General features: G+C 39.6%; 1 long non-coding RNA gene and 1 pseudogene across 2 annotated transcripts; one reads left to right on the top strand and one right to left on the bottom strand.

The window, feature by feature from the left end:
• Window positions 1–11,884: 11,884 nt before the first annotated feature.
• Window positions 11,885–27,835, top strand: LOC150068959 (putative ubiquitin carboxyl-terminal hydrolase 41; annotated as a pseudogene).
• Window positions 27,836–31,152: 3,317 nt separating this feature from the next.
• LOC150068960 (uncharacterized) lies at window positions 31,153–109,787 on the bottom strand. 2 transcript variants are annotated; one of them, XR_016535110.1, is made up of 3 exons: window positions 109,716–109,787; window positions 35,261–35,363; window positions 31,153–31,676 (listed from the first exon to the last, which is right to left on the bottom strand). It is a non-coding gene; the product is annotated as an uncharacterized LOC150068960 (long non-coding RNA). The 2 variants fall into 2 exon arrangements; XR_016535111.1 differs by lacking the exon at window positions 109,716–109,787 and adding an exon at window positions 53,914–54,043.
• Window positions 109,788–144,179: the final 34,392 nt, after the last annotated feature.

Consider the following 144,179-nt stretch of genomic DNA (forward strand, 5'->3'; position numbering starts at 1 on the left):
AAACTTGAACACTAACCCACCATCACAGAAGGAAGATTACACTTGTGATCTAAACTGAAAAGGCTTATTTTGTTCAGAGGACTGCAACAAGATGAAAAGACTTAAAAAGTATCAAATTATACAAAACATAAAACATTGGACAAAATAATCAGGAAAACCTTAACAACTTTCAAACCCAAGAACAGAGAGACATAGGGATAATTATGTTCTTTTTATTGTTAAAAAAAAAAGAGCATGGAAGTGGCAAGTATTAGTACACCATGCCTTTAAAGGAATGGAAAAACTTCTTGAAATAAGTATGAAGATGACTATGCTCATAAAACAAAACTAGAAGCTATGCAAAAACTAAAGAATAGAATATTTGAGAATTAAAAATCCAGGTTAGCAAAAAAAATTGAAGTGGTAGTATCACTCCTCTTGTACAACTATCTCAATACTTGGCTGCATTCGGGACTCATTAATCCTAAGTCTTTTGCTACCCATCCTGAAAGATTCATCAAATATCCCACTGAGAATTAATGCAGGGTATGATATTTCACTATCAAAATAATGGATATAAACCAACTTCTATTACATGTAGAATGCTACGTATTGAATATTTGTTAAACAAATATATATTGAGAAGTTTTCTAAAACATAGCCTCATGTCTAGAGCTAAAGATAAGACAATAAGATAAACAGAGTTTATTACAATTTTTGTAACCTGGAAAGTCTTGTATGCCAATGAAAACCTAGACAATTGTCATGAAAACCAGGTGAGAAAAAAACAATTCCATGGGAAGTAAAAAAAAAAGGTACTTACCTACTGAGATCATTCTATTGAGACAAGTTGATAGAACAGTATTCCCTAGAGATCATGGAGGAAATCAGGATCCCAAGACCCAAAAATCCTGTGTATACTAACCTGCTGTTGGTAGAGTTAAATACAGACACCCACCTGCATCTTCTGAAGGATGCTATTGGACCACTACAGAAAAGCCATGTACACGTACACTAAACTTTAATCTCTCAGATTAGGTGACTCACAAAAAAAGGAATGGTCACTTAGCCTCCATTATGTGCCAGCAGTGATGCCTAGAACCGTGACTATGCAAACGTGACATCTTCAGGAAAAGAGACTTCTGCTATGACCTTGGGAAGCTGGAGGGCAGTAGACCTCATGCTCACAGGACTACACCAAGTCTAAAAACATGACACTAAATGAAAGAAGACAGGTATAAATTTCCACATCCATCATGGTTCCCTGTTTGAGAAATGACCAGAAAGAACAGCCTATAGCCATAAGTGGAAGTAAGGACTGGCTGTTGGTCCCAAGAACCTGTGTTACAAAAATATTAAGACTGGATGGGGGCTGTTATAGAAGGGTATGCCTTTAGTTCACACTACAGAAAGTACTGAGAAATCATTTAAGTCCAGGATCTCAAGATCAGCCTGGGAAACACAGAGAACTGACGAAATAAACCTAAGCAATAAAAATAATCACTGATATCCAAATCAGGAGATGCAAAGGCCCCTTAGAGTGAATACAGTTAGCAATCCTGATCTCTCAGCTTTCCTACTCGGGGAATAAATTTTGAGTAGGCAAGCTTTTAGATGAGTATGGAACTGGCTTTGAATAATCAAAGCCTTAATGACCAATGCGATCAGTGAGCCACTGTATAATTCAGCAAAAGTAAAGTTTTAGGAAGAAAAAAAAGAATATGAAAGTAGAACATTGAGAGACAGAGAGAGAGACACACACAGAGAAAGACAAGATACAAAGGAATAAATGGTCTACGTCTCTTATTTACATAAACTTTCTTTTTTATGAGCAAAATCTGATCTCATAAGTATAACTTTGCTTCTCTGATGGCAACACTGTACAGGAATATAAAACTCTGAAAAAATCTTGCAAATAATAGGCCTAAGAAGCATGATTTCTATATTGTGATGGTATATAGAGGAATTTCCATAACTTTTCCCTTACTAAATTATTTTCTTTGTGGCAGACTTGGTCAAGACAAGTGTAAACATATACAGTGAAGATAAAACCCCTGCACTCTAATCAAGTATACTGTACAAAGTTTTGGTAGTGTTCAAAGGTGCAGAAGAAATCAGAGAGACAAGTGAAGTAGAAAGAATACTCCTTTATCTATGCATAAAACCCTAGGAACCCTAGGCTAGGCCGGGAGTTTGGCCTAGTGGTTAAAGTGCTTGCCTCGCATGCATGAAGACCCGGGTTCAATTCCTTGGTACCACATACATAGAAAAAAGCCGGAAGTGGTGTTGAGGCTCAAGTGGTAGAGCTCTAGCCTTGAGAAAGTCCAAGGACATTGCTCAGGCCTTGAGCTCAAGCCCAGAACTGGCAAAAAAAAACAAAAAAAAACAAACCCTAGGCTAATGGGTGTTTGGGGACACATGGAAGAAATACAAAGTAGAATAGCAAAGCTTTTGAGAATGTATCCACAGTATAACCAATAACCTAGATCTGAGCTATCCCTTTGGTGAAGCACGACAGAATATAAAACCTATATACATCTACATAGCATGGCTAAAACTTGAACACTAAGTAACATCAGAACGACCAGCACAGAAGGAAGATTATACTTGTGCTCTAAACTGAAAAGGCTTATTGATTTTGTTCAGAGGATTTTAATAAGATGAAAAGACTTAAAAAGTATTCAAATTATACAAAACATAAAACATTAGACAAAACAATCCAGAAAAACTTAACAACTTTCAAGCCCAAGAACAGAAAGACATGGGGTTAATTATGTTGTTTGATTGTCTTTTTTAAAAAAAAAAACAAGCATAAAGTAGCAAATCCATGCTTTTAAAGGACTGGAAAAACTTCTTGAAATAAATATGAAGATGGCATTGCTCATAAAACAAAACTAGAAGCTATGCAAAAACTAAAGATTGAACATGTGAGAATTAAAAACACAGGTGAGCAACTAATATTAAATTACTGTCTGTGGCAAAATCAATATAATAGAGTCAGGAATACCAAAATACTGGTGCAGATCAGTTAAAATTATCCTGTCTGACCAATGGAGATAGGAAAATAGAACCTCTAGATTGCTGAAGCAAAATAAAAATCCTAATATATATATTAGAAGACGAAAAGAAAAAGCTGAAATGATAGTGCATTAAAAATTTTAAAAAATAATAGTTACAGTTTCTGTACATTTTAACTTACATATTAACTTGATAAGACCAACAAAATATTCTCAAAGAGGGGCCGGGAGTTTGGCCTAGTGGTTGAATGCTTGCCTAGTATGCGCCAAGATCCGGGTTTGATTTCTCGGTACCACATATATAGAAAAAAGCCAGAAGTGGTGCTGAGGCTCAAGTGGTAGAGCTCTAGCCTTGAGAAAGTCCAAGGACAGTGCTCAGGCCCTGAGTTCAAGCCCAGGACTGGCAAAAAAATAATAATCTCAAAGAAATATAATCAACATACCATACCCAAACTTTTAATAACCTTTTATTAAAAAAATTTACAGAAATAGTATTCTGACTCATTTAATCCCTGGTCTTATAATCAGACATACTGTAACACACTACCTAGAAGAATAGTGATTCTGGTAAATTATTCTCATTTGAAATTACCGAGAATAAAGTAGACATGGAAATTCTAGAAAGCAGAAATAAAAGAATTATCAACTAAAACTAAGTCTCACACATGAGTTAAAATATAAATCATCATAGAAACAAAAGCCATATATTGCTTGATTATTATTCTTCATGTACTAGGTTATTCCTCAACTTTTTTGTTGTACCCTGGTTATCTAATATTGTTACAATATCTTACCTGGCTATCTGATATATTGTATATATGTTTATTTGATTCTATGAAATAGGTTAGGAAGGGGGGAAAACAAGATGAGGGGTGGGTGTGGGGGAAGGGAAATGGGGACCAAAACATGAGAAAGAGTATCAATGTTTGTGAAGTAATGTGTCTTCTACCTGGCGAATATAATGTAACCCTTCTATTAATTACAATAAAAAATAACAAAAAGCAAATGAAGGAATAAATCAATAAAATAAAGCAAGGGAGATGAAAAAGAAAGTAGATAGCTTTGATAGTAGGTTAGACAATGCAGAAGAGAGAACTTCCGGGGCTGAAGATAATTCAGTTGTTATAGAGAAAGAACAGAAAATGAGTCAATCCAAATCTAGGAAATATGAGAGAGCGCTTCAGGAGGTCCAAGATACAATTAGGAAGCCTAATTTAAGGCTAATTGGTATTGAGGAGGGTCTGGAGAAAGAGGTCAATGGTATTGAAAATATACTTCAGGGAATCATCTCAGAGAATTTCCCAAATATCCAGAAGGGCAGGCCCATCCAGATACAAGAAGCTTTTAGAACCCCAAACAGACCTGACCAGAAAAGAACATCCCACCGCCACATTGTAATCCGAACTGGATCAATAGAGACCAAAGAAAGGATCCTAAAGGCAGCCAGGCTAAAGGGCTCAATAATCTATAAAGGCAAACCAATCAGAATAACCCCAGATTTCTCAGCAGAGACCATGCAAGCAAGAAGTGACTGGAAGCATATATGTCATGCCCTTAAGTCAAATAACTACCAACCAAGAATACTGTACCCAGCTAAGCTCTCATTCATAACTGAGGGAACAATAAAAACATTCCATTCCAGGGAAAAGCTGCAATATGTAGCAACAAAACCAACACTACAGAAAATTCTCAAAGATGTTCTACACATAGAAAACCAAAATAAATGCAATATAGGGAAAGAAATGGCACCTAAACATCATACCATCTAAGGACCACAAGAACTGTGAAGACACAGGCCCTAATAAAAGCTTTTAAAAATGGTAGGAACTAATAAATATCTCTCAATCCTAACTCTCAATATCAATGGCCTTAACTCTCAAATTAAATGGCATAGTCTGTCTAGTTGGATCAAAAAGCAAAATCCACCTTCTGCTGTCTTCAAGAGACACATCTTACCCAAAAAAACAAGCATCTTTTGAAAGTGAGAGGCTGGAATAAACTCTATCAAGCTAACGGCCCCCATAAACAGGCTGGAGTTGCCATCCTCATATCAGATAAAATAGACTTCAAATTAAAATTAGTAAGAAAAGACAAAGAAGGTTACTACATACTACTAAAGGGATCTTTCCTCCAGGAAGACATAATGATCCTAAATATTTACACACCCAATCCCAGAGCTCCGAACTTCATCAAGGCTACAGAGTGGGAGAAGATTTTCACCAACCAAATAACGGACAAAGGCCTCATATCTAAAATATATATCAACACCTCAAAAAATTAAATCACTTCAAAACTAATCTCTAAAGTAACAGCCATCCCATTAAAAGATGGGTCAAAGACTCAAGGAGTCTTCTCTGAAGAAGAAATAAGAATGGCCTATAGACACATGAAGAAATGCTCAACATCTCTGGCCATAAAAGAAATGCAAATCAAAACAACTCTAAGATTCCACCTCACTCCACTGAGAATGGCCATGATTAAGAAATCTAATAACAACAGATGCTGGTGGGGATGTGGCCAGGAGGGATCACTACTACGCTGCTGGTGGGAGTGCAAACTCATTCAACCACTATGGAAAGCAATATGGCAGTTCCTCAAAAGAATATAAACATAGAGCTCCCCTATGACCCAGCAATTCCACTACTTAGCATTTACCCAACCATCCAGAAACTAGGGCATACTAAATCCACTACCACAACAATGTTCATTGCAGCATTATTCACCATCGCAAAAATATGGAACCAACCTAGATGTCCCTCAGTTGATGAGTGGATCAACAAGTTGTGGTATTTGTACACAATGGAATTCTATGCTGCTGTCAGAAAAAACGACATCGCCCCATTTGTTAGGAAATGGAAAGTCTTAGAATAAATCATATTAAGTGAAGTAAGCTAGACTCAAAGGAAGATAGGCTCAATGGTTTCCCTCATTTGTCATAATCAGTAGAAACCTTGGGCTCTACTAGCAGAGATCTGCAATAGAGCAAAACCTTGATACATAAGGCCATATAGTATGAAGCTAATTGAAAAGACCTCCAGGATATAGAAACAAAAGCCATATAATGAATGATTGTTGTCCTTAATGTGCTATGTTATCTCTCATCTCTTTTGCTGTCCCTTGGTTATCTCATATTGTTACAGTATCTCTCTTTGTTATCTGATATATTGGATTTATTTGTATTCGGTTATTTGAAATTGGATAGGGAAGGGGTGGGGTGGAGGGTAATGGGGACCAAGACATGTGAAAGGGTATCAATATATGTGAATTAATGCACCTTCTATCTGGCAAATATCATGTAACCTTTTTATTAATTACAATAAAAAATTAAAAAAAAAGAAATTGGATAGGGAACGGGGGAAAACAAGATGAGGGATGGGGGTGGGGAAGGGAAATGGGGACCAAGGCATGTGAAAGGGTATCAATGTATGGGAATTAATGCACCATTTATCTGGCAAATATCATGTAACCCTTCTATAAATTACAATTAAAAATATATGAAAAAATAATCAATTTGTTTAATCTTCAGAAGTCAGTAGCCTTCTTGTATACCAACAATATACAAACAGAAGGCCGAATCAGGAAAATGATCACATTTGCAATAATCCCCAAAAGAATAAAATACTTAGCAATTAACTTAACCAAAGATGTAAAAGAATTAATGAAACCAATAAAAGCCTAACAAAAGAAATTAAAGAGGACATTAGGAAATGGCAAGACATCCCATGTTCATGGATAGGGAGAACCAACATAGCGAAAATGGGTATACTGCCAAAACTGATATACAAATTCATCACAATCCCCATTAAATCCCAAAGACATTCTTTACTGAAATAGAAGATACGATCCAAAGGTTCATATGGAACAAGAAAAGACCTAGAATAGCCAAAATAATTCTAGGCAAAAAGAGAAATGCTGGTAGTATTACAATACCAGACTTCAAACTCTACTGTAGAGCCATAATAACAAAAACAGCATGGTATTGGCACAAAAATAGACCTGAAGATCAATGGAACAGAATAGAATATCCAGAAATAGAACCACATACCTATAGTCAACTTGTATTTGACAAAGGAGACAAAGATATACAGTGGCACAAACACAGTCTATTCAAGTATTGGTGCTGGCAAAACTGGGCAGCCACATGCAGAAAACTAAAAAGTAACCCTCGTCTTTCACCATGCACAAACATTAACTCAAAGTGGATCAAAGACCTCAATGTCAGACCGGAAACCATGAAACTGCTACATGATAGAATAGGAGAGACACTGGAACTCATAGGCACAGACAAAAGATTCCTGAACAGAATCCCAGGGTCACAAGAGATTGGAGAGAGACTCGATAAATGGGACTACCTACAAATAGTTTGCACAGATACAAGCATAGCCACAAAAGTAGAGAGACTGCCAACCAATTGGAAAAAGATATTTACAAATGCTTAATATCTAGTATCTACAGGAAATTCAAGAAACTAATCCCTCCAGAACCAACAAACCAGTCACTAAATGGGCAAGGGAACTAAAGAGAGATTAAAATGGCAGAAAAGCATATGAGAAAATGTTCATCATCCATGGTCATAAAGGAAAAGCAAATAAAAACAACCCTAAAATACCAACTTACCCCAACAAGATGGCCAAGATTTTTAACTCAGACCGTGACAGATGCTGGCTGGGTTGTGGAGAAAAAGGAACCCTAAAACACTGCTGGTGGGATTGTAAACTAGTTCAGCCACTCTTGAAAGCCATGTGGAGCATTCTTAAAGAACTGAAAATTGACCTTCCCTACGATCCCACCACACCACTTCTGGGAATCTACCCTGAGCATCATAACCCAAGATATGATAAGGACACCTGCTCAGCTATGATTATCTCTGCACTATTCACAATATCCAGGCAATGGAAACAATCCAGATGCCCTTCTTCAGATGAGTGGATACAGAAAATGTGGTATATATATATATATATACAATGGAATTCTACATAGCCAACAGACAAGATAAAATAATGGCATTTGCAGGGAAGTGGATGAATCTAGAACAAATCATGTTGAGTGAGACAAGTCAAGACTAAAGGAACAAAAGGTGCATGGTATCCTTAACATGTGTCTATTAGATCCAAACAGTAGAAGAGGACTCAAAAGTTGTGTAGCATATGCTATGGTCATAGTCCTGGAAGTAAACACAACTATACAGTCATAAAAAGTTATGACTCTTTAGACCTAATGTTTTATTACATAGATTATTATGTATCTATGACATACAAACCCTCAGCCTAATTTTGATTATGTTCTAAAATCTAAGTGCCAGTGATTGTATATAGAGATTCCCTTCTTGAATACCTGTTTGTTAAACATGTCATTTGAAATATGATGTAAAAACCAATATTAATAAATTCTTTAATTAAAATAATCATCAATATTTAAAGAATGCTAAGAAATGATAAGTTCTACTGCCAAAAAAGACAAATTCTGTTTTATATAGTCTATTTTGTATATTATATAATTATTGCATAATTTATTTGTAATTATACATTTTGTTCATATAATATTAAAATATCATGTAATTACTTTTTAATTTGTATGTATATATATTTTATTATATTCTATATTTCAGAGAAAAGTTGTAAATACCTAAGAGTAATCATTATAAACTTGTACATCTCTTTAGTCAAATAAACTATTGTAATCAAGAGAAATATTAGCTTCTTACAGGTATAAAATTGTATAGCTGTCATAAGGGGCTCACAATAAAACAAAAAACAAGATAGCCATGGGAATACAGTAATAATATCTGGAAAGATTTAAACATAGTGATGGGAAAAGTAAACAAATAGAAAAACCTGGCATTTTTACCACTTGCCTAGAGACACACAAGAAGAGGTCATGGTCCAATATGAGAGACGAGACAAGACTGCCACAAGAACAGAAACCAGGGAGGCCCTAGGGCCCCATATGTACTCTGATACCCAGCAAGTGGTAGAAAAGCAGCATCTTCTCTGGGAGACTAAGGGGCAAGAAACCACTGTGGTCATGATTAGGACACTGAACCCTAAGGAGTGAAGAGGCTCAGGAGAGGAGAGCCAGCAGCACCAGGCTACGAAACATCTGCTCTGAGAGCTGGACATGAGAGTTATCGTATTAGCAGCCAATTGGCTTACTTCAAGTATTCCTCTAATTACTTAGGACATTCTAAAACGATCTCTTTTAAACCTAGTTCTACAGCAGTTGAAGACTGTACCCTCCCTGAACCCTACCCCTCCACCAAGCATCACTGAATCTGAGAGAAGTCAACGTAGGGAGAAATCTATTCTTGCAAAGGGCACAAGGTAAAGCTCATTAGCTGGACCACAAGTGTGTACAATCTGTTTCTTTTTTTTAAGTTAAGATCTTACTAACTTTTGCCCTGGCTAGCCTCCAAGTGTGATCCTCCTGTGTCTGCCTCCAATAATGAGCATTATTAATAACAGTAAATTTCAGAATTCCCACTGCCTTTCACAGTTGCTGCTAGTTATACCCTGTACTTCACTCTGACCAGGGGTACACTCTTCACAGTCCCATAGTACGAACCAATGATTCCAGTTCTAGACTCTTCCAGGAAGAATCTTTGAGAGGGGATGAGGCAGGCATGATGGAATGTGAGAAACTGCTAAAGCCACCACCACTTGGTTTTATCTCATTGAAAGAATCATTTGCTGTTTTTTTTTTAATTTTACTAAAAGCATGATTATGTTCTCAGTGCAGGACATTTATAAAAATGTTCTAGGAAAAATAGCACAGAGAAGGAAAAAAGGATATTTATCACTTGTATTTTTGGGGCCTTCACATTTTTTTCTTCATCGAGATCAATGACCCTATCTTCTCAGGGTCACACAGCAGGAAGTTGTAGAGCCTGGGACTGTCTAATATCCCTGCTCATTCCCTCCCCAGAATGGCTTCAAAAGGGGGATACCCAATGGTAGTCAAGGTCTAAGCTTGCCAATAGTAGACTCACAGCCCATTCTTTCTAGAATGTGTAACACAGTGATATAGGCTTGGGGATAGGAGTGTCAGCTTGTGTCTTCTGCTGTTTGGATTCAACATCTGCCACGGTGGCACTAAATTTTATATAACTGGAGCTGAGTCAGTCCTCCCACCCCTATCATCTCTCCACATTTCATGAACCCCAAAAGCTGGATGGCAGGGAGAGGGTTCCTTGAATCGCAAGAGTGTCTATAACCTGCATGCAGAAAAACAATGTCTTTGGAAGAAATGGCCCCTTCTGTGACTTTAGACAGGCAGGCAGTGAGTAATGTAAGGCAATTGCATTCCTGTCATTACCTAAAGGTACTTCCTCTAGGGATGGGAAACATCACTCTCAGAATACGGAAACTGAGGCTCAGAGTTTACAGTTGGCTGTTAAACCAAGCACTGAACCCATCTGAGTGGGCCCCTTGCACACTGGCCCTGAGCTTAGAGAAATACCCCGCCACATAGTAGGACCTTCATAGCACCAGCAAAGGGTCATGTGCGTTGTCAAAGACTCATTTACCCAAATAGTATGGCCAACAATTTCCCAGACTCAGAATCTTTCCTAGGCTGGTATCTAGTAGATATTGGGTTTACGATATGGGAATTGGTGTGGTCTGGCCAAATGTCATGGTTTGGTTTTATCCGGTAAAACACAGAACCTCACCTTTCTGAACTTCAGTTTCTTCATCTGTGCAATGGGCTTACACATGGTCACTGAACATATGTGGCAGGAGTAGACAGGAAGTCAGGAGGTCTTGCCCAGTTATCACTGGCTGTATCTGTTCTGGCTTTGCCAGCTCATAGATGTGGTGACAAATAGCCTGAAGAAATCTGGATGTCCTCTTGCTGCCATGGTGGTGTCCAAACCCGAGAGGTGATCCGTTAACACACCCAACAGATTCCAACAAGAAGCAAGATTGGATGGCCTTTGAAATAGCTGCAAAGAAAACAATAATACAAATAAAATAGTAATAATAAAACCCCCAGGGAAGTACAAACAAGACCACTGACTTGTGCTCTGGAATCAAGGGACATGAAAGATGCTGCAGGTCCAGGAAATAGCTTCCCACTGAGGTGAACCGTGCTGCATGACTGGCTGCACGGCCAGTCACAGTGCAGGCTCACCACAGATTCCCATCTGGCTCCTTCCAGAACTTCTTATCTACTTAAGGAAGACATGTGAATCTCCTTTGTTAGACTATATCCATGCTATTCTTAACAGGGATCTCAGTAACAATTGTTGAGAGCATAGGACTAATAGAATGTATCAACATGAATTCCAAGACATGGACACAGGAGGTTCTTATTATGTCCTGTGTGTAGGTTTTATTATTTTTTAAAATTCATTTCTCTTAGTTTTCCATACCTGTGTCTTGTATATAAGATTATTCAATATGCGGAAGTGAGTCACAGGAACGGCAGGATGAAGGATGAACTAACTGACCAACATATTCACTTGAAAATATGTTGGCTGTGAACCTTAGGGCTTGGAGGGGAGGGGAAGAGGGAGGGGCAAGTGGGAGTCAAATGCCACAGCGCCTCGGGCTGCCACTCTCTGACCATCACCTTTCCAGCCCAGGGCTCTGGCAGTTCCTGGCGCTCAGCTGCACTCACCAATGCTGGTTCAGGCGCTTTGGACACCCCTGCGCGGCCCTTCACACCCCTTTGCATCCCGGTGGTCTGTCTTCCTCTTCCTTCCCCCCATCCCACACGTAGCCCCAACTTGCAGTTCTCGTCTAGCGCCGCCCCTCGCACGCTCTGCTTCCTCCTCTAGCTCCGCCCATCCCACACCTCGCCCCCAGCCCCCACGTGCTGTCCTCCTCTAGCCCCGCCCCTCGCACACTCTGCTTCCTCCTCTAGCTCCGCCCAACCCACACCTCGCCCCCATGTGCTGCACGCCTCTAGCCCCGCCCCTCGCAGGAGCTGCATCCTTCTGTAGCCCCGCCCCTTTTACGCGACCTCCTGCTTGCTCCAGCATCTGGCTCCAGGCCCCTCTGGCGGCCTGCTCTCCTAGCCTGGTGTTGGCAGGTGAGGGCGGCCCTGCTCCAAGGCCCGCTCTAGCCCTCCCCCCTCCCCCCCCGCCCCCCCCCCCCCCGTCCCCCGCGTCCTGGCACCTCCTTGGCAGCCTGGGCTGCTGGCTCCTGTGAGCCTGTGGCATCTGTTCAGCAGCATTAGGGGGTAGGGTTAGGATCAGGGTAGGGTGAGGTTTAGAGGGTTAGGGGTTAGGGTTAGAGGGTAAGGTTAGGTAGGGTTAGGGGTTAGGTAGGATTAGGGGGTAGGTTTGTGTTAGAGTTAGGGGTTAGGGTTAAAGTGTTAGGGTTAGGGTTTCAGGGCTAGGGTTAGGGATAGATGGGTTACGGTTAGCGTTAGAAGGGTTAGGGGTTAGAGTTGTAGGGTTATGGTTTTAGGGGTAGGGTTAGGGGTCGGGTCAGGGTCAGCCTCAGCACCACTTGCAGCTTTTTTCTACATATGTGGAATCGAACCTGGGTCTTTGTGCAGGCTAGGCAAGCACTCTACCACTAGGCTCTCTCTCCACTTCCGTTTTTTTTTTAGAGGTTCATTGGAGATAAAGGTTTTATTGACATTCTTGCCTGTGCTGACTTTGAACTGTAACCCTCAGCTCTCAGCCTCCTGAGTAGCTAGGATGACAGGCGGCAGCCCCTGGTATCCAGCTTCTTTTCCTCATTAATAAGGATGGAAGATTTAGGAAGGGTGGGGCTAAGTTTGTTCTGTACTTTGGGGCCAGTGTTTAGAGTTGGGATGAGCATAACCTTCAGTGCCCTCTTCTCTGGTGGATGTGTACACAGTCTCATCGTTCAGCTGTACTCCCTGGGTCTCTCACAGAGAGATCAGTTTCTACTCTGGTGGATGTGTACACAGTCTCATCCTTCAGCTGTACTCCCTGGGCCTCTCACAGAGAGATCAGTTTCACTTCCCTTCCTTTGTTCTCCTGCCTTCCTTGAGGTTCTCTGCAGCCAGTCCTAACCTTTCTGTTGCCCCTCTGAGGTGCGGGCCATCCTACTTAGCCATGTGGTGGTATTATCCTGATTTCTGCTGATCAATTCTGTCTGCCAGCATTCTTACTTTAGCTAAAGTCCTCTAGTTTCACTTTTGTAAGAGGAACAGTGGTTTACAACTACATTTAAAATATTTAATGGACATTTCAATTTGCACATGAATTTATTTTAAGGAATCTAGTTTAATATTTCAATAATTTCATACAATGTGAATGATCAGGTCAGGGTAACTGGCATTTCTATCACCTCAAGTATTGTTCTATTGCACTGGAAACATTAGCTGTTTTGAAATATGCCACTTACTGTGCTATAGAATGTTAGAAGCTATTGTACCTAGTAGTGCCTTTTCCTCACTAATAATCACTGCTCACCCTTTATGATTTCCAGGCTCTGGTAACCTCTGTTCTGTCCTTAGGAGACATTACTTGTTTTTTTTAATTTAAATTTTATTATCAGGGTGATGTAAGTAGTTACAGTTACATTCAAAAGGTAGTGAGTACATTATTTCTTGAAAATTTTCACCTCTTCCCATCTTTTTTTTCCCCAATTTCCCTCTCCCAACTACCTCACAAGTGGTAAAGTTCATTTCTGACATACTGTTTTATGAATATCACTGTTACACTAGTTCATCCTTTGTCCTTTGTCTCATCATCTTGCTTTTCCCCTTCCATTCCCTGATTCAAATAGACAAATAAATGTGTATATAATATAATAACTATCAAAGTCATATACAGCAGTAAGAGGATAAACCATAAAGGGAGAAAAAAAGAAAAGAAAGACGAAAGTTCAAGCTGGATGTGGTGGCTCACACCTGTAATCCTAGCTACTCAGGAAGCTGAGATCTGAGGATCACAGTTCAAAGCCAGCCAGGGCACTAAAGAGATATTAGTTTTTTCTTTTTAGCTTTTACATATAAATAATACTTTAAGTATTTTTCTTTCTCTACCTGACATTTCACTTAGTGTTATGTCATCTAGAATTATCTACATTGCCACAGATGACAGGAGTTCATTATTGTGATCACTTAATAATTTCTTTCATTGTATATCCTTACTACATTGCCTTTGTCTGTGTTTTTGCTGAGTAACAATTTCAAAGCCACATTTAGGGCTTTCATGTGTCAGTCCAAAGTCTTCATACCATGGGTAGCATGGATGTAGATGTTGTGTGACTTTCCATGTCTTCCAAAGGCAGGAACTATATTGGGACTTGGTTGTCTGTAGGTATATTCCAGGCAGCCCATAGTGTGGAGAGCAAGGAGTCTGCCAGCAGCAGTTGTCTGGTGTAATAGACAGCCCTTATGATTGGCAGGGTTTGAGTGTGAGGAACATAGATACACCTCTGGCCTGGACCCTATGGCTAATGTTGAAAGTGGAGATACAGGGGTTGGGGGTGGTTCAGTGTTAGGAAAGAGCACCTTATTCTGAGCAGGAGAAAATGGAAATGTGAGGGTCCAAGGGCTGGTGTCCAGCCTGTTGGTATTTCTAAATTTAAAGTTTTGTGCTCCAGCTCCTCATAGGGGCCACCCTCTCTGAGAGCCAACTCTTTCAAATCAGAACTGAATGAAAGAAGTTGTCCTTACCTCTCTGCTGTATTTTTTTCACAGAAGTGCCTCTGTCCCTGGCTAATGGAAACCCTTGCTGGCAGTAAAATTGTGGTGTATTGAGCACCATCCAGGCATCCTTGGCCTGGGGATTTTAGGGTGATTACTAGTGCGCAAGGTGTTTGGGTTCCTGAGGAACAATTGCCAGTCAATCCTGGCTGAGTCTCAGCATTGCCCAGGAAAACATAACCAGACAGAAGAAAGCAGCATGAAGAGAAAGAAGAGAGTGCAGCTAAGAGAACATCTCAGTCCCTGGGACTACCTTCACAGTCAGGAGAGCCTCATTTCTTTCTTTCTCACTGTGCAGCAACATTTTTCTCACTGACAGTACTCTGAAGCCTCAGTTTCTAGCCTCTCAGGTTGGGGGGATTGAGTGACGTAACCTGTGACATTATTTTCAATGAATGTATGGCAAGTAGTAGCCATCCTGTTCCCTCTAGATGTAGGGTGCTGCTGTGGACTTGGGAACTATAGCTCCCCTTGCTTTTCATTTTTATGTCCTCCTCTGATAGGCACCAAAGCCCGTTCCACAGGAATTTTGAGATCACTTGCATTCTCTCCTTTTTTCTTTTCTTTTTCCTTTCTTTCTTTTTTTTTGGGGGGGGGGTTCTTCCGCTTTTCAATGGCTTATCTTTGAGAGCAGGGGAGCTTATGGTTGGGAGATTGGTTGCCAGTGTGTCAGGTTGCTATTAGCCCCAAAAGTTGTTTTTGGCTTTTCATCACTTGACTAGAAATGTTGCAGCAGGTGAACCTTCCTCACTCAGAGCTGTCCTGTTTGTTTTTTCCTTCCTCTCCCTCCCTTCCTTCTTTTCTTTTTTTCTTTATTTCTTTTCCTTTTTTTTGTAGGACATGGGGCTTGAACTCTGGGCCTGGGCACTGTCCCTAAGCTCTTCAGCTCAAGGTTACCGCCCTACCCTTGAACCATAGCCCCCTTCCCATTTTTTAGAGGTTAATTAGAGATAAGTGTCTCACAATCTTTAGTGCCTGGGCTGGCTTTGAACCTTGATCTTCAGATCTCAGCCTCCTGCGTAGCGAGGGTGACAGGGTGAGCCACTGTGCCTGGCTTTCTTCCACCCCACTTCTGTGAGGGGACTCTTCCACTGGAGTTTCACACAGACAGGCTGACATTTCTCCCATCCCAGAGCCCCAGGGACCCATGAATCCCTCAGATAAGCATTCAGCAGTAATTTTTTTGCCAGACCTCGGTCTTGAACTCAGGGCCTGGGCACTGTTCTTGGGTTTTCTCAAGGCTAGAGCTCCAGCACTTGAGCCACAGCACCACTTCCAACCTTTTCTGTGTATGTGGTACCAAGAAATTGAACCCGGGACTTCATGCATGCTAAGCAAGCACTCTACCACTAGACCAAACTCCCAGCCCTAATGTTTGCTTTTTTAATTTTCTCTTTCTGTAAATGCTTGCGCTACTACTTCTTTTCAGTTAATAATACTCTTTTTGTGACATCTGTTTTTTTTTTTCTTGATCGGCTATTCAAACTTACCTCATCAGTTAGCATCCCAAAGTTCCATGCTTGATATCTTCTCTCCTAATTATTTAAACGTTCTCCAGTGAATTCTTTGTATCTCAGAGAGAATTTCACATTTCATGGCCTTAGTAGATTCTAGAAAAACATCTGATTTTTGATGAATGCTTTATCATCTTTTGGCATTATTTTCTTGCTCCTTTACAGATCCAGTTGGTTTACACAACATTGGAGAGACTTGTTCGTCTTAACGCCCTGATTCAGGTATTCATTATGAACATGGACTTCACAACGATATTGAAGAGGTAAGACTTTTATTCATGCTGATAAATTTGTGGATTAGTTTTTGTTTTTCATAGTGAACTAGACTTTTAGAGCTTTCTGTCATAAATTGCCAGAATAGGGAAATACTTTCCTGTGTTTTCTGAGCTACAAATTAGAATCACTTAAGGGTGTGTGTGTTGTGTGTGTGTGTGTGTCTGTCTGTCTGTCTGTCTTGGGGCTTGAACTCTGAGCCTGGGTGCTGCCCTTGAGTTTCTTTTGTTTTCAAGGGTCCTGCTCTATCTAGCTTCCTTGATAGTTAATTAGTGCTAAGAATCTCACAGACTTTCCTACCTGGGATTGAATGTGAACCACGGTTCTCAGGTCTCAGCCTCTCAAGAAGCTGGGATGACAGCTGTGAGCCACTGGCACTTGGAAGGAGTGTTTCAGAAATGTACAAATGCTTGGTGTCATCTTCTATCTATGTTCAGGTGGCCTGGGTTGGGGTCTGGGCATTTGCTCCTTTCTTTCTGTTCCCCTTCCCCATTCCCTCCTTTCCTACTGCCTCAGTCTGCCAAGGCAGACATACCTTCTATGCCTAGCCGCTGGTACTTTGGAAACACTTGTTTGGGGATTCTAACTTACAGCTTTCATTTTCAGCACTGGTTTGATAAAAAGGGAGTTGTGACTAGAGCAATACTGCAGAAAGTCATTGGGATCAGTGTGTGTATGCACAGACATATTTCAGCAGGATATTTCTTTGGCCCCGATCTATCTCCTTTTCTCTACTTAATAAAGAAGTGAAGGATTCCCATAAGTAAATGAACCACTGCCCAAATACATTGTTATTCTTTTCTGTTGTCCTTTCTCTCCAGAACCTAAATTTGCTTTGTTAGCCTGAGTGCTTCAGGCTGGACATTTGCTGTTTGCTGTACATGTAGGCCCAGAATATTCTGAAAAAGATTCTTTTTCTGGAAATTTCTGAAAGGCCTTTAAAAGTTCAAGTCACGCTGGGCACATGGCCCAATCATAGAGTGCTTGACTAGCATGCATGAAGCCCTGGGTTCCATACACAGAAAAGGCTGGAAGTGGAATTGTGGCTCAAGTGGTAGAGAGCTAGCCTTTAGAAAGCCCAAGGACAGTGCCCAGGCCCTGAGTTCAAGATCCAGGACTGGAAAAAAAAGACTCCAAGTAATTGTAAAAAACTGGATATTTAAGACAAATATTAATAAATAAAGAGTAAATTTATTTTCTTCTCATTTTAACCTTTTTTTTCCCTGGGTCATAGGGCTTGAACTAGGCCTGGGTGTTATCTCAGAGCTCTTCAGCTCAAGGCTACTGCCCCCTTGAGTCTCAGGTCCTTTTGTGCTTGGGCTGGCTTTGAACTTTGATTCTCAGATCTCAGCCTCCTGAATAGCTAGTGTTAAAGGTGTGAGCCACGTGCCCAGCCATTTCAACTTTTTTATTAGTGTATTTTCATTGTAGATAAAGGTGTCATTATGGCATTACCATACATAATATACTTTGGTCAGATTTACCCCTTTTATTCTTTTTCTTATGCCCTCCATCATTTTAAACAATAGCAGGCTTCCTTACTCTCTTTTCATATATGGACAGGAACCAGTTTACCTGGACTTGCCCTCCTTCACACTGTCCCCCTCTGCTTGTCCCACTCTGCTGGGCCTGTTTTGCACTTGAGTGCACAGTTTATCCATTCCTCTGTTCTACCCTTGAGCACACATGTTACCCTTCACTGCAATGTGACTATGGAGCTAGGGGGTTCTCTGCACAGCCCTCATGGGACACTTCTCAATCTTAGTTACCTAAGGTACCCTATCCTCTGTCAGATGTAATTCACAGAAGGGGCATAGCCTGGAGATGGAAATTTTTCCAAGTGATGTAATGCTCACCTCACAAGGAGAATGGGTGCAGAGGCTCCTGGCTGTTCTTACTTGACAGGATAGCAGTGCGACCCGTGGAGCTTGCATACTGTCTCCAGAAATACAATATGCCATGTAAGATACTCCTGTAAAGCAGTGGCTCCTGTCTGCTTAGCTAAAGAGGGTGGAAGCCAGAGAGAAATTGTGGGAGGTAGAGGAAAGGTTACAGGAGGCAAGAGAGTGAGGGAGTGAGGGAGAAGAAGGAGGAGGGATAGCTGAGGGGAGGGGAGATGGAGGAGGATAGAAGGTTCAAATGGGCAGTATTCTCTGATTTCATTGAGAATTATCAATTCTCATTGCTCATTCTATCATCACTTCAGCTCAGTGATTCAGTCCTCCTCTACTTCGCTGTGATTCTGATTCTTTATGTGTGACTGTTGATTTTTTTGGAGGTGTCATGTCTTTTCATACCTGTTGTGTTCCTATGTTAAGATTTGCTCACCTGTGTGCCTGTGGCTCACGCCTGCATTCCTACCTACTCAGGAGGCTGAGATCTGAGGATCACGGATCATAGCCAGCCCAGGCAGAAAAGTCCCAGTGAGACACTTATCTCCAATAAACTACTCAGAAGAAGCTATAAGTGGTGTTGTGGATCCAGTGGTAGAGTGCTAGCCTTGAGAACAAAGGCTCAAAGACAGTGAATTTCCAGGCCCTGAGTTCAGGAAAAAAAATATTTACTCATTTAAACTCAATTTGTAGTTTGGGATCTTGGTTGTCTGAAAAATTTCCATTGAAAATTTGTGTTCTGACAGAAATGGGTATTATCTGGGTTGATAATCCATTTTTTTCTACTCCTGGGCTTGAACTCAGGGCCTGGGCACAGTCCTTGGACTTTCTCAAGGCTAGAGCTCTACCACTTGAGCCTCAGTACCACTTCCAGCTTTTTCTATGTATGTGATACCAAGGAATTGAACCCGGGTCTTTGTGTATGCTAGGCAAGCACTCTACCATTAGGCCAAACTCCCAGCCCTGATAACCCATTTTTTACACAGGCTTAGGGATATAACTTAGTACTAACAATCTCATTGATTCAATAACTGACCAAATATTTACAATATGTAAAGTTCAGTTGGTATGTGAGAACTGATGTTCTTATATAATACAGTAGGAGACTGGAAGAATAAAAGTTGGCTGGGTGCCAGTGGCTCATGCTGTAATTCTAGGTACTCAGGAGGCTGAGACATGAGGATCACTATTCAAAGCTAGTCCAGGCATGAAAGTCCATGGGACTCTTACTTCCACTTAACCACCAGAAAACTGGAAGTGGAGCTGTGGCTCAAGTGGTAGAGCACTAGCTTTGAGCTGAAGAGCTCAGGGACAGTGCCCAGGCCCTCTCTCTCTCACACACAAACACATACACAAAATAAGTAAAGAATTGCTAGGACAAGAAAAGGTAGGGATAAAGAAGGTAAAATAAATGTATAGTAGAATGCTTTGTAAGTGTCACACAGGTAAAGTGAAAAGAAAAACAGAGAATGACAATTTTAAAAAAGGACAAAGGGTAAAACATTCAAAAGAAAATCAGGCACCTGTGGCTCACACCTGTAATCCTAGCTACTTGGGAGATTGAGATATTAGGATCACCATTTGAGCCGGGTAAGACAGTCCATGAGACTCTTAGGTCCAATTAACTACCAAAAAGAGCCTGGAAATGGAGCTGTAGCTGTAGGTGTAGAGTACTAGCCTTGAACCAAAAACCTCAGGGCCAGTACCCAGGCCCTGAGCTCAGCCTGCAGAACCAATATTAAAAAAAAAGTTTTTTTGATTTTGTCTTTCTGAGTTGAATGCATGTTGGCTCTATCAGCAAGATTTTAGATGCAGTATTGTAGTCTTTGGATTCTTTCGGAGTTCTGGCGTGACTGGTTGTGCCCCGGGCGCAGTGTCTGTGGTCAGGGAGCAAGGGTAGCTGCTGGGGTGAGATGTGGCCGGCCCTGTGCAGTAGACATCCCCGGAGGTGGTCTGGCCTCCTGGAACCCAGGGTGTCCACCCTGGCCCTGCCAGGCAGCTGCTGGTGCTGGTGGTGCTGTCTGTGAACACAGCTGGCGTGTCAGAACATGTTCTGCCTCTCCTGGATCCTGCAGTTGACCCAGTTCCTGCTCTGGCTATTCTGTGGCAGGCTTTTCCCTTTCCATCTAGGCTGCCAGTTGAACAGATCCTTTAGAGCATGTAGAGCAGATGGGTTGCAGACTTTGAGCCCCATTCCATTCTGGTGTCATAAATTTAAGAGGAACTGTCCAATTCAGTACCAAGAATACTTTTTATGTCCTGAGCAGCTCATAGGTATTACATACTGACCTTTGGCAGAGTTGGAGAAAGAGAGTAAAAGTAAAGTGGTGAGTGTTGGTGCAGCCAGGGCGTCTGGTCCTGGGACATCTCCAGCACCCTCACTACTATGCTGTTACTTCTTTCTAACCAGTGTTTGTCCAGCATGATGATGCTGCTCAGCTTTACCTCACATTCTGGAACCTAATTAAGGATCAAATACCTGATGTGGACTTGGTAAGCGCCTGAAGCTGGAGGAGTCAGAGGATCCATAGAAGTCTCTCACCATTTTTTATACCACGTGCAGTGAGGGTATCTTGGAAACCTGGTGCTCTTCCCCCCTACCCACTGCACCCTTATGTATAGGGCAACCAGTATGAGGGGCTAGGCAGTGTAACAGGTCCAGCTCTGGACAGCCTAGCCTGTCCTTGGCTCCTTCTTACAGGTAGAGAAGCTGCAGGCCCTGTACACAATGCAGGTCAAGGATTCCCTGGTTTGCCTCTGCTGTACCGGAGAGAGCAGTAGGACCAGCTGTATGCTGACCCACCCTCTTCCTCTGTATGACATGGACTCAAAACCTTTGAAAACACTGGTGAGAGACCTGGTGAATCCGCACACTCCACTTTGCCTGTGCCCTGTTTGCATCATTTCCCCTTGATATTAAAAATAATTGTTTCACTTGCATAGTTCTAGAGGGTCAATTTCATTGATCAGAAAAAGTTCCCTCTCGTATTTCTACTTTTCTTATACTGTTCTACTTACAAGGGCCCCTCCTGTTTTTTTCCCTTCCAATTCATGGAAGATCCTGGCACATGTAGCAGAGGTAGTGTTGGCTATTTAGAAGACTTCAGGGGAAAGTGGAAGCAAAGCTTGAACCCTCTCCTTCAGGGGTGGGCTGCTTTCTTGATGGAAAGGGTCCGCTAACATTGCCTGTCCCTTGTTCTCCTCCACAGGGCAGGAAGACATCCTGCGTTGCTTTTTCCACCCTAGGGAGTTAGCCAACAAATGCAAGTGATTCTGTGATAACTGTGGGATGAAGACTCGTGGAAACCAGCTACTCACCCCTCAGATTCAAATACTTCCACTGTGGGTTTCCCAGCCATGGCTTCCCAGACACCTTCAGTACTCTTCATGATGTGTGGTGGGTTGGGGTCTGGGTGGGGCTGGTCTCAGGATCCCTGGACTTCCCATGTAGCTTCACCAAGAGCTGAAGGGCAGGGAGAATGTGTGGCCAGGTGGTGGTGGGTGGGGGGATGGGTGGGGTTTTCTCTCCAGTTTTAAACCAGCTCCCTATGACAGACTCCTGCTCCTAATGTTTCAAGGGTCTGTGTGCAGCCCTGGGAAGCTCATGGCTTTTGTCTGAGATCTGTAGTGCTGTGACAGTCAAGTGTCACTTGAGTCTTGGAGGAGCTGAACAGATTCCCTGATGGGAGCCTTTAGGTCTCTAGTGTGTCTTCTACACACCTCTTCCTGGGAAGAAGAGTAAACCACCAGCCCTGGTATTTCACAGTGACTTGCTTTTGCAGGTCTTGAAGATGATGCATTTGCCCCAAACTTTGACCATTCACCTTATGCGATTCTCCATTAGAAATTCACAGACTGAGAAAATCTACCACTCATTGCATTTCCCTCAGAACTTGGATCTCAGTCATGTTCTCCTGACTGAGCAACAAGACCTCAGTGAAGCCACAGAGCAGGTGAGGTAACCCCACCTTTCTGGATCCATCTCACCAGACAGGACTTCCTTCAGGCTCCGCTGCTGTAACCCCTCAGCTGTTAGATGGCACCTACTCAAGAATTCTCCAGTTCCAGGTTCTTAGCAGCCAAGGCCAGTGATTGGGTCTCTTGCTGGCTTCCACTGTGAGGAGAGGTGAGCAGCTGTGCTGGGTGCACACTGGCTGAGGAAGGGCAGCATCTCATGCAGTGAGGTCTGCCTCCTCTGAGCACTGCTCTCATGTGAGAATGTATGCTGTTTGCTGGCCAGGCCAGGGGTATACGAGGAAGACAGGTGGTCCTCAGATTGTTGTGAGTCACAGGAGCAAAGGTGTATTTCAGGCAGAGTATTTATTTATTTATTTTACCAAACATAGTGGTATTGCCTATAGTCTTTGCAGTTGGGAAACAAAAGCCAGAGGATCATTGGTTCAATGCCAGTTTGGGTTTCATGGTAAGATCCTGTGTCATAAAAGCAGAAATAAAGGGGCCAAAAGTGTGGTATAGTGGTAGAGTGCTGGCCTATTATGCAAGAAGACTTGATTGCACCTCCATACAAAAGGCTGGACATGGTGCTGTGGCTCAAGTGGTAGAGTTCTAGCCTTGAGAAAACCCAAGGATAGTGCTCAGGCCCTGAGTTCAAACCCCATGACTGGCAAAAAAAGAAGAAACCAAGATGAAGCAAAGGCTCCAAAATCCCCTCCCTAAACCCTTCCCCAAACTGAACCAAACCCAAACCAAACCAAAACAAATTCCCTTTGGATAACTGGTCTGCCAATGTTATCCACCCTCTTTTCTTGGGGGTTAAAACAGGTCTTTTCTTGGGGGGTTTCCACATTCCTCAGGGGACAAAGATTGACCAATCCCTACTTACTGTATGCATGTATCCAATATAAAGCAAGCCATTAGAGTTCTGGTTTATAATGTTTCCTTTTAAGTAGCTATGGGATTCTCCAGGTCAAGGACTTTTCTCTAGTACCTTTTTTTTAAGTACCAGTGCCTAGCACAGAGCAGTAACAAATGCATGGCAAAACATGCTTCCTTCAAGACTAGGGCTGGGGAAGGCAGGATAAATCACTTAGAGCCTTTCTTTCTTCCAGCCTCAAGTGCAGTATGAACTCTGCTGTGATCATCCACGTTGGGATGAACGACTTTGGTCACTACTGCACATATATCTGGAATATAGTGGATGGAAAATGGTTCTGCTGGGTGAGACTTATCAACATGTTCTCTTGTTCTGAATTAGCCATCACTAGTAAATCCTCAGCAGAGTTAAAGACACATTATGGCCTTGTATTTTGTGTGTAGGAGCTGGGGAGTTCTGTGGTTCAAAGCTGTTCTCTATCTAGATTTACTGCTTTTTTTTTTCAAAAGTTGCATGGATGAATTATTGCCTTTATTCTGAGCATTCCCTAGTTACTAAACCATTCTGTCCATCTTTCAACACTCATCCCATTACACCATAGTTCTCTGAGAATGAAGGCTTCAGTAGTGCTCAGGTATCAGTATCTTCTGTAACTATGCACATGTGGTTTCTGGCCTCTTATTACCTTGTCCTAATTTAAACTCTGAGCAAACGCCCACTTGTGCTTTCATAGTTATGGGCTTCTCTACTGTGCAAAGCCTTTACTGAGGCACTCAAGCAGATTGGTAGGAAATCTTATTTGCTTTCATTGCTTCTTGATCATGCCTCTTTTATTACTTCCAAAATATTTTTTGATTATATGTCTTCCCCCCATTAGACCATGTAGTTTTGAAAAAAATTATTAGTACTGCTTCTGAGGTTTGAAGTCCAGTCCTGGGCATAGTCCCTGAGCTTTTTTGCTCATGCTAGCTCTCTACCACATGTCCTGCTTTTTGGTGGGTAATTGGAGATAAGGACATTAAAGACTTTCCAGCTCTGCTGGCTTTGAACATAAATACTTAGACCTAAGCTTCATAAATAACTAGAATTACAAGTATGAGCCGTGGTGCCTAGCAGACCAAGAGACAGGACCATTCTTCTCATCTTTCCCAGTCTAGCATAGCAGCATGCACTCATTAAGCATCAAGACATACTTTTAATGGCTATGGAGGTGAAACTATAGAGAAAAGCTGAAGAAAGTTAAGGCAGAGAGGTTTTATATGTGCCCATAGTGGCACTGGAGGGCATACTGAGCCATACAAGGAGGCTTGATTAATTGAAAATTAATGGATTAGGTGGTGTTTATGTTTGTTGCTCTCCTCTAACCTAATTTTCCTGTTTTTTTTTCATTTATCCTGAACATTTCTCTTAGCTAATTTTGGCTTATCGACTCCTCTGTGATTTAGAACTGGGGTTAGCACACTCTCCATGACCATGGGTAGAGAGAAAGAACTTCAGAGTTTGTGAGTCACAGTTTTTGTAGCTGTTACTCGCTTTGGCCTTGTGACACGTCGGACATAGACCATACATGAATGAGTGAATGAATATAATTGGCTGTGTGCCAATAAAATTGTTTTCCCAAAACATTGTTGGAGTTGGCTTACACTCCACTCATAATTTGCCTGTCCCTGCTTTATTTATGTATTTATTTGCTTATTTTTGCCAGTTTAGTGTCTTGAACTCAGGGCTTAGGCACTGTCCTTGCACTTTCTAGAGGCTAGGGCTCTACCACTTGAGCCACAAAACCACTTCCAGCCTTTTCTTTGTATGTGGTACTGAGGAATGGAACCCAGGGCTTCATGCATGCTAGGGAAGCACTCTGCCACAGGCCACACTCTAGGCCCCTTATTTTATCTTATTTAATTTGCTGGTCATAAGTCTTGAACTCAGGGCCTGGGTGCTATCCCTGAGCTTCTTTGTACTCAAGACTAGAGCTCTACCACTTGAACCACAGTACTACTTCTGGCTTTTTCTGAGTAGTTTATTGCAGATTAGTCTCTCACAGATTTTTCTGTCCAGGCTGGCTTCAAACTGTGATCCTCAGGTGTGAGCCATCTAGCATCAGGCTGGCTGTGATTTGTGCATAGAAGTGACTTTCCCAAGTCACTGTTCTCTCCTTGATGAGATGGGTGGTAGAGGTGATGGATAGATGATTTGCCAACTAACAAGAGTGTAGAATTGACTTTCCCAAGTCATTGATTTCTCTCCCTTGGTGAGATGGGTGGTAGGTGATTGGATGAAGACTTGCTCCGCTAGCCTGGAAGCTTGCTGACACTCGTTCCTGCTGTCCTTTCGCTGCAGATGTTTAATTTTACTATGCTCATAAATCTCTCTTTTTAGGCAGGGATCTGCCTATCTTCTGGTTTATACGAAGAGTGGAGGCTAATGGAAATACTTCAGACTTTCAGAGACTGACAAATTCATTTCCTTTCCTGTCATGGGACCTGCTAAGTCTTCTAGGAGATTCTACAATGAAGAAAAAAATAAACTACATAATAATTTATATCTTAAGTTATAACCACGGGTGATTGTTGCTATGAGTTGAATGAGGTTTGTCTCTCAAAGGTCATGTGACAGGAGCCTGGTCCCTTGTGTTGTGGGGCATAATCTTGTGAGCGGTGAGGCTTGTGCAGGGCATCTGGCTCATGCTTGTAACCCTAGCTACTCGGGGAGCTGAGGTAGTTCAAAGCCAGACAGAGTAGAAAAATCCATGAGACAGACTTTCAGCTGACAACAGAAACAAAAAGCTAGAAGTGGAGTTGAAGTGGTAGTGCATGAGGCTTGAATGAAAAAGCTATAGGACAGCACCTAAGCCCTGAGTGCAAGGCCTAGTGGTGTGACCCCCAATGAACAATTTCTTTCAGCTAGGCCCCCATTCTGGAGTCTCCAAAATCCTTGAAAATGCCATCTGGAGAGTAAGCTTTCTTCACAGGAGCCTGTGGAGGAGGGTGGTGAGCAAGGGCGCAGTGTGGCCTCTGGTGGTAATTGATGCTACCTGCACCATGGAGGAGAGGAAGGGGCACACCTACTCAGAGCGCCCTCTGGAGGGTTGCAGCAGTCACTACACCTCAGAGGAGAGGAAGTTGAGTATGTGCTGAGCGTGCCCTCCTGCGAAAGCAGGGCTCAGCACACTGCAAAGGGGGGGAGGGTGGTGACGACTCACTCAGCGAGCTCTCTGGTGGGAAGCGGAGATCAGTGCACCACAGAGGGGAGGAGGATGGTGAGCAGGTGCCCATTGCGCCCTCTGGTGGAATGCAGTGCTCACTGTACCACGGAGGACAGGAGGACCATGAGCATGTGCCCAGCATGCCTTCTGGTGGGAGGTGCAGCTCAGTGCATCACAGAGGAGAGGAGGGGGTGTGCATGGACTCAGGGCAACCTTTGGTGGGAAGAGTTACGGTTAAGGTTACCATTAGGGTTACAGTTAGGGTTAGGGTTCAGGTCTGGGAGTTTGGTGTAGGATTTAGGGTCAGGAAGTTCGGATTAGAGTTAGAGTCAGGGATAGTAGGCAAGTTTAGTGGGTTAGGTTCAGGGTTAGGGTTGGAATTGGGGTTAAGTTTTAAGACTTATGTTCAGGGTTAGGGTCTGGATCTGCATCTGGGTCAAGGTCAGAGTTAGAGAGTCATGGATAAGGATTCAAGGGTCAGAGGTCAAGGGTCAGATTAGGGTTTAGAATCATAGTCAGGGGGTTAGGGTTACACTAAGGGTCAGAGTCAGGGGTTATGGGTCAGGCTTAGGGGTTAGGTTAGGATTTAGGCTTTAGTGTTAGGGACCAATGGGAAAGACAGACCAATGGGGAGTGCCTGGTATTGGGCCTGCTGAGAGCCTGGGGTGGTGAGTGGGAGCGGTGGGGCCCTGGGTCTGTGCACACCTCAGCCCACACAGCCACATTGCAGTGATGCTGCTTTTCTGCTCTAGCTGTGGAAATGGGCTGATAGTGGAGGAGGGACAGCATTGCCACGGCTTCACCTACAACACTTGTTCCTACATGCACAGCATTACCTGCAAGGTGAGTCCTATTTTTATTTGGTTGGTCCTGGGGCTTCAATTCAGGGCCTGGGTGCTGTCCCTGTGTTCTTCAGCTCAAGGATTGTACTCTACCATTTGAACCATGGCACCATTTCTGGTTTTCTGGTGGTTAATTGGAGATAAAGAGTCTCATGGACTTTAGTGGCTAGGCTGGCTTTAACCACGATCCTCAGATCTCAGTTTCCATAGTAGCTAGGATTATACGGGTGAGCCACCAGTGCCCAGCTTACTGTTAAGAGTAAGCTGTTCATGGTAGTGTGGTAGCTTTGAGCTGAAGAGCTCAGGAACAATACCCAGGCCCAGAGTTCAAGTCCCTTGATCAACCAAAAAAATAAAAATAAAAAGGGTTGTTTTCATTAAGAGCATTGTATTAGTATAATATGGAGATGAGGAGCACATGTTTTTTTTTTTTTAATTGCCAGAGCCATGTCTCAAGTGTGAATGTCCTTGTGTTTACTTCCTGCAGTGTCACACCTGCTCTGCAGGCAAGCCAATAAGCACCTTCTCCAAGGATTGCAGTGCTCACTGTGGACACCACTAGGGGCTGGGGGACAGGGCCAGCATGGCCCAGCTGCTTCACGGCCTTCTTACATCCTTCCCAGCGGCAACTCCCAGCCTCAAGAATAGATGGTGAGTCCTGACAGTCTTTGTAGTGGGAAGCTAAACCTTCTGAAGCAGAGGGCCAGAGAGCCAGGAAATATAGTCCATCTACCAGACAGTAAGTAATGTCATTAATATCCTGAGAGGTGGATGTGTGTGTGTTTGTGTGTGTGCACATGCATGTATGTGTGTGCATGTTTTCTGAGTAGCTTGGATTGCAGGGTAATCCACCAGCACCTGGTGGGATTTTTTTTTTGGTTTGGTGAGAGGAGAGCTATAAGGAAATGCACCTAGTTTAAAGTCCTGTGCTATGCATTTATTTGTTTACATTTACTGGTCAGTTGACATTTCCTAACCACCACCCAAAACTTTAATGTCTGCACAATTTCCTACATTAGAAGAGTAAAGTTAACTTACTTGTTGTAAACTCATGTAATCAAAATGTATTGTGTCAACTTTTCTGCTAGGGTTAGCCTCAAATCACAGTCCTCCCAGGCTTAGCCATCATTAGTCACTGGAACCTGACTATTCCGAGTTTTGCTCAAGATACATTGGGGGAAACAGGAAAACCTTAAGGCATGGAATAAAAATATTTCACTGAAAAAAGTTAATTAAAACATGAAAGAAGATAATAAAGAAAAAAGGGACAAGAAATCTGTAAGGCCTGCAGAGAGAAAAGACCAAGTACTACAAGTAAGTCTCTTCCTGTAATAGTAACTCTGGATGTTAGTAAACTTAGTAAAGGAGAAATTCAAAGAATTTTATGAAAAGGTTCAGAGAAGTGGAGGAAATGAGATATTTACAGCACATTGTATATGGTGAATATGCACTTAGTTAATATAGTGTATGTAGTCCTCACAGGAATTTTATTCCAAGAGCTTTTCTGGGGCTTGAACTCAGGGCTTGAGAACTGTCCTTAGACACATTTTTGCTCAAGTGTAGTGCACTGCCACTTGAGCCATAGCACCACTTCTTGCTTTTTCTGTGTATGTGGTACCAAGGAATCAAACCAAGGGCTTCATGCATGCTGGGCAAGCATTCTACCACTAGGCCACACTCCCGGCCACAAGAGCATTTCTGAATGGTCACTACTGAGTGGTCATTCATTATCATGCTTGAGACAGTGTAGTGATGAATCCTATGTATGTTTTTCCTATAATACATACTGCCAGTTCGGAACCAAAGCTCTGCTTCTGGCTTTGTGCTTAGAGACTGAAATAATACACTCTAAGGGCCTTGTTCTTTCACTTGGCTTTTTTGCTCAAGGCTAGAGCTGTATAATTTTTTTACCTTTTGATGCAGGTCCTAGGGCTTGAACACAGGGCCTGGGCTCTGTCCCTGAGGTTTTTTTGCTCTCAATGTTAGTGCTCTACCACTTGAGTCACACCTCTACTTCTGTCTTTTTGGTTAATTGGAGATAGGAGTCTCTGGAACTTTCCCTCTGGGGCTGGTGAACTGGGACAGATCCTGGTCACTCTGAGCAAGCCATGCCCAGAATGGTTCTTTAGCATCTGGAGTGGGAGAGCTACGGACGGAAGACAGGAGCAGGCTTCCTCATCTCTAATCAAGGCATGCCCAGAGGCTGAAGCCTGGACGTTAGTAGGTGCTATGATGGGTGACAGAAAAATCTATAAACCATCAAAGGAAAGTCCAATAAACTGAAACACTTTGAAGGAAATCAGTATAAACCTCCAAAGATTCCAGAGATAAGCTGCAAAACTCTCCAGACACAAAGCGCCCATTAATTCCTAAGTACAGAGATTCAATAAATTAAGAACACTGAATGACCTGAGACACACGGTCTAAAAACCTGAACAAGAAAGGAAATACAACTAATTGGTAAAGCTCCATAAATTATAGTAGAAGTTAGTAAGGAAAATGTGCAGTAGGTCTGAGTCTACCTACTGTTTCCACATTCTGAACAACATTTTAGGGTTGGGTATGGGATTTAGAACCCTCATACATGCTAACCAGGTAGTTATTAATAAAGTTCATTTCATTTCCACATTCTCAGTTCAGAGTTGTGAGTACACAAAATTGGAAGACATTGTAGGAGAATTAATCAAAACAGCAGATGTTTTACAGTATGATCCCATCATTCCACTTCTAGGCATTTCTGCAATCGCTGTGCTCCTCCCTGTGCTAAATGATCTTCGGTGCTTCAATGAGAAGGCAGGCAAGAGACTATCAGAAGGAACCTTTGGAAATTGTCCACACAGAGCTGGAGTGGGGCTGAGGTGCTGTCCCAACTCCTAGGGTGTCCTCTGCTGTTTCTGTGGGAAATGTCAGTGTGGCATGTGAACACCATGTGTGGAATAGTGTGGAATCACACATCCATAGTTTTCTTTACATTAATTCTGTGTGTGTGTGTGTGTTAATAGAGTTTGAATATAGGGGTTGGGTGCTGTTCCTTAGCTTTTTCACTTAAGATGGTGCTGCAGTACTTGTGCCACAGCCCTTCTTCTTGCTTCATATTGTCTAAATGTGTGTATGTATGGGTGTGTGTTTTGTCTCTCTGTGTTTTTCAATGTGCATATCATTCTTAAAGATCTTCTTACTCTGTTGGACTGAGGGAAAGAAGACAGAAAGAGATAGAGGGAGAGTACAAGCTAGTCTTTTCTCCCTTTTTCACTCGTTTTTGCAGTTTATGAGGGACATGAAATAAACTAATAAACTAATCTTGGATGGAAGCTGTGAGACAGCACTTGTTGTCTCTGAATTCCTGGCTGCTGTTTGCAGTAGCTATTTGCCTGTTGGGGTTTTTAGTCCCCCATCCCTCCCGACCCTCAGGAGGGATAGGGAGAACACGCCCCAACCAGGATGAGCAGCAAAAGGAGAGGGCCAACTGACCACCCGCACCCAGCCCTCCCTCTTGGAGGACAATCAGATGGGTCAGAGAGACCCATCAAGGCAGGAACTCATTTACTGAGGAAGTCCATTCAGCTAATATAGGATGCAGGAGCCTATCAGCATATAGGTGGACAGGGTCAGGGAGGTACTCTCATTGAGGAAGTAGGATGCATGTGCTCTCCAAGGGGGTGGAAAGGTTCGATCCCAGAAGTGGCCTTGCAAACCACAGCCACAGCTTGATACCTGGCGGCAGGCACCATCTCAGCCAGGTGCATTCTCAAGACCAGGGAATGAGCACTGGGCCACTAGTTAGGCCTTTTACAGCATAGGTTTCCATTTCCCTGATGTGACATGCCCCACATCTCCCTCTTTTTCGTTTCATTAGTAGGTGCTTGCCTTACTCAAGGGTGTGCCTGTCTTAGGTTGTACCTCTCTGGGGATCTTACCCATCATTGACTCCTACCACTCTAGCTCTTCAGGCAATTTACCTGTAGGTTTGGCAGATCCAAATGGAGATTTTAAGTAGGGGGGATGGCCAACGTTGGCAAAGGAAATCCTTCATCCAGGTAAGGGCCGGTGCCAACCTCATAGGGTTCCCAGTCCGCCATCTCACAGCACAGCATATTCTTGCCAGACTACCATTAGCTGAACAGCTTCAACCTGATCTCTAAGAAACTGAAGGAGCTTATTGATCACACAAGGTCTGAATGTGAATACAAGGATCACTGTAACCAAGGGGCTCACAAAGGGGAGAAGGTAAGGAAGCCAACCAGTCCACAGATAGTTTGCATTGAGTTCATTTTGGCTGCTTTTGAGAACCTCCTGCAGCTTTTTTAAGTAGATCAAGGCCTCCACAATTTTGGAGGACTACTGCAGCCAGGGAATCAAGTTGATATTGTAGGTCCAAACTAGTGTCTTTGTGGGCGGCGTGGATAATGACGCCCAGGATGAGGAGAAGGAAGGCAACTGAGGGATCCAACCACAGGTAAGCAGAGCATCCAGTATGATCGCCTCATTCCTGTGAACAAGAGAGAGAAGGAAAATCATACCTCAAGAGGAGGTGCTCTTGGGTAATTATTTTTTTAGTTTGCTGACAATATTTTAAATCTCTAGCCTGTACCCAAATTGGGTTTGGTTCTCCCACCAGGAAGACACATCCAAATCCTCTCCCCATACTAATGAGAGGATCAGGGCTTCTCCATGATCCAGTAAGAAGATTTCTCCAATGGATTTCAACCTTTAAATAAGGTGTCTGGTTAGACCAATGTCTCTGAAAGGCAGTCAGAGGCTGATCCTTGGAAAAATTTACAATGTTTAGTGTAAGCATGGCTGTCCTCAATTGATCCTGGGGATTGCCTCCCCTCTTTCGTTTTATTAGCTGATTTTTTTAAGGTCTTATTGTGTCTCTCAATTATAGCTTGTCCAGTAGGTTTATATGGTATCCGAGTGGTATGTTTAAAATTCCATTTCCCTGATGTGAGATGCCCCACATTTGCCTGTCTCCCTTTTTTAAATTTTTGAAGGAAACATGGATTGATGGAGGCAGAAGATGGAATGTTTTAATTTAAATTCATCCTTTACCCACTGGATTCTGTAAAGGTTTTTTTTCCCCTCTTCCTACCTGAAAACTGGAAACATCAACAATTCAGCCTGTTTTTCTCTTGTCTTCCTTTGTTCTCTGGTCTAGTTTCCTCCCTGTTCTCCACTCACTCCCCCATGTCCGGGCCTGACATACTGATAATCTGGGATGCACGGGAGAGGCCATGCAAGGCCCCATTGGCTCTTCAGTTCTAGTGGCAGCAGAGTGTCCCCTAAGGCTCGTGGGCTGATGCACAGCCCCAGGGTTGATCTCAGGTCTTCTGCTAGGCAGGCAGGTTGGCAGGCAGGCAGTGAAGTGGGAACCTCCTTGGGGGCAGGCCCAGGTTGGGAAGGGAGACCACATCAGGGCTCGTCTTCCTCAGCCAGTAATGAGCCTCCAGGCCATCTGGAGGGGCTGTGGGGTTTCAGTTGCATAAATCAGTTCATCAAATGAACTTTTGCCTTTAGCAGTATGATTTTTTCTACTTTCAATGCAGTCTGAATAAAAGTCAAATTTTATGGCATAGTTGTCAAAAATGGGCAATTTTTGGTACCTGTTAGAAAAAAAAATGTGTGTGTGTGTGTGTGTGTGTGTGTGTGTGTACATCTAGTTCCATCTGTTGGGTAGCCATATAGCACAGGTATTTATTCTAAAGGTTGGACATTAAGACATATACAACACCATATGAATTTGGCTTTGACTCAATTTTGTTACCTGAGTATGAATTTCCTTCTGTGTTATAATTCTCAAATTTCTAACAATTTACTCTGCTTTTCTGGTTGATACAAGAATTCATGCAGTTAAATGCACAAATCATATTACATATTTTAACAAGTTGCTTGACTGCAAGTAGTGTAGGGATTCTCCACTTAGAACTGGTATGTGTGGGTGTGTGCATGTTTGTGTTGGTGTAAACAATCTGTTGTATCTTACTATTATTAAGCAAAATTGTATACGAAATCTCAAAAGTACTAAGTGTCTGTATGGACAGAGATCTGGTTCATTACATTTGTACATACCAGCATACCGTATAAAAATGAACAATTGACAAAAATCTTCCTATTGCCTAGCTGCTTAAATTGCTTGGAAAAAAGTTTAAAACAGCATTTTCCATCAACAAAATATATTTGATGGTGCCAAAGCTATTCTCCTTGAGACTGACATGACAAAATACTTTCACTAATTTAATTGTGCAACATTCACCTTCAATAACGATGTATAAGGGAATGCTCTGAAACATTAGGCAGCACTTACATGTCTCCAACATTCAAGGGTCAGACGTTCTAAATGTATCTCATATCTACAGTACTATTATCATACTGTGTGGTTTAGATATTAGTGGCTTTTTCAAGATTTATGTTGCATTTAGCTTTGCTAGTCACTGTAGAGCTAATGACTGTGCTAGTTGTAGCTACAGGTGCACTAGTAATAGTTGAGCAATAATGCGGCCTTAGGACAAGATTATGAGGATTTGATAGTTACGGTGGCATAAATGTGCTTGTGACATTCCAACGCAGACAGCTCAACCACATTTTTATCACAGCTTAAATACTACTATTTAGGCAAACATAAATCCTACAGTTGCACCTAAGACTGCTAAGTTCTTATCTTACTAAGTTCTCTTCAGTGTGACACTGCTGCTGCTATTTTAGTTCCATTACTGAAGAGGGCTAATTCACGGTGGCCACTGAAAATGTCTTTGTGAACTCATTAACGAAAATCATGCTAACTGAATTACACAAGCATTAATTTTTTAAAATATCTATCAGTTTTTTTCAGATCTATCACATGAGTGAGAAGGCCTACTTTCCTACAAGAGTGCAGGGGCTGCTTGCTTGCAGTGTTAAACTATATCATGAGCTGGAAAGTCCATATTTCAACGCTCTAAGATAGAAGGAAAAGGTAACCTTGCAATATACCGACCAAAATAGAAATAGAAATACTTCCAGCAACAAAAATGGATAGCACCAGCTATGACCAGGGAGCAACAAATAGCTGAAATAGGAGGCAGACAAAGTAACATGGAAAGTGGGAAGTTCCTAGGCTTCAGAAAACAGATTTTGGCTTATGTAGCCATTACTGGTAACAGATCCACTCAGATAGCTTTCACCATCGGGCTACTATTACTTATGTGGATATAGTTTTTTTTATTTTGTTTTGTAGCAGGCTGTCTGGTAAAAGAAGGGTATTGGTATTCTTATGTTGGACTCACATTTAGAGGACTCATGTCTGAATAATAAAACTCCTATTTCCAATGGCACCATCTGGATAGAAGCCTCATGTGTTCTACCATCTGGCTTTCTTATTTAATTAATCTGACTACTAATGAATCTGTTTACTACTCATGGGCAATAATAGGGCTTGCTTAGAAAGGCTTACAAAAATAATATGGCTTCGAAAAAAATGACAGCAGAGAATATTTTTGAAAAAATACTATGTAGCACATTTCTTTGGGTACTGTTCTCTTACTATTAGTAGACAAAACTTTAAAACAAATTTATTATTTCCTTGAAATAAAGATATAGGACTTAGAATTTTTTTTCCTCAGAAGTTCTTAAAAATGACTGGTAGGTAAGTCAAAACTATTGGAATGCCTCTCAATTACCCTTCATCTAGTCCTCCTGAATACATTCTGGTTGTGTCACTCTTCTTATATCACAACTTCAATACTTGTTTGCATTCACAACTCATCAATCCTAAGTCTTATGCTACCCATCATAAAAGATTCATCAAATATCCCACTGAGAATAAAAGCAGGGTATGATATTTCACTGTCAAAATAATAGCTATAAACCAACTTCTACTACATGTAGAGTGCTAGTTATTGAGTATTTGTTAAACAAATATATTTTGAAAATTTTCATAAAACATAGCCTCTGGTCAAGGGCTAAAGATAGGATAATAAGAGGTTATTTCAATTATTATAAAACTGGAAAGTCTATGCCAATAAAATCCTAGGCAATTGTCATGCAAAACTGTGAAAACAACAATTCCATAGAAAATTTAAAAAAAAAGGTACTTACCTACTAGAGATCACTCTCAAAAGACCAGTTGATAGAAAAGTATTCCCAGGAGATCATGGAGGAAAACAGGATCCCAAGACCCAAGAATCCTGTGAATACTAACCTGTTGTTGGTAGAAATAGTTAAACACCAACACCCTCCTGCATCTTTTTTTTTTTTTGCCAGTCCTGGGCTTGAGCTCAGGGCCTGAGCACTGTCCTTGGACTTTCTCAAGGCTAGAGCTCTACCACTTGAGCCTCAGCACCACTTCCAGCTTTTTTCTATGTGTGTGGTACCAAGGAATTGAACCCGGGTCTTCCTGCATGCTAGGCAAGCACTTTACCACTCGGCCAAACTCCCAGCCCACTCCTGCATCTTCTAAAGAATGTGATTGGACAACTACAGAAAAGCCACCTACATCTAAATTTATCTCTCAGATTAGGTGACTCACAAAGAAAAGGAATGGTCACTAGAGCCTCCATTATGTGCCAGCAGTGATGCCTAGAACCCTGAGTATGCAAATGTGACATCTTCAGGAAAGGAGTCTTCTGCTATGACCTTGAGAAGCTGGAGGGCAGTAGACCTGATGCTCACAGGAGTACAAGAAGTCTGAAAAACATGACACTAAATGAAAGAAGACAGGTTTAAATGTCCATATCTACCATGTTTCCCTGTTTTTAAAATGACCAGAAATAACAGCCTTTCACCATAAGGGAAATAAGGACTAAATGTTGGTCACAAGAAACCTGTGTGACAGAAATAATAAGATTGTGCCTGGTATAGTAGAGTATGCCTGTAGTCCACACTACTGAAACTACTGATGTAGTAGGAATCACTTAAGCCCAGGACCTCAAGATCAGCCTGGGAAACATGGAGAACTCTACTAAATAAACCAAACCAAACAAAAATCCCTATTCCCCAAATCAGGAGATGTAGAGGCCTCTTAGAGTTAATGTAGTTAACAATCCTGATCTCTCAGCTTTCCTTCTCGGGGAATAAATTTTGAGTATTCAAGCTTTTAGATGAGTAGGAACTGACCCTGAATAATCAAAGCCATAATGACCAATGCAATCAGTGAGCCACTGTAAAATCCAGGGAAAATAAAATTTTAGGAAGGAAAAAAGGAGTATGGAAATAACACAAAGAGTGAGAGACTGAGAAAGACAAAGAGAGGGACAAGATTCAAAGGAACAAATGGTATATATCTCTTTTCTCATTAATTACCTAAAAATCAACTTCTCGGAGTAAAGTGCTATTATGGGACAGAAATAAGAGTGATGAAAAAAATCAGAAGGATAGGTTACTTGTGGAGAGACAAACAGGAAAATAAAATTTCAATTTAATTTGCCCAAGTATGCTGTTAATGCTAAAATTTTCAGCATGGACTTTTAGCCCAATAAAAGCTAATTACATATGTTGATAGGCAATTATTTGAGGGAAGTTTGTAAAAAGTCACTGGTAGGTAGAAAAAAGGAATGAAATTTCTTTTTTGCTTTCTCTTCCATTAGCCCTCCTGACTGCATTGGGCATTGTAGGGTCTGGTGCCGCTATAGTGACAGCTATATGAAAAGCTGATGCAACAGGAAACACTTCAGCCCAGGAGTTCAGGACTAGCCTGAAAACATGTAGAACACTACTCAAACAGCCAGCAAACAATGCAATGAGGATTACCAGCTAGGGTGGACAGCCCCTGTAAAGGCAATGCAGTTTTTGTCCTTATTTCTATCTCTTCCAGCCATGAGGCCATGCCAGTAAGAAAACAGGTCATTAGATAAAATAATGAGTTCGTGCTGGGATTGGAGACATGCACAGTGGTAGGGACCTCGACAAACATACACCAGACTCTGGATTCAATCCCAGTATCACCATGTACATACATATATATGTATGTATATGTATGTGAGACATGTACAAGCACAAATATATCTTATAAACATGACCACGTATATATTTTAAACATATACACTCATCTATATACATACGCGCACATACTTACATATAAATACATTGGCTTTTTTTATTTAATTTTTTTTTTGTGATTAGTAAAAGGGTTACATGATATTTGCCAGATAGAAGGTGCATTAATTCACATACATTGATACCCTTTCACATGTCCTGGTACCCATTACCCTCCCCCCCACCCCCCCACCCGTCTTGGTTTTCCCCCCTTCCCTATCAAATTTCAAATAACCAAATACAAATAAATTTAATATATCAGATAACAAAATGACAAAGCTTTTTGAATCAACATTCTCAAAATGAACAAAATTCTCAAAATAAACAACATTCTCAAAATGATGACATTGTAGAAACACATATCAGATCACGATTGCCAGGATGTTAGGAGCGGCAAGGAAAAGAGTTTTGTATGAAAAGAGCATCAGTAAGGATTCTATGTCTGCATGGAATATTTTTTTGCTTTAAGGCAAAGATACATGTTATTAAATGGCACACCATTGTAAATACATTGGAACAATGACAATTTCTTTGTACTGATATTGCAATCTTATTATGTAAAATAATATCAATTGTTGAAATTGAGTGAATGATTATGGGAACATTTTATGTTATCTATAAATGTTCAAATATTATATCTAATATATATCCTATCTAATCATATTGATATTCTTAAAATTACACATTTTAAAATTAAACCAAATAACAGTAATACACAAGCCATTCTTACTTTGATATAGGTTAACTGCCATTTCAGGTTAACATGAGTATCAGAGTATCAAGGTTCCCAAGAAGAATAAATACTCAGAAACATGGGAAACATTGATTAAAATGGAAATAGCTATAGGAGGATGGGGAAGAGGCTTAGGAGAAGAGAAACCAGAAGAAAAAGAAATCCCAAATTTTGACTATCTGATTTTATTGAATATGCAAAGTGAAAACTTCCCCTGTAGTCAGAGGAAGTGACTTGTCATCCCATATTTTTATTTCTTGACAAACATAGACATTGACAGGGAAATATTAACAATGGAATAATCTTTCTTTGTTCAAAGATAAACTAATATAAATGACAGTCATGCAAAGGGAATTATAAATTTCCTTCTGTCCTAGCCTATCACTGAATATATTTCTTATAATACTAGACTATCACAAGGTACTGCAAGAGATGCATACAAGCTTTGAGAGGTAGCTCTACATTCTTTACATGACTCCAGATCTTTTAGCTGTTTTTTCCTATGTATGTGGTACCATGGAATCAAACCTGGGTCTTCGAGTGCTAGGCAAACACTCTACCAGTAGGCCAAACTCTTGTCCCAGATCTTTTAGCTTTAAGAAAAAGACTTAAAAATACATTTGGATTAACTGCTGATTTCCAAAGGATTCCAGCACATGCAAATCTTTCACCTGTACATCACAGAATCAAAAAGATGAGCTACTGGACACCCAGTGGCATAAAGTAGTGTCAAAAAATCTGCTTCTGCCCCAATCCCAAATCTGTGAAAGCAATCTAGAACTGTTTTTAGCCCTCATGACATTTCTAATTTATCCATAATTCATTGCCTTTGACACATTGCAAAATATACTCCTCAGAATACATTGAAAACTTGATTATACTAGTAAAACTGATAAAAAATAAGTTCTAAAGCTCAAGATCTGTTCCTTACTTCATGACATTAATTTCTTATTTACTTGTTTTGTAGATCAATAAATTATGTATATAAAACAATAAGTTATATACGTGTGTGTGTGTGTGTGTGAAATTAGTTACTGGAAGAGTCAAAGAATTTACTAACATGAAATAATCATAGTTCTAAGAGTAGCTTGATTCACAATAAGGCCTTGCATCAAAAAAGCAGAAGTTAGTAAAGGTAACAGAGAGCCACATCAAGAGATACACAGAATGGCACTCAGGGAGGCAAAAGGAGAAAATGGAGGAAGAAATACAAAAAGGTCAAAGGGAAGGAAGAAGAATTAATTATATAACATGAAACAAGTCCTGTGTGATTTGTGCACAACTTCAGCCTAATAAAGCTTGAGTATATTCTAATGTAAGATGATATGACCATAATAGGAATGACTTACAGACTTCCTAGGTTGTACAGTCTCTCTTGCAAATAAATACCCACATGGACCTTTAGTGCATAATCATCAAAAAATTGATACAAAATTTGCTACAAGACTGTTAACGAGTCGAATATTACAACTACAATACATATATGTAAGAAATATCACAAACATACAAATTGAATAGGTTATACAAATACACAATTAGTTCAAAAATAAAATATAAAAATATTCCATACAAATTCTATGCTGCTGTCAGAAAGAACAACATTGCCCCATTTGTTAGGAAATGGAAAGACTTCAAAAAAATCATATTAAGAGAAGTAAGCCAGACTCAAATAACATAGGGTCAATTGTTTCCCTCAGTAGAAACCTTGGGCTCTCCTAGCAGAAATTTACAATACAACAAAACCTAGATACTTAATGCCATATAATATGACCCTAAATCAAAGGACCATCAGTATATAGAAACAAAAGCCATATAATGAGTGATTGTTGTGCTTAATGTACTATGTTATTTCTGATCACTTTTGCTGTCCATTGGTTACCTCATATTGTTACAGTATTTCACCTTGTTATCTGATATACTGTATATATGCATATTTGATTATTTGAAATCAGATAGGGAGGGGGGAAACAAGATGAGGGGCTGGAGTGGGGGGAGGGAAATGGGGACCAAGACATGAGAAAAAGTATCAATGTGAAGTAATGCACCTTCTATCTGGTGAATATATTGGAACCCTTCTAATAATTACAATAAAAATATATGGAAAATATTGCATAGTAAAATTACACTATAAAAATTACATCATGTCAGGCACTTCCTATTATTCTAGTTACTCAAGAGGCTGAGATCTGAAAATCACAGTTCAAAGCTAGCCAAGGAACAAGTCTATGAGAACCTAATCTTCAATTAACAACCAGAAAACCAGAAATGCCACTGTGACTTGAGTGGTAGAGTGCTATCGTTGACCTAAAGAGCTCAGAGACAGTACCTAGGCCAAGTTCAAGTCCTGAGCCGCCCCCACACACAGAAATTACTAAGTTGTTATAGAATTGAGTATTCTATGAACTCAATTTTCTAGAATGAACTCTAAATACCTCTGAAATAACTATTCTAGTTGCCATAACAGCTCTAAGGACAAAAAGCAATAAAAGCTCTAAACACCAACATTTAGAATACCTACATTTAAATAAATTGAAAAATCTAGAAGAAAAAGATACATTTCACAAGGCATAAAAGCTCACAAAGACTGCAGAGCTTCTGTATGGCAAAAGACATAGCTAGCAAATTAACTAGAAAGCCTACAGAGTGAGAGAAGATATTCACTAACCATACAACAAACAAAGCCTAATATCTAAAATATATCAACAGCTCAAAAACTTGAATCACACCAAAACTAATCTCCAAAGAAACCACCACCCCATTAAAAGATGGGCCAAAGACTTAGAGAGTTTTCTCTGAAGAAGAAATAAGAATGGCCTATAGACACATGAAGAATTGCTCGACATCTCTGGTCATAAACAAATGTAAATCAAAACAACTCCAAGATTCTACTTCACTCCAGTTAGAATGGCCAGGATCAAGAAATCTAATAACAACGGATGCTGGATGGGATGTGACCAGGAGGGATTACTACTACACTGTTGATGGAAGTGCAAACTGGTTCAGTCTCTATGGAAAGCAGTATGGCAGTTCCCCAAAAGACTAAATATAGAGTTCCCCTATGACCCAGCAATTCCACTACTTGGAATTTACCCAATCATCCTGAAACAAGGACATACTAAATCCACTAGCACAACGATATTCATTGCAGCACTATTTACCACAGCAAAGATAGGGAACCAACCCAGATGCCCCTCAGTTGATGAGTGGATCAACAAGATGCGATATTTATACACAATGGAATTCATTGCTGCTGTTAGAAAGAAAAACATCACCCAATTTGTAAGGAAATAGAAAGACTTAGAAAAAATCATGTTAAGTGAAGTAAGCCAGACTCAAAGGAACCTAGGCTCAAAGGTTTCCCTCATTTGTCATAATCAGTAGAAACCTTGGGTTCTCCTAGCAGAGATTCACATTAGAACAAAATCTAGATATCTAAGGCCATATAGTATGACCCGAAATGTAAGGACCTCCAGGATATAGAAACAAAAGCCATATAATGAATGATTGTTGTCCTTAACATACTATGTTATCTCTCATGTCTTTTGCTCTCCCTTGGTCATCACATATTGTTACAATATTCACCTTGTTATCTGATATATTTTATACATGCATATTTGGTTATTTGTAATTGTATAGGGAAGGGGGGAAATCAAATTGTGCAGGCAAAGGGGGGAGAGAAATGGGGACCATGACATGAGAAAGGGTATAAATATTTGTGATGTAATGTACTTTCTATCTGGTGAATATAATGTAACCCTTCTATTCATTACAATAAAAATATATGAAAAAATAAAAAATAAAAAAAATGAGCATTAAAGTGGCAACTATTACTACACCATTCTTTAAAGGAATGGAAAAATTTCTTAAAATAAATTGAAGTTGGCTATGCTCATAAAAAAACTAGAAGTTATGCAAAATCTAAAGAATTGAACACTTGACAATTAAAAATACAGGTTAGTAAAAAATAATGTCTGTGGCAAAATCAATACAATAGAGTCAGGAATACCAAAATACTGGTGCAGATCAATTAAAAGTATCCTGTCTGACCAATGGAGATAGGAAAATAGAACTTCTAGATTCCTGAAGGAAAATCAAAATCCTATTTTACACGTATTAGAATTCTAAAAGAAAAAGCTGAAAAGATTAGTGCATTAAAAAATTTTGAGAGGTAATAATTATAGTATCTTTATGTTCTACCTCACTCCAGTTAGAATGGCCAGGATCAAGAAAGCTAATAATAGAACCTGAAGGGGATGTGGACAGAAGGGATCACTACACTGTTGGTGGGAGTGCAAACTCGTTCAACCACTATGGAAAGCAGTATGGCAGTTCCTCAAAAGACTAAACATAGAACTCCCCTATGACCCAGCAATTCCACTACTTGGCATTTACCCAACTGTCCAGAAACAAGGGCATACCAAATCCACTAGCACAATGATGCTCATTGCAGCACTATTTACCATAACAAAGATGTGGAACCAACCCAGATGTCCCTCAGTTGATGAGTGGATCAACATATTAAGTGAAGTAAGCCAGTCTCAAAGGAACATAGGCCCAATAGTCTCCCTCATTTGTCATAATCAGTAGAAACCTTGGGCTCTCCTAGCAGAGATTTACAATAGAACAAAATCTAGAGACATTAGGCTAAATAGTACGACACTAAATGTAAGGAACTCCAGGATAAGGAAACAAAAGCCATATAATGAGTGACTGTTGTCCTTAATGTACTATGTTATCTCTCATCTCTTTTGCCATCCCTTGGTTATCTCATATTGTTATAATTTCTCACCTTGTTATCTGATATATTTTATATGTGCTTAATTGGTTATTTGAAATTAGATCGAGAAGGGGGCAAATCAAGATAAGCGAGGGGAGGGTGGGAGGGAAATGGGGACCATGTCATGAGAAAGGCTATCAATGTTTGTGAAGTTATGCACCTTCTATCTGATGAATATAATGTAACCCTTCTATTAATCACCATAAAAAAATGAAAAAAATTCTTAACTAGGACAAAATCCTCCAACTCATAGTGTTTAAGTCTGATATCTCTACCACCAAAAGACATTTGTAGTGTTATTTACTGCTCACAAAAAAACTGTAATTAAAATATTTTTTTGATCATTGTAAAAGAAAAAAAGAAAAGAAAAAACTGTCACTTGAGTTCAAAGGTTTTCTAAAAGTTAAAAGAAGATTTTTAAAATAGATGACCCAAAGGCAATGGACTGGACCTAGTGCCTCAAGACTTCAAATGAAAGTACTTTCAAGTGAAAGTGAAAGGTACTTTCAAGTGAAAGTAAAAGCTTAAGTGCAGGGTGTTCAAGCAAAGGTTAGCAGAAATAGGCTAAGGTTATAGGTTCCTGGCTAGGTAGGGTCTATGCCCCTGAATCAGCCAGAAGAATTTACAGAAAACTGATCTTCATGCAACAATCCATCCAGGGAGGGACCAGAGTCATTTTTGAAAAATGACGCAAGATATACTAAAGTAAGAATACAAGAGGAAATGGGAGGATGAAAATTGGTACACAAGAAGAAACAGGAGATGAAAATTACTATATGAGTCTTTATTTTGCTATTTTTGTGTTAAGACTACTTTTGTGGTCACCTTGAGTCAACTACCCTGGTTCCAGCTTTGACAAGGGATGTTGTCTCCTACTATCAAGAATTTGAATATTTAAAAAAGGGATTTGTGTTCGAATTCTGTTTTTGTTTTTGAAAAAAATGCTTAACATGCTCCACCACCTGCATCTGGTTTCCTCCTTGTGATTACAGACGCAGGGTGGCATCAAATGGTGACAACATAAAGTGACTACCACCTGCAGGGTGCCATCATAGAGTGATAACCAACTGCATGTGCTTAGCACATCAGTGTGTTTTCCTTAATACACAGCCCCATTGAACCTGGGGGCTGTTCTCTACCAGTCCAAAAGTGGACAGCAGTCACTGTGCAGCTATTAAAATGACTCTTAGCTTCTTAGCTTGATTCACCAAATGCTGGTGACTTTCAAACTGTACATTGAAATCCCTCCTGAATAACTGGGATATAACAGCCACATGCATGTGATACACATATCTATGAAGATGTACTTACATAAAAATTATTAATGAAACAGCTAAAGTTATGTGACCTGTGAAGAAAAATCTCTCATCCACCTATATATCAGTACAATGAAACATAGAAGGAGTTGGCACAGATCCAACAAATTGTATAAAGGAGAAAAAAAATCACAGAAAGGAGGAGAAATATGCAAATGGCTCTGCCTGCTGAAGGAGGATACAAGAAGTCAAATGGAAAAACCAGCTGACCAGAATCAGCAATTGACACACTCCAAATTGAAAAAACAAACAAACAGCAAAATACAGGCTTCCTGCCCTGAGTTGCACAGATGGATATGGAAGCTGTGAGAAGCAACAATGAGTCTGTGACAGGATCCAGAAAACCCTATGGCTCCAAACATCTGCTGAAACTCCTGAAGAGGCAGAAAGTCATCATGAGGGGAGTGCTTCTCAGGGAGCCCAGGGAGCAGATGCAGCATAATGTCCTGCAATAAAAGGTTTCTCATAGAGCTCAGAGGCTTGAAGAGGGTGTGAGAAGTCATGGGATCAAGCCCCAGAAAGTGAGGACTGCAAAAACCTGATTTCTCCCACACTGAGAGCAGAGACCTTGAGGTCCACTGTATGCTGTACTAAATATGCCAAGCATTCCTTCAGCAACCCAGAAACCCACAGACAGAGACCACTCTGGGGAAAGAAATGGTGGTGAAACACAGTGGTGACACTGTTCAGAAAGAAATGTACACTACCTGACATAGGTAACTATGACCCTGCTGTTGGATTTAACAAGAAAGCTACTGCTAAAAGGTTCATGCTGAAAAAAGTCAGAGGTATGCAGGCTTGGAAATATGAGCCGAGCCTCAGATCAGGGACTGGAGAGCAGTGAGTATGGGTTGCACAGGGGAAAAATGAGACCCTACAAAATCATACCATCAATACTTCCACAATATCCAAACACCTTTTAGTAATTAATAGGAATACTTTGTTATAGTGTGTTAGTTTCCACATGCCCCACACTCCGTGCATCTTACATACCTTTCCCCTCCCCTGAATAACTCATGACCTTCTCATTAACTTATCTGATGAAGGTAATCTTCCCTCATCACAGCCATACAAATAAAAATGACCTAGAATCACTCCAAAAAGGCTTCCCATTCAAGTTCTTGACTGTTCCTCCTATGCTAAGGGAGGCCTCCTAGAACCCAAGGGCAGAACCTGCAGGTAAAATTTAACTAAAAATTGAACAAGAGCCATGACCTCTCATTTAGAACCTCACCAGAAAAACAATATAATCTCTGCCATATACAAAAATTTAAAGATTTAAGAAAGCAGATAGCAGTCATTGGATCAAACACAAACATATGACCTGAAAAACTGTAAAACCTGTGGATCCTCCCAACCTGAGATCTATGACCTCATAATCTTGCTTGTGGATCTAAACTATGGGAAATGCTAAGGGATCGCAGAAGTCTCCCTGCTAAAGATAACAATGTCAGCCTGTAGCTAAATTTCTAAGAGTCTTCTATTTAAAGAGCCTCTCAGAGTAGAAAATCCCAGCATTATTGCAACTGAGATCAGTATACATGTAAGACAATATAAAAATCCAACAGGATTTTTAGAAGTTGTTGTTCATAAGTCTACTAGCCATTGAGCCTGCATTAGTTCAACTTATGTGTCCTATTTAGCTCTGGTTTCCCTCAGCTATAAATCATAAAAAGGTGATTTACCTTTCAATCCTGTCAATCTACCTTCTCCATTTAATTCTTGAACTTCCTATTACTTGCACATACATATGATCCTGTATGTGCACTTATTCTTTTCTCCAACCTCACCTTCACAGTACTCCAGGACAGTACCATTTTAGACACCTTTTCCCCTTGCCTAAACAACTCACCTCACCTCCCCAACTAAACCTGTTTTACAAAGTACACCTTGGATGCTAAATCCAACTAAAAATAGGAATGGGAGTAGTGGACCTGCTTGTATTGGCCCTAACAAGAGCATAACATGGTGATTTACTTCTACAAAATCTGTAAATCTAAGCTTTCCTCATCTGATCTGGAAAAAGAGTTTCACGTGGATTCTAGAGCGAAGACATTGACTAATCCCTGAATGTATCAGTGGCCTAATTAGTAAAGGGGTAGGGTATCTAAATTAAGAATTCTCAGGGGTTAGTGGTAAGGTTCAGCTGGTAGAGTAAAATGCAAATAGTGAAAGTGTCACATCCTGAGAATTCTAGACCAGATCTCAGATGAAAAAGTATTCTCAGAAGTAAAACTGGACAAAATGAGGATATGTTCAACATCTTTCTTGTCATAAAGAATCAGAACAACACTGTGATTCCATGACACTCCAGTAAGATAGCAATAAAACAATAAAACAGCAAATGCTGCTATGGATATTGGAGCAGGGAAGGAGCTACACTTTTGGTGATAATGTAAAAGTTTGTGCCACCACTCTAGAAAAAAAATTTGGAGATTCAAAAACCTAAACATAGAAGTACCCTCTGGTTTGTGATATCACTCTTTACCATCTACCCATAATATTAAAAATCAAGATGCAATAAAAACATTTCTACATCATCCATGTTCACTGATTATTCATGACAATCAATTTCTATAAATACCTCATATGCTCCATAATAAATGAGTGGACAGAGAAAAAAATGTGTGTATATGTGTATCTACCTAGATAAATGGATACAATAATGTAACTTAACAACTCAGAAACACTTTAATGCAATGAATACCACCAGGAAGCTGACAAATGATTTGGCAGTGGTGTGAGGTAATGGGTGGAGCAACAAGAAAGAACTGTGAGCAAATACAGAATATAGTCTTATATTCAAAGCATAATAAGGAAAATATTGAAATATATAACCTGAGAGTATGGATGGGATAGGGAAACATAAGAGTCCCGTGATCATGTATAAGAAATAATTACAAAAATTTGTCAAAGGAATGGAATCATTATTTTGTGAATCCAGTTCTCCAGATCTGGAGCTTACCTCTATGTAATTCTATAAGATTAGATATATTTAAAAATACTTTAATTTCCTGACTTCTTTGGCTATCATATGTATATTTAAGAAAGGCATTTGGCCCCCAAAATGGAATTGACCTCAGATGCACTATAGTTTTTTTTTATCACACATAGAAAGACACAAAGTTTTAAAAGTCCCTGCTCCATTTAAGATATTCATGTAAATTACAATATGTGATCTCAATAAATACAGAGTAATTGTATATACCTATGACATTTCCCTATACTTATCATTATTTTCCTCATATCCAACTTGGACTTCATTGTTCATATCTGCCAAAATATCAAACTGTCATCAGTATGGCAACATATTAGAAAAGTTACCTGAAACTCTGCTCATACTTACTAATTTCTACAAATGCAAAAGCAATTCTACATCCTGTAAATTTACTCCACTTCCATTCTTTCAGCAAATATATTTGCCTCTGAATTTTTGCACTGCGATTGATGGAGCAAGCTTGTCAACTCCATGACGCTCTGCCCCTTATTAGGACCTTCTTTTTTCCATACTTCTGTTCTCACTCCCCCTGCTACCTCCACATCATCCTTTCTCTCCTCTTGCATCAAAGTTTTCCTTTGCCCACACTATTTTAATTAGTTGGTATCAAATTATTAAGTTTGTCATTTTCCCCACCTCAATGTATCATATTAAATTAAAATTAGAATGCATAGGCCTCTAGTAATTTCTAGTAACATAGTTATGTTAGTAGATTCTTGTGGTCATGAACTATGTGAATGGCTCCATTCCAGCTTTGTTGATTTTGCTGGTTAATTGGCGGTAATTGTCTCACAGTGTATAAGTGTCAGCACAGGGTATAACCACACAGCCCAAAGCTCTTGCTGCTGCTAACACTTCACCCTGTCTAATCCCTGCTCTCCTAGACCCTTCTTCACTAGACCCTCTCTCTTGCTCCTTATTGTTGGTGTCAATTCTCAAAAACTTCTTGCAGTCGTATCTGTACCTTTTCTCTGATCAAGAAGCTTAATGAGCATATGAACCCTAATATTAAACTGTTACCAGTCTGGACTACGGAACTTGGCTGTTTAACTGAATCTCTGTTCATATTTAAGTTCCATCACAGGTACAATGGCAGCTCTTATTCCTGAAGTCACCTACAATTCCAATTTTTTAGCAACAAATTTACTTACGAATTTTCACTCAGAACAATTATCTAGAAGAAATCAAACTTCCAAATACACTTCCTTAAAAGGCACATTGATGAACACACTGTTTCATCATTTTTCTCTTGTTGCAACCAAGTGACCTTTTATGATTATAATCTTAATTAGCTTGAAAGACATCATGAAGTAAAGTTACAATGGGCCATATCTATAAATCTAGCTGGAATTCAAGAATTTAAGAATTGTAGTCCACAGCCAGCCCAGAGGAGAAAGAGTCTTATTTACATTTAACCACCAAAAACCTGGAAATGCAGCTGCTGTCCTCCACCCTCCCCCATTGCAGCTGCCTCCCCTGCACACCCCCAGCCAGCAGCCCTGCAGCCCCACAATCTCTGCAAGGCCCCATCACCTCAACTGCCTCTACCAAGGCATATGGACCCCTACTGAGAACCTGCCCCACACACACCACTGTCTGCAGTGTCCCAAATTCCCTGCACCAAAGCCGCTACCTAAAAGGAGCAGACCATATCCAAAGGGAACACAGAACCAAACTCTCTCCCTAAACTTACAAAGGTTACCAGTGATAGTGCTAGGAAACGACCCAGAGCCACCTTGCAAGAGCAAACTACAAATCCCAACTCCCCTGAATCTCCCAACATGAAGCCTGAGAATGAGATTCTAGGTAACAGTCACACTCCCTTCTCAAGAATATGTTGGACTCCAACCAAGACACAGGAAATCCAACCACTCCAAGGCATGCAATGTTTCATCAAGAGATGGATTAAAGGACTCTGTGGGGACTACAGATCCCCCAAATATACTAGGAAAATATATCTTCATTAGTTTGTTCTATTTTATTTAGATTTAGGATTAGATGCATTTAAAAGCAATTTCAATTCTTTGACTTCAATAACATTGAAGTCCAAATTGAAGAAAGGTATTTGGCCTGAAAGTGACCTCTGTACATTTCAGATTTATTGGAAAGAGAGAGAAAATTCATTTTTCTATCAAATGCTTGCCAAATTTTCTTTGAAGTCACTTCCTGCTTCTGTACAGAAGATGATGTATCTCAAGTGCTATTAAGTTCATGTGTGAACTCTGTGAAAATGTACTATATTTACTGACATTACAACTTCTACCTATACCTATCTAGTCTCTTTAGCCAAACTTTACTTCCAACAGAGGCTACAATGTCACTCATTCTCATTACTCTCCTGGACATTCTTCTCTAGACCCTCACTCCTAGTCTTTGTTGTTAAGTCTCAACTCAAGAAAGTCTCCTGTAGCCATATTTGTACCTTCTCTCTGACCACAGAGCTTTGACAATGAGCAATTAGACACATGTCAACCCTAATATCAAGCTGTTATCAGCCTGTTTCACATAGTTTGACCATTTAACTGACTCTCTGATTATATTTATTTATGTTTCTATTACAGGTACAATGGCAGCTCTCATTCCTAAAGATCACAATTCCAATTCTTTCAGCAAATAAGTTTACTTCTGAATTTTTACTTTCAACATGATCAAGAAATCACTTGAAATTCTTTACAATCTTTCTGAAAAATCTTACTGTTCCATACCCTCTTTGTTTCATCATTCACTACTCTTTCTCTTGCATCATATGTCCTTCATACCTACAACATTGTTGATTTGCATCAGACAATTGCTTTATTGTCTTATTGTTTTCTGGCCTTATTCTGTTTAAATGACCTGAGATTTACCATATGAATGTAACACCTGGAAGTTCCCTGGTTTCAAGAAGGGATACAAGCCTGGAGTTGAGAATAAATGGAGCTGCAGTCTTTACCTGGGCTGCAGACCTTCCAGACCCCATGTGTTTGTCTCTCTTCTATTTTTTCCAATCCCTGCCCCCTATTTCAAGAACCCCAATTTGCTGCCGGTAGGCCCCGGCACATTAAGTATCTTGTACTAACATTTTGCTGTTCTTCACACTCTTTTCCACTCAGTTTTCTTTTTTTTTTTACTTTTTACCTCAACATTTTATTGTCCTCATAAAAAAAAAACAGACTTCATGATGGTGGTATCTTCATAATAAAGGTTGGAACTGAGAACTGGATCACTTGGCCCTTTCTCTTTTTATCTCCCCCCAGTTCAAAATGTTTGCATCTCTTAATAGCTAGCATTCTCTTAGATCTGCACTTAGACTCAACATATTCAAGCCTCAACACAATCTTCTTTGTAGTCTTAGCTCTTTTCCAGAAAATTGGCTCAGTCTTACTGCCATAGCTACTCTGTTTCTGTCAAGGATGCTTTCCCTGGGCATAAAGAGAAAGAATCCTTGCCCTTCTTGTATTGTGTTCCATTGTGAGGCTGTCTGTTGTCCTTCCTAGGGCATGTTCGGTCAAATATCATCCTGATGCTCTGAGTTACAAAATCTTGCTGGGCACGGTGGCTCACGTTGTTATCTTAGCTACTCAGGAAGAAGAGATATGAGGATCAAGGTTCAGAGCCAGCCTGGGCACAAAAGGAACTGAGATTCATCTCTAATTAATCTCTAGAAAATGGGAAGTGGGGATAACTCAATGGTAGGGTGGTAGCATGACACTGAAGAGCTCAGGGACAGCGCCCAGGACAAGTTCAAGCCCCATGACCCACACACAAAAAGATCTTAACAATCTAATATTGTTATCAACTGTAACACAAAGTTATTGTTTTTAATTAAACCACATGTAGTTATACCATATGCAGTTACAAAGTATGGTAGAAGTTCCTTTCTATATGGCAAAATAAAAAATTGAGACACAGAGAATTTTAGGAACCAAGCAATAAACATACACAGGTGATACAAAAAATTTTGAACCTATGAGACCCTATTCCTAGATTTTAGGATACAGTAAAAAGAATGGTTAAAAGATAGGGTGTAAAGAGTTCTCAATAATTTGCATTTAAAAAATTGCTATCAAATTATATAACATAGAAAATTATGAGAAAATAACCCTAAACAACTGAATTAATAAGAGGAAATAGCAAAATTTATCAAGCATACTTTAGAATTGAAGGTAAAAAAATAAAATACCCCACAAGACAGAAAAAGGTGAAGGTGTGGTGTAAATGGTAGAACTTCAGACTTGAACAAACAAAGCCACTTAGGAAGCAATAACCTGAGATATGCCCTAATATTAACATAAAACACACAAAAATAACCAATACATTTCTGGCAATAATAGGAAAGGCAGTACAGTTAAATCTGTATTTCATAGCTATCGTACAAATAAAGTCATATATGATTTAAATGAAGTCATAAAGTATTTGAAGAAAATAGACATCAAGTTTCCTCACTGTACTGTCAGAGATAAAAAAGAAAATCAGAAAAATCAAAACTAAGGAAAAACTCCATAAAATATCTGAAAAACCTATAAAATATTCATAAAAATTATTTTGCACATTTATTAATGGTGTAAAAATTACTATACTCCATTATTATTTGCTATTACTGGCTGCATGAGAACAGGACAAGGTTTAGAGCTAGGTTTAGAGCTCAGAGATCAGTAATAAGTATGAAAAGTGTTTTTAAAAAATGAGTTGTGGAAGGGTATCAAGATATATCACAGCATCATGTATATTAGCTCTTATTTTCAAGAATAGCACACTCAAACTATGTTACGGAATGACAATATGAAAAGGATAGAAATGCAGTGAAACAAATGTAATCACTATTTCATTTAAATTTTCTTGCCATTTCCTCATTCATAAATGCTACATTTATAAAAATGTTTTCACTAGTAGTACTCTCATTTGCTTGCTTGCCTTTGGAGGTCTGCTGCCTATTTGTTAGCATGTGGGCTGATATTTGGGCAGTTCATGCTTAGAAACTAGAAAGTATAATAAACATAAAAAAGAAAAACAGAAGATTTGTGATCTTTATTCAAAACACATTGCTATCTATTGTTAGAGGAAATGCCAAGGAAATTTCAAAACCTAAATGAATAAGATAAATCAGTCAACTGGCATTTGTATCATAAAGACTCCAATGGGGATATTAAAACACTACAATCCATCAAGTCATTTTTAAAAAAGAAAGCTATGCATGGTGAATCCCAGCTATACTTCTAGATATTCAGTAGGATGATATTAGGATGATCAAAATTAAATTCAAAGTCAGTGTAAGACAAAACTTAACAAGACCACATCAGAACTAAGAATAGAGGCCCATTCATAGCATCTCAGCTGTTTTTGTAGAATACAAAAATAGAAGGAATATACTACAGGCTGGCACAGGCCAAAAGGGAGATATCTCAAAAATCATAGCATACTAAGGTTCAAGTGACACTTGTCTACGAGTACAAAGGCCCATCTTTAGAACCCCAGAATTGCCAAACTCAAAAGAAAAAAAATATATATATGCATATACATACACATATGTACTATGTATGTTTCACACATGTAGACACTAAAGTTTGCAAATTCCTTTCATTGACACAGATTTAGAGAAATTTAAAGTCTTAAGATCAAAACTTCCCAGACATAGATGGGAAAAAATTCTGGACATTTGTTCTGTGGAATTAATTAGTTCATGAAAACTGGTTTAAAATTGTATTGACAAATGGAGAATTGAATTATCCCTTCTATTTTACTCCAAATTTTCAAAAATGCTTCAAGAGAAGCCCCCATAGATTGGAAAATTATCAAAAGAACATTACCTTTCTGACAACACAATTGTTGTAAATTATTTTATCCACCATGGCCCTAGAGTATTAAAGATGTTTTCAGTAAATACTATGCAAGTGATTCAGTATAACTTCAAAATATGAGGCAGGGAGTATAATCAGATGACCTTTGGAATCAGGATACAATTCCATTTCAGGAAATGGAGCAACAGGCCTTTTCTTTTTGTCTTGTTTTTTCATTTATCTGTCCGTGGGTAAATCTGTTCCTCCAAATGCAGGAACAAATTCAGTCTGATATCAATAGATACCATGTTGAACGAACTATAATATTATATGAAGAGTGTAAGTACAGGAGGAAAAGAAAGCCAAGGAAGAGATTACACAGTCCAAAAAGAATTGTAAAGGTAATCATTACCATACTTATGTAAATGTAACCCCCTCTGATATACAGAGGGGGTTATAATCACAACAATAAATAAAAAGCACCAAAAAGAATCAGTAAGTAAAAGCATCACTAAGAGGGTTTTAAATGCAGAGCTGCTGTGTGACTCATTATGTGCCTGTCGAAGATTAAGTCTTGAGTTTGATTGCCAACAGACCATCAGGAAAAGAAGGATGAGAGCAGTGTAGGAGAATCTAGAGAAGAAATAATGCACCAAGCAGTTAATTAAAAACAGATAGTTAATTATCACCTTGTTCTGTTATTTTCACTGTTACCTAGTAAACTTATGGGAATCTGCTTTGTTCTCATAACTCCATGTTGCCCCCATGGCCTCCTGACCAATCTTCCCTGGTAACTCTCATGGTTCGCAGGAAATTTTAAGTCCTGTCAGAGTCAGGACACCCTACCAGAAATCCCCAACAGGACAGGACAAAGGAATTCCAAAGATCTCATGTATGAATACATGAACCCCAGGGCTGGGAGTTTGGCCTACTGGGAGCTTGTCCAGCATGCACGAAGACCCAGGTTCAATTCCTCAGTACCACATACTTGGAAAAGCTGAAGTGGAGCTGTGTCTCAAGTGGTAGGGCTCTAGCCTGGAGAAAGCCCAAGGACAGTGCTCAGGCTCTGACTTCATGCACCAGGCATGAAATAATAATCCTAAAACCCTTCCCTATATTTATCATTACATGGACTCACCCCCTCTGCAACCAAGTTGTTAAGCGTAAAGTTCTGGTCTGCCGAGGTCTCTGCCTTCTTTTTCTCCATTCTTGTGCTGATCTTCCTAACAGTCAAGATTGGAGGGCTCTTGTCCTTATGGGGGATGCTGTATTTCTCTCTCTCTCTCTCTCTCTCTCTCTCTCTCTCTCTCTCTCTCTCTCTCTCTCTCTGTCTTCTCTTCCTTTCTCTCCTGTTATTTTCTGAGAGCCAAACAGTTCTCCTGCTTATTATAATTGCTGGAAGCCTTTGGCACTAAGCTGCCTCAGTGCCAAATAAGGGAGGCTAACCTTGACAGTCTACATTTACTTGACTGGTAAACTCAGTTGTAAGACTACTGCAAATGTCCCTGTCTCTGTGTGTCTCTGTGTCTGTATCTCTCTCCTTCTGTCTCCACAAAACAGTGGCTTAATAAACCCCCATCTATATCCCACCCATGACTAATCTTTTATTGAAGATAATTACCAAGTGTGCTGGTTGTAAGGAGAAATATTTACAAACAGATGAAGCAAAAGCAATGAGACCCTCTTTTAAGCTCTCCACTGACCTCCTCCTCCTCCAGCTGTAACTGCCATCTACCAATTCCATGACCACTCCAACCAGCTGTGATAGAGAACATTGTAGCCCTTTCTCTAATCTTGGCAATCAATTATACTTCCAATGTGAGAGAGGGAATTTAGATTAGGATAAAATGTATCAAAGCTGCTCTTCCTGGTGTGCTGGTCTAGCTCTGGGGTAACAAACAGTACTGCATTCTTTGTGCAAAATTGCCTTGAGAAAGTCTCCTATATCTATTTTGTGTCCATATATTAATTTCTGATGCTGTCATTCTACAGGTGTGAGGTTACCAAGAATTAAATGGCTCAGCATACCAAAAGAACAACTAGGCAATTGTCAACTCAAACTGCACAGAAGGTTATCAGATTTGAATGTGAACAGATGTGTCTAAGAGTCATTACATTAACAAAATTATGTCAATGGATTTCAAAAGTTTTCTAAAAGTTAATTCAAAATTCAACTTCAAGAAAAAATCAGGGGCGCGGAGTTTGGCCTAGTGATAGAGTACTTGCCTAGTGTGTATGAAGCTGGAAGTGGTGCTGAGGCTCAAGCGATAGAGCTTTGGCCTTGAGAAAGTCCAAGGTCAGTGTTCAGGCTCTGAGCTCAGGCCAAGGACTGGCAAAAAAAATAAAGAAAGAAATAAAAAAGAAAAAATCAGTACGAAGATAAAGGAATATAACGGAAAAAGTTAAAGCCTAGAGTAACAGATAGTAAATGCTCATCTCAAAGGATAAACATTTGTGTAGTATACATTTTTTCTTCAAGATTTCTGCTTTTCTGAGTGTCTGGCTAGTTTGTCTGTTTGCTTGCTTACTCTATAAAATTCTGCCAAGTTTATAAAGTAAACAGTAGCACAGTTGGTATATAACTGACTGTGATTTTAAAACCTGTCTAAAGATTTTTCTTAAGGTAAAGAATTAATATACTGGTGTAAAATCAGTATCCCAGTTTTTATTCTGTCTGTGAAAATAAAGAAATTGCTTATGTGTTTATATCAAGGGTTGTCAATACAGCTCCCAAAAACCTGAATTTTTCATTTTAATAAAAAAGGTTTAATGACATATACAATTCTTCCCATCTTAAATAGTATCCTAAAGTGTTCTACATAACTAAAAATAAATCAGTTAATCAGTTAAAAGTTTTTTGTTTGACTTTTAATTTAGTTTTGTTTTTGGTGTTGTCAGTGGTGAGGCTTGAACCCAGGGACTGGTCACTGTCCCAAAGCACTAAGCTCAAGGCTAGTGTTCTACCACTTAAGCAACAGCCTCCTGAGTAGCTACGATTAAAAGATATGAGCCACTGGACCCCAGCTCATTTATTGTTTTAAAACTTTAGTAAGGAAGTACGACTGTAGCTCAAGGGGTAGTGTGTTAGCCTTGAGCTGAAGAGCTCAGCGCCATTGCCCAGGCCCAGAGATGAAGTCCCATGACCCCCCTCCCCCCCAAAAAAAAACTTTAGTGATGGCTACTGTTAAGTCTTTTTATTACAGATTTGATCCTTGCAACATTTACAGCCAGACCCACAGAGGCTAAATAACTCTTACAAGTATTGTTGGTCAAATTTAAATTTTATTCTTAATAAGTTCAAGATTAATCCTGCTTAAAAACTATTTCTGTTGATCTCCTCTTTGCTTCATTTGGAAATAAAAGGGCCTATTGGCACCGACTCTCACGTGACCTGTCAGTGTCACCTCCTTCCAAAGTGGGATTCAGACAAAGGGACATCCAAGAAATGAGAAAAATAAAAATAAAAATACCACTTAGGACATTATCCCAGCAAGGAGAAGAGAGCCTAGCAAATCCACCCAGACAGTCATGGTGACACCCAGAGGCAGTTGGGAAGAATTGCTCAGATAAGACCATGGCATCAGATCCTGAAAGGAGGCACCTGTGCTTCTCTCTTTAAAAGTAATCAAAGCCAGGAGATCAAAAGAAAATGGCTCACAAGCCTGCCTATCTAATGCCCATCTCTGTCTATTTCTTGGACTCAGGATAGTTTTCCCATTCCTGGGTGTCCTATCCATGCACATGGACATTCCTTTTTTCCTGTAATGAGCCCCAACTGGGTTTGTGCTCTAAAAAGACCATTTTTGTTTGTGACCAGGGTGTGTTTTCCTGTGTCAGTCTTGTCAACCGTTCCTGCCACTTTGTCAGTCTTTTGCCTGGTGGTAACTCAATTGCAGAGACATCTCAATAGCTGATAGGAATCAAGCTATTGGACATCCTTGTGGGATTCCTTCTCACAATGGTCCCCCTGGGCTGGGCGCCTCTATGGGACCTTTAACAATCACCTCTTTTACTTCTCCTTCTTGGACCCTGTCCAAGAAATTTCTTTTTAATAAGGTAACCACCGTCATTCCGGTCACCCCTCAGAGAAAGTCGAAGATATCCTATTACTATAGACAACCCAAGGCTTCACTTACCTTACCCTGCCCTGCCCAGCAGAAACTGGGACCCTGAAGACCCCAGCTTTAGTGACTCCTCAATGGCTCCATGTCAGCAGAAAGTAGCAAGAAAAGACCATGGCATCCCCCAAGTTTTAATACTCACCCCACTTCAGAGACTCAGTGATGGGAATCTGTTTTGTTCTAAGTTGCTCCCATAGCCCACTGACCACCCTTCCTCAAGGATCCCTACTGGTTCCCTGGAAAAATTTACCCCTCATCTTGTCTGAAAGTGCAGGACTGTGATTGTCAGAAGGACACCCCTACCGTAAATCCCCAACAGGACAGGACAAAGATATTTTAAAAAAGAATCTCATCTTTGAAATTACAAAAATTTTAAACCTCCATAAACCCCACTCTTTGTTTATTTGATACTACAGCCATGGTTTAACTGAGGTCTCTGCCTTCTCTTCTTTCATCCACTTGATCTTTCCTAACACTCACAACTTAGTTTCCTAACATAACTGCAATCTGAATATCATTTATATGCAGGAAGAACAATCCATTGTTTTTTCATAGGAAACAAAGGTCCTGACTCTCATCCAGAAAATCCATTGTGCTGTGAGGTGTGCCCACCTACTGTTTTCACTTAGCTATCAGAAGTAATGCACTGCATGTAAACCTTTACTTCTGAACTTCCAGAAATCACTCTTCCTTCACAATGTGATGCTTCTGTTTATCATATTATTGTGAAAGAGAAATCCTGCATGATCATATGCGCTATGGAAGGAAGAACTAACTAAACCAAACAATATGTTATCATTTCATGTTTCCTACCAGGGTCAAACCAATCTTTAAATAAAACAGAATCTGGCTTCGAAAACATTTCCCAGGGCCTGTGCAAATGGACTTTTCACAACCTGCAAAGCCTTCTTTTCATGTCTTGCCAAAAAATTGAATTTTATTGTTGGAGTAAAAACAAATGAAAGGACAGTAACTATAAGACACCTTGGTCTACGTGCTGCAATAATTTACACATAAATACAATCATATGAAATGGATATTATGGCTTGCCATTTATAGAACGGGAAGTTGAAAAGACATCAATAGCTGAAAAGAGGAGTCAATTTCTTCATTCTACATTATGAGAAAAATAATATATGAGTGAAGAAATATACAGTTACTATTTCAATAAGATTAACCTTTATGCTTAGTTCTTTTAACATTACTTGTTATCTTTCTAGCCTAACAATTTCTTTGTGTGTGAAGGAGTAACAGATAATGTATTTGTTGTTCATAGTCCTTCCATACACCCTCCAATACCATAATAGTAATTCCTTAATCTTTCGAATAAAAAAGGTTTCTAATAAAAGAAATAAAGCAAACATGTAGAAGTATGATTTGAACACTGTGCATCTCAGGATTATTAGGCTGGCAGTTTTGCGATGACTTTTGAAAATAAGACTTCAGGTCAGGTCATAATGTGAGTTTGCTCAGTTTTGGGAGGTGACAGAGAATGAGCAAAACTATTTCTTAAAAAGGACAGGTCTCATAAAAGAGCCTAAACTGGGCCCTTTACAGAGCCTGTCTCTGTCTCTAGCTTTGCACTTACCTATTAAAAGGAAGGTAAAATGAGATCAGTAGGATACACCCAAAACAAGTTATTTACCTGGTCCACTTACTAAAGGAAATGTGGACATAGAAGAGTACAGAGTAGATAAAGAAGGAAAGTTACGAGCATACAGATTGAAGGTAGCTATCTGCATGACATTTGCATGCCAAAGAGTGGCCTCAGAAGAATGAAACTGTGCTAATGCCTTGATCTTTGATTTCAATTTGTAGAGAAAATAACTTTCTCAACAAAAACTTTTATATCACTCAATCCAGAGAAATTTGTTATGGAAGCCCTATCAAAGTAAGCTAGGTATCTTTGACATATAAGCCTAGACATTTCAAAGGATTTTTGTCGTGCCGGTGAATTTAACACTCTTGAATCTGGGGGCTTTAATCAAGAATCAGTTCGCATTTTTCCAAGTTTATTTTGCAGATCCTAATTATTTACATATCATTGGCTTATTAGTCTCCATACTTAATTTAGCTTCAATATAATAAAATCCAATTTTGAATGATACATCTACAATAACAGTTAATTCTTATCATGAGTCCATGCACAATTCTGCCTTACATATTTTCAAGCCTTGTTGCAAAAGGGTCAAACAAATAGTTATGAATAAAGGTTTACAAGTTCCTAAGTGATTCTAATGTAGGAGTTCTATAAAAGGGAAGGTACATTAATTTTTCTGGTCACTAGCCCATCATTTAAAACATTATTGCAAATGTACTTTTAATAAATAACATATTTGAGAGTTACTGAGACAACCTCCTTAAGTTTTAAAAATAAATCATCCAAGCAATTCTGGGATACATATACAGTGTATATACAGGTTAATGACATTTTAAATAATAGTCCAGAAATTTTACATTAAAATTTGGGCTGTCATCATTGAAACAAAATTGATTACTCCAAAAATTTTGTCTTGAACTTAGTTCCACGGATGATGGAAATGCTTTTGAGATGTTAAACCCTTTCGCCTATGAGTGCTGCCCATTATTCATAACTTGATACTGAGTCACTTTGTATAAAAGCCCTGCATTTATTCAATATCTTCAATGGCAAGTTAATTTCTTAACTTCTAATTTTTGAACTTTATTAAATTTCGTAGTTCTTTTACTCATGCTTTCAGAGGATTAACATGGGAAAAAGATTGCATTTTCCACCATGAGATGAGATCATATTTACTTTAAAACATACTAAAATGGCTTATAATGGTACATATTTCTCCATTTCTCCAAATTGCCTTATATCCTGCTTTATACCTGCTACTTGTAAAAGGTGAATGATTTATGCGATCTGAAGAGAAACCAGATTATGGATCTGCTATGGATTTTATACTTTTAAATATCAATTAAATTTGGTCTAGTATACCAGATATGAGAGAACTGATCTAGTGCATAAGATTGCCATGTTTCTATTCTCATTGTGTGTTTCATTGTGTATTGGCAGAACTCTTTTTGTGATTCCTGGAGTGTTGGGAGCCAGAGTGGAATCAAACTGTACCTTGACTTGCATCAGACGATGGCTATATTGTCTTATTGCTTTCTGGCCCTATTCTATGTAAATGACCTGAGAATTACCATATGAATGTAACACCTGGAGGTTCCCTGGGAGAGGAGGAGGGATGAAGGGGGAGGGGAAAATAAACGCGGCAGTCGAGTCAGTCTTTGCCTGGACTGCGGACATCCCGGACCTAGTGTGTCTGTCTCTCTTCTTTTTCTTCCTAGTCCTTGTCCCCTATTTCAGGAACCCCAATCTGCGAACCCTGGTTTGCTGCCGGTTGGCCCCGGCATCTGGCGCCTGAACAGGGACCCTGAAAATCTGGGACGAAGGTGAAGGACCCCTCCCTGTGGTGAGTAACACATCGTAGGACTATTAAGAGAGTATAGTCAGGAGTAAAAATTATGGGTCAAGCTAATAGCCATGGGTTATTTCTACCGATCTTAACAGGCCTATTTGAAGCCCACGGAACGTGGGTGGAAGAGGGGGTGCTTCAGAGCTTCCTACAGTTTCTCAAGGAGGCATGCCCGAGGTCTATAGAGGAGGAATTCCAAAAAGCCTGGCAGCGGATAGGAAAAAGAATTCAAGATTATTATGATGTATATGGCCCCGAAAAGACCCCAGTAGAGGCTACTACTGTATGGAATTTAGTAAGTAAATACATAGATCCTCTACATGAAGATGCTGAACTTAATCTTGAATTAAGGGAACTTTATGAGTTAAAGGACCCTTCTGAAGAACCTGAGGCTGAGCCATATGCCACAGCCCAAGAGAGTCTAAGTGAGATTTTGAAAAGGGAACAACAACCAGTAGATATTGAGTATCAGAATTCAGGTTTGAATATCAAGGAGGAAAGTTATGATGAGTCAATGGAGGGCCAAATGGCTACGATGGAGAAGAAGTTAGAAGAAATCCTACATTTTCTATCGAAAATGGGGACAGAGCAGAGAGCCCCCCCAGAAGTAGGAAAGAAATATGACCCTCAGGCCACTATGGTGTCTGATTCTAAACCTTACCCCTCACACCCACCGCCTCCGGCTGCAGCCTTACGGCCTCAATCCCTTTCTCAACCTTTAGGCAAGCCTAAAGGCCCTAGCAACAAGTCCCTTTTAACAGGCACTACAACCAGGCACAGTGAATCGCAATTAAACCTGACTCAGGCTGCTAGAGAGAGGGAAGGTATTTCAGGGCCTCGATGCTTCCCTAGTTTAGTTGATCATGATGAACAAGTATACCATCAACCTGTTCCTGTTAAACTATTACAGGATTTAAAAAATGCCTGCTCCCAATATGGGCCAACTGCCCCTTTTACTCAAGTAATATTGGAGGCCGCGTGTGCTGGTATTGCATGCCCAAATGACTGGAAGCGGCTTGCCAGAGCATGCCTTAGTGCGGGAGAGTACTTATTATGGGAGACAGAGTTCACTGCACAGTGTCGGGCTAAAATTGAAACAAATAGGTCTAATAACCTGCCTTACACTGTTGATCAGTTGTTAGGAGAGGGAACCTATAAAAACACCAAAGATCAATTGGGTTATGCAAAGGAGGCCTATTTACAAATAAATGCTGCGGCGAGAGAGGCTTGGAAAAAGTTACGCAATTCCAATCGTACAAAAAATCTAGTAGAAGTTAAACAGGGACCAAATGAGCCTTATCTAGAATTTTTGTCTCGATTAATGGAGACTGCAGACCGCCTAGTACAAGATGAGAATGCAAGGGAGATTATAGTTAGACACATAGCCTATGAAAATGCCAACGCCGCCTGTCAGGCAGCTATCAGACCCCATAGGAATAAGGGAGGAATCACGGACTTTATTTCACTGTGTGCTGATATTGGACCCTCCCATGTACAAGGCCTTACTTTAGCCGCCGCTCCTCAAGGAAAGACTGTTAGTGAGTCTCTAAAATATAGAGGTCAGCGGCATTCTCGGGATGCTAGACCCCCAGGGCGTTGCTTCTCTTGTGGACAAATAGGACATTGGATGACGCAATGCCCACGCCAGGCCAGGCAAAAGAGAGAAAAATCACCTGGCACATGTCCACGCTGTGGTAAAGGGAAGCACTGGGCTAAAGATTGCAGGTCAAGAACAGATCGCAATGGCCGCCCGCTTTCGGGAAACTGGAGGAGGGGCCAGCCCCTGGCCCCGCAAAACCATGGGGCAGTCCCTCCCTCTTCTCGGCCACAAGTGCATCTTCTAACAACCCCCCAAGATCAGTCTCCGGCCTCCTCCGTGCCACCCCAGGAAGTGCAGGATTGGACCTCTGTTCCTCCACCTGCTCAGTATTGACCCCAGAGATGGGGACACAAGCTCTCCCCACGGGGGTCTTCGGCCCCCTTCCCCCGGGAGTGGCTGGATTGCTGTTAGGGCAAAGTAGCTCAGCCCTTAAAGGGATACAGATTACACCTGGCAAAATTGACCAGGATTTTACTGGAGAAATCAAAGTTATGGCCTCTGCCCCGAAACACGTGGTATCGATCCCAGCCGGTCAAAAATTAGCACAATTAATACTTGTGCCTTTACCTCCCGGGGAGACTGCTAATTCCCCATGTGGACAGAGAGGATTTAGATCTTCTGATATCTATTGGGTACAAAGCATAAAACAAGAGAGGCCTGAGATGACTATATTTATACAAGAAAAGCCCTTTAAAGGAATATTAGACACAGGAGCGGATGTGTCTGTGATATCTAAAAAACATTGGCCAGCCCAATGGCCCCTGACAACCTCTATGACTTCCCTACAGGGGGTTGGGCAAGCAACTGACCCACAGCAGAGCAGTGCGATCCTTGTTTGGAGAGATGAGGAAGGGCACTCTGGTCATTTTCAGCCATTTGTCTTGGATCATCTGCCAATTAATTTATGGGGTCGTGATATCATGGAAAAAATGGGAGTGTATATGTTTAGTCCTAGTGCTGCGGTCACTAAGCAGTTACTTGATCAAGGCCTCCTCCCCTTTAGGGGACTAGGCCGAGCAGCACAGGGGGAGCTAGAGCCACTCCAACCCCAGTCTCACCCTACGAGACAAGGATTGGGGTATCCCTTGACGGGAGCTGTCGTTTGCCCTCCCCCTCATGCTGATCCCATAAATTGGCTCTCTGAACAACCGGTATGGGTTGAACAGTGGCCTCTTTCACTAGAAAAGATCATTGCAGTACAGCAGCTGGTACAGGAACAGCTGGACTTGGGGCATGTGGCCCCTTCTAACTCTCCATGGAATTCTCCAATTTTTGTTATAAAGAAAAAGTCAGGTAAATGGAGGCTGTTACAGGATTTGAGAAAAATAAATGCCACAATGGAACTGATGGGGGCCCTACAGCCTGGCATGCCTTCACCCATGGCAATCCCAAAGGATACTTATAAGATTATTATAGATTTGAAGGATTGTTTCTATACTATACCCCTGGCGCCTCAAGACTGTAAGCGCTTTGCCTTCAGTGTCCCCTCTGTTAATTTTAAAGAACCCATGAAGCGATATCACTGGCTTGTGCTCCCACAGGGCATGGCAAATAGCCCAACTTTATGTCAAAGTTTTGTAGCTAGAGCCATTTCTTCCACTCGTGAAAAATTTTCTTCTGTTTATATTGTTCATTATATGGATGACATCTTGTTGGCTTGTTCTGACCCTATCGTCGTACGACAAGCCTTTGGACAACTAAAGCAAGATCTGAGCCTCTTTGGCCTTATAATAGCAGCTGAAAAGGTTCAGGAACACCCCCCTTTTACATATCTAGGCCATATATTAGGCCCACACTATTTTAAAAGCCAAAAAATACAATTAAAAACTTCCCACTTAAGAACTCTTCATGATTTTCAGCAATTCTTAGGAGATATAAATTGGCTTCAGCCTTATCTAAAGCTCTCCACAGGAGAGTTAAAACCCCTTTTTGATCTCTTAAAAGGAGATACCAACCCTACATCCTTGCGTGAATTAAATCCTGACGCCAGGAGGGCCATCCAAATTGTAGAAAAGGCAATTTCCCAGCAACAAGTGACCTATTGTGACTATTCTAAACCATGGGGAGTTTATATTTTAGCTACTTCTCACTCCCCAACTGCTGTATTGTGGCAGGATGGCCCACTTTTATGGCTTTATCTACCATCAACACCCGGCAAAGTGCTGACCCCCTACTACGAATTGGTAGCTAATCTGATACACATGTGCCGAGTGGATTCCCGTAAATATTTAGGTCAGGAACCTCATTTTATCTGTGTCCCATATAATTTACAACAACAAGATTGGCTATTCGCCCATTGCGATTCTTGGGCCATTGCTTGGGCCAATTATACGGGAAAAATTTTGCATCACTACCCGTCTAACAAACTTCTCCAATTTGCTGCGTGTCATACGTTCCTATTTCCTTCCATAGTACAGGCCTCACCTTTATCTTCTGCCGCTTTGGTATTTACAGATGGATCCTCAAATGGAACGGCTGCTCTGACCATTAATGGGAAAACTCAATCTTGGGTTACAGGTTTTTCCTCCGCCCAAGAGGTGGAATTAGAGGCTGTTTTACAAGCACTCGTCCTGTTACAAGACGAGCCCTTTAACTTATACTCAGACAGTCAATATGTAATTCGTGCTCTTCAAGTCATAGAAACTGTTCCCTTTATTGGAACTACTAACTCCAATATTCAGACCCAATTTCGCCAAATACAAACTTTGCTTTGTTCTCGCAACCAACCCTGTTTTTTTGGCTTTGTTCGAGCTCACACTAATCTTCCTGGCCCTTTAAGTGAGGGCAATGCAGTTACTGACTCCGCCACCAGAGTTTACTTAACTCAGGTTGAACTTGCTAAGCAGTCACATGCCATCCATCATCAAAACAGTCGAGCCTTGCGCCGACAGTTTAAATTATCTAGAGAAGCCGCGCGGCAAATAGTTAAGACTTGCTCCAACTGTGTCCCTTTTTCACCAGCCCCCCATTTAGGCATAAATCCACGAGGACTGCTTTCTAATCACATTTGGCAGATGGATGTCACGCATGTTCCATCATTTGGCCGATTAAAATATGTTCATGTTACTGTAGATACTTATTCTAATTTTATCTCGGCCACCCCCCTTGCTGGGGAAGCCACTAAACATTGTATCTCTCACTGCATTCGATGCTTTGCTGAGATGGGGATTCCCTCGCAAATAAAAACAGATAATGGCCCTGGCTATGCAAGCCGAGCATTTCAATCCTTCTGCCATTCCTATAATATCACTCATATTACAGGCATTCCTTACAATCCTCAAGGTCAAGGCATCGTGGAGAGAGCTAATGGATTATTAAAACATCAAATTGCTAAAATACAGAAAGGAGAGTCATATCCCGCTACCCCTGTGAATATACTTAATCATGCTTTATTTGTTTTAAATTTTTTGAATTTGGATTCAAATAATTTATCTGCTGCTCAGCGATTCTGGGAAAAAAGAGCGCAGCGTCCTTTTGCCTTAGTAAAATGGAAGGATCCCCTAACTGGTGCTTGGCATGGACCCGATCCTGTTCTAACCTGGGGTCGAGGGCATGTATGTGTTTTTTCACAAGGAGAAAATGACGCCCGCTGGCTGCCTGAACGCTGCGTTCGGATCGTGGAGAGTGACAGTGGCCATCCAAGCAGCGACTCACTGGGCCTACACCCCCAACCCTCCAGTGGTGCATCCTGCGACGTGGGAAGGACCTGAGTTATTTGTGCATGTCAATCGGGACTGCTACTGATCCACTTGTTCCACACATTCATATGAGCTGTGTTTCTCCTCCTTTTACTATTATGTAGGGACCTTTTAACATATTTATTGACTCTACACAATTTAATATGTGACATTATTTTGTCTTTACCAGCCCTCTTCTTAATAACCTTTTTTGTAAAAGATGCCCAGGTGAAAAGCAAAGGCCTCCAGAGGTAAGTAGAAGTCGGCCGACCCCCTTGTATGTCAGCGTTTTATTTTATTTTATTTTATTTTATTTTTGTTTGTTTGTTTGAAAAGGTGCACTGTGGGCCTAAAACAGAGGCCTGGGTGGTCAAGGGACGCCTTGACCCCCCCTCCCCTTCTGAGTTTCTTGTCAATAACAAGGCATACCTGAGAGTCCCACCAGCAAGACATGTCTAAATCTAAAAATAACTGTTTGGTGAAAACATTCATTTGAGCTCATGTTTTTTGTGTTAAGTGTATCTGATTGAGTCCAATTTTCTTGTTATATGTCAATGTCTGATTATTTAAAAGTCTCCGTTTGTCTTGTTCGTGTTACATATTTTTCCTTGTCCAGTTTTGTCTTTAAAATTGGTACCATTTCTAAGTATGGATCCTTATGGTTTTTCTGTGCGTACTCAAGCACACATCCTTGTTATTTATTTGAACATTTCTGGGCCTGGTATGGCCCCTCCCAATCCGCTGCAGCTGAGGTGAGCAGAGGCCAGACAAAGCAGCTGCAGGCTTCGTTCAGTTTCCTTTTTCCTACAACCTGCTGAAGTGACAGTCTAGAGACACTTGGTGACAGGACACAGACTTGTCTTAGTTCTCCTAGGTTTAAGACTCCCACCCAACTTTCATCTGCAAAAAGTAATATGTCTGATATCAGAAACAAACTCTGGAAGAATAAATTTCAGCTAAGTTGCCTTGTTAGAAAGCTTTGTTTAAAAACAAAAACAACAACAACAACAAAAAACCTGGTTGTCACCTCCAAGAATAAGCTTTGCAAAAACAACAACAACAAAAACAACAAAAAACAACAACAACAACAAAAAAAACCCTCATGGTACTAAAATTTCCGGAAAATGAACGGCCGATATTAATTTTGCGCGCTTTAAGATCTTTGAGTATGAATGTGTGTACGAATGGGTGTGAGTGAACATGTTCAAGGTTAAATTGTCAGCATGCTGTATAAAACAATGGTTGAGCTCATTTGAAACACAAAAGCAATTGGGTAAATCTAAGTCTAAACTTCAAGAAAATTAGTAGGTTTGAATGTTTCCTATGTCTCAAAGGATTATTGCATTGTCTTAAAGAAAAACTGGTAAATATTTTTCTAGATCCTGAAATCTGCATTTTATTGCAAGGCATACAACTGTTTACATTGTAAACATTGTATCCTGTTTAGCACAGAGATGTTAGGGAATTTGGGATTTATTACTTTAAGTTAAAGTTTGGAAACATGTATTAGAGATTTAAATGTGAAATTGTTCATTAACGTCAGAAATTTTGCCTGTCTGTCTTTTCTTGCAAATCTGATGGTAAAATGTGGATAATGTGATTAGTATTTTAAAGGAATGTTTAAAGGTTTATCTCCATGCTATTGGGTGTATTTAAAAAAAAAAAAAAAAAAAGAGAGGAAACTAAGTCCAGACCTAGACTTTTGGTGCACTGATGTCTATAGTTCTTGCATTAGGGAAAAACTGTTATTTGAGTTTAAATTGTTGTTGGAGTTTAAGATAGTAATCTAAACTGAAAAAAAAAAAAAAGCCCTTTTCTAAAAGGCAAGAGGAGTGACTTGAGCCCTAGGGGGCCTGAAGGCAGAAGGAGTTCTTTGTGCCCTTAAAGGTTTTTCAATTGCAAATAAAGGCTAAGGTGTTGATTGTTTAAGCCAGTATCAGCAAAAGTTTTAAGAACATTGGAAATGGGTTTCTAAACAATATTTGAAAGTGAAATTGTCTTAAATGTTTAAAGAAAGAGAAAAAAGGAAAATCAGGACTACCAAAGTAATTGCTTAATTGCTATTTCAGCTTACTCTTGTAAGTTACTTTATAGCAATCTCCAGAAGGCCCTTGGAGAAGGACAGCAGATCCTCATTCAGATGTAAGTTTGGCCCTCACCAAGTTCCAGGTAAGATCATGCTTAGAGACTATTTCTGTATTGACCACCTTGTTGCTTCTAATTGGAGTAAAGTGGCCTTTTGTAGACTCATTGATCTGAAAGCCACAGTTTTGAGCCTGCCCGGGCAAAGCAAAGTCCCTGTGAGACTGTGGTGTCTAATCTGCCAGCAGGATGCTGGGACAGAGTTGCTTTGGAGCTCGAAGTGGCAGAGTGCTAGCTCTGAGCTGAAAAGCTGGGGGGAAGCACTCAAGCACCAAGCTCGGGACTCACAGTGGCAGGGCGCTAGCCTTGAGCTGGAGAGCTGAGAGACAGCGCCCAGACCCTGAGTTCAAATCCAGCAACCAACAAAGTGAAATGCCAATGGGATGTTTATCCCTGTGTGGAGAGACACTACCGGGACAGGAAAGCCTCTGCTTGGATGGCAGAGTTGGTGTCAGATCTTAGAGTCACTTGTGCTTGGCCATTCAAATTAATCAGAGCCGGGAGGTCATAGAATAGTTTGTAAGCATGCCTTACTAATGCCCGTGCCTTTCATAACTGGGCAGGAACTTGTCAATATTCTGTGATAGTGGGTAGTTTAAAGTCCTAATTGAGCGAATTTTTTTATTTTTGACACCAGCCACAAATTCAGGAAAAGTTTGTGGATCTGAAGCTTGTGTCTCTGTTAATCTGTTTAGATCTGACAACTGAAGCATTGTTAAGGTTGCAGAAATTTAGTTCCCCAGACAATCAAGAAAAAGCCTTTGCAAATGGGTGCTAGGTAGGCTGCGCTGTTGTGGCCAAGGATGGTTTGTGCAGTTGTTGAATGTCAAGTATGATTTCTAGTTTGGAGTAGATTGTTGTTCCTGGTGTCTAATCCTTGCAACCCCTTGATAAAACAGGCTAGGCTTCTTAAGGTCCCTGGTCAAGCGTGGAGACGGCGCCCCTGAGTCAGCTTGAAGAAGTCACGGAAGTTGAATCTCCGCCCATCAAATCCCCGTTGGACCAAGGGACCAAAGTCATTTTTGGAAAATGTGACAGGATAAATTAGGGGTATAGAAAAGAGTAAAAATTGCACTTGTGTTTCTTTTAAAAATAAAAAACGGGGGACATGTTGGGAGCCAGAGTGGAATCAAACTGTACCTTGACTTGCATCAGATGATGGCTATATTGTCTTATTGCTTTCTGGCCCTATTCTATGTAAATGACCTGAGAATTACCATATGAATGTAACACCTGGAGGTTCCCTGGGAGAGGAGGAGGGATGAAGGGGGAGGGGAAAATAAACGCGGCAGTCGAGTCAGTCTTTGCCTGGACTGCGGACATCCCGGACCTAGTGTGTCTGTCTCTCTTCTTTTTCTTCCTAGTCCTTGTCCCCTATTTCAGGAACCCCAATCTGCGAACCCTGGTTTGCTGCCGGTTGGCCCCGGCACTGGAGCTTGAAGAAGCACATCAAAATGAAAATATCTCTGTTGTACCAAGGGTCCCAATCATATATAAATATATTACATGAAGAAACGTATTAGTGGATTTCCTAGAGATTTTGATCTATGCTGCAATAAATTTCATTAGTCACTGTAGAGGTAATAACTGTGGTAGTTTTAGGTGCAGGTGCACTAGTAAGAGTGGGAAAATAATGTTATCGTAGGGGGTAAGATTATTAACATGTGATAGATACAGTGGCATAAATTTCTCTACAAATGACACTACAAGTCACATAGCTCATCACAGTTCTACCATAACTTAGTGCTCAGACAAATATGAATGCGACCTAAGACTCCACATGCTAATTTGATTGAGTTCTGTTCAGGCTATAATGTGGCTGCTGCTATTATGGCTACACTAGTCAATAGGGCCAACAATTATTTCATTTGTGAACTTAAGTCATTTGAGCTAAAATCACTGATGTTAATAGTTACTTGGGTAATGCTGCTCAATAGTTATTTTTATCTCTTGAACCAAGACTTACTGTGAGTTGATTATATGTATGCTAATCTTTTTGTATTGACAAGCACAATATAAGGTAGTATATTATTTTGCTTCCAAATATTTTTACTTACTATTGGCTTATTGAAAAAGAAGAATTGTATGTATACGTGATGGAATTCTATGCTGCCATCAGAAGGAATGGCATTGCTCCATTTGTAAGGAAATTGAAATATGTGGAAAAAATCTTACTAAGTGAAGTAAACCAGACCCAAAGGAACATAGGCTCAATGGTTTCCCTTATTTATGATTATTAATGCAAACTTTGGACTCTACTAGCAGAAGATTGCAATAGCTCAAAAGCAAAATACATAGGCCATATAGCATGAGGCTAAATGAAAGGACCTCCAGGATATGGACTGTTGTTCTTAATGTACTATGTTAATTCTCATCTCTTGTGGGAAACCAATATGAGTCTGGGGTCTTACAGAGTTATACTCGAAAGGCCTATATTGAGGACAAAAGGGTGAAGAGTACAATCTGCCTGCCTTCGTGCAAGGGTGGAGTGACCTTTTTGCCTAAATTCTCACGGGTCATGACAGTGTGCTTTGATAGTATTCCCAGACTTGTTTGGTTACCCTCTCCCTCCAGGAGATAGATTTGTTGAGAATAACTTGATAGTTGAGACTAGATGATTCTTTATACAAACAATAAGTCTTCTGAAAATTCTTGTTATCATTCAAGTATGGAACTGTAGCTTGATTGCCAACATAAGCAATTGCTTTCTGTTCTCTTGTACTAACTTATAGACAAGCTGTTTAATAAAGTTGTCAGATGCAGCAATTGCTCTGGCCCTCCCGAACCCCTCTGTCTCTGTCTTATTTTACTTTTAGCCTCTCAGCCCTACTCTTCGAGGACCCTTGGCCGGCTGGCTCTGGCAATCTCTTTCGTTGTCTCTTGGTTATTCTCACATTGTTACAGTATCTTATCTTGTTATCTGGTATATTGTGTATACAGTTATTTGTTCTTTCGAAACAGGAAAGGGAAGGGGGGAAAACAAGATGAGAGGTGTGGGGGGGAATGGGGACAAAAACATTACAAGGGGTATCAATGTTTGTAAAGTAATGCACCTTCTATCTATTGAATCTAACTGTAACCCTTCTATTAATGACATAGGGGGGAAAAGTACATTGGACTTGCTTTAATGATTCTTCCCCTCTACATCAGATTAAAACAGGCCCAATGAGAGTTTAATAACAAAGTTGGAAATTCTGGTAATTAATAAATTCCCTTATAAATAAAAGAATAAAACTTTCTATATATTCTACTAACATGATTTGCATAGGTATTTTACAGCCCATGATGAAAACCATTTCCTGGCCACATTTTATTATCCTGAGAACCCACATATGTCATGCCATAGCATTAGTGAGCTGATGTAAAAGGCTTTTGGGGTTTTGACTGATATTAAAAGCAGAGCTAATTTTGAAAAGATTTATCATTACTACATATTTTTCTGGGCATTAATGTTGTAATTATCCATACACATGTATATATGCAGTGTTTCCTTTGCTTTTTTTTTTTTTGGCCTTTCATGGGGCTTGAACTTTGGCCCTGGGCAATTCGGCTCAAGGTTAGCACACCACCACTTGAGGTACGGCACCATTTCCATGGTCCTAATATTATGTGTCCACATTATGCAATGATATGTATCAGACCTGTATGTAAATGTTCCTATTTTGAAATTTTATTCTATGCAATATTTTCTACACATAAAATACATAGTTTGATATCTTCTATATGACTGTTTTTATTAAATTTTAATTATTACATTCTGTTTATTTTGGGTTTATTCTACTTAAATTTCAACTTTGTCCGGAAAGTTTCCCATTCCTCACATCCCTATTACTGCACTTTTGCCAGCTCCTCTTCCAGTTCATATTTGTCCTCTGGTCATATAGTCCAGGGGATCTCATAGGTTCTATGTTGAGTTGAAATTTCCTGAGGTGTGATTTCACTTTATGGACCTTACTCCTTGTCCCTTTCCCTTCTTTCCTTTATATTGTAATACTTGGCAGCTTGGGAATTTTACTTGTGCCATCTCCCCTTATGTGCACTAGATGAAAGTGTACATCTGTGGTTCTCTGTGTCACTGCAGGTTTTAGGGTTTGACTCCCTACCTTAATGCTTTGTGTGAACACACCTACCTGGCTGTTGCATGTGGTTGTTTCTAAAATATACACTTAACGTGACAATTTGAGTGTGTCCATTATGCTAAATATTTGGAGTTTTTTCCCAATTTTTGCATGATCTTCAGAATTTGCAACTGATTTAATAGACATTCTATGTCCATTTGTGTGATAAAAAAGCTACAGAGCCAGGCACCATGGCTCACGCCTGTAATCCAAGCTACTCAGAGGCTGAGGATCATGGATCCAATATAGCCTGGCCACTGAAAGCCTTGAGACTCTTATCTCCAATTAACCACCAGAAGACCAGATATGGTGTCGTCGTTCCAGAGGTAGTATGGTAGCCTTGAACTGAAGAGATTAGGGACAGAGTCAAAGCCCAGATTTCAAGTCCCACAACCAACCAAAAAAAAAAAACCCAAAAAACCTACACCACTTGTAACAGCCCATGTCCTGTAATACATATCACCTGTATCTCATTTACAGACTGTCTGAAGTACACCAGCGATTGATGATGTCTGCATACAATGCAGGCAGTGAGGCGCCTCACTCCATGAGGCTCATGTGGTCCTGAGCTTTGGGGTATGCTGCTATCCTTGGGCCACGGGGGCTGACCCGTCTCCACCAGGCATTACGGAGGTTATTTGACCAGGCAGGACCCCATTTCCCACTTTTGGGGTGGATATGTCCTACCCTCAGAACGAATTCCGGCAAGTCTCACTCCAGGCTGATCCATCTAAACCAGCCCTGATGGAGGTTATTTGACCAGGCAGGACCCCATTTCCCAGTTGTGGGGTGGATATGTTCTGCCCTCGGAACAAATTCCGGCAAGTCTCTCTCCATCTGTGTATCTTCTCCTCTATGAGGAGCCCTGGTTGGCCCTTTCAAGCCAGCATCCCTTCTTCGTAGCTCCCATTTCCAGGCAGACACTTTCTTTGTCGGTATATGGGCTTGAACTCACACTTGGTGCTCTACCACTTGAGTCATGCCTTTACTTCTGACATTTGGCTGGTAAACGAGATAAGAGTCTCTGAGATTTGTCTTTGCATGGGGGCTCCAAAATTCTCAAATCTCAGTCTCCTGAGTAGCTAGGATTACAGGCATGAGCCACCAGTGTCCTGCTTTTTAGGTAACCAGCTTTGATCAATCTTGATTCCAGCTGTATGTACTGAGCAAAGGTACCATCATCATATGGTAATAGATTAATTGTTATTCAGCATTTAAATACGTTTTTATTTTGACTGGCTATGGGGCTTCAAGTCAGGGTCTGGGCATTGTCTTTGAGCATTTTCACTCAAGTCTTGGGCTCTAACACTTTGAACCACAGTATCACTACCAGTTTTTAGGTCATTAATTGCTGATAAGTGTCCAGTGGTCTTTCCTGCTATGGCAGGATCTGGACCTAGATTCTCAAGTCTCATCAACTGAGTATCTAGGATTACAGGGGTGAGGCATTTGCACCTGGAATCTTTCAGTATCTGAAAAGCCAGCGAAATATGTTTTTCAAAAATGTGCATTTTGTACTATGTATGCCACTTCTGGAAGAGAATGATTTTCTGTATGTTTCCTGGTCTTTAATGACTCAGAGAATAATCTAGTTACAGCTGGATATCTAATTTCAATTGAGCCAAAAGTCGTGAATAATGTGTGAAGATTTGTTTGGAAGGAAGAGACATACTCAGCGTTCTTACTGTATGTTTCTATTTTACTCCCCTTGTGAAGAAATGTGACTTCTTTGTCATTTTATATGCAGTTGTTAGTTTTGGGCCTTTGTTAGATGTAGTGTCTCTATTTGTCATATTTTTTTCACTATCTTTGGTGTCTCTCTGAAATATAAGTATAATTCCTGAAAATTAGCATGTGATATCTTGTCCTATTTCTTTCCCTCATTAATAATTCAAAATCACTTTTTAAGTTGCTCTATTACTTGCCTTTATTTGTTGTTGTTGGTCATGGGCTTTAATTATTGGTCTTCAGCATTTCAGCTCAAGGCTACTGCCCTATCTCTTGAGCCACAGTGCCACTTCTGGTTTTCTGGTGGTTAATTGGAGATAAGAGTGTCATGGAATTTAGTGCCCGCGCTGGCTTTAAACCATGATCCTCAGATCTCAGCCTCCTGTGTTTACTTGTTTTTTTATGCTCCTAATATTTCCCTGTCTTTATCATTATGATATGATGAATGAGTATTTTGAAAGAATTCTATTGAAAGTACTATTGCTTAAGTAGCTGATAGGAGTATTATATGTTGCAATTGTTTATCATATAGAAGTTGTACATTCTTAGGTTTAATTCACTACTAATGTTACAAAGTGATTTCCAATTTTTTTAAATTATTTAATTGAATGAATTCTACTTAGGTGGAATTCTGACTCCCCAAATGGTTAAGCAAACAATATTAGAAGCATTGATTCTTTCCACAGTGTCAATGTTAAATACTACTTTCGAGCATTGTTTTTTTGGTCTGTGTGGGAACAAACTCTTGACCTGGGCACTATCCCTGATCATTTCACCTCAAGACCTATCTCTTGTGCTACAGCACCACTTCCGGTTTTCTATTGGTTAATTAGAGATAAGAGTCTCATGAATTTTAGTGCCTGGGCTGGTTTGGAACCATGATCCTCAGATCTTAGATATATGGTGCCTTTGCTCTAGCACATACAGCTGTGTCCTGAATAGTTGGCTGCAATCCACCAGCTGACTAACATTTTTTTAATTTTTGTGTGTGGGGGGGGTCATGTGGCTTGAACCTGTCCTGGGCACTGTTCCTCAGCTCTTCATCTCAAGGCTACCACCATACCCTTAAGTCAAGCCCCACTTCCCATTTCTTTTTTTTTTTTTTTTTTTTGCCAGTCCTGGGCTTGAGCTCAGGGCCTGAGCACTGTCCTTGGGTTTTCTCAAGGCTAGGGCTCTACCACTTGAGCCTCAGCACCACTTCCGACTTTTTTCTATGTATCTGGTACCGAGGAATTGAACCCGGGTCTTTGTGCATGTTAGACAAAGCACTCTACCACTAGGCCAAATACCCGGCCCCATCACTTCCCATTTTTTAAAGGTAAACTGGAGATAAGTATCTTATGGTAAAAACAAAAATAAAAAACAGGGCTAAGAATGTGCCTCAAGTGGCAAAACATTTACCAAATGATGGTGTTGAGTTGAAATCTGATACAAAATAAAGTTAGGGAATAGAAGGAGAAAAATGAGGTGAACTGAAGTTTAAAAGAATAAGAGCAAAAGGGATAATAGATCACTTTGACAATGACCAGAAATAAAAGTATTAGATAAATAAATGGCTGATCACACCGAATGCCCAAGGAAGAGAAGGCAGTGGGTGTTTTTTAATTTCAGAAGGCTGTCATGCCTGTACATTTCCAAAAATGAGTCCTAGGATATATTCTTTCAGAACTCTGGTTTCTTGGCACAAGTCAACTGGATTATTCTGGGTGAATGTTCACACTTGAACAGCTTATACACATTGCACTGTTAAAATCAGGCAGATTACATGTATACTGAGCCAGGTGAGAAGAGACACTGAGCCTGGAAAGCTTATTCTATAGGCTTCAGAGTAAGACACAAAGTCAACTCAGCTTCTAGAACAGCTAATTTAGTGCTTACCAACAGAGCTTCACATTTCTAGCATGGAAGGAATTTTGCCATAGTCAAATATACAACACTCACAGGTCTTCTGAGCTTTCTAGTTTGTAAAATTTCAGTTATAAATACATAGGTGGAGAATACTGCAAAATTGAGTATGCTTGACAAGGTCCTTCTCTTCCTATACTCAAGGTATTTAAGAAAAATATGTCTCAAATAAAAACTTTCAAAAATTAAAAAAGGAAAGAATCTCAGGTCCTTTCCTGTTCAGGCTGGCTTTGAACTTTTATCCTCAAATCTCAGCCTCCTGAGTAGCTAGGATTATAGGTGTGAGCCACTGTGTCTGGCTGCATTTTTTAATTTTATGAATGGATTTTTCTACATGAGGGAAGATACAATGGAGTTTATGGCCTTGTTTAGTTTCCCACATTGTACTGTTAATTTCTATCATCTATTAGATTTTACTTTTTAAAAATGTTTTTAGTGATGTTATACTTTAAGGTTTTTACTTTTTCACAGTTGCACAATTTCACAGGTATTGTTTTGCCTATACGGTCAACATAGGAGTAGTTAAAGTGATAGGTACAACATTTTATTAACTGAAAGATTTTAACACTGATTTTTACACTGCATTTCAAATGTCATGTTTAACAAAGAAGTATTCAAGAAGGGAATCTCTATATGTAATCACTGGCACGTAATTTTGTAACAATTAAAATTAAGCTGAGAGTTGTATATCATAGATACATAATGATCTATAGGTACAACGTTTTTGATAATTTATATTTTACATATTTCATTGGCCATAGATTTTTAATGTTACTAGTACAACTTTAATGTTAAGAATTTGCTACTTTTGATGAAATTAAGGATATTGGGTCACTATAACAGCAAAAATGTTTTGCTCTGATTTGGGGTCTGCAGTTATCTGACACCAAATTTTCCTATTTTTGTTGGACTCTGGTTTGTTAGTAATACTAGAACTTTCATCAGGGACATTGTATACCAAACCTATGTATGCCTATTTCTTTGTGAATTTCTATTGCAAATTATGTGTCAGGCCTATTATTCACTGATCTTAAGAAGATATTTCTGACCTCTATTTCATCTACCATTTGAAATGTTTTTTCATGCATCTATAGTTCAAATTTTGCACTATGCTTTGTTGATTGCCTTAAGAAACAATTTTTTTTAATGATCTCTATTTCCCTGAAATTGATAACACATGTAGTTGTTTAAGGTCCAATTTACATTGGTTTTAGTTTGTGCCTCACAGTGTTTTCTCTGTAGAATCTTAGCAATAAAATATAGAGAGTGTGGGGCTGTGGTTTAGGGGTAAGTTATGATGACAATTTTAATGTTTGTGATATATCATAAATTATCTGACATGTCCAATTTTTATATAATTCAGGTAGAAATTTTTTGGTTTTGTTTTGCAAATTTGGGCTTATCTTTGATTAATTCTTGCCTAGTACTTCTGATATGATTTGAGGTATTTGTGCCTCTTGGTATAATGAAAAAGTAATTTTATACTGGCATAAACAGGATAAAGAATTATTCATGTTTTAACATTTATCCTCAAAGTGGAAATGGCTTAGATTGAAAGCACTGCTTTAATAAGCAAAATGGGTATAGACCAGGCACAGCCCTAAAGCCTCTATTATACAAAACACTAGACTAAATAAAAGCAAGCCCATCCTCTTCCATTTAAGTAAACAGGAAGGAGCCAGGGAAAGATAATGTAGCAGCACAGACACCTAAATATGGTTACTACTATAATTTTAGCTCAATAAAAACTGTTATGTTCTCATTACGTATTTTTAAAGTATATATTAACATTGATTTTTACATCAAATTTCAAATGACATGTTTAACAAACAAGTATTCAAGAAGGGAACCTCTACATACAATCACTGGCACTTAGCCTAATTTTGATTATGTTCTCAAAACTAAGGGTTTGTATATCATGGATACATATCAATGTATGTAATAAAACATTATGTAGTTATATAAATTTTAAGAATATATTTATCCTCTGTCTGTCTGTGCTTCTGTCTCTGTCTCTGTCCCTTATCTCTGTCTCTGTCTTTCTGCTTCTCTCTCTCTCTCTTCATATGTAAGAATTCAAGATTGTCCTCAAAAATCCCAGAAAACTCATTTTACTGACCTTGGAAGTAAAAGGATATTTTGTATAATAAGTTAAACTGGTGACAGTAATAAGGGTAAATTTTCATTTGCAGAGGACTGTATCTCTGCCTATCAAATATATGCACATATAAGCATATGATTAACACGTGATATAAATTATAATATACTACTCCTTTGCTCCCAAACAGTGTTGACCATTTCATATCACAAATTGTATTTCATCCACACTTTCAAAGTTTACTCACATCTAATCAACTCAGTCATTGTTAAAATTGATTCCAAGGTCTTCCAACATACTCTTGTACTGTCTAGATCTCCTTGACTATCAACACAGAGCACTCTAAAGGTTTGCTCAGGTGGAACAAGGAAACTGTTCTCCAAGGTAGCCTTTTAGAGCAATTTCCAATAGTGTTCCTTTCACTTATGAAGCAAATGCCTTTTAACTATCCACATTTTCTTGTTTCATCTGAAACAAATGAGTTTTTATTGACCATTTTCCAGTTGTAGTGTGATTTGCTTATATCCAAACAGATTTACCCACTAAGTTTGGCTGACAGCATTCTAGAGGATCTCTAGCTACCAACTTATAACGATTTAAAATACACTCCGAGAAACAATTCCAAAGATGTCTGAAACACATCATCAGTAGATGAACAGCAATAATCCCCTTGTGCTACCAATTTCTGTATTAACTTTTCTGTATGTACTTTTCTGGAACAGTACTTGTCTCCTCACTTAAGATGGGAAAGTATTATACTGGTTTCTAATTTTGCAAATGTTTAACAATAAACTAGGGATAAAATGGTAAATTCTGTGATTCACACCAGGAATCACAGAAGAGGGAATATAGGATTGGGTCAGGCATGATATGCCTTGGTGAATTGCTTCTTGTAATTATGACACAATACCAAAAAATTTGAGAGAAGGAAAACCAGCTATTAGGCAAATAAAGAAGAAAAGAGGTGACTATGACATGATGGCAGACAGCATGTACCCTTATCAGGATGATTCTTATTGTCATAGGTGCTGAGGCTTCACTGGCAGGCCTTTTGAAATACTGGGAAAGAATGATTTCAAGAGCATAAAACAAAAATAAAACTGAGAATTGGCAGCAATATGCATTACAACATGAAAAAAATATCTTCCCCCGCCTAGTAAGGTGCTGGCTCTTGCCTGGAAAAATGTTCCCTTCTTAGAGGCCATGGCCAAAGCCAGAGAATACTTTCCTTCCAATCATGAGGAAACAATGCCAAAATCAGAACAAAATCAGATAGGAGTATATCATATGCTCTCCTTACTAGATCATAAGCAGCTTAAGGCTCACCAAGGGAATGCTCAAAGATCAATTTAATATGCTAATGTAAATCTTGTTTTTCTATCAAGTCAGTTCTTTTAATAATATTCTGCTCGTGGTAAGGAGCATTTGTTTAAAAGTTCTATTCATTTTTAGGATTTTTCTTATAGGTAATATGACTGTCTCAGGACAGTCTACAATGATGCCTATTTCTTTTTTGTTACGTGATGGCATAAAATATAGTTTCTTGTTCTTTGTCTTTTTAGCACAGGACATCCATCTTATAAGATTTGACTGTCAACCAAGAATCAAGAGTTGATAGCCAGATGTGGTGGCTCACGCCTGTACTCCTAGGTACTCAGGAGACTGAGATCTGAGGATCAAGGTTCAAAGCCAGCCTGGGCACAAAAGGACCTGAGACTCTTATGTCCAATTAACCTCTAGAAAATGGGAACTGGGGCTTGGCTCAAGGGTAGGGTGGTAGCCTTGAGATGAAGGGCTCAGTAACTAGGACCCAGGTCCAGGGGTAGGATGGTGGCCTTCAGCTGAAGTGCTCAGGGATAGCACCCAGGCTGAGTTTGAGCTCCATGATCCACAAAAAGTCAGGTGGTTTATGATCTTTTCCTAGAGAGATATTCTTAATGGTTCAGTCTCCAGTGGGTCCTCTTTTTTGAGAAATTAAACATATTTAATGGTAGTAACTCTAGACAGACTATGTGTTATAAGAAATCTATTCACTCCATCTGTGTGCTGCTAGTTAAAGCACAAATTTGACTTACCTTGTGGCTCAAAAGTCAAGTTCTCCCTATCAGAGAGCCCTTTATCTTGATTTTTAAAATACTCATTGTCTTACCATTAAAACATCGTAACAAAGCACAGTCTTTGTTTAATTAATAGAAAATATAACCATTATCCCCAGTTTGTAATTTTGAGCCCAATACTTATGTATGACTAAAGTATCTAACCTAAAACTTTTTGTACCCATGTATGTATATATATGTAAAGAATGTAAATGATTTATTTCTGATACATAGTTTTCTTAGAAATGTTACCAATTAAAGGTTGGAATCAAAATATAGTCTTTCAGAAACTAACTGTGGGGAGATAGGAGAAATAAGGCACAATATTTTTTTTTTTGCCAGTCCTGGGCTTGAGCTCAGGGCCTGAGCACTGTCCTTGGGTTTTCTCAAGGCTAGGGCTCTACCACTTGAGCCTCAGCACCACTTCTGACTTTTTTCTATGTATCTGGTACGGAGGAATTGAACCCGGGTCTTTGTGCATGTTAGACAAAGCACTCTACCACTAGGCCAAACACCCGGCCCATAAGGCACAATTTTTAACTCAAGTGTCAAACTAGGTTTTCAGATTTGGTTACTGACAATGTCTAGATTTTTAACAAGTAAGTATGTTTACTAACTTTTGCAATAAAAGTATTTATTTTATCTATTTTATTTTCTTTAAAACCATATAACACTGTATTCAAAAGTTTTTGTTTTTAAAGATATCAAAATGCTAACAAAAAACAATAGTGAAGAAGACATATGGAGGATATGCTTTTAAAAGAATTCATAACTTTGTATAAGGAAAAACTACTTTAAAAATACTAAAATTTATCTTAACTAATTTTCTATCAAAATTAAAACATACCTAAGAATAGTCAAGAAAATAACAGTATGAGTACATTTTCAAAACTGATAAGACAGAATTTACAAAATATGTGATTATATTTGATTATAAGTTTTTATAAAGTCAAGATTAATCTATTGTACCAAAACTAGTCAATAATTCTTGCCTATAATAGAGATTAAGGATATGCCAAAACTAGTTTAGAAAATATTACTTATCAAAGTAATTCCTTGTGTAGTATTAACTAGCAAGTCAAGCTACTGATCACCTGAAACAGTCTTAAGTCAAAATTCAATCACATGCCCGTCTATCTGAATGTCTTCTTACAGTCACCTTACAACTAAGAATGTAAAATTATGATGTGAATTGCAGCTGTCTGCATATTTCAATTATCCATGTAGGATACAAAAGAGACAAAGATAGAAGACCAAGCAGATACCCTATAAATTAATGATATCACACCAATCAAACTTATGTCCATGTGTCTACTCAGAAAGGTTACTGGCAACTAAAATATCAATCAGAGAGAGTATTCTAAAATATTGCCTGCAGTGGAAATAACTGAATTGTGTATTTTGTTGCACTTTTAGATTTAGCCCTTGCTACTCTTGCAAATTTTGCCACTACAGATTAAGTCTTCTGGTGAATTTATGCAGTCGGGCCTGCAGAAGGATATTTCTTACAAGGAATTATGGGTCAAACTTAGCTTTTCAACTTAATGGGTTCAAGGTAATCCCAGCTTAGAAGTTATTTCTATTAATCTCTTACTGAAATTTGGCCAATTTTATTGACACAGAGTCCTTCCTAACTGATTTGTGTTGTATCCTCACTTCAACACCGGATTACACTATCTGGGATATCAAAACAACGAACAAAAACACTAATTAGGATACTATGTCAGCGTCAAAGGAGATCTATTTTAACAAAACTCGTCCTGTTGAAAAGGGACCACACAGAGCTAGGGGAAAAAAAATAACTTCAGATAAGAAGGTATGCTCTAACATTTTACACAGGGTCATTTGTGAATACCCTTTCAAAGTTAACTAATGTTGAGAATTCATAAGAAATTCTACCTGAACCTTATGCTTATCTTTAGGATAGGGGACTTGTACTCTTGCCTTTCCGTCACCTGCTATCTTGGCATTCCAGGAAAAACCCAGATACTCCTTTCCATATATAGGCTATTATCTAGAAATAACATCAGGCCTGGAGTAAAAAATATTTTTTTTCCTTTGGCTCTAGTCTACAAAAAAAAGTGTTTTCAGAAAGCCAATGACTTAGCCCAAATCATTATAAATCTATAGGAACAGACTGACTCCCTAGCAGGAAAGAAGAATTTTAATATATAGAAAGGGTACACAGGGAAAGGACTTGTACCATACCAAACCAAGACTGTTGTCTGAGGGATGTCAGAACAAATTGAGTTCAACCTAAGAGCCCCAATAATCCACAGGGCCGTCAATTTAAGGCAGTACGCTAATGAGGGATGGCTGTAGTGGAGATATAGAGTGCAGGCTGTTTTGTCTACTGCCTTCCCCCAGACCTTCACCTAATTCATTAATTCTGAAAATATTTAGTACCTCTATTATCTACCTTATTGTAAAATTTGTTTCTTCTAGATTAGAGTCCATCAAGTGACAAATTGCCACAAAAAGCTTTGCAATTTTACTGTAGTCCTTTGGAACAGCACATACACTGCATTCTATATGCCTAAAAGACCCTCCTTCCTACAACATTCCAGACTGGCTTCCTCCACTTTGCCTTCACAGCAGAAAGTACTTGGAACAGGCACTGCCCCTATTCTTTAAGAGCATGTTAAGTTCCATCAGAAAGGAAGGAGAGAAAAAGGGAAATAGGAATATAAGGATAAAAGGTGTGGGGTGTAATAGTGGTAGTTATGGTTCTTATTCCCATAGAACTTTAGGCTTCTGATCTAATACTCCTTTCCATAATGCTGTGTATTCCTGCCTAAACACTTCTTCCAATAATGCCCTACGTGAATATTCAACCAGTGAAAAAGAGTCAGGACATGCAATGAACGAACCTTCCACAAATCTACAGAAAGCTAACAGGAGGAAATAAAAGATGAACCCCATAGGATAAAAGCTACTCTCCAAGAGGGCTCCCATGGACTCCTCTGAGTCCCTCCATTGGATGAAGAGTCTCACTATTTTACTTGCATTGCTTTCCTTTCATTTTCAAATAAATGTTTACCTCAATTCCTTAATATGTGGTGAAGAAGAATCTGATCCCTTAGACAACATCACACAATAGTGTTACCATGTAGGAATCCATCTCTGATGGACATTTTATAGTAGAAGTTTAACACTTTGTTTAAACTAGTGAATTGAATCCACAGCTCCAAATTTGTCATTTCCATTGCTTTCTCCTGAATACTTACTCAAACCTAGTAACTTATATTACATGATTAAAACTTGTTTCTTTTATCATTCTAAATCTTCTAATCTCTCCAACAATATTCTACCAATTCCCAAATCACAATAGCCTCTCTTTGCCCTCATATTCTGATTTTTGTAGGTTTCTAGGGAAGGATGATCAAACTAAAGCCCTAGTCTATATTTGACTGTGTATTAGTTTGGATTTAATATATTTTGAGTTGTTTCCATTTTTTGGATTTAGCATTAATTCTTTGAAATTATAGCATTGACTGCTTGATATTTGCTGTTTTAAAAAATGTCTGTATTGCTCTATGTGGTAAATTACCCAACTCACTGTTAACATACCATACCAGAAACTAGGGTAAGGGAACACATAACCAACCTACAGAAGCCTAAAAATAAGAAAGGCCCACCAAAATTTAGAGTACACATCTTGTGGAAATACAGTTCACTGTCAGATCAGCGATTAACAAAGGAAGCTACAGCTGCATGGTTCAGGCTCAAAGAAATATCCAAGGACTGCAAGGCTAGAAATACCTGATGGCTGCAAACATGTTTTACACTTGGAAAATTGGTAAGGGACGCTACCAATTCTGCTCATGCAAATCCAGTACAGGAAACCATTTGACAGGTACCAAGTCTGGTATCCAGTGGCAAAGATTGAGACTCCCTCATGAGCCAAAGAATAAACACACACATCTACAATCAGCAGCTTAATTGGAGGTCCTTCTGTACCACTTAAAGGTCTTCTAGGGGTAGCAAGAGACCAACATACAGGGCAATGTAACATAAACCAGCACTTAAAATTTCATTCTATTAGCCTTTGACTCTGCATTGATTGATTTGAGTGGCGCATTTGTTGAGCTCTGGTTTTTCCAAATTACAGTTTTAATAAAAGGCATTTGCTTTCAATTTTACCAATCATTTCATCCATTTGACTCTAGAGCTCTCTATTTTTCTATTCTTATTAAAACAACTTGAATCTTATAATAATAATCTCCTTTTTGGTATTTTATTTTCACCCCCTCAAAATTGTTTCTCTGCATCTATAACCACCCATAAAATGATGAAAATCCTCTTATCCTTTTATTTTTTCACTTTCTCTATCACCTAATATTCTTGAATATTCAAACACTTTATATAAATTAATCTACCTAAAAATATTAGTTTGCTTTTTTCTGCTATTTGTATATGATGCTATACTATGTATCCCTCTATTTTTCTTCTAATTGTTTTATCCCTGTTTTCCCATTACATGCTTTCCCTTGCCTATGCTAAGCTATTTTTCCTCTAGATCATTTGTTGTTTATAAGAAGCAAATATAATCATCCAATATAACCTCATAGAGGATGGATGGAAAAAGACCTTACAAGAAAATTCATCCTACTAGAAAAGAAGAATAGCCATAAATTTTTTAAAAAAAATCAGCATGAATAGCCAAAGTCTTGTCATAAATAAAGAGAATGATCCATGAAGAAGGAATGACATAGGCCTACATATATCCACTTAATACTGTCACACCAAATTCATTCAATTACACATTGGGAAATACATTTCGCCAAGATTCTACTGGAATAAAACTGTTTGGCCGGAAGTGATGCTGTGGCTCAAGTTGTTGTAGAGTTGTAGTCTTGACAGTGTGCAGGCCCTGAGTTCAATCCCTGGCACTGGCAATAACAAAAAACTAGGAAATAGGGGTTGAACCCAGGGCCTGGGTACTATCCTTGAGCTTTTTTCCTTGTCAAGGCTGTCATTCTACCACTTGAGCCACAGCGCTACAGCTCCACTTCTGGCTTTTTTGTGGGTGTGGAGATTAGGAGGCTTCTGGATTTGTCTGCCTTGGACAGCTTTGAAGCTGGATGCTCAGCTTTTTAAGTAAGAAGAAATCTTGGTGTGAGCCCCTGGCACTTGGCAATATTTACTTTTTTAAAGCAAAAAGTCTATCCTGGTAGCTAGGAGTCTGTTTTTCCTGTGGGTATGGTAGAGCCACAGACACCTGCATTCCAGCAAAACACCAAGCCAGGCTAGAAGGTGAAATCAATTGCAAAGTTGTTATATTTTGGAGGAAGTGATACTGTATTAGCTAAGTAAAGGAAACAGAAGTAGCTCTGTGCCAGGCCCAAGAACTGCTAAAATAAAACAACAAGCAGCCCAGGGGGAAAGGGGATGTCCCTTGTTTGGAGCCTGAGCTGTGTGAATGTGTCTCTTTGTCAAAGCCGTGAGAACAGGACTCTGTACTTGTGTGTATTTCACTGTATGTCATTTTTTAGCTAATAAATATTGTTTCCCTAAATTATACAAATATTTATGGGATATAGAATACAAAAATGTTAAATATTAAAACAAAACTGTATATCTTGGTCCATAATAAACAGGTGCCATAATCTTGTGTCATCATGATTTCTTTTGAGATTTAAGTGTTGGGTAAAAAGCTTTTAACTGTACCGGCATACATTTTATGTTTTCCTGGTGCTTATTTCCCATTTTTCTCCCCACATGAAGTTATGTGATTTATTTGTAATTTTATATGTAAATGTTGATATGATATTTAAACAGGGAATGCGATTTCTCTAGTAAATAAATAATTCTTTCATATTTTGATTGAATAGCGTCATGCATATGATCACTTGAAAACTTGAGTCTAAACCAACATTCATTTAAGTTTCTATTTTAAGATCTTTTAAATGTTTATGGTATCACTAAGTATGTAAAACTAAGTATGTAATACTAATTGTGGTTGTTCATGTATTTCTGTTCTGCAAATATGAAAGCCCCAAAGACATAATGGGGAAGAAGACATATACCAAGTGGGTACTAATTTTTTTTGGAGGTATTCTTAAACCATTTATTCCTATCCAATGATTTTTTAACTGTGTTAGGATTTAAATATGAATTACTGAGTGCTACTCCACATAAAAATGGAAATAAAAAAACCTCATGAAAACATTTAGAAAGCAATCAAGAGCCATGAAATGTAACTAAATTATAAATTCATACTGATACAAATATTTCCAATCACAGTGAACTGTAATGAGACAGAAGGACAATTATAGCTCTATTGTGCCACTATTACTTTTATCAAATCATTTAATACTGGAAGAAAGAAATCAGAAACTCATGGTGAATTGAATCAAGACGCCTGACATCTTAAGTATCTAGAAAAATCAAAGTTCGATATTGAAATATGACACATAGACTGAAAAAAATTCTCAAGACAGTTTCATTTATGAAGGCAGAATCTCAAAAGCTTTTATCTAAAGACTATCATCCTTTTTTCATATATTTTTATTGTAATTAACAGAAGGGTTACATGATATTTGCCAGATAGAAGGTACATTAATTCACATACATTGATACCCTTTCACATGTCTTGATCCCCATTTCCCTCCACCCAACCCCCACCCCTCATCTTGTTTTCCCCCCTTCCCTATCCAATTTCAAATAACCAAATACAAATATATATATATATATATATTATGTCCATGAACTGCTTTGTTAAATGGCAACTCCATTGTACAACTACTTAAAGATAATACTAAAAAGGGGGAGAAAAGAAAAAAAATGCCTTTGAAAGCACTTTACTGGAGTCTTCTCTGAGCCCACTCTGCGGATGAATATTCTCCTTACTTTCATTTCATGCCTTTCCTTTCACATTAAAATACACGTATTATATTTACCTTAAGGTAGGTTTTGACTGTTTAATTCTTTAATAGACAAAGAAAACAAATCTATTTCCCTACATAGCATCATTTTCCTGCATCTCCCAAAATACACTACCACACAGCTACCTAAGGCTGTGTTGATGGTTAACACTGTGTCTCATAGTTAACACTAGAACACATTGTTTATAGCCAGTGGACTGAATACACAACTCCTCTAAACTTGTGTGTCCTCTTGATCTTCCTCAATTTATTTTAGTCCTCTATTAAAATTCTTCCCTTACATGATAAAAATGTCTCTTCTCTTAGTCAATATCTTATCTAACCTCCTCAATAATAAATAAGTCTTTTTTGCCCCTTCTTTAAACTTTGCTTAAATTTTCTTTTACTCTCATAATTAAACTTTGTAGATTCCAACTGAAGGATAAGCTTCCTAGATACATAGTTTATATGACACTAACACTGAGGGTAAAATATTAAAAATGTTTGAAATAATTAAGAAAATAGGAGTTTCCTTAAAACAAAAGGAAGAATAAAACTTTAGCAGAGAAGTTCAACTTAAGCCACGCTGCCATACAAAATATAAACAGAGTGCCTAGTAGATATCAAAATATTGACTGTTATGCTCTCAAAAAGTAGATAAGAAAAAGACCCATGTCAAAAGTATTTACACAGATACTGACAAAGTTAGAGTTTTGCTACTGTAGTAAAGTATATTACGGGGCTTTTTTTTTATATCACCTAGAACATCCCACACATTTTTCACACTTGAAAAACGAAAGAACAACAACAAAAAAGGCAAAGTAGCATTTGGAAGTATGGGAAAAGCTAAAGGCACAGGCAGTAACAGCCGTTTACTGAAAGCAATCAAAGAACAGTAAACCAAGGAACTCTTCACTGAACCCACATTACAAAATAATTGTTTCACTGGAGGTACCCAGGAAACAAAGCCAGGCCAATAATCAAGTGAGTCACTCCCCTCGTTCCCCCCCCCACCCCTCCCCTCCCGTCCACACTCCCCCTCATCATCAAACAAGATCTATACAGCAAGAGAAAAGGGCTGATAAAATTCACAGGACCCCAAACTGTACTGACATAGCAGGTCCTAGCAGTTTTCCTAGCCAAATAAGGTTACATACAACCCCAGAGCACACTATGCATATAGTACAACTGTGCAAGTCCAGAAGAGAAAACCAGATTTTGGTTGAAGCCTACATGAATTGTCCTGAGAGGGCAGAGGTGACAGAATATTGGGTGGGCCTCTCATAGCCTATGTAGAACCAGTAGCTTCTCCATACACAAACAGCAGTTTTGGAGATTTCTGGTAATTCACTCCACTCTAGGGCACTGCAAAGTCATACTTAAGATCTTGGAGGAGGCAGGTTACAGAAAGAAGGCACTTCCTCCTTTACTGTTGGGTTTCCAGAGGTTCAAGTTTGGTAACTGAGTAGATGCTGTGAACAGGGACTGGAGATAATCTTGAGAAGAAAACTTAGTGGTAAAAAAGTTCCACCATAATCTGAAGAAATAGTATGAAAAGTTTGGGTTTCTTAAACCCGAAAGTTTGGGTTTTTATTATTTTGCTTGACCTGAGACTTGATCTCTAGCCCCAGGCACTGTTCTGGAGCTCCTGTCCCTCACTCCACCACTTGAGCCACAGAACCACGTCCAGCTTTTTCTGTAATTAACTGGAGATAAATGTTTCATACGTTTTCTTGCCCAGGCTAGCTTTGAACCATAATCCCCAGATCTCAGCCCCCTAAGTAGCTAAGATTACAGGTGTAAGCCACTGGCACACAGCAAGCCTGTCTTTCTCTCTTTCTTTCTTTCTTTCTTTCTTTCTTTCTTTTTGCTAGTCTTCTCAGTTTGAACTTAGTGCCTGGGAACTGTCCTTGCAAACTTTTTGCTCCAGGCTAGTGGTCTGCCACTTGAACCACAGCACCAGTTTTGGCTATTTTTTTTTAGTATGTGGTAGTGAGGAATCAAACCCAGAGTTTTATGCATGCTAGCCGAGAACACTTAACACTAGGCTACACTCCCTGTCCAACAGTGGGACTTATTGTCTTTAGTGTATTTTCATGTTTGTTTCTATCAGAGTTTTCGACTGATATGGTTCCAATTGTTCTTATTTTAGGGGGGTGTTAACTTGTTGAATTTTTTGTTTGTATATTCAGGTTGTTTTACTAGAACTTTGCTTTATTCCTGTTTCTTCCTATTCTTTTTTTTTTTGGCTTTTGTTCTGTCTTTGGATCCTCAGTTCTCTTTTTAGAAACCAAACCCACATGAGAGTTACCTTACCCTAGAACTCTCCTCTTTCATACATATATCTAAAGCCTGCTATCACCATTTCTCTCCCAACTGAACTATATACCTACATTGAACATATCCTGATACATATGACAGTATTATACTCAGTCCATATTTCTTTCATCTGACATTTGACCTGAAATAGCTTAGTTCTTACACATTATCCTCCAAAATCCCAGTTCCACTTACTACAGTAAGACTGAATGTATAGAGAATGCTATCAAAAGTGTCTTACTCTATGTAAACATTTAACTCAATTTTGACTTGGAGATATGTGAAAGCTAAGATATACTACCAACTGAGTGATGAGAAATATTTCACAAATCACTCATACCTAGATCACTGAGAATACTGAGGAGACTTCAACTTGCAAAAACTGAATAAATGGCCAACAAAGAATGCTACAATTACAACACCTTTAGAAAAAAATTATGAAAGCAGAAAAAAATGATGTAAAAGTAGAGGAAGCTTCATACACTGAGATCAGAAATTATTGAAACAAATGTTCAGTGAAATGAAAGAAGACTTCTTAACATGAAGAATATTAATGAAAAAACCTATAAACTGTAACAGAAAGGCAAGTAAATACAAATAAATGAGTTCAAAATGAATGTAGCTATACAGCTCCGAGTCCCATTGTGGAAAATGCTCAGGAACCCCAGGACCCTGGGAAGGGGATTCAAAGCCACTCTACAACAACCTCAATAAGATCACTGACAGATACTCCTATAGGGTAAAGTCAGACACATCTTGGTAAAATGCAGCTCCCTCTGTCACTGATAAAGGCAGCTATGAGGTGCAGGCTGAAAAATAACAAAGCACAGGCTTGGGAATAGGTACTGAGAAGAAAGACTTGAGGATGGTTACCTTGGATCCTACCCTAGAAATTCAGCATACATAAGTAAATGAGCTCAAAGAGCAGACCATTTGATAACTGTGTGAGGCTGACTTTTCTTGTCCAAGGAAGCTTGGGAATCCCTGCTGAGCTGCACCATACAGACACAAAGTATCAGCCAGCAGAGTATCCTTGAGGCTCATCCCCACATACAGAAGGCCTCTGAGGGTGGCAAAGCCCAACCCTATTGTACCCTATTTGCCAGAGTACAACATAAAAAGCAGGACTTCTACAAAAACGGAGAGAAAAGGGGTAAACACATGCAGCAGTGATACTCATTGGACACTATACTACTTAGTAGGCATAGGAGGAGAAAACTGGAGGACAGCAATGGAATAAGGTCTTAGAACAATAGGAACCTCTCACATAGCTTATGCTCCTTTCTCAGGACCTGGTAGGCACCTTCCAGACAGTCCATCATAAAGCCCATTTGGTGCAGGTGGTAAATAATTTGCCTCTTCCCTATCACCTTTACATAGCACTTCATTGTGGGTAAATACAACCGTAGAAGGTAACAAAACTCCCTTGGAGTGACCTTTGGTCTATGTAGCTGCAGACTCCTAATCTACCACTTGGGCAGCTGCTGTAAATCCTAACCTGCCATGATCAAGTAGGACCACATGTCCATGCCAGAATCCCCAACCCCTAACCCCTCTACATTATAAAGTTAACCTCAGATACTGACCAAGGTTTTTTCTCCTTTGTGAGAAGGGTCCTTGCTGGTGTTTTACTCCTGTGTGCCTGGATATCTACATGGTCTTCTGGCAGAACCTAACATTTTTTGGCATAAATCAGATGCAGGTCCTATCTTGTTGAGTGTATTCTTGCTATCCCCATTTTTGGGGATCTGACGAGCTCTGGGAGCATGGATGCTGGTGGCCCTCTACTGGAGAGACAGACCTCAGGGACCTGGACTTCCTCCAGACCAATATAGCCCACACCAGTTGTCCTCCCTTTACCTGAGTACTCCCTCACGAGAGATCTTCATTCATCTGCAGACAGCAAAAATGGACTTTAACTCCCAACAATGACTCTACTTTCCCTCTCCCAGCTCACAGTTGTCCTTTAGTACACAGCCCAGGTACTCACAACACTGTGAGTCTCCAGGCTAAGGCCCACAGCCTTGAACACTGGGGGAAGAGGTGACAACTCCACCAGCTGACTCCCTCTGCCCTATACTCTAACTAGCTCAACAAAGAATGGGGATCCGTGTCCTGATAGATTCTAGGCCATCGTCATGGGAAACTCCCAGACAATATCCCAGAAGATTCTCCAATGGGGTGCATACACACTTGTCTGTAACCTCTCAGCCTGACTCTTGGTCTTAAACACAGGTGCCTTACCTTTCCAATGGGGCATGGCCATTTTACTGTCTAGAAAACCAATCGAAATGACTGCCTAATAGCAACTTTGACTCCATCATTATACCGGATGTGTACAAATATTGCAAGTTCAAGGGAAAATGAGGGGAATGAATATATATATATATATACAGGCTTCCCGCTCACCTATTGTGGATTTTCTGCTCTCCGGCCCACTTTATGAAACCACTAAGCCATACTCCTCAAAAACCTCAGACACCTCTTGCCAATGAGTGCTTCCCCCTTCTCAGCACTGTATCCCTCTTCTAAGCCTCCCACCACCACTGTTGCCACCATTACAACCATTCTGGTGAGCTTACATCCCCATCCCCGCACCCTTCTCCTTCCAACACTGATACATTACTCCAAACCCATCACTCTTCCCCTTCCCTCAGCCTCAAAATCTCATTTCTTTTGGGACTTCTCCTCACCAAGAAACTCCACTTCCACATCCTTCTCTCTCCTCTTCTGCCCGCTCCCCACTCCATCCATCCCTCAGGTCACTCACTCAAAAACAGGAACTTGGGAAGAACTTGGGATGGAGCCTAGAAGGTAGTGGGACTGAAGGAACTGTAAGAGTGCAAGTCCCCTTTACTCTAGGAGACTTGTTACAGGTAAAACGTTTGCAATCCTATACTTCCAATCCAACAAACCTTATCAAGCAGTTCCAATATCTCTGTCTATCCTACACTTTCACCTACACCATTATGTCCATACAATACACTGCTCTTTTCCACAGGAGTGATGCTAGATAAGGGAAAAGCCCTTGGTCATGCAGGTGAGGCAAGTTTAACAAATCAAACCCATTCATCAACAGCAGAGATCATCACAGAGAGTGACGCCAACTAAGACTAGGACTCCCCACGCCCATGTGTAGCTGCAAGGGAACATTTTATCACCTGCCTCTTCTCTGGCCTCCACAAAGCCCGTTGTAAGGCCATTAATCATGATATATTAACAGGAAAATAAAACTAATAAAAAAAATCCCTCTACTTCCCTCGAGTACCTCGCATGTGTACTTAAATTTCAAAGATCTCTGTCACTGATGTTATCTCTCATCTCTTTTGCTGTCCCTTAGTTATCTCCTATTGTTACAGCATTTTATCTTGTTATCTGATATATTGTATATATGTTGATCTGGTTATTTGCAATAGGACAGGGAAGGGGAGAAAACTCTGAAAAAATCTTGCTAATAATAGAAAGGACGTAGAAGCATGATTTATATGTAGTGATGGTATATAGGGGTATTTCCATAACTTTTCTCTTCTTAAATGTTTTCTTTGTGGCAGAATTGGTCAAGACAAATGTAAAATTGGTCAAGACAAATGTAAAAGTGTGGAGTGAAGATAAAATCCCTGCATTCTAGTCAAATATACTGTACAAAGGTTTGGTAGTATTCAAAGGTGCAGGAGAAATCAGAGACAAGTGAACTAGAAAGAATACTCCTTAATCTGGGCATAAAACCCTCGGCTAATGGGTGTTCTGAGGACACATGGAAGAAATACAAAGTAGAATAGCAAAGCTTTTGAGAATGTATCCACAGTGTAAGCAGCAACCAATCTCTTTGGTGTAGCACAACAATATATAAAACCTATATACATTTACGTAGCATGGCTAAAACTTGAACACTAAATAACATCAGAACCACCAGCACAGAAGGAAGATTACACTTGTGATCTAAACTGAAAAGTCTTATTGATTTTGTTCAGAGGATTGCAATAAGATGAAAAAAGTATTCAAATTATACAAAACATAAAATATTAGACAAAATAATCAGGAAAACCTTAACAACTTTCAAACCCAAGAACAGAGAGACATGGAAATAATTTTGATTGTTTATTAAAAAAAAACCTAGCATTAAATGGCAAATCCATGCCTTTAAAGGATTGGAAAAACTTCTTGAAATAAATATGAAGATGGCATTGCTCATAAAACAAAACTAGAAGCTATGCAAAAACTAAAGAATTGAACATTTGAGAATTAAAAATACAGGTTAGCACAAAATATTGAATTAATGTCTGTGGCAAAATCAATATAATAAGAGTCAGGAATACCAAAATACTGGTGCAGATCAGTTGAAATTATCCTATCTGACCAATGGAGATAGGAATATAGAACCTCTAGTTTCTTGAAGAAAAAACAAAAATCCCAATTTATACATATTAGAATTCTAAAAGAAAAAGCTGAAAAAATTAGTGCATTAAAAAATCTCAAGAACTAATAATTATAGTTTCTGTCCATTTTAACTTACATATTAACTTGATAAAGACCAACAAAATAATCTTAAAGAAATTTAATCAACACACCATACCTAAACTGTTAATAACATTTTATTTCAAAAGTTTACAGAAACTCTATACTGACTCATTTAATCCCTGGTTTTATAATCACACAAATTGTAACACACTACTTAGGAGGATAGTGATTCCGGTAATTTTTTTCTCATTTGAAATTACCAAGTATAAAGTGGAACTGGAAATTCTAGAAAACAAAAAATAAAAGAACTTTCAACTAAAACTATGTCTAGAGAAATTACCCATCAATACAGTGAATTTAGAAGCCAAACTCACACATGAGTTAAAATAAAAATCATCATAGAAACAAAAGCCATAAAATGTGTGATTGTCGTCCTTCATATACTGTGTTATTTCTCATCTCTTTTGTTTTCCCTTGGTTATCTCATATTGTTACAATATCTTAACTTGTTATCTGATATATTGTATATATGTTTATTTGTTTTTTTGAAATGGGATAGGGAAGGGGGGAAAACAAGATGAGTGGTGGGTGTGGGGGAAGGGAAATAGGGACCAAAACATGGGAAAGGGTATCAATGTTTGTGAAGTAATGTATCTCCTACCTGGAGAATATGATGTAACCCATCTATTAATTACAGCAAAAAATAAATAAATAAAAATTATCCATTTGTAAAGAATGTTAAGGAATGATAAGTTCTAATGCAAACAAAGACAAATTCTGTTTTATATAGTCTATTTTATATATTATATAATTATTGCATAATTTATTTGTAATTATACATTATGTTTATATAATATTAAAATATCATATAATTACTTTTTTAATTTGTATGTATATATATTTTACTTATATTCTTTTTCTCAGAGAAAAACTATTTTGCAAATACCTAAAAGTAAGTATCATAAACTTGTACTACTATTTTATAAAATAAACTATTGTAATCAAGAGAAATATTAGCTTCTTACAGGTATAATATTGTATAGCTGTCATAAGAGCCTCACAATAAAACAAAAAACAAGATAGCCATGGGAATACAATAATACTATCTTGAAAGATTTAAACACAGTGATGGGGAGAGTAAACAAATGGAAAAACCTGCCAATTTTACCACCTGCCTAGAGACACACAAGAAGAGGTCATGGTCCAATATGAGAGCCAAGACTGCCACAAGAACAGAAACCAGTGAGGCCCTAGGGCCCCATATGTACTTTGACACCCAGCAAGAGGTAGAAAAGAAGCCTCTTCTCTGGGAGACTAAGGGGCAAGAAACCACTGAGGTCATGATTAGGATACCGAACCCTAAGGGGTGAAGAGGCTCAGGAGAGGAGGGCCAGCAGCACCAGGCTCTGTCTGTATGGACAGAAACTTGAAGCCCCCCCACCCATAGCCAGAGACCAAAGATCAGCGCAAATTGCAATGAGTCGTTTATTGACGAGCTCGAGCACGGGTCTCTGTGCACTGATAGTCGAGTGCAGACCAGAGGCCCCGAGCACAAGATTACAGCCCCTTTTATACATTTTTTGGTAGGGGGAAGGCCCCAGCAAGTAATAGCAACAAATCAATACGCCACACGGGAAATTTATACTATAATTCCATTAAATGACTGGTGCAATACAAAGCAGGAAAGGGGTCGTGGCTAATCATTGGTCAGTCTAGCTGGCTGTCATTTTAGGAGGATGGTTTTATGCCAGATATGAGTCTAGGGGGATTTGAAAAACTGTGTACATGCTAAATCATTGGAGTGTATCAATGTTGTAAGGAATTTCTAACCTCTCGAACCATAGAGTCATTTCCTTCTGCTTTTGTAGTGATTAATTGAAAATAAGATTCTGAGGGGTTTTAGTGCCCTGGCTGGCTTTGAACCTTGATCCTCAAATCTCAGCCCCTTGAGTAGCTAGGATTACAGACTCTCAAGAGCCACTGAGCCAGGCTGGGTTTTGTTGTTGTTGTTGTTGTTGTTTCTTAATTTGCTGTTGTTTTTTTGCTATGAGACATAAGTATGAAAGGTGATCAGGATGCATTATATTGATAAACTATTTGGTTGAATGTAAATCATTGTACAATTTCTTAAATATTGAAAATATATTGGAAACCCAAATAAACAAAAATCACAGATGAGAATGGTAATATCATGATAGAAATTACCAAGATCCATAGTATCATGAGGGTATACTTTTCAAAACTTAATGCCAACAAATTTGAGAATTTAGAGGTAATGGATGAATTTCTAACTAATATAAACAAACCCACACTGAACCAAGAAGACCCAATCCAACTAAACAGACCTATTTCAAGCACTGAAATTGAAATGGCAATAAGAGTCCTTCCATCCAAGAAAAGCCCAGGTCCAGATGGATTCACAGCTGAATTCTATAAGGTCTTCAAAGCAGAGCTCACATCAATACTCCTCAAGCGCTTCAACGAAGGCTCTTTGCTAAAATCATTCTAGAAAGCCACTATAACCCTCATCCCCAAACCAGACAGAAATTCATGAAAGAAAGAGAGCTATAGACCCATTTCTTTGATGAATATTGATGCAAAACTTCTCAATAAAATACTGGCCAACTGTCTTCAGCAACTCATCAAAAAAATTACACACTATGATCAAACAGTACTCATCAGAGGGATGCAAAGCTGATTCAACATACGCAAATCAATTAATATAATTCAACATGTCAAAAAGATCAAGGACAAAATCACATGCAGAAACAGATGCAGAAAAGGCCTTTGACAAGATCCAACACCTCTTTATGACAAAGCTCTGCAGAAACTAAGAATCCATGGAACATTCCTCAGTATAATAAAGGCTGTGTATGACAAACCCACAGCTAGAATTATACTTAACGGCAAAAAGCTAAAGCCATTCCATCTAAAATCAGGAACGAGACAAGGATGCCCACTCTCTGCACTCCTCTTTAACATAGTATTAGAATTCCTAGCCAGAGCAATAAGGCAAGAAGCAAGCATAAATGGGTTCCAAATAGGGAAAGAGGAAGTGAAACTTTCCCTCTTTGAAGATGACATGATTCTGTATTTAAAGCCACCACTCCCAAGCTGCTTGAGCTGCTTGAAAACTTTGGCAAGGTAACAGGGTATAAAATTAACCCTCAAAATGAACCAACTTCCCATATGATAACAATGAGAGGAACAGGAATGAGGCAACAATCAGGAAAGGAACTTCTTTTGCAATAGCCTCAAAGAAAATAAAGTACCTAGGAATTAATTTAAGTAAGAATGCAAAGGACCTTTTTGATGAAAACTTTAAAACCCTGAAAAAGGATAATAAGGCAGAAATGAGGAAATGAAAAAAACTCCCATGCTCCTGGATTGGAAGAATTAACATTGTGAAAATGGCAAACTTACCAAGGGCTATCTACAAATTCAATGCAATACCCACCAACACCCCAATCTCATTCTTTAAAGAAATATTAGAGGTAATCAAAAGTTGATATGGAATAATAAAAGAGCCTGTACAGCAAAAATAATTCTTAGCAGAAAGAATAGCTCAGGAAGAATTTCAATACCAAACTTTAGACTCTATTACAGAGCTATAGTAAACAAAACAGCTTGATGAAGTAAGAAGGTGTCGCTGCCCGCGGCAACGACAAGTCATTTCAGAGTAGTACTGGGAATGATCACAGACTCAAATCGCTGCAAGCAGAGGTCGTTTATTTCTCTCTCCTTTCTCCTCTGCCTCTCTCCTGTCTCCTCTCTCTTCCCCGTCTTCTCTCCCTTCTCCGTCTTCTCTCCCTTCTTCGTCTTCTTCTCTTTTCTTCGTCTTCTTCTCTCTCCTCCCCGCAAACCCCATACTATTTATATCCTTAAGCAGCCAATCACAGTAAAGGTCATCTGCAAAGTAGCAAACAAACCTGTTCTATTCACAAGCACAGAAAAAACAAATCAACAAATGCAAAGAAACTTCCTGGTCAACAAGTACTGACTCATTAGCGAGCTGCCAGGTGCCAACTTATAATCTTACTTCCACAGGAGGCTGAAAGCAACGGTCTACAACAAGAAGGTCCTACGGACACATGAAGAAATGTTCCACATCTATGGCCATAAAAGAAATGCAAATCCTAGAAGTCCTTTCATTTAGCGTCATACTGTATGGCCTTATGTATCTAGGTTTTGCTACAAAAGCCATATAATGAGTGATTGTTATCCTTAATGCACTATGTTATCTCTCATCTCTTTTGCTGTCCCTGGGTAATTTCATATTGTTACAGTATTTCACTTTGTTATCTGATATATTGGATATATGCGTATTTGGTTATTTGAAATTGGATAGGAAAGAAGGGAAAACAAGATGAGGGTAAAGGTGGAGGGGGATGATGGGGACCAAGACATGAGAAAGGATATCAATGTATGTGAAGTAATGTAACTTCCATCTGGTGAATGTAATGTAACCCTTCTATTAATTACAATAAAATATATGAAAAAAAAGAAATGCAAATCAAAACAACTCTAAGATTCAACCCACTCCAGTTAGAATGGCCAGGATCAAGAAATCTAATAACAACATATGCTGGAGGGGATGTGGCCAGGAGGGATCACTACTACACTGTTGGTGGGAGTACAAACTCGTTCAACCACTATGGAAAGCGCTATGGCAGTTCCTCAGAACACTAAACATAGAGCTCCCCTATGACCCAGCAATTCCACTACTAGGCATTTACCCAATCATCCAGAAACAAGGACATACTAAATCCACTAGCACAACGATGTTCATTGCAGCACGATTTACCATAGCAAAGATATAGAACCAACATAGACGCCCTTCACCTAATGAGTCAATCAACAAGATGTGGTATTGATACACAATGGAATTCTATGCTGCTATCAGAGTGTATGACATTGCCCATTTGTAAGAAAATGGAAAGACTTAGAAAAAATAGAAAAAATCATATTAAGTGAAGTAAGCCAGACTCAAAGGAACTTAGGCTCTGTTGCTCCTCTCTGGGGCAGCAACACAGGAACGGGGAGGGACACACAGGGCCAGCCTGTAGTCCCCCGGGAGCCGAGCGAGATGGCAAGTGTCGAAGACCCAGCCCTCCCCCAATCACCGGGGAAGAAAAAACCACGCTGAGTCAGAAGCAGTGTTAACCATGGAAGCGCATCAGATCTCTCTCCTCATCTCTCGTTCTCTCTGATGCTCTCCGATGCTCTCTTCTTTATTGCGTCACACAATTAGTTATATACTGTTAGGGTAGGAGAAGGTGGGCACCGGGAAGCTAGCCAATAGGAAGAGGGCCCCTGTGCTACCACTAAGGGTCTGGGTGGGCTTTCAGGTAGTGGGCAGGACAGGTGCAGGAAAGCGCGCGAGACTTGAGCTGCTGCGAGACCCGCGAAACTGCGGGGGGTTCAATCGAGTCACGTACACAGAAATGCCTTAGGAGAGGTATGCAAAAGACCAAATGCCTAGACAAAGCCCTTTAATTGCAGCTGAGCCAGAATCAGGCTTCAGGGATGGAGGGTAGGCCCCAACAATTCCCCCTTTTTTGTTTATTAGAACAGGGGGGGACAAGCGCGCAAAACCCCTGTCTTAGGTCGTCCCCTTCAGGGGATCTTACCCGTCATTGAGCGCTCTGCGGCCTTCTGTCCCACAGTACAGATCACCCCCGGGCCTGTCTTAGGTTGTCCCCGCTCCAGAGATCTTACCCGTCATTGGCTCTCGGGGAGACATCTAAGGGGAGTCAAGGGATCCTTCCTCGTCATAGGGCTCTCCTTGGTCATAGCAGTCATTGGCATTGGTAGCAAACCTCTGGTAATGCACCTGTACGTTCATCAACTGAATGGATTCGTTCATCAACTGAATGGATTCTATCCTGCTTTGAATGAATTGTAACCTTATTGATAACACAGGGCCCAAAAGTTAAGAGTAAGAACAAGAGGAGTATAGGACCAAGAAATGGAAGGACATAGGGTAGCCATCTGTGCAGTCTGGTCCAGAGGAAGTTGATGATGGGTATCTTGACTCCAAGAAGAAACAGGATCAGCACTGTAAGGTCCATTATTTATTCTGAAAAAGAAGAGAGAGAGAGATATCCTCAGGAGGCAGAGAGCCTTCTGGGTGTTCATCAATATTATTGGGGTCCCTCCATATTTGGGGACAATATTTAAGATCCCTTGTAGGGACCCAAATTGGCTTTGTTTCATCAGTGGGGAAAACACAACCAAATCCTCTTCCAGCTGTAATGAGGGGGTCAGGGCCTCTCCACTCCCCATTAAGGGGGTCCTTCCACCGGACATAGACAGTTCGATAGGGAATAGAAGTTGTCCAATGTTTCTGGAAGGGTGAGAGATGTTCCCCTTTGGCAAAATTTAAAATATTGAGAGTAAACAAAGCCATCTTTAGCTGATCATGGGGGGGGAGTGTATTCCCCCTTTTTTGTTTTATTAATTGAGATTTAAGGACATGGTTATATCTTTCTACTATTGCTTGTCCTCTGGGATTATGAGGGATGCCAGTAGTATGGGTAATTTGCCATTGTTTAAAGAAGTCATCAAGAGACTTGCTTGCAAAACATGGACCGTTATCGGTTTTTATTTGGTCTGGCAATCCGAGAGTAGCAAAACATTGAAGAAAATGACTGATAGCATGTTTAGCTCTCTCCCCGGAATGGGCTGTAGCCCAACAGGCATGGGAAAAGGTGTCTATTGTTAAAAAAATGTATTTAAGTTTTCCAAAAAAGGGAAAATGTGTAACATCCGTTTGCCACAGATTATTAGGCCTAAGACCTCGAGGGTTAACACCGCCCATTTGGAGCGGTGGAACCTGTAAGAAAGGGTGACATGATTTGCAGGTTCTAATAATCTTTTTTAGGTCTTTAATAGCAACTTGGGGAAATCGGTGGTGTAGTCCCCTCCAGTTGGCATGCGTGAGCCGATGGAAAGAGATAGCCTCCTGTAAAGTGTAACATTCAGGATTAGAGGCTAACTGGTCAGCGAGGGCATTGCCTTTGGTCAAAATACTTGGAAGGCTTTGATGTCCCCTCAGATGTTGAATAAACATAGGAGCAATCCTTTGTTTGAGCAAATTTCTAGCTTGAATCATCAAAGGAGTGATGGGGTTGCTATCAAGTTTAATATGAGCTTCTATGAGGTTAGGTAACAAATTGACCACATACAGGCTATCTGAGAATAGGTTAAGAGGACCAGTAACCTCAGATAAAGCTAAGACCACCGCATAAAGTTCCTTAAACTGCGCTGAACCCTGTATTTCATGAGACAGGGTCACTGCAGGAGAAGAATTGCCTTCACCTGGGGAGAAAATAACAACAGAAGCCCCCTTCTTGCCTCCATCCGTGAATACGCTGGGGAAGGAGGGATCAGCTTCACTCAGAAAAAGTTTTGGAGGTCGCCACTCCAGCTGACTAAAGGAGCGCATCCATTTATGGGGACCATAATGACAATCCACTTTACCTGGAAAGCCTTCCATGGCTATTGCAAGTCTAGCATTATTTCTTTGTAGCCAAGAGAAATCATTAATCCTAAAAGGGACAATAAGAGAGTGGGGTTCACTCCCAAAAAGACGAGTGGATAAGTCTCGTCCTTTGACAATGCAATCTGCCATCTGGTCAGTCATGGAGTAAACTCTAGGTGTTCCTCCGACTGACAGGTGAATCCAGTGAAGAGGTTCCCCTTCCTGGCCTAAAAGGGCAGTAAAGAGGGTCTGTCCTGATAGGACATAGAGCGTTAGGGGCATAGCAGGATCATACCTCTTTAAGGTTGCTTCATCAATAGCTAATTGAATTTTATTTAGAACCTCTTTATGATCAGCTGACAACGTTACTATGGAGGTCAGATCAAGACCCTTTAAGAGATCAAAAAGAGGTGTGAGGGTTGCAGTGGTTATGGGGATCCACGGTCTCATCCAATTAATTTCACCAAGAAGTTTTTGAAGTTGGGGCAGGGTATAAGTATCTTGGATAGCCAATTGGGGTTTTAAAGGAGACACAACATCCAGTGTTAGGACAGATCCCAGGATTTTAAAGGGGGGTATCTTTTGGATTTTTTCTGGGGCAATCTGGAAGCCATTAACTTTTAACAGTTGGAGACATTTATTAAAAAGACAATCTAAATGCTGAGTGTCTGGGCTTCCTATAATGATATCATCCATATATACATAGAAAAGTGAGCCTGTCTCCTCGTTAAGAGGGGATAAGACTCTAGACATATAGTCCTGACATATAGGAGGACTATTGGCCATACCTTGAGGTAGAACTGTCCATTCAAAATGCAAATCAGGTCCCTTATAATTTAATGAAGGAAGGGAGAAGGCAAACTTCTCAGTATCTTCTGGGTGGAGAGGAATAGAGAAAAAACAGTCTTTGATGTCTATGACTATGAGATATTGGTCATTAGGAATGGCAGGTATCCAGGGCATCCCCCTTTGGGGGGTCCCAAAAAGTTCCATCCTCTCATTTATTTTTCTCAAGTCTTGGAGTAGTCTCCACTTGCCATTAGGCTTTCTAATCACAAATACTGGGGAGTTCCAAGGGCTCAGAGAGCGTTGGAGATGTCCCAACTGGACTTGTTGGTCAACCAAATGGTGAAGTTGCTCTAATTTTTGGCGAGGCAACGGCCACTGCTCCACCCAGACAGGGGGACCCGAGATCCAACGTATTTTCGGTGTCCCCGGAGGAGCAGTGGCCCTTAGGATTGGGGGTGAGGCCGAGAGCAGAAAAGCAGTTGATCCCTTCTGGCCAACCCAAATGTAGGGTGGTTTTTATAACTTCTTTGACCTCCAAGAGAGTATTGCCGATATTCCTCATCATTCAGACCATTATCATTAGAGGCTTTATGGTCAGTAGTAATAAATGCCTCTGCTTCCCCTAATACATCTTGACCTAGCAAATTGGCGGTTAAGCCTGAGGCCACTAGGGGGCGAACTTCTCCTGTATTGCCATCGGGATCCTCCCAAGTTACCCAATCAGCTGTCTGCTGTGATCCTGTTTGTCCTCCAACCCCCAACAGAGGTGGGCCGGCAACCAGCTTCCACTGAGCGGGAATCTCCTCTTTTCTAAGCACTGTCCGATCCGCGCCTGTATCAATGAGGCACTTGAAAGGCTTTCCTCCTATAATGAACACCATCTTAGGCCTAACCCCAGACACGAGAGGCACTGTCCAATGCGCACGCGCTGGAGTTTTCCCCTTATTTAACGGGGCTGGGGTACGCCCCTCTTGGAGTTTAAAGGCCTGCCCTGAATATCAGTTTTGGATCGGCAGTCTTTAGCCCAGTGAAATCCCTTTCTGCACCTAGGACAGGGGGTGCGAGGCAAACTGGAGTCTTGTGATCTATCAAATAGAAGCGGCGGCGGTGGCGGCGGAGGCTTATTGGGACAGTCTTTCTTAAAATGTCCCTCTTGACCGCAACCAAAACAAATACGCCCTCTCCCAGGGAGTGCCTGCCTGAGGGTGGAAGCAAGGGCGGCCATATCATCTCTACGGGAGGCCTGAAGCACAGCCGCCATCGTCTGTGCCTGGTGGGAATGAGTACCTATGTCCTGGGAGGCCACGATCCACCTCTCCATGGATCTGCCTTTTAATCCTGAACAAGCCATCTTGTGCTCATTGTTCATACCCTCCCAAACCATCATCTTAACAAACTGGTCCCTAAGATCCCCAGGAGGGAACTTCCTTTTTATACTCCCCTCAACTCTATCAATAAAAGTGGACAGGTCCTCTTCTGGTCTTTGGTTAATTCCTGCTATCGGAGACTCAGAGGGACCCTCCTCCAGTTTTCTCCAGGCCGCTAGGCCCAAAGCTCTAATCTGATCCTGATAGGGAGGGGGGATGGCGGCCTGCTGGACCCCCGTAGAGTATTGATCAGAGGTCCCTGCCAGCATCCCTAGAGTAATGGGGATCATAGGTTGAGCATGATGGTTCCTCTCTGCCTGCTGGCGGCATTCTTCTTTATACAGGGCGCACCACTTAATGAAAAGCGGGCCTGGAAGAACTGCTTTGGCCAGAGCCATCCAATCGGCTGCAGTACATGGTTGATGAGCAAGGCCTTGGAGGATGGCTTCCGTCCAAGGAGCATTAGGGCCAACTTCTAAGACAGCTTTTTTGAGTTCCTTAAGGTCGCCAGGCTCCCAGGGATACCCGGTTGCAGGGCGGTTACCACCCGGGTCAATATTAACCAGGAATAGCTGGCAGGACTCCGGGCCAGGTTCAAATGGTGCCTCACTAGTGACACTGTCTGTTGGGGTCACGCTCTCCGGCCTTTCTGACACACTTCCACTCAAAGGCTGCAATATCTTGTAGACCTCAGAAGCACCGTGCAGAAGCCTGTCTGGTGAATGGAGCCCTGGCAGGCCCAGACCCTCCTGTGAGACTACTGAGGGTGGATGGAGCCCTGGCGCTGTGGGGGTTGGGAAGCTAACAGGGCACACTAGGCCCGGACCCTCCTGTGAGACTACAGAGGCCTCATGGCCTGGGTTTGATGGGGGAGGAGCAAAGGGTGGCTCCTTCTCATCTCCCTGAGGGGAACTTGGCCTTTCAGTAGACAATGAGAGATTAGCATCCCCGCAGGGAGTAAGGGAGGCATCTGGCCTCTCTTTGTTAACTGTGTCCCCAGGGGACCCTGCTCTCAGGTTGGAGAGGCAAGGGGAAAAGCAATCCTTTAGAGCACACAGAACGGGATAAACTCCTGGTGGGGGAGTCTCGCCTCTAATCTGGGCATTTATGATGACCTGTTCTATTTCATCCCACGTGCTCCAATCATACAAGTTACTAGCTGGCAGCCACGGGGCAATTTTAACTAGAGTATCCCAAACTTTACATGTTTGTGTAGCTAAAATCTCTAACCCTCGACTTTCAAGGAAGAGCTTAAGAGAGTCGAGGGAAGGGTCATTCTTAGAAAAGATCTTTCCCATATTTGATGGGAGTACACTTACCCGCAGTCCGATTAGCTCGTCGGCGGTGAGTTTCTCGAGCACGTGGAGCCCTCACACTGGGCGGCAGTTTCCTCACACGGGGCACCAGTTGTTGCTCCTCTCTGGGGCAGCAACACAGGAACGGGGAGGGACACACAGGGCCAGCCTGTAGTCCCCCGGGAGCCGAGCGAGATGGCAAGTGTCGAAGACCCAGCCCTCCCCCAATCACCGGGGAAGAAAAAACCACGCTGAGTCAGAAGCAGTGTTAACCATGGAAGCGCATCAGATCTCTCTCCTCATCTCTCGTTCTCTCTGATGCTCTCCGATGCTCTCTTCTTTATTGCGTCACACAATTAGTTATATACTGTTAGGGTAGGAGAAGGTGGGCACCGGGAAGCTAGCCAATAGGAAGAGGGCCCCTGTGCTACCACTAAGGGTCTGGGTGGGCTTTCAGGTAGTGGGCAGGACAGGTGCAGGAAAGCGCGCGAGACTTGAGCTGCTGCGAGACCCGCGAAACTGCGGGGGGTTCAATCGAGTCACGTACACAGAAATGCCTTAGGAGAGGTATGCAAAAGACCAAATGCCTAGACAAAGCCCTTTAATTGCAGCTGAGCCAGAATCAGGCTTCAGGGATGGAGGGTAGGCCCCAACAAGGCTCAATGGTTTACCTCATTTGTCATAATCAGTAGAAACCTTGGGCTCTACTAGCAGAGATCTGCAATAGAGCAAAATCTGGGTCCATAAGGCCATATAATGTGAAGCTAATTGAAAGGACCTCCAGGATATTGAAACAAAAGCCATATAACGAATGATTGTTGTCCTTAATGTACTATGTTGTCTCTCATCTCCTTTGCTGTCCCTTGGTTATCTCATATTGGTATAGTATCTCACTTTGTTATCTGATATATTGAATTTATTTGTATTTGGATATTTGAAATTTGATAGGGAAGGGGGGAAAACCAAGAAGGGTGTGGGGTGTGGGGTGTGGGGGGGGAGGGAAATGGGTACCAAGACATGTGAAAGGGTATCAATGTATGTGAATTAATGCACCTTCTATCTGGCAAACATCATGTAACCCTTTTACTAATTACAATAAAAAATAGAAAAAAAAAGAAAAAATCATATTAAGTGAAGTAAGCCAGACTCGAAGAAACATAGGCACAATGGTTTCCCTCACTAGTTATAATCAAAAACCTTAGGCTCTCCTTTCAGAGACTTACAATAGAGCAAAATCTACATACATAAAGCTATAGAGGATGAGGCTAAATGAAAGGACCTCCAGGATATAGAAACAAAAGCCATATATGAGTGATTGTTGTCCTTAATGTAGTATGTTATCTCTCATCTCTTTTGCTGTCATATTGGTACAGTATTTAACCTTGTTATGTGATATGTTGTATATATGCGTATTTGGTTATTTGAAATCGGATAGGGAAAGGGGGAAAGAAGATGAGGGCCAGGGATGGGTGTAGGGAAATGGGGAGCAGAGCACAAGAAAGGGTATCGATGTATGTGAAGTAATGCACCTTATATCTGGTGAATATACTGTAACCCTTCTACTAATTACAATAAAAAATATATTGAAAAAAATATATTGCAATATATGTACATGGAACAATACTAAAAAGTAGGTTCAAAACTACAAAACTTTTAGAAGAAATGGAACATAAAATTAGGAAATAGAGCACTCTTATTTAAATCATGACAATGACATAAACAAGCAGCAATACTGCAAAAGACAATCTATGAATGAATTACAACACACACCAAGTGTGTTATTGTTCACTGAGACAAAATATTTCAAAATGTTATGTGGACTTAAAAAATGCTTCTAATTACAAATGATTTTCTAGGGGAAATAGGGCTGAAAATATCAGAGTTCCCCATTTCAAACAAAGTAATAGCCGCTTGGTAGTAGCAAAAAAAGTAAATTTATATACTTATCTGCACATGATATTTCACAAGGAAGTGAAAAATAGAGATTGAACTGTTAGGTGCAACTGGAAGCAATGACTTCTTCCCTTGGCTCTCTCCTCCTGCACCCTGGAAATCCTGCCCAGCAGCTGTAACCCTGGCAACTGGCATGCTTGGGGGCAGTGGGAGGTCCCAACTGAGGTATTTCCCCATCCTCTGACATCACATCCATTGCTGCTTTGTCTATGCCCCTCGCCCTACATTATCTCTCACTTCCCACCCTAAGCTCTCTTGCTCACCGGACTCCATCTTGGGCAGCAAGAGCCTGCTCTTTTCTCATGCAATAAACCCTTATATCCTGAATTGCGTGGAGTTTCCTTTTGATAGACCTTACATTTGGTGCCTGTCTCAGAACGGGGAGAGGGTCAGGAGTGGCTGGATCCCCTCCATTTCTCGGGAGTCCATCCACCTTTTGCCCCCCTCCTTCAAACCAGAGAAAGGAAACTCCACTCCCAGACCTCTGCCTTTCCCATTGCTGGAGGTGCATTCATTACAATGTTTCCTCTCTGCACCTGTTGAGTGACTCCTGCCTGCAGGCCTCTTTTTCTGTCGCCTTTAACCCTCCCCCCACCACAGGTCTCTCTCCCTGTGTCTAGTTTAAACCCCCTCACCTCCCAACCTGTTCTGGTGAGATTGGATTACCCCTCCTCCCCACTCTACTTTCCTACTCAACATCCTTATTTACTTTCCCACTTAACATCCTTATTGACTCTACCCAATGATGTCCTCACTTATTCTAACCCCTGTTGATCTCACTGACTCTGCCCCATGTTCAGTAACTCCACCCCTTAAAATCCTCTCTGACTCCACCCCCATTCACCACTGACTCCACACCTTCCTGGGGTCCTCACCAACTGGACCCCCCCAACTATGTCCTCACTAACTCTTCCTCTACCTCCTTATTAACCACCCCCATGCCATCTTTAGGGACTTCACTTCCTCTTAAGTTTTTTTTTTTATTGCAATGGGGTCTCATCAGTCTCACCCAAGCTGGGACACACCCTTGGGATATCTTTTACACTCTTTAGATGTTCTTCTACTTAGATACTTCATGAAGCCAAAACGGCTCATTTTTTAATGCAATCTATTGCAATCGTGTCTGGCCAAAGTATAGGCTAGACGATTGGTCTCAATGGCCCCAAAATGGGACTTTGGATTATAATATTCTCAGGAATTTAGACAGTTTCTGCCGACCCAATGGTAAATGGCCAGAGGTTCTATAAGTTCAGGCTTTCTTTGCTCTCCATGCTTGCTCTTTTCTCTATCAATCCTACTCAACTTTCCCTAGCCTCCTGGCACAGGGGCAGTCTGTCCCTCAGTACCTGCCAAATCACCGAAAAGCCTGGAGCCTCTTCCTAAACCTAAAGTGCCCGATCCCCTTCTCAACATTGAAGAATCTGCTCCTCCTCCCCAAGCTGAACCTTTCCTTCCTTCTCCTCCCCCTTCAGCTTCTTTTTCTTCACCTTCCAAAGCTCACACCCAATCCTGCACTGGTGGCTCATAGCCTCCAGCAGCCCCCTTATTTCCTCTGTGAGAGGCGGCAGGGGCAGATAAAGTTTTTCGTGCACAGTCCCCCTTTTCAATGACCCATCATTCCCAGATCGAGAAGCAACTGAGATCTTATTCCCAAGACCCTAATAATTATACCAAAGAGTTTAAATACCTTGTTCAGACTCATGACCTCATCAGGCATGACTTATATATAGTCCTGTCCTAGACCCCTACCTCCAAAGAAAAGGAAAGAGTTGGGGTTGCAGCCCAGGCACATGCTGATGAAACCCACTGCGTAGACAATACTTTTCCAGTAGGGGCAACAGCTGTGCCCAGCGAAGAGCCCAAACGGGATTATGAAGAAAGTGCACCTTGAAGGGTTAGCAGAAATAGGATGGTAACCTGCCTGGTAGCTGGCCTCCAGAAGGCAGCCCACCATGCAGTCAACTATGATAAACTCAAAGGAGGTTACCCAGAGACCCACTGAAAACCCTGCCGAATTTCTTGATCGCCTTACAGCAGCACTCCAGCGTTTTACAAAGCTGCACCTGGAGTCAAAAGAAGGATAGTGGTCCTTAATACCCATTTCATTACCCAATCAGCTCCTGATATTTAAAAAAAAGTTGAAAAGTTCTGAGGATGGCCCTCAAACCCCCCAGGGAGATCTGGTGAGCATGGCCTTGAAGGTTTTTAACATCCAGGAGGAACAGAAAAGGACTGATAGGGCTGCCCATAATAGGAAAAATTGCCAGCTCCTGGCTGCTGCCCTTCGGTCTCCTCAAAGAAGAAGCGCCCAATGCACACCACCCACACCATGCTGCAAGTGTGGCAAGAAAGCCAAGTGGACAAGAGCTTGCCCTACTCTACAACCACCATCTGGACCCAGACAAAGTATGGACAGCTGGGTCACTGGGGAGTCGACTATCCCTCCTCCTCTCTACAAGGTGGGCCAGTCCCTCCCATACCCCCTACACATGGGGAGGAGCCCAATTTATCCAAGATACTCAGCTTGGCAACGGAAGTGTGATGGTGCCCAGGGCCGCTGGATCCCACAAGCATCACAATGGAGGAGCCCAGGGGATATCTCCAGGTTGCAGGCAAGCTACTTTATCCATTCTTTTGGATATGGGAGCCAGTTATTCATTGTTACCTGAGTGGTCCAGCCTCGCTTTTCCCACAGGATCTCAGTGGTGGGTGTAGATAGCCTTTTTACTTGCTCTGCAACTACCCATGTAGAATAGATAACTTTCCTTTTTTTACATTCCTTAATAATCTTACCCCGCTGTCCCATATCCAAGGCTCCCTCAGCCTCTCAAACCCCTTTTCCTTCTCCCCCAATTTTGCCTGAGGATCAAGCCTTTCTTAAGGCCCTTAATCTGTCTGGTTTACATCCTATGTGAACAGGACCTCATCACGTCCTGCGGACCACTCCCACTGTAATTTAGCTCAACGGACAGCCAGAGTTGTTTCTTCTGTCAAGAGTGAAAAAGGCTCCTGCTCTTGCCCTTTCTATGACTCCAAGGCGTGTCACATCCCTGAAGAAGATGGCACCCCTGCCTCTTACGACTTCTTTTGAATTTTATCCAAGGACACATATGCATGTTCACTACCATGGAACTGTTACTGCTCCTTCTGGACGGACAGCATCCCCACCTTCTACCCTTAATGTCAACGTCCTTTGTCATCAGGAAGTAGCCAGAAAGAATCAGCATCTCTTTACAACTATCAGGAGGCAGGAATGTTAGGTCTCACTGGAAGCAATGACTTCTTCCCTTGGCTCTCTCCTCCTGTACCCTAGAAATCCCTGCCCAGCACATGTAATCCTGGCAACTGGCATGCCTGGGTCAGTGGGAGGTCCCAACTGAGGTATTTCCCCATCCTCTGAGATCACATCCACCTCCACTGTGTCTATACCCCTCCCCCTGTGTAATCTCTCACTTCCTGCCCTAAGTCCTCTTGCTCACCCGAATCCATCTTGGGCGGCAGAAGTCTGTTTTTTCCTCATGCAATAAACCCTCTTCTCCTGAACTGCGTGGAGTTTCCTGTTGGCAGATGAAAATACATTGAAAGTCATTCTACCAAATAGCTGTTAATTCTGAAGGAAATAGAATCATTCCTGAACAGAGGGAATAAAATGAGGAAAAAGACTCAGTTTACAAGAGTTTCTGAAAAATATTAAGTACCTAGAATTCAACCCAACAAAGGAAGTAAAGGAACTACAAATGTGAAAGGGTATCAATGTACGTGAATTAACGCACCTTCTTTCTGGCAAATATCATGTAACCCTTTTACTAATTACAATAAAAAATGCAAAAAAAAGGAACTACAAGGAAAACTACAAAACTTTTAGAAAAAAATGGAACACAAAATTAGGAAATAGAGCATTCCTATTCAAATCATGAAAGTGACATAAGCAAGTAGCAATACTGCAAAAGACAATCTATGAATGAATTACAACACACATCAACTGTGTTATTTGTCACTGAGACAAAATATTTCAAAATGTATGTGGACTCAAAAAATGCCCTAATGACAAATGATTTTCTGGGGGAAATAGTGAGGAAAATATGAGTTCCACATTTCAAACAAAGTAATAGCAGCTTGATAGTAGCAGAAAAAATAAATTTATATACTTACAGGCACATGATATTTCACAAGGTGGTGAAAAAATAGAGCTTGAACAAAGAAAGCCTTTTCACCAACTAGTGTTAGAAATTCATATGCATAATTTAAAAATGGATACTTATATATTACCTTCTCTGAGTAATGGTTCAAAAACAAATGTAAGACATGAAAATTGAAAATTACTACAGGAAACAGTAGGAGAAAATTAGAAATTATTAGCATAGTCAGGAAATATCTAATTAGACTCCAGGCTCAGCAAATCAGAGGGAATATTGACAAATGAGTTTATACCAAGTTTGAATTTTCTGCCTCAAAAAGGACATAGTTTAATACAGTGATAGTATACAGAATGGGTGAAGATCTTTGCCAGTTGTATACTGGAGTGGTGGTCTAGTATTTAGAATACAATAAACTGTCAATGAATCAAAAAACTGAACTATTAAATGGGCTAATAGCTAAATAGCTAATAGAACTAATGAAAATGACCAGCAGAAACTCAAAGAAATGCTGAAAGACTCTGGCCATAAAGAAAACTCAAAACAATCTTGACATTCAATCCCACTTCACTAAGAATGGCCATCATCAAGAAGAAAAACCAAAGAAGATGCTTGTATGAATGTGGTAGAAAAGGAACCCTAAGAGACTCACGGTAGAAAAACTGGAGATTCGAGCCCAAGGTTTCTACTGATTATGACGAATGAGGGAAACCATTGAGCCTAAGTTCCTTTGAGTCTGGCTTACTTCACTTAATATGATTTTTTCTAAGTCTTTCCATTTCCTAACAAATGGGGTGATGTCATTCTTTCTGACAGCAGCATAGAATTCCATTGTGTACAAATACCACAACTTGTTGATCCACTCATCAACTGAGGGACATCTAGGTTGGTTCCATATCTTTGCTATGGTGAATAGTGCTGCAATGAACATTGTTGTGCTAGTGGATTTAGCAGAGATCTGCAATAGAGCAAAATCTTGAAACATAAGGCCATATAGTATGAAGCTAATTGAAAGGACCTCCAGGATATTGAAACAAAAGCCATATAACAAATGATTGTTGTCCTTAATGTACTATGTTGTCTCTTATCTCCTTTGCTGTCCCTTGGTTATCTCATATTGTTATAGTATCTCACTTTGTTATCTGATATATTGAATTTATTTGTATTTGGTTATTTGAAATTTGATAGGGAAGGGGGGAAAACCAAGACGGGTAGGGGGTGTGGGGGGGAGGGTAATGGGTACCAAGACATGTGAAAGGGTATCAATGTATGTGAATTAATGCACCTTCTATCTGGCAAATATCATGTAACCCTTTTACTAATTACAATAAAAAAAAGAAAAACTGGAGAGTCTCAAAAATGAAACAAATTCTACCCTGTAATCCAGTGACCTTTCTTGAATATAATCTATCTAGTATAAATCCAAAACACAAAGTAAAAAGTGATAGCTCAGTCTGGGTAAAAAATGGACAGTCATTTACTAGAAAGAACCTTTTAAAGAAAATGCCCAATACTTCTTTTAGTATTGGTACATACCAGAATAATTTGAGGGAAAAAATCAAATCTATTGAAATTTCAAATATGTTTACTACTCATAAACAAGTGGCTAAAAATAAGACTTCATTAGAAAGGCTTACAGAAAATAATACGGCTATGAAAAAATGGTAGCAGAGAACCTTTTTGGAAAAATACTATGTAGCAAATTTCTTTGGGTGTTGTTCTCTTACTATTAGACAAAACTTTGAAACAAATTTATTATTTTCTTGAAATAAAAGGTATAGGATTCAGAAATTCTTTTCTTCCGAAGTTCTTAATAAATGACTGGTAGGTAGGTCAAAAGAAATGGAATGGCTGTCTTGATTACCCTTCATCTAGTCTTCCTGACTCCACTCTGGTCATGTCACTCTTCTTGTATCACTACCTGACTAGTTGACTGCATTCAGAACTCATTAATCCTAGATCATTTGCTACCCATCCTGAAAGATTCATAAAATATCCCACATTGAATTATTGCAGGGTGTGATATTTCACTATCAAAATAATGGCTATAAACCAACTTCTACAACAGGTAGAGTGCTAGTTATGGAATATTTGTTAAGCAAATATATTTTGAGAAGAATCCTAAAACATAGCCTCTTGTCTAGAGTTAGAGATAGGACAATGACATAAAGAAGGGTTATTCCAATTTTTGTAACCTGGAAAGTCTTGTGTGCCAATGAAGTCCTAGACAATTGTCATGCAACCATGTGAAAAAAATTCCATCGGAAGAAAAAAAGGTACTTACCTAATGGGATCATTCTCTAAAGACAAGTTGATGGAAAAGTATTCCCAGGAGATCATGGAAGAAAACAGGATCCCAACACCCATGAATCCTGTGTATACTAACCTGCTGTTGGTAGAAAGAGTTAAATACTGACACCAGCCTGCATCTTCTGAAGGATACTATTGGACCACTACAGAAAAGCCACCTACACTGAACTTTATCTCTCAGTTTAGGTGACTCACAAAGAAAAGGAATGGTCACTAGAGCCTCCATTATGTGCCAGCAGTGATGCCTAGAATCCTGACTATGCAAATGTGACATCTTCAGGAAAGGGATGTCTTCTTCTATGACATTGGGAAGCTGGAGGGCAGTAGACCTCATATTCACAGGACTACACCAAGTCTAAAAACCTGACATTAAAGAAAACAAGACAGGTTTAAATGACCATATTCACCATGGTTCTCTGTCTGTGAAATGACCAGAAAGAAGAGCTTATTGCCATAAGTGGAAATAAGGACTGGCTCTTGGTCACAAGAAACCTGTGTGACAGAAATATTAAGACTGAATTCGGCCTGGTATAGTAGGGTATGCCAGTAGTCCTTGGGATTGAAAAACTGAAGTAGGGAAATCACTTAAGCCCAGGGCCTCGATATCAGCCTGGGAAACATGGAGAACTCTACTAAATAAATCTAAGCAAACAAAAAAAATCACTGTTACCCAAATCAGAAAATGCAGAGGCCCCTTAGAGTTAGTACAGTTAGCAATCCTGATCTCTCACCTGTCGTCCTATTCAGGGAACAAATTTTGAGTATGCAAGCTTTTAGATGAATATGGGCCTCGCTTTGAATAATCAAATCCTTAATAACCTTTACTATCAGCAAGCCACTGTATAATCCAGCAAAAGTAGCTTTGGGAAGGAAAAAAAAGAGTATGGAACTAGAATATGGTGAGAGAAAGAGAGGGACAAAATGTAAAGAAACCAATGGGGCACATCGCTTTTCTTGTTTACTATACAAAAATCAAGTTCTCAGACTGAGGTGCTCTTATGGGACAGAAGTAAGAGTGATGAAAAAATCAGAAGGATAGGTTTAATATGGAGAAGCAAACAGAAAAATAAAATTTGAATTTAACCTCCACAAGGATGTAAGTCAATGCTAAATTTTCAGGATGTTTTCTGACACAATAAAAACTAATTACATATGTTGATAGGCAAATATATGAGGGAAGTTAGTAAAAAGTCACTGGTAGGTAGAAAAAAAGGAATGACATTTCTTGCTTGCTTACTCCTTCAATTAGTCCTCCTGAGTGCAGTGTGTATCTATCACTGTTTGTGTGATTACATAGCTCACCAACTTTATTCAAAATCTCTAGCTAGACATGTCCTTTTGCTACTCTTCTATTGTAACTAGCTCTTCCACCGAGGTTATTCCAACAGCTAATACAAAGTGCTACTCTCCAATTTTTCAATTAACAAACTTTTGAGCAGTTTTTATATACATGGGTGTGCCAAGGGATGGAGATATATTGTGATAAACACAGGATGATTATGTTCTTGTTGTCTGTAAAATTTTTTGTTTTCTCATTTTTCTTTTCTATAAGACACTATAAAATAATTGTTAAAAACAGACTATGACCAGCATTAATACCACAAAAAGGAAAAGAAGGCTCTCATCTATTCTTATATAGAACTTAAGGATAAGTTGATAGAAAAGTGTTCCAGGGAGAACCAACATTTAACAGGGAGCCCAAGAAACCTATGTACAGCAACTCTGGGGTAGGAACAGTTAAACACCAGCAGCTTTCTGCTTACTCTGGAGTGTGACTTTGGTTCATTACAGAAAATTCACCTAGCCTGACCTTTATCTGTAAGGGATCAAGTGTGTAACAGTGGAGTAGAATGCAAAGGTCATTTTAATCCAGCTGGGACATAATGAACCCTGAGCTTTCTATGGGATATGTCCAATTAAAAGTTGTCTTCCTGTACTGTTTGCACATATAAGATGTTACAAGCACACATTGGACTAAAGTCCCCAAAGATGCACTTCTCCTTGCTTGCTAAAAGCAAGGAAACTTTTCCATTTCTTGCTTCAAAAGCCTATTCAACATGAATAAAATTACATAACCACACAATAGCTAATTGCTGCATCTTATTCCTAAATTGATAAACTAAAAGGACTCCAACAATTCTTTCTTGTTCAGGACCATCCAGCAGAGAAACCAAAAATATAGGCCAAGTGTGGTGGCTCACCCCTGTAATCCTAACTACTCAGGAGTTGAGATCTGAGGATGTTGGTTCTGGGCACTCAAAATCCATGAGACTTAATCACTTAGATTTCGGGAAGTGGCACTATGGGTGGCTCAAGGGGTAGAGCAGTAGCTTGAGCTGAAGAGTTCAAGGATAGTGTCCCAAAGTTCAAGTCTCAGAAACAACAGCAACAAAAAAAAAAGAAAAGAAAACGAAATTGGCAATTGTAGGGTCTGGTCTGGTGCTCCTATAGTGATAGCTATGTAAAAAGCTGAAGCAGGGGCCGGGAGTTTGGCCTAGTGGTTAAAGTGCTTGCCTAGCATGCATGAAGAACCGGGTTCGATTCCTTGGTACCACATACGTAGAAAAAAGCCGGAAGTGGTGCTGAGGCTCAAGTGGTAGAGTGCTAGCCTTGAGAAAGTCCAAGGACAGGGCTCAGGCCCTGAGCTCAAGCCCAGGACTGGCAAAAAAAAAAAAAAAGCTGAAGCAACAAGAAGCACTTCAGCCCAGGAGTTCAGGACTAGCTTGACAACAGGTAGGACACTACTCAAACAATGCATTAATATTTACCAGCTGGCATGAACAGTCCCTGTGAAGGCAATGCAGTTTTTTTCCTTATTTGTAACTCTTCCAGCTATGGGGCCATAACAGTCAGATTAGATAATTATAATAATGAGTTCATGCTGTGATTGGAGACAACACATTGTTAGAGATCTGGACAAGCATACACCAGACTCTGGATTCAATCCCAGTATCACTATATACATATATACACATTATTAAATAGCATATACACGTATATAAATATACACATTATTAAATAGCATACCATTGTAATAAACACATTGGAACAATGACACTTTCTTTGTGCTGATATTGCAACTTGATTATTTAAAATTATATCAATTGTTGAAACTGAGTGATTATGGGAACTTTTTATGTTATCTCTAAATGTTCAAATATCATATCTAACATATCCTATCTAAGCATATAAATAATCTCAAAATTAAACATTTTAAAATCAAACAAAATAACAGTAATACACAAGCCAGTCTTAGTTTTGATATGTGTTCTGAAAGAGAAATGCCAGTTAACCTGAGTATCAGAGAATCCTTCAGATTCAAGAAGCCAAGATTCCCAAGAAGAAGAAATACTCAGAAACATGGGAACCATTAATTAAAATGGAAATAGCTGAATGAGGATGGGGAAGAGGACTAGGAGAAGAGGAACCAGAAGAAAAAGAAGTCCCAAATTTTGACTATCTGGTTTTATTGAATATGCAAAGTAAAAACTTTCCCTGTAAGTCAGAGGAAGTGAGTTGCCATCCCATTTTTTTTAGTACTTGACAACTTAGAGATTGATAGGGAAATATTAACAATGGAATAATGTATCTTCATTCAAAGATGAACTAAAATAAATGACAGTAATGTAAAGGAAATTATACATTTTCTTCTGTCCTAGCCCATCACTGTATATATTTCATATGATAGTAGACTATCACAAGATACTGGAAGAGATACATACAAGCATTGAAAGGTAGCTCTATATTCTTTATGTTGCCCCTAGTCTTTTAGCTTTATGAAAAAAGACTTAAAACTACATTTGGATTGACGGCTGATCTCACAAGGATTCTAGTACATGCAAATTTTTGACATCTGCATCATAAAATAAACAAAACATGCTACTGTCACACCTGATTCTGCCACAATCCCAAGTCTGTGGATGCAATATAGAACTGCTGTGACCACTCAAGACATTTCTAATTCATCCATAATTCATTGCCTTTTATATATTGCAAAATATAATCATCAGAATACATTGAAAACCTAGCTATACTAGTAATACTGATAAAATAACTAAAAAACAAGGTCTGTTCCTTAATTCATACATTCATTTCTTATTTACCGGCTTTCTTGAATAATAATTAGATACGTAATACAATAACATATATGTGTGTGTGTGTGTGTGTGTGGGTGTGTGTGTGTGTCAAATTACTTACTGGAAGAGTCAAAGAATTTATTAACATAAAACAATCATAGTTCTACGACTTTGAATACATGAGCTTGTGAATAATGATGTTAACATTGAAAATTACAGATATAAGTAGCAAAGGCACAGCATATAGTCGACATTTAGCTCCACATTCTTAATAGCTGTTTGTTGATGTTGTTGTTTTTGTTTTGTCCTGTTCAAGAAATAGGTAATCCAGAACTAAGGATTGAATTTAAAGGTAGCTTGGATACACAATAAGGCCTTACATTAAAAAAGCAAAACAGAAGTGAGCAAAGGTAACAGAAAGAGACACACCCCAAGAGGTACACAGAATGGCACTCAGGTAGGCAATAGGGGAAAATGGATAAAGAAAGACAGAAAGGTCAAAAGGCAGTAAAGAAGAATGAATTATACAACCTGCAAACAAGTCATGTGTGATTTTTCCACAATTTCAACCTAATTAAGCTTGAGTGTATTGTAAAATAAGATGATATGACCATAATGACTTCCAAGGTTGTGAAATTTCTCTTGCAAATAAATACCCTCAGGGCCCTTTAGTAAGTAATCACGAATTTGCTACAGAATTTGCTACAACACTGTTAAGGAGTCAAATGTTACAACTACACTGAATATGTTTTAAAAATATCACAAAATAATTTATACTACAAATATACAAGTAATTGAGAATAAAATATAAAAATATTCCATACTAAAATTACACTATCAAAATTATATTATGCCAGGCAATGCCTATAATTCTGAGATCTGAGAATCACAGTTCAAAGAGAGACAGGGAACAAGTCCATGAGAACTTTATCTCCAGTTAACCACCAGAGAACCAGAAATGGCACTGTGGCTTGAGTGGTAGAGTGCTAGCCTTAAGCCAAAGAGCTCAAGGACAGTGTCTAGGCCCAAATTTCAAACCGACCAAAAAAATACATTATATAACAGAATCAAACAACAACTGCTTGGCTCAAAAAAGAACTCCAAGATTGTTAGAATCCAAAAATTATCATCAAAGAGTTTTTCAAGTGATAGAAGATAGAAGTCAATTTTGTTCCTATATGAACATTTATTAAGTAAAGCTTGCTTAAATGAACTATCCTGAAGAGGAAAAAACCTCAGAGTGACCCTCTCTTGTCTGCATTATCTCTTCTTCCTCATCCTCACACCACATGATATTCTTATTTCTGATCTTCCCCTTTTCCCTCCCATCACAGGTTAGGTTAATAGAGTCTCTAGAAATATTTGATGATTTTTAAAATTCTATATCCACTTTCAGAGCACTTTACGGGGCCCAGGACACTGGTCTATTCAATCTATGCCTTATTCATCATCCAGTCAGGTAAAACTACTTACCACCTAGGTATCCTGAATTTTATACATCCTACAAATCCACAGTCAACATGGTCCCTTCATAATATCATCTCTGTGCCTCTTGTATCCTGATAGTACTCTGAATTCCCCCATTCCTCAGATTGGTCAGCTCTCACCGAATCAAAATTCAAACTGTGTATGGGGGAAATGTTACAAAACCCTGTATCAAAAAAGTTGAGTAGGAAGTCACATACCTGTAACTTAAGCTACTTGAGGGGCGGAGGTAAGAGGATGCTGGCTAAGCCAGCACAATACCCAACATGTAAAAACACACACAAGAAAAATCAAAAGGAAGGGGAGAATGCTTATGCAGCAAGGACAAGACACTCAGATCAATTCTTCTTGATAGGTGGGAAGTCCCAAATGTTCATAGTTTATTAACTTGGATTAAATTTAATTGTATTAGTTTTTAAGGTTCCTCATAAGTGGTAATAACTGAGATGGCCAGGTGATTCATCTCAACTTGGAGTACTCCAATCAGGCCCAAACTGTATTTCATTGAACTTTCACACAACTACCTTCCTTGCCAATATTTCCTAACTATGTATCCTAGTTGAAAAGTGAAAATTTTCTTCCTGGACTGGTATTCCCCACTAGGACAACTGTAGTCATTATAAATGAGTCATTTTTAAAGTAATTTGTAATTTGAATGACAAATTTAATGAGTTTAAGATGCCTTTTCTTTCTTTTATACTTTGACAGCTAAAATCCACACGTGTTTATATGATATACAAAGAGGTTCTCTCCTTAGCCCTAAATGATGGTAGAGCCCTGCTGATATTTTGACCTAGAGAAGAGACTTTGAACTTCTGGTCTCCAAAAACCAGGAGAGAAAAATCTTTTAGTTTTTTAAGTTTGTCATAAGTTTGATTCATGATCCTACTCTTATAATCTGTCGAGTTTAGCACCAAATTCTGTTTTTGTTTCTGTAAAAATGCTTAACCTGCTCTACCACCTGCATGTGGTTTCAGCTTTGAGGGTATTGACTTGAGGTGACAGCATACAATGACAACCACCTCGATGTGAATATGACCGCCTGCCTGTAGTGTTTGTCTTTAAAATCAATCCCACGGAAATCCAAAGGTAGACAGCACTCATTATGCAGCTATTGAAATGACTCCTAGTTTGATTCACTGATTTCAATGCTGTGAGTATAAATCTCTCCTAGATGGCTGGTATATAACAACGGGGGCTTCTCCAGGATTCCAGCCTCAACCTTGATCTCAGGAGGCCAAAAGTGGGTGAGCCCCAATCTTTCAAAGGGATGGCCACTGAGGGAAATTTCTCTCAGACCCATTGAAGGCCAGTGACTATACCAGCCAGATACATACAGGAGGAGTCTGTCTGAAATTCTTTTGGAGGGGCTGGAAGTTTGGCCTAGTGGTAGTGCTTGCCTAAATTACATGAAAACCTGGGTTTGATTCCTCAGTACCACATACATAGAAAAGGCACAAGTGGTGCTGTGGATCAAGTGGTAGAACTCTAGCCTTGAGAAAGCTCAAGGACAGTGCTCAGGCCATGAGCAAAAGCCCAGGATTCAACCACCAAAAAGAGTCTCAGATCATTGGGGGATATCAATGTGTGAGGAGTAATGCTCCTACTATCTGGCAAATGTAACTGTAACCCCTATATGCATTACAATTAAAATTTTAAAAAAAATCCTCTGAAGTTGAGTGTTTTGTTTTCTATGCACTGGCTGGCAGGCTGGTGAGTGTTTTGTGTTCTGTGTACTGCCTGAAACAGGTTGATGTTCATAGGCTGTGAGTTCATGTACAGACACAGCTGTACACACAGACCTCCAGTGGTGGTGTGATGTCACCCTATCTAGAAGACTGTAGTCCCTATTTTATTTTTTTGTTGGTTCTTACCTCTGTGTGCAATGGTTTCATTTCCCAAAAGGACAAGATGGGCCAATGAAACTCACAGTCCCTCTCCCTTTCCTCTGGAACTAACGCTTGAATGTTCTGATTTCATGAAGAAAGCCATTGCTCATGGGCCATCTCTGGACTCGGTGAGGTTGAGTTCAGCATAAACTGGTGATGCAAGGGTTCTTTGAATCTGCCCCTTCTTTATGTGGTTCATAGGATTATCTTTGCAAAGCTTGGTCACTCAGACTAGATCCTCCAATTCTTCAGAAGCCCAGGAACCTTGAGGATGACTTACCCCTCATTTTTTTCTGAAAACCCTCAGGGTTTAATTTTTTGAGTCTGCTTTCTTTACTCACTAACCCACTTGATGTTATTATCAGCAGCTCTTTACCTCTGAGAAGTAGAACTGGATCTGTCAGGGTGCCCTGTAAACTGCCATGGGTCTAGACAGGCTGGATCTGGCCCACTAGAAAAAAATATTTTCCCCTCATGCACATAGGATGGGACTAGACCACAGGTCAGGATAAGGAAGCAGTTGCTAGGTGCCACCAGACTCTGCTGGCAGGAATAAGGGCAGCTGCGGGGAGACCAGTCAAGATGGCAACAAAAATGAGTTTATCAAAGATCTGATGAGTCCCCCTTCCTCCTTTCTTGAATGTCTCTAGGAGGCATACTGCACCTACTCTGCCTTGCACCCCAAAGCACCAGATAACAGGAGATAGTTAATCTTGCCTTTTGTAGCCCAGTCTACTCCTGACATAGAAAAAGCTGCACAAATCTGAACGATTTTAAGGGAAAGCATTGTCAGAGTTAGTGGAAGTTATCCAGAAGGAGTTTGTGAATATTGAGGAGAGAGAAGAAAAAAGAAGTAGAAAGGGGACACTTGACCAAGAGTCAAGAAAAAATGATTACCAGAACAGTGGTAATAGCACTTCAGGAAACAGGTCAGGACCTACAAGAGCACCAAGGGAAGCCCAGGAATAGGCAGCCTAGACAGTGCCAAGAGAGGCCCCCACTACAAAGAGATCAGTGTTCTCTCTGCAGTGAGAGAAGACATTGGAAGGAAGACAGAATGTCCAAATAGGAAAAGGAATGCAACAGTCCTCAACCTTGAGCCCTGAGGAAGTCAGGCTGCAGTCCCCTCTCAGAACCTCAGATAAAACTGAAGGTATGGGGCAGGAAAGTTGAATTTTTATTTAATGCTGTGATAGCTTCAGTTTTAAAGGACAGATGAATACATATGGAAATTAAAAACAAAACTACAGGGAGTCACAGGAAAGGTAAACTCATACCCGTGGAAAACTACCAGGACTACTGACTTAGGACAGCGTACTGTGACTCCCCACTTTTTGGTCATCCTTGATGCTCCTAACCCATATAGGGTTGAGACTTGTTTCAAAAGCTGTGCACCAAGCCGGGAAAGGTGGCTCATGGCGGTAATCCTAGCTACTCAGAAGGCTGAAAACTGAGGATCATGGTTCAAAGCTAGGCAGGGACAAAGGGCCTGAGACTCATCTGCAGCATACCTCTAGAAAATGGGAAATGGGACTTGGTGACTTGTCTCAAAGGTAGGGCAGTAGCCTTGAGCTGAGGAGCTCAGGGACAGCCCCCACCCAGTTCAAGCCCCATGGCCCACAAAAAAACAAACAAACAAACAAACTGTGCACCATGATCACCTTTTCCAGGAGGCTGAAACCAGTGTGACATGGCCTTTGAATGGAAAGACCCAGTTACTGGCCTGCAAACTGGACAAGGATTCTACAAGATTTTAAGAATCAAGACCTGGCAGCCTTTCTTCACAATTAATTCTTACCATAAGTTGATGATCTCCTACGGGGAGCTTCAATCAAGGAGACTTGTGAAGAGGCCACCCTGGAACTTGCTCACAGAGCTTGAGTATTTGGGCTATACGGTATCAACTAAGGTAGAAGAAAGTGCAACTTTGCCTCACTTCAGTTAGAATGGCCATGATCAAGAAATTTAATAACAACAGATGCTGGTGGGGATGTGGCTAGGAGGGATCATTACTACACTATTGGTGGGAGTGCAAACTAGTTCAACCACTATGGAAAGCAGTATGGTGCTTCCTCAAAAAACTAAACATAGAGCTCCTCTATGACCCAGCAATTCCACTACTTGGCATTTACCCAATCGTCCAGAAACAAGGACATACTAAATCCACCAGCATAATGATGTTCTTTGCATCACTATTTACCATAGCAAAGATATGGAACCAACCCAGATGCTCCTCAGCTGATGAGTGGATCAGATGTGGAATTTATACACAATGGAATTCTATGCTGCTGTCAAAAAGAACTACATTGCCCCAATTATAAGAAAATGGAAAGGCTTAGAAAAAATCATATTAAGCCAAACTCCAAGGAAAATAGGCTCAATGATTTCCCTCATTTGTCATAATCAGTAGAAACCTTGGGCTCTCCTAGCAGAGATTTACAACAGAAGAAAACCTAGATACATATGACCACATAGTATGACTCTAAATGAAAGGACCTCTAGGATATAGAAACAAAAGCCATATAATGAGTGATTGTTATGCTTAATATACTATGTTATCTCTCATCTCTTTTGCTGTCCCTTGGTTATCTCATATTGTTACAGTATGTCTCCTTGTCTCCTTGTTATCTGATAGACTGGATATATGCATATTTGGTTATTTGAAATTGGATAGGGAAGGGGGCAAAACAAGATGAGGGGTGGGGCTGTGGGGATGGAAATGAGGACCATGTCATGAGAAAGGATATCAATGTTTGTGAAGTAATATACCTTCTAGCTGGTGAATGTAATGTAACCCCCTTTCTATTACAATAAAAATACATGAAAAAAAAGAAAAAAAGGAAATGCAACTTTGCATATCCTGAACTACTTACCTGGGCTATGAGGTGAAGGAGGGACAACAGGTGAATTAAACAATTCTAAAGATACCTTCCCCTTCAAGTATAAAACAAGTCCAGGAATTACTCAGCAGCAGGATATTGTCATCTCTGGATTCCAGGATTTGCTGACATAGCTATGCGTTTGCATTCAGCTATAGAGAGGGGAGATACTTTCTAAACTGGGGAGAGAAGCTACAACAGACCTTTGACTCATTAATGTAGGCCTTGGTATGAATTCCAGCCTTGGCTCTTCCAAGCTTCTCAAATCCTTTCCAGCATTCCATCTCTGAGCAAAGGTGAAAAGCCAAAGGGGTGCTGGCCCAGGACTTGGGACCCTAGAGAACTGGTCTCAGGCCTTAAGTAGAGCCACCTCTGCCTGAGAACAGAACTGATTTTCCTAACTCAAGCTCTAAGGAATGCAGAAGGAAAGACTGTAAACATCTTCATGACACTGTACAAAGAAAGAGGCCAATTAACTTGCAGAAGAAGATAAAGAATGTGGAAGAGATCCTGGCATTGTGGAACGTAATCTGGCTTCATGGAATGGTGGCCATTATACATGGCCCAGGACACCACAGGAATGATACCCTGGAAGGAAGGGGAAACAAAAGCTGCTGCTGATGCACCCAGGCTGGCAGCAAAAGGAGAAGTAAAGTTGTCAGTAGGGACTCCTCTTTCAGAACTCCCCCAAAGGCTGCTTTCTCAGATGAGGACCTACTTATGGAGGAACAAATGCCTCTAAGTACTTTACCTTCAGGTTGAAAGACATTAGAAGATCCAAGAATTTTAATTCCTCATGCATTAGGAAGACAACTTGAACAACAGGCACATCAAATCAGACACATGGAGGAAAAAGAAAGTGTAATAGTTATTACATGAACCTACTCTTCCTCACCTGGTTTTGGTTTTAAAAGGCTTTTTAAGGCTCTTTTTATTTGCTAATTGAGATCTAGTATTAGACCTAAAGCTGTCTACACTGTAATCGGGTTATCTGGTTTAGAATAAAAGACTTCTGGGAATCTGGAAATTATTTCCCTTGGCTGAAATTAGGGAACAAGCATTGTTAGGAAAATGGAAGAGAAAGGAAGGAAACAAACTAGACCCTATCTTCCACAGGCAAGGACTGTTTATTGAGATAGAGCAACCAGGGACACAGCCTTCTGGTGGCCTTGAAGACAGGACAGGAGCTGGGTTTTTATGAGGTCTGAGCAAGAAGGCAGAGGTTAATGCAAAAGCTACTAGATGGGGCTGGAATTTAGCCTAGTGGTAGAGTGTTTGTCTAGCATGCAAACACTAGCAAGACCCAGGATTGATTCCTTGGTACCACACACATAGAAAAAAACCAGGAGTGGTGATGTGGCTCAAGTGGTAGAGATCTAGCCTTGAGAAAGTCCGAGGACACTGCTGAACACTCCTCCCCACCCCAAAAAAAGCAATTAGGTCAAGGGAGGTGGAGGGTTTTTCAGCTGGCCATGGTGGAATGTTTACATGCAGGCTTAGATAGATTGCCCTGCTGGGACCAGGAAGTCTGCTCTTACCTTTGGTGGTTTGCCTGGTATCTGAATGCACCAGGGAAAACAATGTAGGGGTTTAGTCCTTCAAGTATGTGAGGGCTTAGTAGTATCAGAAACCTTACCTGTTCTGTCTGTCTAAAACTGCTTGGGTATTTGAGTCAAGTATCAAGAGAAAGGGACAGGAAAACTCTCACCTTTGGGGTGAGGGATGAACTGGCAACGGTGAGCTATAGATATAAAGCTGGCATGTAGATGGTTCATCTAAACCTTATCGGATAGGCTAAGTGGTTCAACTTAATCCTGTCCTTTCTCTTGAATACTGACATGGGAAAACTCATATGCATGATGTGATTGCTACTTCTAAAATTGCCCCTTGGAGGGGATTTGGAAGAGGGTTTATGTTTGATGTAATTTGGTTTCAATATTTTGTAAATGGATTTCAATATTTTGTAATTAGATGTATTTTTAAGGTGCATATGCTAATGTGTGTATGTGTGTATCTAGATAGATAAATGGATATAATAATGTAACTTAACAACTCAGAAACCTTTTAATGAATCCCACCAGTAAGCTGACAAATGATTTGCCAGTGGTGTGAGGTAATGAGTGGAGCAATAGGAAAGAAGTAAGGGCAAATACAGAATACAGTCTTATATTAAATGCAAAATAAGTAAAAAATTGAAATATAAAACCTGAGAATATGGATGCAATAGGGAATCATAAGTCACATGTCATTGGAATAGAATCATTACTTTGTGAATTCAGTTCTCCAGATGTGGAGCTTTACCTCCATATAGTTTTTTTTTTACCTCTATATAGTTTTATAAGATTAGACACATTTTAAAATACTTTAATTTCCTGACTTCTTTGCCAATAATATGGACATTTATGAAAGGCATTTGGCCCAGAAAATGGATTGATCTCTGATGCACTATAATCTTTTTATCAGACATAGAAAGACACAAAATTTACTTCTAATGAAATTTTGATTTTTCTTTTTAAAAGTCCCAGTTTCAAGAAATTCATATAAATTATAATATGTGAACTCAATAAATAAGGAGTATTTGTAAATACCTATGACATTTCCCTATAGTTAGCATTATTTGCCTCATTACCAACTTGGAGTTCATCATTCAGATCTGCCATAATATCAAACTGTCATCAGTTTGGCAACATATCAGAGAAGTTACCTGAACCTCATACTAATTTCTACAAACGAAAAAGCAATTCTACATCCTGAATACTCACTCCACTTCCATTCTTTCAGCAAATGAATTTACCTCTGAGTTTTTGCTCTGAGATTGATGGATCAAGCTTGTCAACTCCATGATACTCTGATCCAAAAGTTTTACCTTATTAGGACCCTCTTTCTTTCATATTTCTGTTCTCATTCCCCGGCTACCTCCACATCATCATTTCTCTCCTCTTGCATCAATGTTTTCCTTTGCCCATACTATTTTAATTAGCTGTATCAAATTAAGTCTTTCAATCATTTTCCCCACCTCCATGTATTATATTAAATTAAAATTAGAATGTATAGGCCTCTTCTTCATTCTACTAAATTCTTATGGGTCATGAACTATGTGAATAGCTCCATTCCAACTTTGTTGATTTTGCTGGTTAATTGGCGGTAAGTGTCTGACAGTGTATAAGTGTCAGCACAGGGTATAACCACACAGCCCAAAGCTCTTGCTGCTGCTAAAACTTTGCCCTGTCTAATCCCTGCTCTCCTAGACCCTTCTTCACTAGACCCACATTCTTGCTCCTTACTACTGTTGGTGTCAACTCTCAAAAGCTTCTTGCGCCTGTATCTGTACCTTTTCTCTGATCAAGAAGCTTATTGAGCATATGAACCCTAATATTAAACTGTTATCAGTCTGGACTAGGAACTTGGCTGTTTAACTGAATCTCTGTTGATATTTAAGTTCCATCACAGGTCCAATGTCAGCTCTTATTCCCAAAGTCTCCTACAATTCCAATTTTTTTAGCCCACAAATTTACTTCTGAATTTTCACTCAGAACAACAATCAAGAAGAAATCACTCAAACTTCCATATATGTTTCCTAAAAAGGCACACTGATGAACACACTATTTCATCATCAACTTTTTCTCTTCTTGCAACCAAGTTTTCTTTTATGCTTACAATCTTAATTAGCTTAAAAGACATCATGAAGCAAAGTTATGATGGCTCATATCTATAAACCAAGCTGGCATTCAAGACTCTTCTATTTAAGGATATTAGTCCACAGCAAGGCCAGAGTAGAGAGAGACTAATTTACATTTAACCACCAAAAACCTGGAAATACACCACTGCCCTCCACCCTGCCCCATGGCAGCTGCCTCCCCTGCACAGCCCCAGCCAGCACCTCTGCAGCCCTACTACCCCTGCAGGCCCCACCACCTTGGCTGCCCCCACCAAGGCACATGGACCCCTACTGAGAACCTGGCCCATACCCATCACTGTCTGCAGTGAACCAAAGTCCCTGGACTAAAGATGCTCCCTAAAAGGAGTAGATCATATCCAAAGAGAACTCAGAACTAAACTCTCTCCCTAAACTTTCAACGGTTATCAGGAATAGTGTAAGGAAAATGACCCAGAGCCACCTTGCAAGAGCAAACTACAAGTCCCAACTCCCCTGAGTCTTACAACAGCAAGCCTGAGAATGAGATTCTAGGGAACAATCACACACCCTTGACAAGAATATGTTTGACTTCAACCAAGCCACAGGTAAGCCAACCACTCCAAGGCATGCAGTATTTCACCAAAAGATGGATTAGAGTACTTTGTGGGGACTCCAAATCCCCAAATAAACTAGGAAAATATCTTTTCATTAGTTTGTTCTATTTTATTTACATTTCCTATCTTTATTATTTAATTTTTTCTTTGTTTATTTCCATTTCTCTGTTCTTTATTTTTTTCCTCCATCAGTGATATTCTTTTAGTTCTTCATACAAAGTAAGGTGACTCCAAGGATCATCCCACAACAAAGAAAAAAAAAAGGTAAATCAGGGAAACATCTGTCCATGATTTTGAACCTCAAACATCTGTGCAACTACAGGGTGCCGGATTGGTTCCTTTCCTAAAATAGTTGCACAGATGGAGTGGTTTTTGTTTCCAAATTGGCAGATCTAATCATAGAAACATGAGAAACATGGCTTCATCAACAAACCTCAAATCCAATTCAAAAGAAATAGGCAGTGGAGTAGTCAGGGAATGACCTACAGGATAGTTCTCAAAAAGATTTAAGATCACTGCTGGTAAATATGGTGAATGGAAAGACTGAATCCATGCAATGAATGTGATGTATGAATGTGATGAGGCTACTGAACAATGACGGAAGACATCATGGGATGCAATTCATGGAGACTGAGCAACACATTGTTGTAAGACCAGTGGGTCATTGGAGAGGTCAGAACCGAAATACAAGAAGTGTATGATAGTTAACAAAAAGGAGCACACAAAATACCAGTTCCTTTGGGACACATCTAAAGTCAGTATCTGAGTGCCTACAGTAACAAATTGGAGAAACTCAAACCAACATTTTAAGGATGCACCTTAAGTACCTGAAAAAAAGCACAACAAACTGAAACCCAATAGAATAGAAGGAAACAAATTATAGACTTAAACAGAATTAAATGAATTAGAGTCCACCTGGTCTTATAAGATTAGACACATTTAAAAGCAACGTCATTCAATTCTTTGACTTCAATAACTTTGAAGTCCAAATTGAAGAAAGGTATATGGCCTGAAAGTGACCTCTGTACATTTTAGATTCATTGAAAGGAGACATAAAAATTATTTTTCTATGAAATGCTTGCCAAATTTTCTTTGAAGTCATTTCCTGCTTCTGTACAGAAGCTGATTTATCTCAAATGCTATTAAGTTCACGTGTGAACTCTGTGAAAATGTACTATATTTAGTGACATTACAACTTCTACCTATACCAACGTAGTCTCTTTAGCCAAACTTTATTTCCAACCCGGGCTACAATGTCACTCATTCTCACTGCTCTCCTGGACCTTCTCTAGACCCTTCCTCCTGGTCTTTCTTGTTAGTCTCAACTCAAGAAAGTCTCCTGTAGCCATATTTGTACATTCTCTCTGACCACAGAGCTTTGTCAATGAGCATTTAGACAGATGTCAACCCTAATATCAAGCTGTTATCAGCCTGTTCCACAGAGCTTAACAATTAAACTGACTCTCTGATCATATTTATTTATGTTTCTATAACAGATACAATGGAAGCTCTCATTCCTAAACATCACAATTCCAATTCTTTCAGCAAATAAATTTACTTCTGAATTTTTACTGTGAGCATGATCAAGAAATCACTTGAAATTCTTTACACACTTTCTGAAAAATCTTACTGTCCAATACCGTCTTTGTTTCATCACACACTACTCTTTCTCTTCTTGCACCATATTTCCTTCATACATACAATATTAGGTAGCTTGTACTAACATTTTGCTGTTAATATCATTCTCTTAGATCTGCAGTTGGTCTCAACACATTCAAGTCTCAACACAATCTTTTCTGTAGTCTTAGCTTTTTTCCAGAAAATTGCCTCAGTCCAATGGCCATAGCCAGTCTGTTTCTGTCATAATGATGCTTTCCCTGGGCATAAAGAAAAAGAATCTTTGCCCTTCTTGTGCTGGTGCTTGACATACTTCTTAGAAAAAGTACAGTGGGTTTTTGGAACATTTATCATGATGGAAAGAAACATGCAGCCTCAGTTTTCTTTTTGAACTAGCACTAAATACTTGAAATACACCTACAGGCAAGCTTGTTTTTCCCCTTTTCTAGTTAATTGGAGATAGAGCCTCACACTAGCACAGCAGTTCATTGCAGCACTATTTACCATAGCAAAGATATGGAAACAACCAAGATGTCCCTCAGTTGATGAGTGGATCAACAAGATGCGTTATTTATACACATTGGAATTCTATGCTGCTGTCAGAAAGAATGACATTGCCCTATTTGTAACGAAATGGAAAGACTTAGAAAAAATCATATTAAGTGAAGTAATTTAGACTCAAAGGGACATAGGCCCAATAGCCTCCCTCATTTGTCATAATCAGTAGAAACCTTGGGCTTTCCTAGCAGAGATGTACAATAGAACAAAATCTAGAGACATTAGGCCAAATAGTATGACACTAAATGTAAGGACTTCCATGATAAGGAAACACAAGCCATATAATGAGTGATTGTTGTCCTTAAAGTACTATGTTCTCTGTCATCTCTTTTGCTATCCCATGGTTATCTCATATTGTTACAATATTTCACCTTGTTATCTGATATATTTTATATTGGATAGGGAAGGGGGGAATCAAGATTAGCGGGGGAAGAGGGAAGGGAAATGGGGACCACGTCATGAGAAAGGTATCAATGTTTGTGAAGTAATGCACCTTCTATCTGGTGAATATAATGTAGCCCTTCTATTAATTACAATAAAAAAGTTATGGTGTAAAAAATTCTCAGTAATTTGTATTTAATAAAATTACTATCAAATTATTTAATATAGAAAATTATGAGTAAATAACGCTAAACATCTGAATTAATAAGAGGAAATGGTAAAATTTATCAAGGTCAGTTTAGAAATGAAGGTAATAAAAGAAAATACCCCACAAGACAGAACAAACACAAAAATTACTCAGTATAGTATCGTTGACTAAACAAAGAGAAAAAAAGTAAAATAGTCCTCAGTCTAAACTCCTGTTTGTCAAACATGAGGCTTCATATAGAAAGAAAATAATGGCCATAACAATACTTAGCTGTGAGGCAGCCACTGGAGACTGTAATCCAAAGACAATCAGTATGAAAAGTCAAGACATTTACTGTGACTGAACAGCAAAAAGCTGAATGTGTGCTGCAAGTGGTAGAACTTCAGACTTGAACAAAAAAAGCCAGCTGAGGAGGCAAGACCCTGAGTTAAGCCCTGATACTAACATAAAACACACAAAAACTAACCAATACATTGCTGGAAATAATAGGAAAGGCAGTACAGTTAAACCAGTATTTCATAGCTAAAGTACAAATAAAGTCATATATGACTTAAATGAAATCATAAAGTATTTGAAGAAAATAGACATCAAGGCCGAGAGTTTGGCCTAGTGGTTAAAAAAGAAAATAGACATTAAGTTTCCTAACTGTACTGTCAGAGATAAAAAAGGAAAAGAGAAAAATCAAAACTAAGAAAAAAATCAATAAAATATCTGAAAAACCTATAAAATGTTCATAAAAATTAATTTGCAGCACATTTACGAATGGTGTAAAAATTACTCTATTCCATTATTATTTGCTGTATTGCTGGCTGAATGAGAACAGGACAAGTTTTAGAACTTGGTTTAGAGCTCAGAGATCATGAAATAAGTTCAGTAATAAGTATAAAAAGTGGTTTGGAAAAATGAGTTGTGGAAGGGTATCAATACATATCATCAGAGCTTCATGTATATTAGCTCTTATTTTCAAGAATAGCACACTCAAACTATGTCAGAGAATGACAATATGAAACGAATACAAATGCAGTGAAACAAAGGTAATCACTACAAAATATTTGATTTAATATTTGCCTGCCACTTCCTCATTCATAAATGCTACATTTATAAAAATGTTTTCACTAGTAGTACTCTCATTTGCTTGCTTGCCTTTGGAGGTTTGCTGCCTATGCATTAGCATGTGGGCTGATATTTGGGCAGTTCGTGCTTAGAAACTAGAAAGTATAATAAATATAAAAAAAGAAAAACAGAAAATCTGTGATTTTTTTTTTGCCAGTCCTGGGCTTGAGCTCAGGGCTTGAGCACTGTCCTTGGACTTTCTCAAGGCTAGCACTCTACCACTTGAGCCTCAGCACCAATTCCGGCTTTTTGCTATGTATGTGGGATACCGAGGAATCGAACCTGGGTCTTCATGCAAGCTAGGCAAGCAATCTACCACTAGGCCAGACTCCCGGCCCCCAAGATCTGTGATCTTATTTCAAGACACATTGCTATCTATTGTTAGTCAGGGGAAATGCCAAGAAAATTTCAAAATCTAAATGAATAAGATAAATCAGTCAACTGGCATTTGTATCATAAAGATTCCAATGGGGATAGTAAAACAGTACAATCCATCAAGTCATTTTTAAAAAAGAAAGTTATGCATGGTGAATCCCATCTATACTTCTAGATATTAGGTTGATCAAAATTAAATTCAAAGTCAGTGTAAGACAAAACTTAACAAGAACACATCAGAACTAAGAATAGAGGCCCATTCATAGCATCTCAGCTGTTTTTGTAGAATACAAAAATAGAAGGAATATACTACAGGCTGGCACAGGCCAAAAAGGAGATATCTCAAAAATCCCAGCATACTAAGGTTCAAGTGACACTTATCTACGAGTACAAAGCCCCAAATTTTGAACCCCAGAATTGCAAAACTTAAAAGAAAAAAATATATATACATATACATACATATACACTATGTCTTTTTTACAGATGTAGACACTAAAGTTTGCAAATACCTTTCATTGACATAGATTTAGAGAGATTTAAAGTCTTAAGATCAATACTTCCCAGATGTGGATGGGAAAAAATTCTGGACATTGGTTCTTGGGAATTACTTATTTCATGCAAACAGGTTTAAAATTGTATCGATAAACAGGAGAATTGAATTATCCCTTATATTTTACTCCAAATTTTCAAAAATGCTTCAAGAGAAGCCCCATAGATTGGAAAATTATCAAAAAGAACATTATCTTTCTGACAACACAATTGTAAATTATTTCATCCACAATGTCCCTAGTGTATTAAACAGGTTTTCAGTAAATACTATGCAATTAATTCAGTATAACTTCAAAATATGAGGTAGGGAATATAACCAGAAGACCTTTGGAATCAGGATTCAATTCCATTTCAGGAAATGGAGCAAGAGGCTTTTTCTTTTTCTCTTGTTTTTTCATTTACCTGTCCATGGGTAAATCAGTTCCTCCAAATGCAGGAACAAATGCAGCCTGGTATCAATAGATACCATGTTGGATGAACAACTATACAATTCTATGAAGAGTGGGTAAGTACAGGAGGGAAAGAGAGAAAGCCAAGGAAGAGATTACACTGTCCAAAAAAATGTAAATGTAATCATTACCCTACTTATGTAAATGAAACTCCCCTCTCTATATCACTATAATCACAACAATAAATAGAAAAGCACCAAAAAGGATCAGTAAGTAAAAGCATCACTAAGAGGGTTTTAAATGCAGAGCTGCTGTGTGACTCAGTATGTGCCTGTCAAAGAATAAGTCTTGACTTTGATTGCCAACAGACCATCAGGAAAAGGAGGATGAGGGCAGAGTAGGAGAAGCTGTAGAAAAAATAATGCACCAAGGTCTTCACTAAAATCAGAAAGTCAATTATCACTTTGTTCTGTTATTTTCAGTGTTCCCTAGTAAATTAATGGGAATCTGCTTTGTTCTCATAACTCCATGTTGCCCCCATGGCCTCCTTACCAACCTTCCCTAGTGACCCCTCATGGTTCTCAGGAAATCTATAGTGTCCAGAAACTTGAAGCCCCCCTGAAAGGATCGCCAGAGACCAAGGATCAATGCAAATTGCAATGAGTCATTTATTGACCAGCTCTAGCACGGGTCTCTGCGCACTGATAGTTGAGTGCAGACCAGAAGCCCTGAGCACAAGATTACAGCACCTTTTATACATATTTTGGTAGGGGGAAGGCCCCAGTAAGCATTAGTAACAAATCAATACACCATGTGGGAAATTTATACTATAATTCCATTAAATGATTGGTGCAATATAAAGAAGGAAAGGGGTCGTGACTAATCATTGGTCAGTCTAGCTGGCTGTCTTCTAGGAGGATGGTTTTAGGCTAGATATGAGTCTAGGGGGATTTCCAGGCTTGTGATTGGTTGACATTTGCCATAGTTTGCTGGCCCTCACAAGTCCAACCTTGTAGGTGCCAGATGGCCACTATCTCTAGCTCCTGACTTGGAATATGTATACTCCCTGCCAGAGGGTAGCTCAGTGTCTGGGACCCAAGGGTGAATGGGTGGTTGTCGATTAGCCACAAGGACAGCAGTTACATTCCTCAGGGTTTTAGCAAGCAGATATACAGAAGCAGAAAGGCAAGTTAAGGAAATACAAGTATAAAAATACAAATGGATAACATAGGTTTATAGAAAATATATAGATATTTTCTACACTCCTCAATCTTAACTCCTGTCAGAGTCTGGACATACTACCAGAAATCCCCAATAGGACAAGACAAAGGCATTCCAAATACAGATCTCATCCTCTAATGTACAAATACATATATCCCAGGCTGGGAGCATGGCCTACTGGGAGCTTGTCTAGCATGGACGAAGACCCAGGTTCAATTCCTCGGTATGACATACTTGGAAAAGCTGGAAGTGGTGCTGGGGCTGCTCAAGTGGTAGGTCTCTAGCCTTGAGAAAGCCCAAGGACAGGGCTCAGGTGCAAGCACCAGAACTGGCAAAAATATAATCGTAAAACCCTTCCCTATATTCATTATTACATGGAATAACCCTCTCTACAACCAAGATTTTAAGCCTAGAGTTATGGTCTGCCGAGGTCTCTGCCTTCTTTCTCTCCTTTCATGTGCTAATCTTTTCTAACATTCAAGATTGGAGGGCTTTTGTCTTTATAGAAGATGCTGTATTTCTCTCTTTCTCTCTCCCTCTTTTTTTTTCTCTCTCTGTTCCTCTTCTCTCTTTTCCTTTCTCAACTGTTACTTTCTAAGAACCAATCAGTTCTCTTGCTTCTTAATTGCTGGAAGTCTTTGGCCCTTGCTGCTTCACTGCCAAATAAGGGAGGCTAGACCTTGACTTAGGCCTAAATTTACTTGACTGGCAAACTCAGTTGTAAGACTATTGGCAAATGTCCCTGTCTCTCTATGTCTCTGTGTCTGCCTCTATTTCCTCCTTCACTCTCCCCCCTTCTCCTCTCTTTTTCTTTCTAAAACAGTGGCTTAAAAAAAAAACCATCTATATCCTATCCATGACTAACCTTTTGTTGAAGATAATTACCAAGTGTGCTGCTTGTAAGAAGTAGCAAAAGCAATGAGACTCTCTCTTAAGCTCTCCACTGACCACCACCTCCTCGAACTTTAACTGCCAGCTACTAAGTTCCCTGTCCCACTCCAACCAGCTGTGATAGAGAATATTGTAGCCCTTTCTCTAACCTTGGCAATCAATTATACTTCCTATATGAGGGAGGGAATTTAGATTAGGATAAAATGTATCAAAACTGCTCTTCCTGGAGTGCTGATCTAGCTCGGGGCATCAAACATACTACATCCTTTGTGCAAAATTGCCTTGAGGAAGTCTCCTGCATCTATTGTGTGTCCATTTATTCATTCTGACGCTTTCATTGTACAGGTGTGAGGTTACCAAGAATTAAATGGCTCATCACACCAAAAGAACAAATAGGCAATTATCAACTCAAACTGCACAGAAGGTTATCAGATTGGAATGTGAACAAATGTGTCTAAAAGTCATTCCATTTGAAAAAATTATGTCATTGGAGTTCAAAAGTTTTCTAAAAGTTAATTCAAAATTCAACTTAAAGAAAAAGTCAGTAAGAAGATAAAGGAATATAAAGGAAAAGGAAGAAGTTAAGGCCCAGAATAACAGATAGTAAATGCTCATCTCAAAGGATAAATATTTGTGTAGGCTACAGTCCTTCTTCAAAATCTGCTTTTCTGGCTAGTTTGTCTGTTTGCTTACTTACTCAACAACATTCTGCCAAGTTTATAAAGTAAACATTAGCACAGCTGGTATATAATTAAGTTGACTGTCATTTTAAAACCTATCTAAAGATTTTTCCTAAGGTAAAGAACTAATATACTGATGTAAAATCAGTATCCCCGTTTTTATTCTGTCTGTGAAAGTAAAGTAATTGCTTATGTGTTTATATCAAGGGTTGTCAACAGAGCTCTGAAAAACCTGCATCTTTCATTGTAATAAAAAAAGTGTTAATGAATTCCACAATGCTTCCCATATTAAATAGTACCCTAATTTGTAATATATAATTAAAAATAAATCATTTAATTAGTTAAAGTTTTTTGTTTGATTTTTAATTTAGTTTTGGGTTTTGATTTTGTCAGTTGTGGGCCTTGAACCCAGGGACTGGGCGCTGTCCCAAAGCACTAAGCTCAAGGCTAGTGGTGTACCCACTTGAGCAACAGCACCACTTCCGGTTTTCTGGTGGTTATTTGAAATAAGTTTCATGGACTTTTTTGCTGGGCTAGCTTTGAACCATAATCCACAGATCTTTCCCTCCTGAGAATAGCTAGGATTAAAGACATGATCCACTGGAGTCCATATCAGTTACTGCTTTAAAACTTTAGCAAGGAAGTAGGACTGTATCTCTAGGGGTAGGGTGGTAGCCTTGAGCTGAAGAGCTCAGGGCCAGCGCCCTGGCCCAGAGTTCAAGTCGCATGACACACACAAAAAAACAAAAAACAAAAAACAAACAAACAAAAAACCTTTAGTAATGGCTACTGTTATTACAGTTTTGATCCTTGGAACATTTACAGTCAGATCCGCAGAGGCTAAATAACTCTTACAAGTATTTGTCGATCAAAGTTAACTTTTATTCTTCATAATTTCAAGGTAAATCCTGCTTACAAACTATTGCTGTTGCTCTCCTCTTTGGTTCAATTGGAAATAAAAGGGTCTATGTGACCCTCTTATGTGACTTGTCAGTCACCTTCTTCCAAAGTGGGATTCAGACAATGGAACATCCCAGAAATGAGCAAAAAAATAAAAAAATAATAACCAGGTCATTATCCCAGCAAGTAGAAGAGATCCTAGTAGATCCACCCAGTCAGTCATGGTGACTGGAAAACACCGAGAGTCAGTTAGGAAGATTTGCTCAGATAAGACCATGGCATCAGATCCTGAAAGGAGGCACCTGTGCTTCTCTCTTTAAAAGTAATCAAAGCCAAGAGATCAAAAGAAAATAGTTCACAAGCCTGCCTGTCTAATGCCCATCCCTGTCTATTTCTTGGACTCAGGATAGTTTTCCCATTCCTGGGTGTGCTATCCATGCACATGGAGAATTCTTCCCCTGTAATGGGCCACAACTGGGTTTGAGCTCCAAAAGGACAATTTTTGACTTGTGACCAGGGTGTGTTTTCCTGTGTCAGTCAGGTCAACTGTTCTTGCCACTTTGTCAGTCTTTTGCCTGGTAGTAACTCAATTGCAGAGACATCTCAATAGCTGATAAGAATCACTCCAGTGGACATCCTGGTGGGATTCCTTCTCACAATGGTCCCCTTGGTCTGGGCGCCTCTATAGGACCTTTAACAGTCACCTTTTACTTCTCCATCTTGGACCCTGTTTTCCTGATCTTGTTCAAAAGTTTCTTTTTAGCAGGGTAACAGCCCTCACTCAGTATACCACCTCAGAGAAAGTCCAAGACTTCCTATTACTACAGACAACCCAAGGCTTCACTTACCCTACCTTGCCCTGCCCGGCAGAAACTGGGACCATGAAAACCCCAGCTTTAGTGACTCCTCAATGGCTCCATGTCAGCATGAAGTATCAACAAAAGACCATGGCATCCCCCAACTTTTTATACCCACCCCCCTTAAGAGTCTCAGTAATGGGAGTCTGTTTTGTTCTAAGTTGCCCCCATAGCCCACTGACTAGTCTTCCCCCAGGATCCCTTCTGGTTCCCAGGAAACATTACACCTCACCTTGTCTGAAAGTGCAGGACTGTCAGTGTCAGAAGGACACCCCTACCCTAAATCCCCAACAGGACAGTACAAAGACATTTTAAAGAAGGATCACATCTTTGAAGGTACAATAATCTAAAACCGTCACAAACCCCATTCTTTGTTTCTTTGATACTGCAGCCATAATTTAACTGAGGTCTCTGTTTTCCCTTCTGTCATCTAGTCAACCTTTCCTAACAGTCACAATGCACTTTCCTAACATACCTGCAATTTTAATAGCCTATATGCAGAAAGAACAATTCATAGATTTCTCATAGGAAACCAAAGTGCTGACTCACATCCAGAAAATTCAGTCTGCTATGAGCTGTACCCCCTACTGTTTTCACCTTAGCTATCAGAAGTAATGCACTGCATGTAAACCTTTACTCTAAACTTCCAGAAATCACACTTCCTTCACAATGTGAAGCTTGTCTTTAACATATGATTGTGAAAGAGAAATCTGGAATGATCATATGAGCTATGGAAGTAAGAAATAACTAAACCAAACAATATCTTATCATTTCATGGTTCCTACCAGGGTCAAACCAATCTTTAAATAAAATAGAATGTGGCTTAGAAAACATTTCCCAGGGCCTGTGCAAATGGACTTTTCACAACCTGCAAAGCCTTCTTTTCATGTCTTGCCAAAAATTAAATTTTATTATTGGAGTAAAAACGAATGAAAGGACAGTAACTATAAGACACCTTGGTCCAAGTGCTACAATAATTTACACATAAATACAATCATATGAACTGGATATTACGGCTTGCCATTTATAGAACGGGAAGTTGAAAGGGACAAAAATAGCTGAAAAGAGGAGTCAATTTCTACATTCTACATTGTGGGAAAAAATAAAACATTGGTGAAGAAATATACAGTTACTATTTCAATAAGATTAACCTTTAAGCTTAGCTCTTTTAACATTACTTGTTATCTTTCTAGCCTAAGAGAGTCTTTGTGTGTGAACGAGCAACAGAAAATGTATTTGTTCATAGTCCTTCCATACACCCTCCTCTACCCTAATAATAATTCCTTAATCTTTCAAAGAAAAGAAATAAAGCAAACATCTCAGGATTATCAGGCTGGCAGTACTGAAAGAACTTTTTAAAATAAGACCTCAGGTCATTACCTGAGTTTGCTAAGTTTTGGGAGGTGACAGAGAATGAGCAAAACTATTTTATAAAAAGGTCAGGTCTGATAAAAGAGTCTAAACTGGGCCCTTTACAAAGCCTGTCTCTGTCACTGGCTTTGCACTTATATATTAAAAGAAAGGCAAAATGACATCAGTAGGATACACCCAAAACCAGTTATTTACCTGGTCCCCTTACTAAAGGAAATGTGGACATAGAAGAGTACAGAGTAGATAAAGAAGGAAAGTTATGAGCATACAGATCGAACGTAGCTATCTTCATGACATTTGCATGCCAAAGAGTGGCCTCACAAGAATGAAACTGTGCCAACAACTTGATCTTGGGTTTCAAAGTTGTAGAGAAAATAACTTTCACTACAAAAACTTTTATATCACTCAATCCAGAGAAATTAGTTATGGAAGCCCTATCAAAGTAAGGTGAGTATCTTTGACAAATAAGCCTAGACATTTCAAAGGATTTTTGTCCTGCTGGTGAACTTAACACTCTTGAATTAGGGACTTTAAGCAAGAATTAGTTTGCATTTTTCAAAGTCTATTTTGCAGTTCCTAATTATTTACATATCGTTGGCTTATTATTCTCCATGCTTAGATTTGCTTAAGTGAGATATAATCCATTGTGAATGATACATCTACAATAACTGAATTGTCACCATAAGTCTATGGTCAACCCTGCCTTAACATGTTTCGAAGCCCTGTTGCAACAGGGTTAAACAAATAGTTTTGAATACAAGTTACAAGTTCCTAAGTGACTCTAGGTAGGAGCTCCATAAAAGGGGAGGTGCATTAACTTTTTCAGGTTACTAAGCAATCATTTAAAACATTATTGCAAATGCACTTTTAATAAATGAAAGTGCTTTGAGAGTTATTGGGACAACAACCTTAAGTTTTAAAGCTAAGTTATCCAAGCAAATCTGAAATACACAAAGTGTATATACAAGGTCATGAGATTTTAAATAATAGTCCAGAAATTTTACAAAAAAAATTTGGGTTGTCATCTTGAACCAAATTTGATTACTCCAAATTTTTTTCATGTATTTTATCTTCTTTATATCCATATAACATTGAATTCAAATTCTTTTGTTTTTTAAAGATAAATCAAAATACTAATGAAATTACAATAGTGAGGAAATCATATGGAGGATATGCTTTTAAAAGAATTGATAACATTGTATAAGGAAAAACTACTTTAAAAAGCCTAAAATTTATCTTAAATAATTGTCTTACAAAATTAAAACATACCTGAGAATGTTCAAGAAAATAACTGTGAGTACATGTTCAAAAAGTGATTAGAAGACAGAATTTATAAAATATGTGATTATATTTGATTATAAGTTTTTATAAAGTCAAATAATCTGCTGTAGCAAAACTAGTCAACAATTCTTGTTTATAATAGAGATGAAGGATATTCCAAAACTAACTTAGAAAATATTACTTATCAAAGTAATTCCTTGTGTGCTATTGAGTAACAAGTCAAGCTACTGACCACCTGAAACACTGTCTTAAATCAAAATTCAATCACATGTCTGTCTATCTGTAGGTCTTCTTACAGTCACCTTACAACTAGGAATGTAAAATTATGATGTGAATTGCAGCTGTCTGTATATTTCAATTATCCATGTAGGATACAAAAGACAAAAAGGATACCAAGCAGGTACACTATAAATTAATGATATCACACCAATCAAACTTATGTCCATGTGTCCCTACTCACAAAGGTTACTGGCAACTAAAATGTCAATCAGAATGAGTGTTCTAAAATATTACCTGCAAAGGAAATAACTAAATTGTGTATTTTGTTGCACCTTTAGATTTAGCCCTTGCTACTCTTTGTAGCTTTTCTCACTACAGATAAAGTCTTCTGGTGAATCTGCAGTCAGGCTTACAGAAGCTAATTTCTTACAAGGAATTATTGGTCAAACTTAGCTTTTCAAATAAATGGGTTCAAGGTTATCCCAGCTTAGAAGTCGTTTCTATTATTCTTTTAATGAAATTTTGCCAATTTTACTGACACAGCCTCCTTTCTAATTGATTTGTATGTATCCTCACTTCAACACTGGATTCCACTAACTGGGATCACAGCAAAGAACAAAAACAATAATTGGGATATTATGTCAGCATCAAGGGAGATTGATTTTAACAAAACTTGTCCTGTTGAAAAGGGACCACACAGAGCCAGCTGAAAAAACTAACTTCAGCTAAGAACGTATGCTCTGAGATTTTACACAGTCATTCGTGAATACCCTTTCAAAGTTAAGTAATGTTGAGAATTCATAAGAAATACTACCTGAACCTTATGCTTATCTTTAGGATCGGGGATTGTACTCTTGCCTTTTTGTCACCTGCTATTTCTGCTTTCCAGGAAAAACCAGATACTCCTTTCCACATATAGGCTATCATCTTGAAATAACATCAAGCCTAGAGTAAAAAATAAAAAAAAATTTTGCTGGCTCTAGTCTACAAAAAAAGTGTTTTCAGAACAGCCAATGAATTAGCTCAAATCATTATTAATCTACAGGAACAGAGTGACTCATAGCAAGAACGAAGAATTTTAATATACAGAAAGGTTGCATAGGGAAAGGACTTGTACCATACCAAACTAAGACTGTTGTCTGACGGATGTCAAATCAAATTGAATTCAACCTAAGAACCCCAATAATCCATAGGGCCTGTCAACTTAAGGCAATACATTAATGAAGGATGGCTGTAGTGGAGATAAAGAGTACAGGCTGACTTGACTACTGCCTTTCCCAAGACCCTCACCTAATTCATTAATTCTGACAATATTTCGTACCTCTATTATCTACCTTAATGTTAAAATTGTTTCTTCTAGATTGGAGTCCATCAAGTGACAAATTGCCACAAAAAGAAGCTTTGTACAAACTGTCCTTTGCGATTTTACTATAGCCCTTTGGAACAGCACATACACTGCATTCTATATGCCTAAAAGACCCTCCTTCCTAGAGGATTCCAGACTGCCTTCCTCCACTCTGCTCTTACAGCAGAAAGTAACCTGGAACAGGCACTGCCTCTATTCTTTATGAGCAAATTCAGTTCCATCAGAAAGGAAGGATGAGAGAAAAAAGGAAATAGGTTTATAAGGATAAAATATGAGGGACAGTTAATATGTGTCTCATTATGGTTCTTATTCCCATAGAACTTTAGGCTTCTGATCCAATATTCCTTATTTCCATAATGGTGTGAGTTCCTGCTTAAACACTTCTTCCAATAATTCCCTAGGTGAACATTCATCCAGTGAAAATGAGTCAGGACAAGCAATGAACAAGCCTTCAACAAATCTAAAGAAAGCTAAGAGGAGGAAATAAAGAGGAGCCCCACAGGATAAAATCTACTCTCTGAAAGGGCATACTAAGCACCTTGTAACCCTATAAATTTTACCCAAGCAGGGGACAGGACACTCAATTAGCATTCAAATTGATTTTAAAAGGGGTAGAGGGCACAGATCTAACGTGAATCACCAATGGCTCTTTTCTGGAGTCAAAGCTACTCAGAAGAATGATAACTAAGGCTCTCAGTTCAAAGCCAAGATGCATTTTGAGAGCGCTTTGGACTCCAACCTCTGATAAACCACCAAAGAAAGGGAAAAATCTGGCATTAGACCTGTGGCTCAACAGGTAGAATGCTAGCCTTAAGTGCAAGAGCTCAGGGATAGCAACCAGTTCCTGAGTTCAAGCCCCAAGACTGGCACACTCATACATATAAGTAAAGTTACAGTGATCCTACTACATTTCAGTCTTCTCACAATCATCCATGAGAATTCCTCATACAAAATCTTTCATTTTTCGATGGTGGTGTGAGTTTACCATCTATGCCAAGGCTAATAACCTGTTATTTTAACAATCTGAGTCCATAATCAGAAATTGTTGGTCACTTTATGCTATCTTTATAGGGAAACCAACATAATAGACCACTGGCTGGGAATAGAGAGAGTTGGATCATAGCAGCCCTCTAATAAACACTTTCTCCAATCAGGGAAAATGTCTGGCTTAAAAACTTCTATTATGGAAAACTACTGTACTTCCTCCACAAAAGACCACTTAAGTACTCCAGTGACAGATTTAACTTGTATATCACCAATGGTGGGGAATTCCAAATCACACTTGGATACCCAGTCTCACCCACTAGAGAACAGTTTTAAGGATAGCATCCATGAGAACACACCTATTCTAGATCCTTGTTGCTATCTTCCCTAGGACTCCTATCTAGTATAAAAATGCTATTAGGATTTGGTCCCTGTATTCTCAATCTGCTTGTTACATTTCTTTCATCTATATTGGAGTCCATCAACGTACAAACAGCCATAAAAAAGCTTTAATATAACCTGGCCTAGCAATTTTATTCTAGTCCACTTGAACAACACAAAAACCACATGCAATCTGCCTAAAAGACCCTTCCTAGAAGATCCTAGACTATCTCAAACCCCTCTGACATCTATTAGCACAAAGTACTATAAACTGGTCATTTTCCCTTGTTTCCTAATGGACCTTAATTCCATCAAGGAAGGACTGAGAAAGGTAGGTATATATAGAAAGCGAGGGCAATAGCACAGTAATAGATAACATACGTCCCATCATGGAGTTTCTTATTTCCCTAGTTCTTTCAGCTTCTGATAAAATACTTCTTGCTATAAAAGTTGTGAGGTACTCCTCAAATGCTTGTTCTTCTTTCAATATCCTGTGTTCCCACTCAACCAGCGTAGATATGTGCAGTACACATATATGTTATTAACCAATCTACACATATACAGAGTGGATATAAGGGAGGAACTCAGTATTATTAAAACAAAAAAAAAAAACTACACCCTCTTTTAAAAAAATCAAAATAGGGGCTGTGAGCTTGGCCTAGAAGACCTGAGTTTGATTCCTAGATACTACATACATAGAAAAAGCTGGAAGTGGCTGCGAGAAAGCCAGTGAACAGTGCTCAGTCCCTGAGTTCAAGCCCCAAGACTATCAAAAAAATCAAAATTTATCCTAAAAAATTAAGAAAAGTGAGGGAATGGGATGGGCTGGAAGAGGTTGTATTGAACAAGATGCATTATGAACATAATCTGCTTTGTTGAATGGCAACTCCTTTGTACAACCACCTAAAGATACCTAAAGAAAAAGAAAAAGTAATCTAATGTATTTACTACTAAATTAAGAAGAGTAAAGGATGAGGGTAGGATGGACAAGAACGTTGAAAGGAGTATCATTGAGCAAGATATATTATATCCATAAACTGCTCTGTTAAATGGCAACTCCTTTGTAAAACTACTTAAAGATAATAGTAAAAGGGGGGAAAAGAAAAAAAATGCCCTGTGAAAGCACTTTACTGGAATCTTCTCTAAGCCCACTCTGTAGATGGATATTCTCCTTACTTTCATTTCATGCCTTTCCTTTTACATTCAAATACACTTATTGTATTTATCTTAAGTTATATGTTGACTGTTTAATTCTTTAATAGGCAAAGTAAACAAATCCATTTCCCTGCATATCATCATTTTCCTGTATCTCCCAAAATACTCTAGGAGATAGCTACCCAAGGCTGTGTTGATGGTTTCATAGTTAACACTAGAACACACTATTTATACCCAGTGAACTGAATACACAAGTCCTCTAAACTGGTGTGTACTCTTGAGCTTCCTCAATTTATTTTACTCCTATATTAAAATTCTTCACTTATATGATAAAAATGTCTCTTCTCTTAGTCAATATCTTATCTAACCTCCTCAATAATAAATAATAGTCTTTCTTTTGCCCCTTCATTCACATTTCAAT

This window comes from Megascapheus bottae, chromosome 1 (genome assembly GCF_031878675.1).
Source record: "Megascapheus bottae isolate mThoBot1 chromosome 1, mThoBot2.hap1, whole genome shotgun sequence".
NCBI lineage: Eukaryota > Metazoa > Chordata > Mammalia > Rodentia > Geomyidae > Megascapheus > Megascapheus bottae.